The following is a 141,854-nucleotide window of genomic DNA, read 5'->3' on the forward strand; positions in this document are numbered from 1 at the left end:
GGGGGAGAAAGTGCCTGATTGCCTTCTGTCCCTAGGGAAAGAAGCAAGAAAAGAAACACCTTCAGAAAACATGGGACTTCCTTATTATCACATGCTGGTTCGGGGTATTTCAGGGGTGAATGGCAGAGTGAGAAAAAAGTGCCCCCTCAAGCTGGGGCAAAGGGGGCTGCTGTTCACAACAAACTTCCTGCACAGGTTTTTAACAGTGTCTCCCCAAACCTCTCACGTCTACCCAGGACCTTGGAGGTGATGATGTTCAGACACAGATCTCTGCAGGTGTAGTTGGTTAAGATGACGTTATTCTGGATGGGGGGGGCCACATCCAGTGACTTGTGTCTTTGTAAGGAGAAGACAGGCACACAAAGGGACAGAACAGACAGGGGAGACAGCCGCGTGACGAGGAGGCAGCTGTGATCCGCGGAACCCCAGCAAACACCATGAACCAGGGCCGGCGGGAAGGGCCAGAGCGGCATCCAGGGGGCCCCGGCCCTGACCACACCGGGACTTCTGCCCTCCAGACTGCGAGTGAACAGAGATTCTGTTGTTTTAAGGAAGGCGTCTTCCTCTGGATCCCCTTTGCCTTGTGCAGAGGCCACTTCAATGACGGCCTCAGAGGATGTCAGCGCCCGAGTCTACATCTGCGTCCCTTGCCCACTGAGCTCCTGGTAGTAATCCTGGCCCCCGCCACCTCCGCGCCTGGCTGGAGAGGCATCTCCTGAGTGGGTGGCCAAGTCCGCCCATGGGTGGAGCAAACCTCAGACACACTGAAGGAAACAGCAGGTGGGGCTTCGCTGGCAAAGCCGGGATCTGAATTGTTCCTGTTGATCACGTGCTTGACGAACGTCAGCCGTGCTGCAGACTCCTGTTGCCTGGTGGATTCATCTCTCCTGCTCTGATCCCCATTTGCTGGGTCAGGTGAAGGAGGCCTGGCAAGTCCATGTGACTCTGGCATCCCTGCCATGGGCCGGGACCTTCAAGCGGTGACTGAGGTTACAGGAGGTCATGAGGTCATCCGCCAGGACTGGCATCCTTATGTGAACCGGCATGGGAGCACAGAGAAGAGACCTGTCAGGACGCACACGTGAGGACGCAGGGGGAAGGCGGCATCCACAGGCAGGGACAGAGGCCTCAGGGGACCCAGCCCTGCCGACACCTTGGCCTTGACCTTCTGGCCGCTTGGACTGTGAGAAGATCCATTTCATGTTGCTTAAGCCTCCAGCCTGTGGCCCTATGTTACAGCTGCCCTAGCAGACAAATACCCAAGCCTCCCTGATCTTATTTGTCCTTGACATTCAGTTTTTAAAATAGATTCATTGATTTTCTGCCATCTTTCAAGATGGATGTAACTGTTTCAAAATCTATGATAGGTCCCTCGATAGATCGAGGGACGCTGTGGACATTTTTGGAAGTCCCCCACCCCCACCCCCGGGTGTGAGAAGGAGGCTGTCTCTCTCCATCACGTGTCTCTCTCCAGCACGTGTCTCTCTCCATCAGGTGCTCAAGTTGTGCACAGTGGTCTCACGGACGAACAGTATCTGCTCGCAGCCCTGATAGTGGGTCACTGGGCAGAAGATGTCATGACCCCACGTGGACAGGTCACGGGTGTCATGTCCAGGGCATTGGGAGTGTTTCTTGGGCTTCACACTGCTTGCCTGGTTCACAGCAGAGGGTTCTGACCTCTGAGCACTTCAAGTCCTTCACCCACAAAATCTAGGTGGTACCCCCATGCCCTTGCAGAGAATTCTCTGTCAGGCAATTCCAAGGGATGTTCGTGAGAGAGATTTTTCCTCTCTCTTTGGAAATGCACTTGGAAAGGGCTGTGTGGATGAGGCTGGGGATTCCAAATGCTCCCAATTACTGGAACGTTCCCCTAATTTGAAATATTTTCCCCTCAAGCTCCTGAGGATTTGTGCAAACGTTCCCAGTGTTTAGGTTTGGATGCTGGTGGGAAGCGGAGCAAGTAATTCAGTGTTCTATTAAGGTGATAAAGACTTCCCCGCGCACATAGAAATACAGAAATGGAGCAGGGACCCGGGAGTCAGCAGCTGAAACGTTGCCTTGTGGGCCTCTGCGAGAAATAGGCCTGCTAGTCCCACAAATGCATGGAGGGGACTCCAGTGAGCCAGGACCACGTGATGGGGTCCTCTGGGCTCAACTCCTCCTCCTGAGCAGGAGGAGGGCTTCCCTGGGGACTTGTCCACACTTGACACTCGCTGGCCATAAAGGAGGCCCCGTGAAGCCCCAGACCGAGTGTGAACAAGTGCCCGTGGCAAGGACTCTAGGCCCAAGATGTGCCAGAGACCACTGCTGTCTGCCAGCAGGAGACAGGTTCCCGTGTGACATCGGCTGACCACACACAACAGTGGGGCACAGTGACTCCCAGCGTCCTGACCACTCACAGGACTAAGGAGTCCTGAGTGAGGGGAGAGCCGCAGGCCCTCATCCCCAATTCCTTCGTACCATCCACCACACTCACAGCCCTTGGGGCTGTGAGATGAACGTGGAATGGTGGTCTGGGGGACTGCAGGGCGATGGAGAAAGGGGGACTTCATTCGTGGGAACAGTTTTCTTTTGCAAGATGAGCAGTTTTGGAGGCTGACTGCACAGTCATGTGAATACACTCAGGCCTGGTGAATTACACAGGAGACAGTGAGCTTAAGTGTGCCTGCGTGCATGCTCAGTCGTGTCCAACTCTTTGCGACCCCACGGACTGTAGCCCACCAGGCTCCTCTGTCCATGGGATTCTCCAGGCAAGAATACTGGAGTGGGTTGCCGTGCCCTCCTCCAGGATGTTAAGTGTATTTCCCCATAATAAAAAATAAATTTAAAATAGCAAGACCCCGCTGTAACAGTCATCTTAAATAGGTTCCTTTAAATTAGTTACTTGAAATATGAAAACTTGGGCTGAGCATAAAGCTATGGAAAAAGACCTACCCTGAAACCAGGAAGCAAAGAGAGCTGGCGTGGTTACACCAACATCACACAAAGTAGAACTCAAGAGAGCTGTACAAGAGAGAAGGAGGGGCATCCCCAGAACTCTGGGCTCTGGGCTTGTCAGGCACGTGGACTCTGAGCTGGCACCCCGATCACCATCTGTCCATAGGTAGCGTCTCTGCCTGCTTTCCTGCTCTGACCCCCACGCCCCAGGTCAGGCAGAGTGGTGGGCTGACCCCTGCGCCCTCGCAACCTAGGAGACAAGCTCTGGCCGTGTGTCGGGATGGATGCCCAGAGACATCACGAGAGCTGGCCCTGCTCCCAGGCTTACCTCCTAGCCGGCCTGCTTGGGCCCAGCACCCCAGACTCACAGACAGCACCTCAGGTGCAGCCCAGAGCAGAGAGCAGAGGGGCTGGCAGCAGTGGCCAGGCCTGCCTGGGCCCTGGAGCTCCTGGGGGCTGTGCCCGGAGATGTAGCAGGATGCAGGTGAAGGGGAGAGCCCCAGTCCTCAGTCTGGGGTTTTCCTTCCTGTCTTTAGTCAAGGCAGGTCATGGTGCGCGAGAAGCGGACTCAGCCTGACGCGTCTGCCCCTCGGGGCTCTGAGTTGGGTGGAGGGTTGTGCAGGCCCCTCACTCAGCACTCAGGGCTATAATGGAAACAGCATAAGGTCTTCAAGGTTTATCTGTGTTGTAGGTTGTGTCAAGATTTCCTTTCTTTTCAAAGCTGAATAGTGTTTCCTTTGGAGAAGGCAATGGCACTGCACTCCAGTACTCTTGCCTGGAAAATCCCATGGACGGAGGAGCCTGGTGGGCTGCAGTCCGTGCGGTCGCGAGGAGTTGGACACAACTGAGCGACTTCACTTTCACTTTTCACTTTCCTGCTTTGGAGAAGGAAATGGCAACTCACTCCAGTGTTCTTGCCGGGAGAATCCCAGGGACGGTGGAGCCTGGTGGGCTGCCATCTACGGGGTCACACAGAGTCGGACACGACTGAAGTGACTCAGCAGCAGCAGCAGCAGTGGCAGTGTTTCCCTACGTGTAATGTACCGTGTACATGTGAAACGCACCATGTTTTGTTTCTCCTTTCCTCCACTGATTGGTGGATGGGCTGCTACCCTCGTTTGGCTACGGTGAATAATGCTGCTACGAATATAGTGCAAGTATCTGTCCATGTCCTTGACTTCCATTCTTTTTGGTATATATGCAAAAGTGGAATTGCTGGATCATACGGTAACTCTATTTTTAAGTTTCGAGTAGTCACCACAGTGTTTTACATTGTAGACAGCTGCCCCCGAACGGTGCACAAGGATTCTAACTTCTTCATATCATTGCAACCTGTCGCTTTCTGGGTTTTTAACTGTAGCACCCTAGTGAGTATGAGGTGTGGGATCTTGCTTTGAAAAGTCCATTCTGACAACGTCTGGCTTTTAGTTGGCATGATTAGTTCACTAAAATTTAACATGATTTTTGACGTGGTTGGATTTAAGCCTGCTGGTTTATTATTTATTTTCTCTTTGTTTTGTGCGCCTCTGTTCCTCATTTTCTGCCTTCTGGATTACTTGAATATTTTTTTAAAAAATGAATTTCAATTATCTGTGTTTTACCTGTATCTCCATACCTTACCCTGGTGGCTCAGATAGCTAAAGAATCTGCCTGCAATGCAGGCAGATTTGATCCCTGGGTCAGGAAGATCCCCTAGAGACGGAAATGGTAACCCACCTCAGTCTTCCTGCCTGGAGAATCCCACGGACAGAGGAGGCTGGCAGGCTACAGTCCATGGGGTCACAAAGAGTCAGACAGGACTGAGCAACCAGCACTGTACCTTAGGCTATTAGTCGTTGCTTAGGGATCGAAATATACACAATGCCTCCTTGGCTTTCAGTCTAGGTAGAGTTAATACTGTGCCAGCCTACGTAAAATGTAGAGACCTCATAACTTTATAGGTCCGTATGTAACGCATAACTTTAATCTATGGTTGTCATGCGCATTACATCCATATACATAATAACCTGCAGAAGACATGTTATAATTCTTTGCTTTAAACAGAGCAAAGCAATTCTTTGCTTTCACATATTTTAAAGAAATGAAGATTTCAAAATTCATTTACATTTACCCACGTATTTCCCAGTTTTGACATTCTTCGTTACTGCCCTAAAATCCAAATTCCTAACTGGCATCATTTCCCTTAAAGAACTTCTTTTAGTATTTCTCATAAGGAGCAACAAATTCTCCAAGTGTTCTTTAATCCGAGAACGCTTTCCCTTGTGAAGGGACGCTGCCCCTGAACTCTAGGTTAATGGGTGTGTCTGTCAGCAGCAGACACGTTGTTCCACTGCCTTCTGGCTTCCATAGTTTCCAGTGGGAAGTCTGCAGTCACTCAAATCCTATTTTCCAGTAGTATGCTGCGGCTGCCGCTGCTAAGTCGCTTCAGTCGTGCCCGACTCTGTGCGACCCCATAGACGGCAGCCCGCCATAGTATACGTACAAACAAATCCCGTAGTATATGTACACACACATATACAATGCGGGCAGTTCGGTCTTCCCTAGAGGCTCAGATGGTATCTGTGTATAGTTTTCCTTTGGCTGCTTCAGAGATCTGCTCTTTCTTTTGATTTTTCAGTTTAGACATGATTTTATTTCTATTTATCCTGTTTGGGGTTCATTGACTTTTTGAAACTCAAATCTATATCTTTCACCTAATTTAGGAAATTTCTTGGCCACTGTAACTTTGACTGTTTTCTTTTCCTACATATCCGTGTTTTGTCTCCCCTTGGGACTCAAATTTCATGTGTTACACATTTTGCTTTTGTCCTAGAGGTTTCCAATAATAATTCCTTCATTATTTTGAATCTGTTTTCTCTCTCTTCTTCAGATTAGATCATTGATACACATCTATAGTGAAGCTCACTGACTCTTTAGTCTGTTATCTCCATTCTGGAAATGAGCTAATCTCCTCCATTTTTAATTTCAAATACTGTATTTTTTCATTTCTAGAATTTCTTGTGGTTCTTATTTTTACATTTCTATCCCTTAGTTGAGATTTCTTATCTCTTCTTTCACTGACAGCATATTTTTCTTTACTTAATTGAGTATAGCTGTGATATCTTCTTAAGAGTCATCTCCTAAATCCAACATCTTCGGATCATCTCAGGATTATTCTCAGTTGATTGACTTTATCTTGAGACTGGGTCACATTTTCCTGTGGGTTTTTTTTTTTTTTTCATATCTCAAGTGATTTTAAATTGTATCCTGAATGCCATGTGTTGGGACTGTTATGTTGCAGAAATCCTGGAGTCTATTCTAATCCTGCAGAGAATGTTGACTCTTTTGTTTGTTTGTTTGGGTAGACAATTAACATGATTGGATTCAAACTGCAAACTTTGTGTCTTTAGCATCAGCTGAAATCACAGTGCAGATCTTTTATTTTAGCTAAACTGCCTTGAGTCTGTCTACAACCCTGTGTGGGTCAGGGATCAGTCAGAGGTTTGGGTGGAGTTTTTTCTTATTTTGCAGAGGTTTTAGTTTTTGTGTGCAAGAGGGTTAGGTCCAATAGCAGTTTACTTGGCTATACCTATATGCTTCTTTCTAAAGCAGAGGTGTTTGTACACCTGTCACAAAGCTGGGAGGCCTCTGAGCAGGTAACTTAGGGATGGGTAGAAACACCTTCAGAAGAGATTAAGGAATAAAATGCCAGCTTTCTAGGCTGAGGGCAGAGCCAGCTATGGGCAAACCTGCCTTTATTAGTCTGCTCAGGGTGCCACCACTTTGTGGCTTAAACAACAGATGATTATGTTCTCACGGTTCTAGAGGTTCAAAGTTCAAAAGTAAGGTGTCAACAGGTTTGTTTTTTTCTGAGGTCTCTCTTCCTTGGCATGTATTGGGTTGGCCAAATAAAAGTTGATTGATTTGGGTTTTTCTGTAACACCTAACAGAAAAATCTAAAAGAATTTTTTGGCCAACCCAATGGATGGCCATCTTCCCCCTGTGTGTGTCTTTTCCTTCCATGTATGTCTGTGTCCCAATCTCTTCTTATAAAGACAATGGTTGCATTGGATGGGGACCCACCCTAATAAACCTCATTTAATCCGAAATACTTTTAAAGACTCTTTCTCCAAATAGAGTCACATTCTGAATTACTGGTAGTTAGGACTTCAGTGTATAAATTTTGAGAAGGAAGGAATTCATCCTGTTACACCACCCTTCCAAGGCTAAGGACCACCCTCTCTTTAGACTGTAGTTAATTCAGTTGACCCACTCAGTGGTCCCATGCTGCCCCCATAGTCTGGTAGGGAAGCAGGCTCTGGGAGATGCAGCCATGGCGCTGCTGAGTGGCACGTCTGGTGCCCACTTCCCACGTCAGCCTGTCTGACCAGGAGCCCAGTTTAGGTGTTGGGCTCTGGTCCTCCAAGCCCAGTACATCACGAACACCACCTGATCTTATAACCTCCCATCACAGATCCAAAAGTACCAAGTGGGACAGTTCCCGTGCAGGACGGAGGGGTCCAGATGGCTCTGCGGGCTCTGTTCTGTAGCTCAGCACTGCCTCCTGGGAGCCCCAGGAGCCTGACTCAGAGGCAGGCAACTCTCTCTGAAGCTCTCAGAACCAGGGCTGGAGCCTGTTTAAAAGCCCCGCCTGGCACCTCCCCTGAGAGGAGGGCTCCTTGCTCATCAGCAGCTATCTCCACCCACGTCTCAGTGGTCCATATTTGATGACAAGACAGAGAAGTAGCTGTGGCTCCATGTGGGTGTGAATCACTAGTGTCTGAGTCGCCAGAGCATGGCCTGGCTTCAAGATAGCTAAACAGCTCACTCCCGGGAACAGACATGGAAATGAAAACTCTGAGAGCTCTGCCATCCATGGAAGGGGTTGGCTCTTCTGAGTTGCAGGTGGAAGGAAGAAGCAACACCTGGAACAAACAGAACGGGAATATTTTGGAAAACTTGGCTTCAATGTCGTTTCCTTCTCCAGGGGATCTTCCCCACCCAGGGATCAAACCTGGGTCTCCTGCATTGCAGGCAGATTCTTTAGCATCTGAGCCATTGGAGAGCTTTTAACGCGCAGACAATACTGAAGAGCACGGGCCAGCCCTGAGCCTCCAGAGAGTCCGGGTAGATGGGCGGGAGAGGATGGACAGGCAGAAAGCCTGCTGGCTGTTACAGTTCTCTGCAGCCATGCTGCTGGCTCATTTTAATGTCAAAGAACACTTTTAACCAGGCTTGATTCATGCAACCATATTGATGCAGCATATTTATGCAATTTGCCTCAGTTACACTGTCTAGGGACCAGCTTGACAACCCATTCATCCCCTGGTAAAATATCTGATAAACAAAATCAGAGATGGATCACTTAAAATCCTGAATTTCAGCAGCTCCCATTTTCTGGAAAAGGAGTCAGAGTGCTTGACCTTCTGGGAGGAGGTGGTCGGCTTTGTCCTGTGTCCCCAGAGCCTGGCCTCCCCACAGTCTGGCTGCTGCCAAGTCACCGCTCGCTGAGGAGGGGCTGTCCCACGTACGCGTGTGTCTTGCCACCAGGTAACTGTAGCCCAGTGTGTTGCCCAGTGTAGGTCACAACAGGAGGATGTGCAATTAAAGGGACAAAAATACCCCAAGGAAATCAACACAGGACTTATTAATATCAGACCCGTAGGTGACAACTGTCAGACAATCGGTCAACAAGGGGCCCGTGTCTGCATGATCCCGGCTAACCCGTCATGATCTTTATGAAGTGTCCTTCTGGGGGGTCTGGATCTGCAGATATGAGGGGGAGCCCCTTCCCTTTTATTAGCAGCTAAGCTCTTTATACTTGGACCATATTGCAGCAGGTTAGAAGTCTAAGCTTTATTGTCTTATGTTATTGAAAATCCAGATTCCAGCAGGCTTCTCCCTCAGGTCACGCTTTGTCTGCGAATACATTCTCATTTTTCCATGTACAGAGACCGTCTGGAGAGAGGCAGAAAAAGATTAGGACTGTAATATACTTAAATCCAATTTATTTGCCAGGCCAGAAACTTCCACCCTCCACAATTGCTTCCAACCCAAGATGCTGTCTTTAATTCTTTCGTGACAGAGAGAAACATGGGCGCCAAGTCCACTGGGTCCAGGTGAAGAGGAAGGACCGGGTCCTAAGGCGTCTGGACCAGTGGGGGCTGGGGGGCCCGGAGGGGGTCCAGACTGAAGTTTCTGGTTCAGACCTTCTCATTTGTTTTTGAGAAACAAATCTTCAGTCGCATGTTGTTCATCGGAAGAGAAACTTGCTCACTAGAGAAGAAGGCAGGTCTGGAAAAGCCCGCTGGCCTGTGAGTCCTGTCCCGGCCACTGCTTCATGTCTGGTGGCATCAGGACCACCTGGCCCCTGGCCCCAGCTCCTGCCCAGGTGTCAGCCCAACCAGCAGGGTCCCTATGGCTGCTGCCAAGGTCCATCTTAGCCTGCAGTGACTTTCCCTCCAGGCTTTGCCTCTGGCCATAGGCAGGAAGCCTGGGAGGGACACAATCTGTGTGGGTTGTTTTGTTAGCTAGTGTGCTCATTTCGGGGCTTTCCAGGCTTTCCCATGGCTCAGATGATAAAGAATCTGCCTGCAATGTGGAAGATGCAGGTTCAGTCCCCGGGCTGGGAAGGTCTCCTGGAGAAGGGATTGGCTACCCACTCCAGTATTCTTACCTGGGGAATCCCATGGACAGAGGAGCCTGGTGGGCTACAGTGCTTGAGGTCAGAAAGAGTGGGACACGACTGAGCGACCAACACTTTCAGCTTTTTTGTTTGCTCAGTGTAAATGATAGGATACCAAGGCCCACAGGGCAAGTGGGGAGGGCGAGGGGGTGTCCTGGAGGGCACCCTTCCCACTCCCGCCGGGCTGAACAAAGTTGGGTCCCTGCCTTAGCCCTGGACAGCCCAGTTCGTGAATTTGGCCTGGGCGGCCCCTGATTACTGTCTACTAGCCCTGCCTCAGGCAGTCCAGTGTGGCTCAGAGCACACTGACTGTGTGCGCCCTTCCATGCCAGGCTTTGACAAAGGGAGGACGCAGAGGTGGGGGCCCAGAAAGAAGTGATCCACTGGGGGCCTCTGAGCTCAGGGAGGGGCGTGGGGACAGTCCTGGCGGCAGGCAGCGCCTGTGGAGGAGCTTGGGAACTGCTGCCTAGTGGCCAGCTGGGGCCGGTGTGCCTGGAACATCCCTGTAAACTCAGAGTCACGGGTCCCAGGGAACCCTCGGATGAAGACAGGTCAGGGCAGTCGGCCGCCCTGGCAGCCAGAACCCAGCTCAGTGCTGCTGTGTCCCGTCTGCCCATCTGGGTGACCCTGGAAGTCAGCTCACGACCTGGGCCTGTTTCCTCATCCAGACACCGCGGACAATAAGGAGGCCTTTTACCTCAAGGAGACCTCTTGGCTTTTCACACACTGTTGTGTCTGGGTCCGTGGCCTTCCCCAGTGCACTCTGGATGCCTTTAAGGAAGACAGTGGGCTACCACCAGTTTGCCATCCCCAGAGCACCATGAGCGCGATTCATTCAGAAATGCAGCGAGTCACACAGCCTTGAGGGTACAGCGCCTGGGACGGACACCAGCCAGCCTGCGGAAGCAGTCCACGGTCATCGGGAGACAGCCTGGAAGCTCTAGTCTCTCGACCACTCAGCCAGTCAGGGTGCCCAGGACGGCCTCCTCCTCTGCCTCTCTCCCTCTTCATGGGGCGAGGGTGAGAGTGGACGCACAGATAAAGGCACGAGCAGCCTGAGCCTGGGTGCCTCCTTTTTTAGGGAATTCTGGGAAACAGTTGCCAGCAGCATACGAGGCCCGGGGCCCTGCACCCTCAGTCCCTAGTCCCTTTGGAGCTAAAGGGCCGCCCCTGCCAGCCAGCCTGTGCCGGAAGTCCACAAGGAGCCTTCATGACTGTGTGGCAGCATCTGCTGGTCTCTGCAGTGCAAGGCACGTGTGAACACTGGGGTTTCTCCAAGGTGAAGGTCGTGACAAGGCTGCTTTTGCAAAACATCTTAGGTAGTGGGTCATTTGGTTCATGGACTTCAAATTCTGTACCAGCATCAAATTCTCCTTACTAGAAATGATAGCAATGGATTCCTCGGTGATTCTCCCTTGGCCTGGCCCACGCCGCCTGCATCCCATGGTAATGGGCCTTCTTCAAAAGAACGGAAGGAGAAAAGACCACGGAAGTGAGCTGGAGACCCACAGAGAGGGGGCCCTGAGGGCTGTGGGGGACTGGGGCTCACTGCATGGTCTCCTGATCCAGAGCACCATTTCTGGGCATGGGCTGACATGCAAAGGGATTACTTGGGTCTTGGTCAGACCTCCATGGGGCCTCCTGGGGTGGGTGGGGGGTGCTGTGCCCTCCTACGTGCTCGCATCTCTTCCTGCCACCAAACGGCAGAGTTGGGAAAATATGTTCCACTTGGAAGGAGAAAGCGTTTCAGGCTGACATCCTGCCAGGAAGATGCTGTGTTTGAGACAGAGACAGGACATTTTGAGTGCAGGAGGCTTCACAAACTGAAACCTCCAGGGGCCTTGACAGGTGTCATTGTCCCCACGTAGGATATTTGACCCCAGAAGGGAACGAAGACAGTGGTCCCTTCCAAAGGCTCACAATGCAGCTTTGGGCATAAACCTGTGCACAGAATCAATTTTTTAGGAGGGTGACAAATTGAGCCAAGAGTAGGGGCATTTTACATATTAAAAGATTTTGCCAATTTGTCTTCCAAAATGAATGCAACTGTTTTCTTTGCTGTCAACAGGGACTGAATGCCTGTTTTCCAACATCTTCACCAGCACCGAGCGTTTTGCTTTTTAAAACTTCTTGCCAACTTGATAGTAAAATATCTAATAGATCTGACTTTTATTTTTAAACTTACAAGATATAGCTATAGCAAAAACCCAAGTGTCTATCAACAGGACACCAGCAACGTGAATTATTGCTCATATAATCAACGTAATATATGTGGGTCTTAAAATAACGAGGCAGATCTGTGCTGATGAGCTATGTTCACTGAAGGGACATCCAGGACATAGTGTTAAATGGAAATGAAAGTCGCAGGAGCTTTGTGTATAATTTTAAGTCTACACACATGTGCAGACACACTCATGTGTGTACATATGCACACTCATACACAAGCCCTAGGCGGAGGCATCAGTGGGCATCGGGTAGGGGGGAAAGATCAGACGGAGCTGGCCCAGCATGAGGGAGGCCATTGCCTCGGATGTCAGGGCTGGACTAGTGTCGGGGTTAAATCAGAGAAAGTGCTCGGAGTCAGCAGGAAGATGCCAAGGCCATCCTGCAGTCGTCAGCCAGGTAGGGCAGTTTGGAAGGAACCAAGGCAGCTGACTGAGGAAATACACTAGAAAACGCAAAATCCACCAGCGGGATTGAACGTACATTCTTAGAAGAGTCTGTAAATTGGTAAGTGCCTTCCTCCTGTCACTGGCCAAGGCTCAGCGGGACATGCCGCGTCCCAGCGCCTGCCCGGCAGAGGGTTGGTCAGGCCTGCCGGCCAGGCCCCCAAACTAGCATCCTCTGCCGCCTCTTCTCCATGGGCTCCAGGGGTCATTAGACCGTGGGCAGGGCAGGGGGCCTGTCCGGGTGAACACAGCCCACTCCCTGGAAAAAGTGTCGGACCCCATTCAGAAGCTTTGGCTTTCCTGGAGGGCGGGGGCCAGCTCCGTCAGCCCAGGCCTGGCCCCTGGGGGCTCTGACGGCCTTTCCTGCAGGGCAGGCCGTGAGGGAGGCATCTCGCCTTGAACTTGCACTAACGGCATGCCCCTTCCTACTTGCAAGGCTCAGCCCACGTTCCTCAGGAGACGGCCTTCCCAAACCACGACAGCCGGAACTGCTTCCCGTGGGCCAGGCCGTGCCGCCAGCACGTTTGAGAGCAGAAGGGGGGCTCAAGTGTGTCAGATGTCTGGCACTAGTCGGTAATTAAAACAGCACGCTCCCCCCCACCCCAGTGTGCTGACGACAGGGCCAGCCACAGCCCTCAGGCGCTCCAACACTGGACTTGGCATGTCCGCGGCACCCCGCCCGCCCCGAGCCGGCATCGTTTGCTTAGAATCCACTGCACAGCGCCGATGGGAGCTGCGTGAAGACCTTCATTCCAGAAACGTTTCTCTTCTGGGGAATCTTCATCCGAAGCAGAGGCTTCAAAAAAAATGAATGCAGACAAGGAAGTGGGGGAGGCGGCTCCAGTGTGCCCAGCCACACCCACACGATGGAGGTGAAGTCACGACTCAGAAAGATCTGTCCAAGAGAGGCGGGGGTCACGGATGCAAACACCAGTGTGTCTCGTGTGTGAGGCGACCGTCCGCTAAACCTATCAGATGCGCTCCCCTATTCCCAGGCAGACTGATAAAGTGGTTTGATACAAATCAGTTGTAGATTAGATTCTGCAAAGCACATATTCCTAGGAAACCCAATTGCACCTGTTTTGGTTTCTGGGGCGGCATCCGTTATCCGGTGATGGTACAGGAATTGCGCTGCGGCTCTTTGAGTGGGAAGGACGCGATCCTTCATCCGACGGGGGTGGGATGAGACTGCTCGAGGGGGTTCGGCAGGGAAGGGGCTGCAGTGGGCGCCCTTGGGTCCCAGGCTGGCTGGGCAACCTTGCCAGGCCCCTCGGCTGGTGCCTCCCCCACCAAGACTCGCCCAAGGGGCCCAGCCTGCAGGCCATACATCTGAAGGCAGGCGTTCGGTGGAGCTCCCCGCAATTTATTTTAATTACGTGTGACATAAAAAGACCACCTACAGATGAGACAATGCTGCCGTAAGAGTCTCAAGGTTACTGTAGGGAATACTTCATAACTGAAGTGTGTTTTCCCCAAGGACTTATACTACCATTTGATTTAATTTTTAATTTTTACATTTTAATCAAAAATAGATCAAATGGTGGTGGTCTCTCCGGGGAAACATACTTCAGATAGGAAGCCGGCCATGCTCCTTTTAAATATGTAAAGCTCCCATCCTCCTATAAGTCATAGACGGTGCCGGCTGCCAGCCGCCCCTGCCACGCGCTGGGCGTGTTTCCCGAGCATCCAGGCCGCTGGCAGCTCCACCTGCTCCAACGCGGCGTGAGCGTTAGACAGAGGACGAGAAGGTCGTTCAGTAGGTCCCCTCCACACCGCGTGGGGCCTCGGGTCTCTGGGGAGAGGCCAGTTAGGTCTCCCACGGGGAGGCCCCTTACCTTTCCAGGGCGGGGCGGTGGGCAGTGTGAATCGCATCTCAGGGGTGTGTGTGTGTGTGTGTGTGTGCGTGCGCACACGTGCACACACTTGTGTTCTGAACGACAGGCAATAAAACTCTGCAACTGCAAGAAAGGCACACGGTCTTATCCAGGTGGGTCTTCCACCCACGAGGGCCACCCTGCTTGTCTCATCGCCACCTTGTGGGTGACCCGCACACCTGCTGATACGCGGCTGGACTCCAAGAGCAGCCACCGACCTACTGCGTGACCTCAGGTGACCCACATGTGCACTCTGCAGCCTCTCTGGACTTGACCTTCTCACCTGTAAAGTGGGGACAAAGCTGGTGCGTGCATTGTCGTGTGGCTCTAGCGTCCATCAGGGAAGAGGATCTTACCGCCGCCAGGGTAATAAAGGTAGCCTGCTCTTTCTCTCTCCTCCTGAGTGTCCCCACAGGACCCTGGAGACTCTTCTCAAGGCTGCGTGCCTGGTGGGGACACAGCCAGGAAAACGGGGGAGACGAGGGCCCCCAGCAGCCCTACGCTTCCCAGGGGCTGCCTCAACCCTGGGCAGTGCCCACAGCTCTGTAAACTGCCTGGATCTCCCGTTTATAAGTAACCCAGACACAGCCTTCCAGGCTTCCAGGCTCCAGCTGCATTGCAAAGCAGACCCCAGGAAGCTGGGGGGACGTGGGGAGGGGAGCGCCCCACCCACTTCCTCTAACTCCTGTTGCTGAGACTGGCGACACCCTGGCCACGATTCCCTGTGTGTACATTTAACACAGCCCTCTGGTGCCCCAGGTGAGGCAGTGGTCAAGAACCTGCCTGCCAATGCTGGAGACACAGGAGGTGTGGGTTCAATCCCTGCATCAGGAAGATCCCCTGGAAGAGGATCTGGTGGGCTACAGAGAAGCCTGGTGGGCTACAGTCCACGGGGTCACAAAAGAGTCAGACACGACTTAGCGCCTGAGCACACAGGCGCTGGTGCCCCAGGTGGGGACGTTCCCCACCTCCCGTCGTCATTTACATAAACAGCCACTGGAGGCGTTTCTTCGGAATTAGCTCCAGGAAAATGACGCAGTTCTTCTGAAGAACGGGTGTGCTTCGCCTCTTCAGACCCTCGGGGCGCACAGCAGACCACCTCTGTGCCCTAGAAGCCCAGGGAAAAAGTTCCCGATCGCGTCAGTGACCTGGCGCCCCGTCCCGGCTCTCCGCTCTGGGGCCGTTTGTTGTCTGCCTTCATCTCGGAGCTCACCAAGACTGAGGGGGCAGCCTGCCTATCTGGGCACCCCACCCACTGGGCAGGCCGGCAGGTTGATTGGGGGCAGGCAGCCTCTTCCCCCCGCCCCGCCCAAGACCAGCACCCCTGCACCCCCACCCCGTCACTACCCTGGCTGGACGGGCTGAGTCCGCTGTGCCCGCTGCTGGGGCCACCACAGCCTCTTGCATTTCCTTGGGCTGTGGCCCCGGGACAGCTCTCCGGGCCCCCGAATCGAGGTGCAGGGTGAGAGGGTTTGGCTGTTGCTCCAGGTGCGGGGGTCTGGGGAGGCTGAGGCTTGCAGGGAGCTCAGTCAGCTTCAGACTCTGAGGACCACTGGGATCCACCTAGTCACACAGGTCCCTGAGGTCCACGGGATTTTCTCATGGACATACACAGCCCATGTGTCATGGAGAGAGCTCACACGTGACACAGGGAGCTGGGACACACGCGCTGTTACTGGACTGTGTTACTGATGCAGAGGCCCCCGGCTGTACGCCCTGGAACTGGGGCTCCACCCTCATCACGGTCCCAGCTGAGTCCCTGGGGGCAGCCGCGGTGGGGAAGAGGCCCAGCCTGGGCCCGCGCTCTCCTCGCCTGTTTGATCCCAGCCCTCGGGGCAGTGAGGAGCAGGCGTCTGGTTCCCTGGCGCGGCCTGGACTTCCGCCTCCAACCACCTGGCCCTGGTCCCCGTGTGCTGTTTCCGGCCTCCGCAGTGTGCACGCGCGGCTTTTCTCAGCAGGCCAGGGTCACCCCGGACAGAGGCAGGGAGGGTCTGGGGACGGGAAGCAAGTGGTGGGCTCAGCCGGGAGGTCGGAGCTGTGGAAATAGGACCAGGAGCTGGACCGGCCTCGGTGGGCCCCTCCCAGCAAGCCCCCAGCCCACGCTAGCCGAACACACGGCCGGCCTGGGCTCCTGACTTTCAGAAGCTCATTAGAAATCAGTTCCCAGGGCTCCCCGGCCGGCTCAGTGGTAAAGAACCACCTGCCAATGCAGGACAATGAGGGATCAAGCTCTGATCCGCGAAGATCCCTTGGAGCCGCTCAGCCCGTGAGCCGCCGCCGTCGAGGCTGTGCTCTGGGGTCCGGGAGCCGCAGCCCGAGAACCCGCAGCCTGTGCTCCGAGCTCTGCACGGGGACGAGGAGCCCCCGCTCGCTGCAACTAGAGAAAAGCCTGCCCGGCAGTGGAGACCCAGCACAGCCAAGAGTAAATTAATAATTTTTTTTAAAAGAAATTGGTGTCAGGTGACCTTGCGGATACTCACTGAAGCGGCCTGCGGCTGGGAGCCCTGCCCGCACCATCCTTGCCTCCACTTGGCCCGAGCAAACCCCACCCCCGCCCTCCAAGGCTAGCCTCCCTCAGGGCTCTGCGAGGGGACCGGTAGATAGAGGTGAACAGGCGCCCTGGGACTGGATGGGGCGGGGGGCAAAGGCACCGTGACCTGGCCTCATCCATAACTTACAAACGTCACTGAGTCACAAAGGGCAAAGGAGAGGGGGCGGCAGGGGGTGAGATGGTTAGATAGCATCACCCACTCAACGGGCATGAGTTTGAGCAAACTCTGGGAGACAGTGGACAGGGAAACCTGGCATCCATGGGGTCGACAACAAGGAGCCACAACATGCAGGCAAAGTGGAGGAGAAAACTAGGTGTCGTCACAGCAAGACGCCAACACACACGGTTTGTAAAAGGAATGGAGAACCCACGTGGTGGCTCCTGCCTCAAAGACGACAGAGCCGTGTGAACTCACTTCACATAAGCAGTCCAAGAAACACCGAGTCTGAGGGCCACGTGGACGGCACCCTGGACCTCTTACACATTTATACGAATTGTCTCAATACATCTCTTTTGTTAAGACCCAGGTTTCTTAAGACAGGCAGACCTTGAGAGGATGTAAATGAGGCTCAGTGGCCTCGGGGCCTCTGGGAAGTGCTGGGCCTGTCACTATTGTTCACGTGGTCTTGGGGACACACTCAGGTCTTCCGGGGGAGCCTCTGGCCTTTCCCAGAGCAGGGTTCAGACCGTGATGGCCCGCACTGGGATATGTGCATCTGTTCAGGTTCTGCTGTTGAACGTGAGGTCGGAGGCCCAGCTTGCTGGCCGTGGGACGCTCTGCTGGCCAGGCCTGCACAACGGCCAGCCAGGCGGCTCCGGAGCCTGGACTTGTGGACCAGGGGTCGTGAGCGCCTCTTTCAATTACCCCGGATGCCAGGGAAACCACAGCCTAAGTGGAACCATCTGGGGGGACAAAGAGGCTTTGTGGAAAGTCCCCTCCCGCTCTGGTCGAGGAGAAGCCACTGACCATGCGGAGAGGGTGGAGGGGGCCTTCGGCGGCCATCACGGAATGCAAGGCCCTGTGGGCAGGGGCAGCACCAGGACTCAGAGCAAAGACCAACAGTGAGGGCAGCCTCCCCGCCAAGGGCCCCGCGCTCTTTCTAATTTTATTGTGGTGAGAACACTTAACACGGGATCCGGCCTCTCCAGGGCGTTTTGTGTGCAACACACACAGCGTGGTGGACACAGACACTCTGTCGTGCAGCAGAGCCCCAGGGCTCGGCCACCTGGCACATCCGAAACTCTACCTGCCCGGCACCCACCGCCCTGCGTCCCTCCCCCAGCCCGGCACCCACCACTCTGTTCCTGGCCGCTATGAGCTTGACTCTCGTTTCCTTGTATCGGTGGGATCAGGCAACATTCATTCTTCTGTGACTGGCGAATTTCCCTTAGGGTCATCCATGTGGTCACACAACGCAGGGTTTCCTTCTTTTTTAAGGCTGAGTAATATCCCACTGTGTGCATGTCCCACATTCTGTTTATCCGTTTTTCAGCTGATGGCCATTTAACTGGGCTTCCCCGGCAGCTCAGGTGGTAAAGAAGCCGCCTGCAATGCAGGAGCCGCGGGAGACGTGGGTTTGATTCTTGGGTCTGGAGGAGAGAATGGCAAGCCACTCCAGTACCCTTGCCTGGGGAATCTCATGGACAGAGGAGCCTGGAGGGCTGCAGTCCACGGGGCCGCAGAAAGAGTCACACGTGACTTAGGTGAGCGAGCACCCGTGCACGGCCATGCAGCTAGTTCCCAGGCCTCGCTGTTGTGAACAGGGCTGCAGTGACGAGGGGGTGCTCTCATTTCGAGGTCCTGACCTCCATTCCTTTGGCTGTATACCCAGGACTGGCATAGCTGATTCATCTGATGGTTCTATTTTTAATTCTTTTAATTTTGATTTTTTTTGTTCATCACGGATTTTTTTTGCATCAATTAAAAAAAATTTTACATTTTTTTTTTGGCCACACTGTGTGGCATGCATGATCCTAGTTCCCCAGCCAGGAATCAAACTCTCACCCCAGGAGTGGAAGTGTAGAGTCCCATTCACTGGGCTGCCAGAGAAGTCCCTCTATTTTTAACTTTTGGGTGAACCTCCATACTATTTCCACAGCAGCTGCACCATTTTGCACTCTTATCAACGGTGCACATTTCTAATTTCTCCACGTCTTTGTGAACACTTAGTATCTATTGCACCCACTCCAGTACTCTTGCCTGGAAAATCCCAGGGACAGAGGAGCCCGGTAGGCTGCAGTCTGTGGGGTCGCAAAGAGTCGGACACGACTGAGCGACTTCACTTTCACTTCTCACTTTCATGCATTGGAGAAGGAAATGGCAACCCACTCCAGTGTTCTTGCTTGGAGAATCCCAGGACGGGGGAGCCTGGTGGGCTGCCGTCTATGGGGTCGCATGAAGTCGGACACGACTGAAGCGACTTAGCAGCAGCAGCAGCTATTGCTCCATCCCAGCAGGAGCTCAATGCTGTCTCAGTGAGGTTCTGCTTCGCATCTCTGTGATGATCAGTGATGTTAAGCATCTCTTCATAAGCATCTCTTCATCACACTTTCTGATTTCAAAATATATTACAAAGCTATGTAATCAAAAAAAAATATGGACTGGTACTAGGGCAGACATATGTAGCAGGATAGAGAGCTCAGAAGTAAACCCATGCACGTAAAGGTCAAGTGATGTTTTTCTCAGGTGCTAAAAATACACAGTGGGGAAAGGACCGTCTCTAACAGATGGTGCTGGAAAACTGGATATCCTCACACCAAATAATAAAGCTGGACTCATACCACACACAAATCAACTCAAAATGGATTAAAGATCCAAAACTGTAAAACTTCTAGAAGAAAACATAGGGCAAACGCTTCATGATGTTGATCTTGGCAATGACACAGTGTGTCATGCAGTGAAGTGAAAGCCGCTCAGTCACATCTGACTCTTTGTGACCCCATGGACTGTACAGTCCATGGAATTCTCCAGGCCAGAATCCTGGGGTGGGTAGCCTTTCCCTTCTCCAGGGGATCTTCCCAACCCAGGGATCGAACCCAGGTCTCCCACACTGCAGGTGGGTTCCTTACCAGCTGAGCCACAGGGGAAGCCCCATAAGGTGTGTGATGCGCCACCAAAAGTACGGGCGACAGGGGCAGAGCTAGGCGAGCTGGGCCGCATCAGAGCCAAAAAAAAAAGGAAAAGAAATAATAGCATTTGCAGCAACGTGCATGGAGCGAGAGAGGATACAGAGTGAAGCCAGTCAGATGCCAATGACATCACCTATTATGCGGAATCTAAAAAAAGTGACGCAAATGGACTTCTATATCTGTGAGAAAGACTTACAGATATAGAAAACAAATTTATGTCTACGGCAGAAAAAGAGGAAAGGTGGAGGGGAGGTAGGATGAATTGATAAGAGTTTGGGACTAACATATACACACTGCTATACATAAAATAAATAAACAAGGACCTACTATTCAGCACAGGAACTATCCTCTATATTCTATATGTTGCAAAGAGCAACATGTTGACACGGACTGTACGAACGAGCTAGCGTCTTGAAAATTCACTGCAGAGGAGTAAAGGGGGAGGAAGACCCTCGATCGGAGACCCAGGACGGATCAGCCAGCCTGACAGGGACCCTGCATGCTCCCAACTCAAACACATCGTGAAAAACCAAACAAAATCAAAACGATCATCTATGAAGTTTAAGAGGCAGAGGGATTTGATCAAAGACTAGAGATTTCATAAATAAGGAATTATTGTAAATTTTGTTTGAGGGCTGACTATTGTATTGTGGTTATGCTTTTTATGCCGCTTCTTTGGGAGGACAGACGGAAATAATTATAGCGGAACTAGTATTATGGCTAGAATCTGCTCCCAGGGCACAGGGAGGCAGAGGAGGTGGGCAGGACTGGCCACGGCGACCTTTGTTGCCAAAGGTCAAAGGCTACAGGGTCTTTGTATATTGGTTCTGCCTACTTCCCTCTGTGTTCAAGATGCTCCACGTTAATAGTAACAGTAAAAAGAGGGGGTTCTATTTGGTGTTGGTGGGTGGAAAGGGGCATGGGACCACCTTTCCAGATGGCAGAAAATCTGAGTAGACTCATTGACCCAGCAGCACAACTTCCAGAATCTTCTTACGAATATAATTGAAAGACCTTATAAAACTGTATATGTAAGACTATTTATCCAGCAATTTTTGTAACAGGTAGATGAAAAAAGGAACGAACGAATGAAAAGAACATAAATTCACATCAGGGAGCAAGTGGGGAAACACACTGCGCTTCCAGTCAGTGGAATTAATACCGTGCAGCGTCCTAACCCAACACCTTTTTCCTTGATGCATGGCCTACAGGATCTTAGTTCCCCGACCAGGGACAGGCCACGGCAGTCAGAGCACCAAATCCTAACTACGGAACCACCAGGGAAGTAAGTCCCTGTGCTGACCCGTAGAACGACAACTTAAACACGCGCTGACTTGAGAAGACGTGCATGACGGTAACATACCGAGGACAGGCTTGTAGATGTGTGCGGGCACATAGAAGTTTTGTGAAGATACACAATGAAATGTGAGCATTAGTTATCTTTGTGTCATAGGATTATAAATTACTTTTATATTCATCTTTCATTTCTACTTACCTATGGGCTAATCTGTGCCTTTTTTTTTTTTTTTGGCTGAGCTGCACAGCATGTGGGATCTCAGTTCCTAGACCAGGAATCAAACCCACACCCCCTGCACCAGCAGTGCGGAGTGTTAGCCTCTGGGCTGCCAGGTAAGTTCCATGGTAACATTTTTGGAATATGTGTAAGAAACAAATTTGAAGATTAAACTACATTTTAAAAGGAGGCAAAACATTTCAGGTCATGCTATGTCTGTGATAACCATTCGCCATGCTTCTGAATTTTCTGAGAGTTTTGTACGTTGTTTCAAGCTTTGGAAACCAATATAAACTTATTTGGTGAAATGATAAAAAGGTATGTATTGATATTTTTGTCTCTACACAAAAAGCAAGGACAGATCATGTTTAAAGAACGAATGGAAAATTGAATGGGTATCAACTTATGTGCAAGTGTATCTAACACACACACAAAATGCCTGGTGTGCTTCCTTGGGGTGTTCCTCTTTTTGGCAAGAACACAGAGATGGAGCACTTCAAAGGTATAATCATAGCTCATGCTTGTCCCACGTGTGTCAAAGCCCAGTTTCACGGAATCGGTGCAGGCTTTGTGTGTTGCCTAATCTGTTTCGGTCCCTGTGGGGCTGACAGATTGAGGTGCCGGGAGAGGGGGTCCCTGTCTGAGGTCTCTGGGCAGTGGGTCTGCCTCCTGCCTCTTGCAGCTCCTCACATCCAGGCAGGACAGAGCAGCTCCCCGACGCTTACCTGCATCCTTAGAGCCAGCCCTTCCTGACCGAAGGCAGTTAGTGTCAGAGCCGTGAAGATGACGGCCGCTTGTCCCGAGGTGGGGTGCCCCACCACTTTTTTAAATAACATTTTTTACAAGTTTTACTTATTTTTAAACATTTGTTGCCTGCACCCTTCAGCACATGGAAACCTTGTTCCCCAACCAGGGACCAGATCCACACCCACTGCCTTGGAAGCGGGGAGACTTCACCACCAGACCACCAGGGAGGTTCCTTGTCACCTTTTAAAATGATGCTTTCCCACAAAGACGGGGGAGCCTGTTCACTCGGTAACATTCGGCTGGAAATAAAGAAGTCTGTATCTGCGAGCTTATTTAGGGTTTGCTGTCTAGTGGCTCCAAAAATGCTGGGGGCAGAAAATGCTTTCCGTCCTGCAGCCTGGCAGCGCCCTCTGACTGCAGGTAATCCATCCTACAGACGGCGCTTGCTCATCTCCTTTCTGCAGCCTGTCTTCTGGCCTCGTCTGTCCAGCCTCATCTTGCCCATGACTGATCGCCTACAAATCAGGCTCTTCTGAACATGGATGCTGCGGCCGGCTGCTGGCAGAGGACATGGCCACGTGGATGGCCTAGGAAACAAGGAGAGCTGGGTGGGAGGGGAGAAGACCTGTGAACAAGCTGCCACCCAGGGTTTCACTGGGACCCGTCTCGAGGTGACAAGGGCAGCCTGGAGGAGCCTGCAGAAGCTGGGGAGCACGCCAGTCTCCACAGTCAGACCAGACACTGAAAACCTGAGGGAAGATGAGAAACTCCCATTTTAATATAAAAGTGGTCCTGCACCTGGTAACTTCAGTTGGGGAAATCACACGGAACAGACTGGCTGCTAACATTTAGGAGAATTCGGTGTAAGATTACAGAGCATTTTCAATATAAAAATAAGACTTTTAATTAAAAAAGAGCACACAGCAGCACTGGATACACCCTTGAAACAACAGAAAAGTACAGAGCGGGGCTTTCCATTTGGACGCGGACTCCCAAACTGCACACGACGCTGGATGCCAGATACTTTCAACTCTCAGATAAAGCCGTGACCGTCCCCAGCAGGCTGCGCTGGAAAGGCGGCTTCGGGAGGAGTGAGGTCCACAGGCTCTCTGGCTCTGGAGTGAGGAGGCGGGACCTCCCAACGGGAGCACGGCGGCTGCTGTGGGGACAAGAGGCGCCAGGTCCATCCGGGGGAGCACATCCGCCGCTGCACGAGGGCTCGAAACCATGGCTGTGACCTTCCTCTCCTGGCGCGGTCTCCTACCGACGCTCCGTGTGGCTAAAGTGCCCCTACAACGAGAAAGCGGTGTGTCGTGGGAATGAACCTACCTTGGCTTCAGGTTCATAGCACTGAGCTCTGCCTTTCAAACGGCTGGGCTAACACACACTCTGAGCTAAGCACGTATTCACAGAACATATATATAATATTATAATTAAGATATTTAAAGTGCTTCCTACAGTGCTTGGCACACAGAATGTTCTCGATAAATGTTACTTCTCTTCTCTCCTATGGTTCTATGAGAGGGGAAAAAAGAGAATGAAAGTATCATTTATAAATTCATAGTTTTTTTTTTAATGATGTCTGAATACTGAATACGGGTTCAGCACGAGTGCACTGCAGCAGGCTCCTCGCAGGGGGCCCGGGGCTGGAAGTGACCCAGCTTCGCGAGGGTCCCACTCGGGCCTGGCCTCCCTGCCCCCGCAGCAGAGCTCCTGTCTCCTCACCTTCATGCAGAAGTGACTGAGATGCCTCGCCACGCCACGCCACGCCACGCCACCCCACGTCACACCCCCACGCCACGCCACGCCACGCCACGCCACGCCACGCCACGCCACGCCACCCTGTCTGGATGGGGTTCATCTGGAGACACACCGGAGGCAGAACAAACATGGCAGGCGGCAGCTGGACACACGGACACATCAAAAAGAGGACCCGAACCTAGAATCTTCTACACAACAGGACCTGCAGGAGTCACTCCCTTAAACCTCTCGCCCAGTCTCTACTCCCTGATACGACTTCAGGTTCCCAATCATCGCGTTTTCCTCCCCAGGGTCCAGTTTGCCGATGTCCCTCTCAAAGCTTAGACCCCTGTCCCTGGTGCAGAAGTGAGGTCTCACGGCCTCAGACTCGGAGGCGGCCGCTGGCAGGGATCAGCCCCTGGAGCCACGTCTGATGGGGGCCCTGGGCACTGAGCCCGATTTGATAAAGGCACGAGGGAAGAGGACAGCTGTGCCTTAAACGTTAGTCTCACTGTTGACAATTCGTACATCCACTGCCCGTCTGAGAAGGCTTGAAAAGTGGTATTAAAAGCAATACTGGGAAACACAACACTTTTGATAAAACACAATTTAAGCATTTTTCCACCAGGCAAGAGAAGAGTGTTTTGTGTTTTTTTTTTTGAAGAGAGTTTTGTTTTGCTTCTAACACTGGGATCAAAAGAGAGTAAGGTCCAAAAAGACACCTAGGTTCTTCAGAATAACACTGCCCAAACCCAAACAGTCTTGAAAGCGGAAAGAAAGAAATGCCACACCAAGTTGAAGGGATCGTCAGCAAGACTGACAGCTGATTTCTCAGCCCAATTCAGAGTGCTGAAGGTCAACCAAGAATTTTGTATCCAACAAAACTATCCTTCAAAAATGAGAAATTGAGACACTCCCAGATAAACAAAAACAAAAAATCTGTCATTAGCAGACCTACCCTACAAGAAATACTGATGAGGCTCTTTCAGGTTAAAACTAAAGGACCTTAGACTGTAACTCAAGTCCACAAGAATCCATGAAAATGGCATTTGCTCCCTAATTACCACCTATGAGTCCCCCCTCCACTGAAGCGGTCTCATTTCAACAGCACTCTCTCTGCCTTGGGTCGAAGCTTCTGAAGGACCTCCTCTGGCTGCACCTCTCCATGGATGCCCCCAATAGGTCCTGTCCCCTCCGGAGCCTGTCCCCTGGCTGGGAGAGCCTCCCCACCAGGTGCCTTCTCCTGAGATCAGAGCCCGTCTCTGACATGCTTGCTGCAGGCTGAAAGGTCCACCATGGGGAGGTGGGAGTGGGAATGTGGATGGGAAAGGACACGTCTGTGTGCTTAAGGCCTCCTGTCAATCAGGACCGGGCCTGGGCTGGGAACAGGGGTGGGCCAGGGGCCAGCTTTCCCTCACTGCACCAGATCCCAGCATGGAGCTCCAAGAAGTCCACGATTCTCTATTTGAACCTCGCCTTCCACCTTGTTGTGAAGGCTTGTTTGTCAGTGTAAGTCCGCAGCAGTTGGAGGAGCGCAGAGCACACACCAGGGAAAAAGAAGACCGGATTCCTGAGGCCAGGTTCTGCCTCTGTCCCAGACTGTCCTGATGCTCCCAGGCGCTGGAACCTGTCCCAGCCCAGTCCAGAGAGCCTTCTGGGGTGGAAGTGGATGGTGGGGACAAGGCTTAGTACTTATGGGTACCAGCAGCAGCTTCTGGCAAGCAGCTCAGAACAGCAGCCAGCACGCTGTTCTGAGTCTCCTACCGAGTATGTCCAAAGTGATCAAGCCTGGGAAGCGATGCATCTTGACCAGGGGAAGGACACGTGGGTGGCACGGGAATCAGGGGGAGGTGAGCTGGAGCAAGGGGACACCCCATGGCCGTCTCTGCTCCTCGGAGGCTGAGTCAGGGGCTCAGGCTGGGAGGGAAGACGCAGGCGTGAGCCCAGCCCCGCGCTTCTGAGGGGCCGGGCCCTCCTGCCACAGTGCTGTGATGGGCAACGCTCCTGCCTCAGACACGCAAGGATCAGGAGCTTTACGGAGGAGCTGTGGACAAACAGGCAGCTCTAAAAATAGGGTATAAGGATGCATGTATTTTCCAGGAACAGCCTTGAGTTTAAAACTAAAAAAAACTGTATGCACAGCTTTCCTGGACTTCCAAAGCAGGCATGGAGGACACTCTCCAAAATCCACTCAGGCTGTTCTCATACATAAATTCGTGTTATCTCAAACTCACTACGGTGGGCTGGAAGGGAGGGACAGCCTGGCTCCTCACCAGAGATGTTGACCCTTAAGAGGTCTGAGGAACCTGCTCTGCAAAGAGTCTGAGGAGCTTAAAGGGCCCACTTACCCGCTGCTGCTGCTGCTTTTAAAACAGATTCTTGTTGCTGTTTCATTTTAACCTTTTGACTCCCTCACCAATTTCTCCCATCCCTCATGCACCGTCTCTGGCAATCACCAATCTGTTCTATGAGCTTTTTTTTGTTGCTGTGTTTTTAAGATTCCATGTATAAGACAGAATCTGTCTTTCTCTGTCTGACTCATTTCATTTAGGACAATGCTCCCAGATGCCATCCACGTTGCTGGAAAAGGCAGCATCTCCCTCTTTCATGGCTGAGTAATATTCCACTGGATAAAGAGCACAATTTATCTCCTCCTCCATCCTATTTTTGCAAGCTCATCTTATGGTCAACAATCTTGATGAATATTAGTTTTAATACTTTATCTGCAGATTTGCTTGGATTTTCTGTGTAGATGATATCAGGAAATAACAGCTTCGTTTTCTTCCTCTTCTACCTCTTACAGCCATTGTCTCTTCTTCCTTGTTTAACTGTCTGAGTTAGAAACCCTGCTAAGCAGAAGTGGTGATGGCAAACAAATCTGCTTCTCTCTTCATCCAAAGAAATGCTCCCCCTAAGTGCAGAGACCTTTCAACCTCACCAGGAGAAACCCTCTACTTCTGGTTTTATCTTGAGTGGGATTTGGAATAACTGGGCAGTTTCTATCTCTGTTAAGATGACAGTTTGTTTCTTTTTTTCCTCCTTTGATCAAATAATGTACTTCTTTTTCTAAAGCAAGTCATCTGTTTGTTCCTTTATGTAGAATTTCTTTTAACCTATAAAACCATCTGGGATGGTAGCTTTTGAGAACTTTCCCAAATTATTCCATTGGGATTCTCTCTTCTGGAGTTAGTTCTGGCAACTGAATTACTGTGAGGGCAAGGGAATTCCCACTGCACTGGTCTCCCCAGCTCTGAGCATGTTACAGACACACATTCACAGGACAGTCCCCTTAGCATTGCAGAGCATTATTCCAAGGTCCTTGGTGTCTGTAACCAATGGGGGCCTGCTGTCACTCAAAGCACTGTTCCTTCACAGCTATCAGTTTCTCTGATAGCTGGTTTCTCTCCAGCAGCTCTCCAGAATTCTCTTTCACCATGATACATCAGACGTGCAGATCCATCAGGTCCAACACTCACCAGGACTTTTCAGGAATACAAAAAAGTATAGACAGCAATATAACGAACATACACGAACCATTATGTAGCTTACGAGATAAGATGCCACAGGCAAAATGTCATCCATCCTCACTGAAGTATATATTTACTGAATAAATACATCCCAGTCCACTTAGGTTGGCTCAGTTGGTAACAAATCTGCCTGCAATGTAGGAGACCCAGGTTTGATTGCTGGGTGGGGAAGAGCCCCTGGAGAAGGAAATGGCAACCCACTCCAGTATTCTTGCCTGGGGAATCCCATGGACAGAGGAGCCTGGCAGGCTGCAGTCCGTGGGGTCACAGAGTCAGACAGGACTGAGCAACTGAGCCACTTACCCATTCTCCTCCTGATGGGCGTGGATGTGGTTTCTGGCTTTCTGCTAAGCAAACAGCGCCACAGGTGTTTTGTGCACATCTCTCAGGCCCACTCCAGGACCAAACCCGACAGAAGCCAAGTCCTGATGACAGCCGCAGGGGAGTATGTCTGTATCTACTGCCCTGCTTCTCTCCTATGATTAACAACGCACTTAATGTCTTTATCTGTAGCATACGCTGGTTAGTCCAACATGCTTGTAGGAAATCTAAACGCCATTCTTTAAAAAACACGAGCTTTTCTGTGAAGATCCGTTTCACTGTCTCCTCACAGTATAACACTTTATCCCCAGAGGAAGAAGCTTTAGTTTTGTTCTTTAGTCACCTGAAGGTTCTCTATTCCTTCAGAACCTGAAATAATCTCAACAACACAGTAAAAAAAAAGAAAATTTAACCAATTTTCTGGCATCCATATTCAGAGGAAACGTTTACTGTCAGAGATTCTATCTGAGGATTCTGTCAGCAAGTCTATGCAAACTCATCTATGGCTACACCAGCACAGCCAGACTCCTCCTTGGCCCGCTGCCTCTCCCACCATCTGGGGGACTCAGCCCTGTCTTGGCCACAAAGCCCTCACGGGTCTGGGAAGGACGTCCATGAAGCCCTGTGGCCTCATGGCTGTGCTTCCGAGCATGTCAGAGCGGGCCGCTGCCGGGCCCGGTGCGGGAGTGACGGGGCCACAGACCAGCCAGGACAGCGGGCACAGGAGAGGCCTACACTGCGGGCTTGGAGCCCGGCCTCCCCACTGACCACGGTGCGGGGCGGGCTGGTCACCTAGACCCACGGACTGCGTTCCTTATCAGCAACCTGACCGATGACCTCTGGGGTCCCTGCCGAACCTCGAGGAAGTGCACAGGGCACTCTGATTCCTAATCATCAGTGAAATTCCCAGTGACCCCTCTGTGACTGTTGTCTTCTCTCAGGACGTGTGGATAAAGGGCCGATAAGATCTAGCTGCTGCTGAAACACAGAGAGTGACCCACTGCACACGCGTCTGTGTGTCTCCATGTCAGAGTCTGCTGTGCCCACCCCGGCCCTGGCTCTGGGCCTGACCCCCGGGCCAGGTGGCACTGCCCCCATCACCGCAGGCAGGGGCACAGAGACTCCTGTCTGCACCGGCTCCCCCCGCCCCTGGGTCAGGGCAGTCTTTATAGATGCCGCAGATGCAGGGAGCAGTTGCTAATGAGACAGACAGGTAAATAAGACAGAGCAAATACTTTAAAGGTCACCTGTTTGGAGATAAGAAGCAATACAGGGGAAACATGCATCCATCTAGAATCAGAATGACCATCCTGGGGTGCCTCCCTCCGCCCTACAGGGAAAGCCAAACCCCGACGGTAGGCTGGGGACCCCTCCCCGGGACTACCCCTCCCGCCCCCTGCCCTCCACTTCTGTCCCCACATCGCCCACCTCTCTTCTCCCAGCCCCCCATGCTGTTGTCAGGCCATGGGTTTCAATGTCAAAAAGGGAATAACGTAGAAGCTCGTTAAGATGCTCCCCTAGTTTTTGCCCTCAACACTAATGAACAGGCTGTTAACCAAGTCAGTTCGTTGGGGATTGGGAGCAGTGGGGTCCCCAAAACCAAAAACACCATTCTGCATGTTGGCTCTTAAGTAGTAACTCACTATCAGCTTGGGTAAAAACTCAGTAACCTGAGCTAAACCCCAGCAGAGGGGACTGGCTCCCAAATGCTGAGCCTGCTGGGTGACCAAGACTCCAGGCCTAGTTAAAGACTGCAGGCTTTCTGTTCTCAGGAGGATCCGTCTACTCCTTAGCTGGTTAGCCCAGGTGGGGTCCAGACAGAACAGAGACTCAGGTGAGGAATGTGAGCTTCACAAGAGGAACGTGGGCTTCAAGGTCACAGATGACGGAAGAGGAGAGCACCCACAGGAGGAAGGGAGGCACCTGTTCCCCAGGAGGGGCTCCCCTCTCAGGCGGGGGGCAGCTGGGAGGATAAAGGGAAGAGACGGGGTGACCGCAAAGCCCGAGGGCTGCCACCCAGCAGGAGCTGGGAGCGAGGGGGCCAAGTCCTCAGGAGCTGGGACCCTGGAAGTGGAGGGGGAGGCCGCCTGGGGTGGGGGGAGACAAGGGGAGGGAATGGTGCCGAGGGGGACTGCCACGCTGACCCATGAGGTCTGGGGGGCCCCTCCCTGAGGAGCTGCAGCACACCAGCGGCAGGTGCCACTCAGAACAAGGGGCGCTGACGAGGCAGCACCCCTCCGGGCCAGCATCCTGAACCCGCTCTTCCTGTGGCTTCCGGCCTGGTGATGCCCCCTTCATGCACCTTCATGTGGCTATCCTGGAGACCTCTCACAGCCTCGCGAGGGTCCATTTAATGGGAAGAGTTTCTAAGAAGAGCATGATTTCATGGCACACTTGGCTACCATGATCCCACACTGGACAAAGACTGCTGAGCTGAGTAAGGGAGGGAGCCAGCTGCATGGCAGGCCCAGCCTTGAGAGCACTCGAGGAAAGGAGCCTCCTGCAGGCGGAGACCATCGCCCTGGCCCTGCAGCCTGGGTGGTGCACAGCAGAGGGCCACCCACCCGGGGGCAGAGCAGACACCCTGAATGACAGAACACCACGGCCCAAGAATCAGGGATGGCTTCACCCCAGCTGTCAGTACCATGAGCGGGGTGACGAGGAGCTGCTTCTTAATAATAACGTGTATTAGGAGCTGAACCTGAACACTGATCACCCTAAGACGTCATCAATGAGCTGCAATGGGCCAAACGGGAGGCTCGTGTGTCAGCCTGGGGAGTGAGTGTGAGAAAGTCTACAGGGAAAGTCCTTGCGTGCGTGAGCAAGGACTCACGGTGACAATCAGGAAGAGCTTTGTGGGGGAGAGCCAACAGACCCAAGCGGTGAGCTGAGACAGCCACGTGAGAATTCCGAGCAGAACCAACCGGGTCAGCTGACACCTGCCGAGGTTAGAGACACGGCAGAGAAGGGGGACCCGAGGAGGTTCTCAGGGAAAAGCGTCCAGCTCGCTGAGGCACCAAGGCAAGCTTCCGGCCAGCGACTCCCCGTGCCTTTCCTAGGGGCGCTGTGGTGAAGAATCTGCCTGCCAACGTGGGAGGCGTGGGTTCAGTCTCTGGGTCAGGAAGACCCCCTGGAGAAGGAAACGGCAAGCCACTCCAGTATTTCTGCCTGGAGAATTCCATGGACAGGGGAGCCTGGTGGGCTACACTCGCTGGGGTCACAGAGGCGGATGCGACTGAGCACACACACACACGGGGCTCCCACACAACCCCCAGCGTGACCCCTGCTGCTCTCTGAGCCAAGCTCGCCACCGGGGCAGCCACGGGAACGGCGGGCCTGGACAGGCAGGTTTCTGTGCGAACGGGGCGCACCGTGAGCGGAGCCCCGCGTTTAATGAAGTCTTCTGAAATTTGGAATTGCTGCCCATCGGTGATTTACTGTTAAGCGCTTCTCCCTGGGATCTTGCATTTCTAAAAATACTATTTGCTTTTTATTTAACACTGAGCCTCTTGATGTTCTGGAATACAAAAATAGTGTCTTATTATTTTAAAAGCTTAAGAGAGAAACTAGCCATATTATTAGAAAAAGAAGATATATGCAGCTATAGTCTGTTCAAATATCAAGAGGTGTGACTTTTCAAATTCACATTTCAATCTTTATTTACATAAGACTTTTAGAAATAGTGGGTGTAAATATTAAATCACCCAAGCCTGGGTGAAATTTTATTGAGAATAACTACAAATAAAGGGAAACTGATTTTTTAAAGTCACTTTCTGAAAATTTAGATGGAAAGAATATCGAGCATTAGTGAAAAAAATGATATATTTACATATCAATATAGGCTTTCCACGCACAGACTCGTCTCCTAGGAAACACACAGAGGCAAGCTTGGGGAATCACAAGGGAAGGAAACCCTAATCAAACAGGTGCTGCTGTTCAAACAGAACATCAGCTTAAACGATCCAATCAGCTGCTCGAGCCAAATTTTTTTTTCCTTTAAGCTGTTCATTCCCGAAGACGACCTCTTGGAGCATTAAGAATCCGTACTACATTCCAACTGTCTGCCCAACAGATGGGGGATTTGAAAGACACATTCCATGAAAATGGGACGAGAACAAGGAAGGTTTCGAGTTAGTCACCAGCAATAATGCACTCTACCCACAGTGCGGTCATAATATTAGTTATCAGAATCCAGGGCACATTTGGCAGTTACATGAATCAACCGAAATACAGGAAGTTGCTGGATCTCTAGTTTCAACATTATTCAGGATTACTGGAGGCAAAAGAATCACCTGCAATGTAGGAGACCTGGGTTCGATCCCTGGGTCGGGAAGATTCCCCTGGAGGAGGGCATGGCAACCCACTCCAGTCTTCTTGCCTGGAGAAGCCCATGGACAGAGAAGCCTGTGGGCTACAGTCCACAGGGTCTCAAAGAGTCAGACACGACTTAGCAACTAAACCACCACCACCTCCACACCACAAAATGCAACACGACCATGGAGGTTTTCCTGATGATGGAGTACGAAAGCAGGCAGGCACATCTCCACGGGCAGGCCCACCTGGCCCTGGTCTTCCTACTTGTCTAAGGACTTCAGCGGCCCCCTGGTGACTGGCCTTTGTTTAAAACAAAATCACCGCCTCCCCCTACAAAACAGTTGCCCACAATGCACCACGTGAAGACTCTGCAATTTACTGACTCAAACGTTTGCTGATCAAAAGCAGCACTGTGTTGCCTCTAAAGATCTTTAGGGGGAAATCCTGAAAACACTCACACACACACACGCTCCTGGTTTCTATGTGGAAATTAAACACAATTCTGTTTTATTGCAATATGAAGACTGCAAGCTAAAAATTAAAAAAAAAAATTATAGAGGCTTCAAAGCTTTTAGAACAAGCCCAAATTTAGGAACAAAGGTATCATGATGCTAACGTGAATGAAGGACAGGGAAGCTTGGCGTGCTTGGGGTTCACGGGGTTGCAGAGTCGGACGTGACTTGGCGACTGAACAGCAACAACATACACTTCCTGATTTTCTGCCCAGCACAGGGGACTGAGAATCTGACTCTAGTGACACTGAGACGTCCCATTCCTTTGAATTAATGGTGTGAATGCTGTTTCTCCTTCTGAAATTTGGGATTTATGTGAAGTGTATGCAAATAGGAAAGAAAAGCTTAAGGAGGGAAAAGAAAAAGCAACACTGATTCCCATTTGGGTAAGTAAATGAGTTAAGGACATTTCTCTAAGAGGTCCTCAAATTAGCTCTATTTTAACCATTTCCAGGACCTGTTCCCTTCTCTAAACCCTGTTTTTAGAAAGAATTTTAAATGTATATTCAATTTGTAGTCTCAATCTGAAGCTGGAAGCAAATTAGTTTGCAGCCGAGTAGAATGCTCAGAAAATCAACCTGCACCTTTTAATTTACACCCCTTGTTCCTTAGGAACAAAACAGCCGTTTCTACCACCCTTGTTCTACAGATCCAGGATTTAAGGTCAGGCCTTTCAGGTCACAGTGAGCAGGGGGATGTACTTACAGACTCTCCAGCGATGCACCGCGGGCAAGGCTGGGCCCGGCTCCTTCCGCCGTCCGGAGGACCCTGTCCAACAAACCACAGCCGCGGGTGAGCCAGGGCAGCGCTTATTCACACTCTCACCAAACGGGTAAAGGCTGGTCTGCGGGAGCAGGAACCTACCCCCATGCCTGGTCGGCGCTGGCCGCTGTCGGGCCGTGGTGAGGGCAGGCGGCCTCTGCGCTGGGCATCCAGGGACTCGGGCTCCTCGCTGCCCCCGGACGCTGGGATGCGCACCCTTACCTGGGGGCAGTCCCGCTCTGGCGCCGCGGCGTCCAGCCTCCTGCATGCCCGCTTCTGCAACGACACAGTCTCACTTTAGATGGCCTCAGAAAGCACACGGCGCTCTGACTGAATCTGCCTCTGAGAACCTCGCTGCAAACACAGACCCCCGAGGAGCTCTGAAAGTTTATAGGACGTTGGGAGAGACAACTTCCAACTTTATCTTCCAGGAATAACCACCATCACTTAACCTCATTACTTCCAGCACAGTCTGATATTTATTTAGCTTTACAAGTTCAAAATAGTCATTTGAAGCAATTTTGGTCAAAATTCTTATAGTAAACTGTTGTGACTGGTTTATCGATATCGAGAATGTACAAGACCTATAAATTTTTGTTCAAGAAACTAGTTTTGCGCTTCGATACTTTTGCCAGGTCGGTACTTTCTTAATACAATATCAAGTTATGTACTTTCTTTATACGATATGAATAATTCCATGTGGATAAGTCTTTGTCTTCCTGACACTGAAGAGTGGCTGATTTTATTTCACAAGCTGCACACACAGCCCGTACGGGATAACCTTCAGGAAAGGCATCGACTTTGGCATTCCCGTGAATTAAAGATGAATTACAAAAGCAGTCTTCCAAAGCTGAAGGAAACGGTTGACTCTCCAAGTTCCAAGTCTGTGCTCCGTGGGGTAAGGATGTGTTCAGCGACACAGAGCAGATGGGCAGGAGGCCTCTGCAGGGGACAGAAGGGCCACCCTGTCCTGGGTCCCCGCTGCTGGACGGTGCCCGCCAGAGTCAGGAAACACCCCTGGTTCACAGGTGGTCCCACACTCTCCTCAGTCACCGGCAAACCATCGTCATGATTTGCGCCAAATCTGTTCACGATCCATTCCGTTATTTATTCATTATTTCCTAAATGGACTTTTTATTTTATGGATTTATTTAATATAGAAACCTGGTATCAAGTGCTAGTTTTACTCTTCCTTAACTAACATGTCTTAAAATAGATAGCTGAGGGGGAAAATGGCAAATGCTGGCCTCTGAGCCCCTAAACCAGAGGACAATGCCCTGCGGTCAACACAGTGCAGACTCCGGGAGCCTGAGGCAAGCACAGAGGCAGCCAGCCCCCCATCACCCGCGCCACCGTCCCTCCTGAACACGAGGGAGTCCAGAAAGGTCAGTCACTGCTGCAGAACCACACCCCGGCACAGCCTGAACCGGAGAAGGCAGACATCTGAGACTACGGCCCGGCGGACAGAAAAGCCACCAGAGCCCAGCGCGGGTCCCCTCCGCTCCAGCCCACACCCTCCACCGTGGCCCTGCCCTGACAAGGGCAGGAGGAGACGCCGTGAGCGGGGCAGGACAGGGTCGCCAGCGAGGGCGAGGCGCCCGGACGGGCAGTGAGGAGGAGCCCGAGCCCCAGAGCCCAGAGGCGGGCAGGGGCTCAAGTCCGCACGGCAGCCACGGGCACAGCACTCAGCTCCCGGGAGGGGCACGGCAGAGGGGCGGGCCGGCGCCCCCGGGGCCGGGTGGTGGCAGGGAGGAGGAGAGAGAGGGTGAGTCTGGGGTCCAGCAAGTGAGGATGCCCATCATACGAGGGGGCTCACCGCCACCCCGTCCACCAGCAGACAGACAGACACCTGCTCCACCTGCGCTCAGCCACACCAACAGCAGAGGTGCCTAGCGGCAATCTTTGAAAAAAACCCCAGAACATAAGAATTCCTCCTGGAAAGACATGGGTCAAAAGGAGACTGTAAGTCTAACACTCTTAAAAACATAAACACTCAAACAAACATCTGAGGATACGAAAAACCATCCTGAGTTAGCAAAGTAAAAACAGAAAGGACAGAAATGGGGAGAAGCCAAGAGAGACTTGAATGAGTTCAGAATAGTGGAGGGAAGTGAGGGAAAAATTATAAAATGCACCAAAGAGGATAAATTCAAGTGAAAATTAACAGAGGACACCAAAGAAGGGCAGGAGCATAATCAAGAGAAGAAAACGACGTAAAGAAAAACGGACGGTTAAAAAAATGCAGCAGCGGGAAGGGAAGACAAAGAAGCAAGAAACGGTCGCTGAGTCAGAGTTCTGCAAAGAGGAGAGCAGAGTAACAGAGCACAGCTCAGACTGAAAACTACGGCCCGAGAAAACGTCACGGAAAGAGACTGGCTGACGCTCAAAATGAGGAGGCTCACGGGGCACCTGGGAAAAGTAACCCAGAATGACCAACACGGAGACACCCTAAGAAAGCCGGGGGACTGCAAAGAAGAGACGAGACCCTCAGAGCCCCTGGGCGCGCGGGTCAGCGCCAGTGCAAAGGAACTGGACAGGCATCGGGCTTTTCAAGGCCAGCACGTGAGTGAGACAGCGGAGAAGCATGCTTTCAAAACTCAGTGAAAGAAAACACAAGCCAAGAATTTAAAGTCGGCCACGCTGTCCCTCAAATATCAAGATTACAGAAATAGAATTTCAGCATACCTGAATTTAGAGACCACTACAGCCATGAGCCCTTCCAGAGGATTCTATGTGAGGGTAAGCTGCATCTAACTAACCAGTGACGACTGGGAAAATTCCAGCATAAGGATTTTTCGTAAGCATCTGAAGGTATTAAAATGTACATCTCAGACTAAATTTAAAATAAAGGTGGAATTAGGCTGACAGACAAATGTGCAAATATTACATCCTCTGACATGGTGGAAATAATTCCACTAAAACACGAGAGATGAAGCGAGAGGGAAAGTGGAAAAATTCTGTAGTACAGGTCAGTACTGTACAAGTGACAGTCGTGTATCAAAGGGACCAGGAAAAAGATTAGTAAGTGTTAAACGAATGAGGGAGAGACAAAAACATCACGAAGTAAACACACAGTGGAAAATATTTTAGGCAAGATTTACTAATAGATGCTAACTCAGAAGGCAAAGGCTTAAGAAGAAATATGCTTTCTCCCCCAAGGTGTTTATTAATTTATAAAGTTTCAGTTTTGTACATAAAACTGTTTTACATATAGTTTCAACATATATTTTCATGTTTCAACATATCTCCCCAAGGTATTTATTAATTATAATAAATAATTATAATAGTTATAATTTAATTTATAAATTAAATATAATTTAAGTGCAGTTTCAACATATCTCCCCCAAGGTATTTATTAATTATAAAGAAAAGACTGGTAACTTCACAGTTGAAACCATCTTCATCCAGAGACAAGGTCAGCATCACGGTACTGAGACATCTTGACATCACAGTCCCCGTAAGATGCGCTAAGAAAGAGTAACATCACCTCGTGATACTCGTGCCACAAAGGGCGTGGTCTCAACCTCATCACAGAAGATTCTGGACAACCCACATGGACTGACAGTCTTCTGCCAGATAGCTGACCGCTGCTCCATAGACGTGCCAGGGTCAGGAAACCAAGGACACGTCAGTGACTAGAGGGGTGAGCAGGACTCGGCACAGTGTGGGGTCCTGGAAGGACGCGTCAGTGACTAGAGGGATGAGAAGACTCAGCGCAGTGTGGGGTTCTGGAAGGACACGTCGGTGACTAGAGGGGTGAGCAGGACTCGGTGCAGTGTGGGGTCCTGGAAGGACGCGTCAGTGACTTAGAGGGGAAAGCAGGACTCAGCTCAGTGTGGAGTCCTGGAAGGAGGCATCAGTGACTAGAGGCGTGAGCAGACTCAGCGCAGTGTGGGGTCCTGGAAGGACACGTCAGTGACTAGAGGGGTGAGCAGGACTCGGTGCCAATGTGGGGTCCTGGAAGGACGTGTCAGTGACTAGAGGGATGAGAAGACTCAGCGCAGTGTGGGGTCCTGGAAGGACACGTCAGTGACTAGAGGGGTGAGCAGGACTCGGCGCAGTGTGGGGTCCTGGAAGGACGCGTCAGTGACTAGAGGGGTGAACAGGACTCAGCACCAATGTGGGGTCCTGGAAGGACACGTCAGTGACTAGAGGGATGAGAAGACTCAGCGCAGTGTGGGGGCCTGGAAGGACGTGTCAGTGACTAGAGGGATGAGAAGACTCAGCGCAGTGTGGGGTCCTGGAAGGACACGTCAGTGACTAGAGGGGTGAGCAGGACTCGGCGCAGTGTGGGGTCCTGGAAGGACGCGTCAGTGACTAGAGGGGTGAACAGGACTCAGCACCAATGTGGGGTCCTGGAAGGACACGTCAGTGACTAGAGGGATGAGAAGACTCAGCGCAGTGTGGGGTTCTGGAAGGACACGTCGGTGACTAGAGGGGTGAGCAGACTCAGCGCAGTGTGGGGTCCTGGAAGAGATCCAGGACAGAAAAAGGGTGCTAGTGGGAAATCAAGTGAAGCTGAAGTGAGGCTGGAGCCCGGGCGACGGCCGTGCATGGGGTGAGCCTGGCCATCTGCCGATCGTACTGTGCCCACGTGCATTGTCCAGGTGATTTCTCTATATTACAGTTACTTTTCCCCAACCTTTCTGTAAGTCTAAAACTGCTTGGAAATGAAGTTTTAAAAATGGAGATTAAAAAAATCTCCTGCACCTGCTCTGGTGTATACCACACATCTAGAAATACAGATATAAGCCAAGTCACCTTCCCATGATCCTAATTTTTCCTCTTGAGCGACATGAAGAGTGACGTGTGTAAGACAAAAGTCCTTTCCCATGTGTGAAGACAGCTCTCGGACACCTCTGAGGCTGCTTCTCTCCAACCAAGCATTCCTGCTCTCTTTCACTCTCCCATATCTGAGAGGCTTTCCAGAATCTTCCTCTTCTAGAGTTTCTAGATCGTCATTATTCCTCCTGAGATGCACCAAGTAAAACACTCCCAACATGCTGTCACCACTGCGGAGGAGAGCAGAGCTCCCCCCCCACCTCCAAGATGTAGTCCCCAGTCCACAGGGAAAAACCCTGGCTGAGGGGCCCCAGCGACCCGCCACCCAGGTCCACACGAGGCTGGCACCCCCAGCCCCCAGCTCACGGCTGCCTCCCCCACAGGACGCACAGCCCATTCCTGGGGACTATTGAGGGTCCTTCTGCTTTAAATGTAACACCAGGCTCTGCTACATAACCCTTAAGTTTAGTTTCCAAGTCTAATCTGATTTCCTTGCTATTTTCCAGCGTATCAAAGTACTGCCAAATACCGCCATCATCATACGATCACCTTCGTGACTGGAAATGGTGCCGCCTTCCGTGTTCCGCCTGAGTCGGATGGAAGGGCTGAGGAAGAAAAGACCAAGGACCGCGATCTCCGGTTATGCAGGATCTGCTCAGCCTTCACACTGCAGAAAGAGGCATGCTGTGTAAAGGGGTTTCCTGCCAACCCCCAACTATCTGGGCGGGACTTGCCTGGTGGCCCAGCGCGTAAGCCCCGTGTGACCACCGCAGCGGGCCTGAGCACCATCTTGGGTCGGGGAATAAAAATCGTGCGTGCCAGGCAGTACGGCCAGAGAAAATCCAGGCAAAGAGAAGTGGGGATACTGACGGTGCCCCACGTCGTCCACACGCAGGATGTGACTTTCCTCCTGCGGTCACATCCCAGCCCCGTGCTCCTTTCTGAGGAACATCACTTGCCAAAAAGGAGAGCAGAGGGGCGTGGACGGGTGACTGTGAGCAGGAAGCGTGCTTCTCGATGAGGCCTACACACTCCATGTTTCTCGATGAGTTAGAAGGGTTCTAACTTCTTCTCTGTGGGATCAAACAAGGCCTGGCACAGCGGGTCAGCAGACCTGTGGCCACCCACGGTGGACACTCCTCGAGAGGCTCTGGTGGCGGGGGCTGGGTCCCCATGTGGCGGGGGAAGGGGAGCCACGCTAACCCCAAGTCAGTCATCGAGGGCTGGGCTCCTCCAGGGAACATGGTGGCCCTCGGCTGGCCGAGGGGATTAAATCATTCATGTTTTCTGCTTTAAACAGGGATTAGTGAAAGCTGGGTGTATATGACACTGACTCGCGTATTTACTCGGCAAATATTCCAATTACCATGGATTATGAGGGCTGAGAGGCGCTGAAGTCCAGGACGCGTGTGTCACGTGCCCCGCTCTCTCCACTCCCTTCTGGAGAGGCGTCAGTCAGCCTTCATCAGGGCACGTGAAGGTTTACCATCTAGCTGCAGACAACGACTGCAGCCATGAAATTAAAAGATGCTTGCTCTTTGAAAGAAAAGCTATTTAGACAGCATATTAAAAAGGCATAGATATCACTTTGCCGACAAACACCCACCTAGTCAAAGCTATGATCTTTCCAGTGGTCATGCAAGGATGCGAGAGTTGGACCATAAAGAAGGCTGAGCGCCGAAAAATTGATGCTTTCAAACTGTGGTGCTGGAGAAGACTCTTGAGAGTCCCTTGGACTGCAAGGAGATCAAACCAGTCAATCCTAAAGGAAATCAACCCTGAATATTCATTGGAAGGACTGATGCTGAAGCTCCAATACTTTGGGCACCTGATGCGAAGAGGCAACTCACTGGAAAAGACCCTGATGCTGGGAAAGACTGAGGACAGGCGGAGAAGGGGACAACAGAGGATGAGATTGTTGGATGGTATCATCAACCCTATGGACTTGAGTTTGCGCAAACTCTGGGAGACGGTGAACGACAGGGAAGCCCAACCTGCTGCAGTCCGTGGGGTCGCAGAGTCAGACACGACTGAACAGCAACAACTGACTCTGGCACTGTGTAAACAAAATTCAAATCCTGAATAAACACAAAGACCCCGTTACTTAGTAACTACAGAAGACCTATCAAGCAGCAATCTCACCAGAGAAGAGTTGAAAAAGAAACACAGTTGAGTAACAGAAGACACTTGATAGGATGCCCCCTCTGGAAACCCATTTCTCGACTCTGCACGCAAAGAGAATGTGGAGGGTAAAGAAAGAAGATGCCAACTTCCTTGAATGCTTTGACAGAAACACCTTGTGAATTATCTTCAATCAGCACAGCAAGAAGTGGCAGGTTCTTGAAAAGCCTCAAGTCAAGCACATGTAATATATATGCTAATATATGTTAAGCACATATACTCTAAGTTAGAATTCCAATGTAAATTGACAGAAGTTGGTAATGCAATTAAAGGTAACTCTCCAACTACACACATACATGCACAATAATCTCATCTTTCATTTGAAGGTATTTTAAGGATTTTTATTGACCAGTGGAATTTATTCTAAAGATCACTTGTATCATGAATGTGTGATGCTGACTGAGTCCCAGTTTTATCAGAAAGTTGCTGAGTGAGGTATTCTAGGTCCCAGTAAAGAAAGTTCACTTCGGCTGGAGCAGCTGACGCGGACATCCACCAGCTCTGAGACAGAACCGCTAGCGCCGGGGAGCAGGACTGCGGAGGTCTGCAGACTGTTGCTGAGAAAAGCGTGCAGAGATCCCCCCTTGGGGACAGTCACTGGGAAATGACCTTGCACTCTTGGGGGTGTTGCTTTCTGCAGCACAGACTCAACTACAGAAACCAGTGGAAGCAAGGATGCCTACTCTCAACCCCGTGTGGCCAGGTGCCCTGGGACTTCAGCCACGGGGACCATAACGTCGGGATGCTGCGCGTCATCAGCTGCCCTTTCCGGAATACTCTTCCCCGTCCCGGGCACGGCCTTGCGTCCACACCCCAGACCAAGTCCTGCTCAGGAAAGAGAAAGCAACTGATGAGGAGACAAGCGAGGTAAGCCACGGGCACCACCGTGATTCCATGAAAGCTGGCTCCCCTGAGGAAGGTGGTGGAGGAGAACAAAGAAAAACCACTCTTTTACTTCCAATGAAAATGAAAAGACGTAAACACACTCTACACTGAGCACTAATTTTGCTTGCATGATTTACCAAGGACAGTATAAACCTAAATTATAAAAAAATCTGTTTACCACAGGTGGGACCTAGTAACTGTCCTTGCAATGATTAAAAAAAAAAACTACAGCACGGAGTGTTTCTATAGTTGTTATTTCAGTAGCAAACCAGAGCCCGTGCTGCCAGAAAAGCAGGGCATTTTACTTCTATTCTGCACGTGAAGAAGATGAAGTCCACCAACCCCAGCTAATTTGCCTGAAGCCCAGTGACTGGAAATGCCAGACCTGGGGCTCAGCATGCGTTCAGACAAGACTGAGACATATACTAAAGAAGCACTAAAAACTGAACAATGTATGAAAAATATATCAAAGCTTAACGTAAAGCTGCAGGAATCAAGACAACGCAGTAACGGCATGGGATACGCGCAGAGGTCACTGGGGCAGAACCCAGAGTCCAGGGCAAATCCTTCCCTTTACAGCGAACTAACTTTTGACAAGGGTGCGGAGACAACTCAGCGGAGAAAGAAGAGCCTTCATAAGAAGTGGTGCTGGTGGAACTCTCTATCCACATGCAGAAAGAGGAATTCAGGGCCCTAACACATACCACACACAGAGATGAACTTGGGATGATCAGAGAGCTAAATGTAAGGGCAGAGAACATAAGAGAAAATCTCTGTGATCTTGGGCTCGGCAAAGATTTTTTAGATACGACACCAAAAGCATGACTCGTAAAAAAAACAAATTCATAAACTGGATTTCATCAATATCCAAAACTGCTTACCATATGGAAGCTAATGGACTTGTCTCCAGAATATATAAAGAAGTCTTCCAACTCAACAAGATGGCACAATTTTTTAAACAGGCAAAGGATATGAATAGGAATTCTGCTGACAAAGATATACATATGGTCAATAAGTACATGAAAAGATGTTCAACATCATTAGTCATTACAAAAATGCAAATCAAAACCACAACGGGATACCATGTCCCACCCACTGGAATGGTTATAATCCAAACAAGTGTTGGCAAGGACGTGGAGAAAACAGAACCCCCATTTGTTGCTGGTGGGAATTTAAATAGTGCAGCTGTTTTGCAGAAGAGTTTGGTGATTCCTCAAAATGCTAAGCACAGAGTTACCTAATAACTCAGCAATCCCACAGCGAGGCACCTACCCAAGGGAGATGAAAACACACGTCCACACAAAAAACCTGTACCTGAACATTCACAGCAGCATTTCTCAGAAAATCCTCGAAAAGCAAACAACCCGAATGCCCATCCACGGAGAAATGCTTAAATAAAATGTGGCGTTATTCATATAATGTAATATTTAGCAGCAAGAAGAAATAAAATACTGATATGTATTTCAATACGGATGAACCGCTTACAGTAAGTGAAAGAAGCCAGTCACAAGAGACCAAATATTCTGCGACTCCATTTATATGGAATGGCCAGGACAGCCAAGTCGGCAGAAGACAGGAAGCAGACTGGTGGCTGCTCAGAGGGCGGGGGGCCACAGCACAGGGGACCAGGCTTCTTTCAGGGGGTATGAAAATGTCCTGAAATCAGGCTGTGACGGTGTTTACACAACTCTGCACTACACTGAAACCACTTCACTAGGATACAAATCTGCAAAGCTCTCATTTATTATATATTTATTATTTATTTATATAGGTATATATGTCTAGTCAAGGCTATGGTTTTTCCTGTGGTCATGTATGGATGTGAGAGTTGGACTGTGAAGAAAGCTGAGCGCCGAAGAATTGATGGTTTTGAACTGTGGTGTTGGAGAAGACTCTTGAGGGTCCCTTGGACTGCAAGTCCATTCTAAAGGAGATCAGTCCTGGGCGTTCATTGGAAGGACTGATGCTGAAGCTGAAACTCCAGTACTTTGGCCACCTCATGCAAAGAGTTGACTCATTGGAAAAGACTCTGATGCTGGGAGGGATTGGGGGCAGGAGGAGAAGGGGACGACAGAGGATGAGATGGCTGGATGGCATCACCAACTCAACGGACATGAGTCTGAGTGAATTCCAGGAGTTGGTGATGGACAGGGAGGCCTGGCATGCTGCGATTCATGGGGTCGCAAAGAGTCGGACACGACTGAGCGACTGAACTGAACTGAACTGATATGTGTATAATAAATATATACATTATATACAGACACACACACATATATATAGTCATTCAGGTGACCAAAATGTATTTTTAAGATACATCTGGTTCCTGGACTGCAGCTCCCAAAACCCCTGGAGTTTCTAAGCGACCAGAGCAATGGGCGTATCTTCTGTCACAACACGTGGTCCCTAGTCCTCAGTTCCTGAGGTCACTTCAGAGCCAAAAAGGAGAAATCGGTGTCCTGTTACTCACGCGAACAAAGTGACTTTTGGAAGGCACCTGAGGGGGTTGGGGGGACTGGCTGCCTGAGGAACCAAGAGGAGCTGCTTGGGACTTTCAGTCCCACCCTCTGATTTCTGGGGAGTGGGGAGGGGACAGAAGCTGCGTCACAGAGGCCGCTGTGCAACCCAAGAGGAGGGGTTCCTCGCGCTTTCAGGACGGGAGCCACGAGCCGGTGTGGCATGCGGCCGGGGCCCCAGGGGGACAGAGCTCCTCTGGGCCGGGCCTCGTCTTCTGTGTGCTTCCTACGGCTGCGGACTCACGTCTTTCGATATCCTTTACAGACAATCAGTCATCTGGTGAGTCGAGGGCTGCCGCAGTTCTATGAGCGGCTCCAGAGATCCCTGGATCTAAGGAGCGGGTGGTGGGGACCTCTGACTTACAGCCGGTGGTAACAACCTGAGCTTTGGTGTCTGGAGTGGAGGGTGGCCTTGGTGGCCTGGGCCCTCTACCCGTGGGCTCTGAGGCCGTCTCTGAGTAGTCAGTGTCAGGACTGAGTTGAAGTCTAAGATATCCTGCTAGGGTCCAAGAACTGCTGGGGGAAGCCTCCACCACACACTGGAACTAAGTTCAGAAACCCATTTAAAATTACACATAAATGAAGCTATTTTTTTATCTGGGAAAGATTAAAGGCAAGAGAAGGGGATGACAGAGGATGAGATGGGTGGATGGATGTGAGTTTGGGCAAACTCCAGGAGTTGGTGATGGACAGGGAAGCCTGGCGTGCAGCAGTCCATGAGGTCACACAGAGTCAGATATGACTGAGCGACTGAACTGAAAGCTATTTTTTTAATGAGCAAAAAAATCTGAATAGACAGTTCACCAAAAAGATATGAATGATTAATAAGCACCTAAAAAGATGGTCAATATCAGATATTCATCATTAGGGAAATAAAAATTCAGATTGCTGTGAACACCTAACTTCACATCTACTAGAATGACTGCAGTCAGAACAACGCATGTGAGGAAGATACGGACAAACCAGAACCATCTTAGGATGCCAGCAGGGCCGCAAACTTGGACCACAGAGAAGGCTGAGCACCAAAGAACAGATGCTTTCAAACTGTGGTGCTGGAGAAGACTCTTATGGGTCCCTTGGAGAGCAAGGAGATCAAACCAGCCAATCCTAAAGGAAATCAACCCTGAATATTCATTGGAAGGACTGATGCTGAAGCTGAAGCTCCAGCTCTACTACTCTGGCCACCTGATGCGAAGAGCCAACTCATTGGAAAAGATCCTGATGTTGGGAAAGATTGAAGGCAGGAAGGAGACAACAGAGAATGAGATGGTTGGACGTCATCACCAATTCATTAAATGTAAGTTTGAGCAAACTCTGGGAGATGGTGAACGACAGGGAAGCCTGGTGTGCTGCCATCCACGGGGTCAAAGAGCTGGACGCTGCTGAGCAACTGAACAAAGGGGTGTAAAATGCTGCCACCACTTTAAAAAACAGTTTGGCAGTTTTTAGGAAGTTAAACATAAATTTAACATTGGAACCAGTCATTCTAGCCTCGGGGACTATCTAGCAGGAAAGAAAACTTACGTCTACACAATGACCTCCATGCGATCCTTCCGAGTTTTTAGCACTATTTGTAACAGCCAGAAAGAAAAAAACAGCACCAATGTCCATCCACTGATGAGTGAGTAAACAAAATGTGGTGCATCTATACAATGGAATAATATTTAGCAGTAAAAAAACAAGCTACTAATATATGCTTCATTGTGGACGAACCTCAAAACCATTATAAAAGTGAGAGAAGTCAGCGGCAAAACCGTACATTCTATGATTCTGTTCACATGAAACGTCTAGAAAAGGCAAATCTAGAGAAACAGAAAGCAGATCAGTGACAGATGAGACCCGGGGCGTGAATGGGAGTGCAAATGGGCACAAGAGAGCTTCCTGAAGAAAGCAGTCTGATTATGGTGATGGCTGCACAGCTAAATTCACGAAAAATCACTTCACTGTACACTTAAAATTTTTACAACTGTAATCCATGTGGTCTTGATGGTAAGTGTGAAAGGGAAACCTGAGAAGTCATAGCCACGGGACCATTCGGAAGGGGCATGCTACACCAGGCGATTTATAATTTTCCCTAAATAAATGATACACATTTCGAAGATAACCACCACTTGATGCATCAGTGTAAGTCTCCCGTCATTTCTTTTCAGTTAAACATACACACACTCCTCGTGGGAAGCAATTACAAAGTGGGTGTGAACGCCCTCTGGTGTGCCTCGCTTGGTCTTGGTCCTCCATGTGTCACTGCTGAGCACAAGAGACACCCAAAAGGGCCCAAACCATCCAAAACTGCCTCCTGACCGACCCAACCTCATCTTGACTCTTCTGAGTTATGTACAAAGAAATCCGCTGAAAACCAAATGATTGAGGCTGCGTGTAGCTGGCAGCATGAGTATCTGATTCGAGTTACAACTGAAGATGAAATCATTGATAAATTTCCTTTTTCTAGATGGAAGGACTGTTGTTGTTCAGTCGCTCAGTGACGTTCGACTCTTTGTGATCCCAAGGACTGCAGCACGCCAGGCCTCCCTGTCCATCACGATCTCCCAGAGCTTGCTCAAACTCAAGTCTATTGAGTCGGTGATGCCATCCAACCATCTCATCCTCTGTCGTCCCTTTTCTCCTCCTGACTTCAGTCTTTCCAGCATCAGAGTCTTTTCCAATCAGTCCACTCTTCTCATCAGGTGGCCAAAGTACTGGAGCTTCAGCTTCAGCATCAGTCCTTCCAATGAATATCTAGGACTGATTTCCTTTAGGATGGACTGGTTGGATCTCCTTGCAGTCCAAGGGACTCTCAAGAGTCTTCTCCAACACCACAGTTCAAAAGCATCAATTCTTCGGTGCTCAGCTTTCTTTATAGTCCAACTCTCACATCCATACATGACTAGTGGAAAAACCATAGCTTTGACTAGATGGGCCTTTGTTGGCAAAGTAATGACTCTGCTTTTGATAGCTGAGTACAATTAAACTGAGTAGACCAGACAATACAGAGTAGCTCAGTGGATAATTTCTAAAAAAAACAGGTGAGAGAAGTAGACAGTGTCTTGAGGAGTGGGCTGCAATTATTTAGAACAAAAAGAGTGGCCACTGAAAGGCAGAGCCAAACGGTTTTGTCAGGGATCCACACCATCAGCTACTATTCACTAGGTTCCACAGTGGGGATCTCATTCAGCAGATGAGGAAGAAAACCTATGTCCTACGGAGCAGAACAAGCAAATTTAATTCTGAGTTTCTCAGTTTGTAAGTTACACCCCATAAGGTTACCTGGATGGAGGTAGAGACATCAATACATCTGAGTGGTTTTGCTGACAGGAACACCCAGCTTTACTGGACAACCTTTCAAGTGTCAGCAAAAGTAGATATATCAAGTCATCCAGAGAAATATCAGCCGCCCTCTAATTCAGGGGCAGCTATTCGTAACATCCAGGATTGGTGAAAATGGCAGGAATTTTACAATTTACTCACGTCTAAATTTCAACAGCTGAATCAAAAACATTCCAGACCGCAACTCACTTACATGCCCTCCCACAAGGCTCAAGTGTGCTCACCCTGGGACTGAAGGCATGGCCTGTGTACAGGTGTACCCGGAAGGAAAAACATGTCTGCCGATAGAATGTGCACCTAACCGGTTCCAGACTTGCAGAAGAACCTACAGAGCAGAGCTAAACAAAGCCACACAAGGGCTGACGAGTTAAAGTCTGTGTTGAAAACACTAACCTGTTAGTGGCTTTAGTCAGCAGTGACATTGCTGCTGCAGCGCAGAACCTACACGAACTCTGAAAGTGTTAGTTGCTCACGCGTGTCTGACTCTGCAGTCCCATGAACTGTAGCCTGCCAGGCTCCTACATCCAGGGAATTCTCCAGGCAAGAATACTGGAGCGGGCTGTCATTCTCTTCTCCAGGGGAACTTCCCAACACAGGGATCAAACTCAGGTCTCCTGCACTGCAGGCAGGTCTGAGCCACCAGGGAACATGTGTTAAAGGAATTCCTTCAGGAAGAAAACCCAAAATTAAACCAGATGGAAATAAGAATATACAAAAGACTGAAGTGCGCTGGAAATCGGAACTCTGTGGGCAAACAGTAAGTTTTTGTTCTTGTTACTGAACCTCTGTACTCTGCCCAGAGAGCCTGCTCTTTACAGAGCTTTTTTGGAAAAAGAGTCTTCAGGGAGATAAAAGGCTGAGGCGTAGACATGAATTTTGGGCATCTGGGTTGACACTTCCATTCTGAAAGGTGTGGTGAATGAGGTGGTTAGGGACTGCAAGGAGCAGGGCACTGGATGCCCAGCCATGGGCTCAACCTAAGCAAGGCTTCCCTTCACTTCTTCCAGAGCCTAGAACAGTGCTGGTACACAACAGGTGCTCAGAAAAATAATTTTTAAAAAGTCTGTGCAACAGAAATGATAAGCACTACTGCTATTTAACTGCCATCACATTCACTAACCTTACCGTGATGGGGACACTCCCAAGAGGACAGGAGAGACTCCTGACCCTGGCTCATGAGGATCCTCATTCCAGAGACGGTCCTGGTGGCTGCAGCTCCTAATCTCTTCTGCTGGCTTTAACACACGGGGTGCAGAGCCACTGGCTATCCCAGAGGTACAAAGGGACTCACGCTTCCCAAGTAACCAAACTCTGAATGGGTGTGTGTGAGAGAGACAGAGAACAAGAAAGTGGAAAATGGAGGGAAGAACTTGGCTACTTGATGAAGCTCAATCCAGATTATCAGATCAAAAACTAGGACATGATACAACATTAACAAGAACTCTATCAGATCAGGAGACAGGACACCCCCCAGCACTACACACCCTCACCCTTGTCTGGCAACAGTCTGGGCGTGCTGGAGCCTCGGCCTGGGCACCTCATCCCACCAACTCTAACCTGAAAGACCACGCAAGGTTTCTTCTACTAAGCCTCTCCTGTTTCCTCTGATCAACAATGACCTATGGCTCCCCATCCCCGACAGTCCGGCGCATCACACTTTTCATCAGTTTATGGCCAACTTTGGACTTCGTCTTCAAGTCTCATGTTTTAGTTCCACAAGCCCCCCGGAGGAAGCTGTATAGCCCAGTGGTTAAGAACACAAGCCCTGGAGGGCGTTGGCAGGGTTTAGGACCTACTGCCACCACTTGCTAGTTGATTAATCTCTCTGTACCTCGGTCTCCTCGTTGGTCACATGGACATCCTAACAGGCCGTTGTGAAACTGATAACCCGCATGGTGGCCACCTGAGGACTGGCAGCATCGGCCACACCTCAGCTAAATGTCTCCAAGACGTCCTCTCCTGCGGTGCCAGCACCGCTGCACACCCAGGAGCTCAAGTCACAACCCTGGGCGTCATCTGGACTCCTCCCTTCACGCTCCCTTGCACGCCCACTCCACCAGCAAGATCTGCCAGCTCTTCCTCCAAAATCCACAGCCACGTCGGTGTGCTGCCATTACACTCCCCTCAGGCTGGGCCTCTGACACCTCTCACCATCTATACATTGTGCCTCCCCTCTGACCACTATCCCTTTCATTTCCCACAAAGCTGCTCTGGGGAAAGGGTGGCCCTTTAAATGTCAGAATGATCATGTCACTTTCCTATTTACTTCCCACTGTCTGGAGGATGGGGCTTCCCAGGTGGCTCAGCGGTAAAGAATCCACCAGCCAATGTAGGAGACACGGGAGACATGGGTTTAATCCCTGGGTCAGGAAGATCCCCTAGAGCAAACAACCTACTCCAGTGTTCTTGCCTGGGAGGTCCCGTGGACAGAGGAGCCTGGCAGGCCACAGTGCACAGGGTTGCAAAGAATGAGACATGACTGAAAGGTTGGACACACACATGCCTGGAGGACAAGGGCTGCTGAAGCCACGGGCAGAATGAGACTGGGTGTGTGGATGTCTTTGATCTGGGTACCACTAGAAGGCATGAGGAGAGGGGATGACAGAGGATGAGATGACTGGCTGGCATAATCGACTCGATGGATATGAGTTTGAGTAAACTCCGGGAGTTGGTGATGGACAGGGTGGCCTGGCCTGTTGCAGTCCATGGGTTCGCAAACAGTCGGATGCAACTGAGCAACTGAACTGGACTGAACTGTTCCATTGCCCTGGGCTCACCTCCATACTCCTATGCACAGAACCAAACTTCCCTCAGGTTTGAGCCAGGATGGTCTGAAGTCTTCCTGTTACAGAAGCTTAGCTTATGCCCTGTGAGGTGGCACCAGGGAGAGGGGTGCTGCACCAAGAACATAAGCAACACCAGCTCATGGTCAGGCAGCGGGCAGAGAAGAAAGAGGCTTCAGGGGAGAAAGCGCCTCACTCCTGACAGGCTGTGCAAAACACTGGAGAAAAAGGCTGCCTGCACTAACTGGGAAAGCACAAGCCATGCTTATGGACCCGGGAGGAGTCGAGGAAGCATGTAAATAATTGTCACTCCGTAAGGCGGTAGATGGCTGCTGCTCTTAGAGGGATCCATGAAGTAAACAAGATGAAATGAGAACCGGCGATTCGCAGGCAGAGGTGTTGGACAAGAGCGCAGCTCAGAGGTTCTGCCCTCCTTGTCACAATCCCACAGGGCTTCTGTCGATTCCCTGAAAGCCTACACACTTCCTGCCCACACTAATTTTCCCTTCAAGCCTCGCATAGACTCGACGACGCACCCACCCCGAGCTTCATTAGGGACCCTGCCATTACCCATCACCTCTTTACCCTGCTTTCTCGCAGCAAACGACTGGAGTGTCTGCTGGCCTGGCACCCATACCACACCCAGCCCAGCGCCTGCACGTGGCGGTTTGACTCAGGAACAGCTGCGCGCAGAAGGCGAGAGGGCCCTTGACTTTGGACACAGAACCTCCGAGGCCTCCGCAGCAACCCTGAGCACATGTAACCAGCCCTGGGTTTCCAGGACCCCGAGGTGCACGGGTCTGCATCTCTGCGCAGGCGCGGTCTGAGGGGCGACCCGCCCACTTTGCTCCGCCCACGCGGGCGCACAACGCCCGCCCGGGACCGAATCTCTGCGCAGGCGCGCTCTGAGGGGCGGGCCGCCTCGCCAGGCCCCGCCCACTGTACTCCGCCCAAGTGGGCGCGCTCTGCCTGCCCGGGCCCGCATCTCTGCGCAGGCGCGGTCTGAGGGGCGGTCCGCCCCACTCAGGCCGCGCCCACTACGCTCCGCCCAAGCGGGAGCGCGCCGCCCGCCTGCGCCCGGCCTCCTCCCGCTTCTGGCGCCAGGAGTCGCCAGACCCGGTGGGCGTTCGCCCAGCGATTCCGCCTTCCCCTTCGCAAGGCCCGGGCCCCGGGGGACTCACCGCGTCCCCCGGGACCTGCAGATCCTCGGGCCTCCGTCGTCGCCATCGGCCCAGCGCCAGGGTGTCCATGCGACCCCAGGCCCCAAGCGGTCGGGCCTTTCAGCCCCCGATAGCGGCGAGGTGCCGCCCTCCTGGCCCAGCCCCGGCTGCCGAGGCCGCGCCCTCTGCGCTCACGTGCCCCAAGGGAGCCAATAAGGTGCTGGGGGCGGGGTGCCGCCAGGAACTCGCGAGCTCTGGCTGGCGCGGCGACAGGCTGGAGTAGCGGAGGCCAGAACCTGAGGAAATGAGGGGACTTCCTCCCTAGGTCGTTGGTGCTGTCACTTCTCTAGTCACTGTCACCCCCCAAGGTCACTGATTCTGTCACTTCGCCGGTCACCGTCACTGCCCTAGGTCGTTGATTCTGTCACTTCGGTCACTGTGTCGGCCCTGGGGCTCCAGAGAACCTGTTTAGGGTTTCCCCATGATTCGACTTGGGGCCTGTGGTCGAGGGGAGCGCCCGCCTCCCCTCTTGTGATAGGTCGCTGAGCCCCGTCTGCCGTAGCTGGTTGGCTGATAGGTAGCGCAGCGGGCCTATCAGAGGGGAGGAGCGCTGGCGTCTCTGGGAGTTGTAGTTCGTGGGAGTCCATCTCGCTTCCGGGCGGGAGCCACGCTCCGGGGCGTAGTGTCCCCCAGTCAGGTATTGCCCGGTGCACGGTGGCTTCTCGTCCAGAGGCGCTGGGAACACCCCCGGTTCTCTGAAGCCGCAGTTCTGAGCTGCCTGGGCCCTCGGGCCGTGCGGAAAGGGCATGCGAGGTCGTGCTGCCCGCGGCCGTCCTGTGGTGTGGGATTCGGGTCGTGCGTCGTCCCACCCGCGGAACCCTGGGCCTAGCCGCGCCTCCCGCTTCTCAGGGCGCAGAGGCTCAGGAGTCCGCCAGTCTATCCAGGCTGGACCGTGCACCCCGCCGCGGAGCCCCCGCTCGGTTCTGCAGCAAACCGCCGAGCCCGAGATCCTTTCTGCTTAATTAAAGTTGGTATAAGCTAATCCTTTGACAGTGATGGGCTGATGGGTCTGTTGGGGCACGTCTGTCTCTGGGACAGATGTTCTTTCCTGTTTAAAGAGGGATGTGCCCCCAAGGTCCCCCACAGTCGTATGTACTGAGCTCTAACTGACTTTTACTGTTCTGTTAGTTTACTGTGTACAATGCAATGATCTGATATATGTATATACTGCAGAATGATCACTAGAATGAGGTACAGTTAACAAATCCAACACCTCACATAGTTACGTTGTGTGTATGTGTGTGTGTGTGTGTGTGTGCGTGTGTGTGGTATGAATGGTTTAGAACCTACTTTCAAGCGTCTTTCGAATACACACTACAGCAGTGTTAACTATAATCACCTACTGTATATTACAAGCCCAGAACTTAATCACCTTGTAAGGACTATCAGCTGAGTGTGGCACAGATCATGAACTCAAATTGCCAAATTCAGACTCAAATTGAAGAAAGTAGGGAAAACTGCTAGACCATTCAGGTGTGACTTAAATCAAATCCCTTACAATTATACAGTGGAAGTGAGAAATAGATTCAAGGGATTAGATCTGATGGATAGAGTGCCTGATGAACTATGGACAGAGGTTTGTGACATTGCATAGGAGGCAGGGATCAAGACCATCCCCAAGAAAAAGAAATGCAAAAAGGCAAAATGGTTGTCTCTTACACATACCTGTGAAGAGAAGCGAAAGGCAAAGGAGTAGAGGAAAGATATACCCATATGAATGCAGAGTTCCAAAGAATAGCAAAGAGAGATAAGAAAGCCTTCTGTGATCAATGCAAAGAAAGAGAGGAAAACAATGGAATGGGAAAGACTAGAGATCTCTTCAAGAAAATCAGAGATACCAAGGGAACATTTCATGCAAAGATGGGCTCAATAAAGGACAGAAAAGGCATGGACCTAACAGAAGCAGAAGGTATTAAGGAGAGGTGGCAAGAATACACAGAAGAACTGTACAAAAATGATCTTCACGACCCAGATAATCACGATGGTGTGATCACTCACTAGACATTCTGGAATGTGAAGTCAAGTGGGCCTTAGGAAGCATCACTATGAACAAAGCTAGTGGAGGTGATGGAATTCCAGTTGAGCTATTTCAAATCCTGAAAGATGATGTTGTGAAAGTGCTGCACTCAATATGTCAGCAAATTTGGAAAACTTAGCAGTGGCCACAGGACTGGAAAAGGTCAGTTTTCATTCCAATCCCAAAGAAAGGCAATGCCAAAGAATGCTCAAACTACTACACAATTGGTTTCATCTCACACACTAGCAAAGTAATGCCCAAAATTCTCCAAGCAAGGCTTCAACAGTACGTGGATCGTGAACCTCCAGATGTTTAAGCTGGATTTAGAAAAGGAAGAGGAATCAGAGATCAAATAGCCAGCAGCCATTGGATCATCAAAAAAGCAAAAGAGTTCCAGAAAAACATCTACTTCTGCCTTATTGACTATGCCAAAGCCTTTCACTGTGTGGGTCACAATGAAGTGTGGAAAATTCTGAAAGAGATGGAAATACAAGACCACCTGACCTGCCTCTCGAGAAACCTATATGCAGGTCAGGAAGCAAGAGTTAGAACTGGACATAGAACAACAGACTGGTTCCAAATTGGGAAAGGAGTATGTCAAGGCTGTATATTGTCACCCTGCTTATTTAACTTATATGCAGAGTACATCATGAGAAACGCTGTGTTGGAAGAAGCACAAGCTGGAATCAAGATTACCAGGAGAAATATCAATAACCTCAGATATGCAGATAACACCACCCTTATGGCAGAAAGTGAAGAGGAACTAAAAAGCCTCGATGAAAGTGAAAGAGGAGAGTGAAAAAGTTGGCTTAAAGCTCAACATTCAGAAAACTAAGATCATGGCATCTGGTCCCATCACTTCATGGGAAATAGATGGGGAAACAGTGGAAACAGTGTCAGACTTTATTTTGGGAGGGGGGCTCCAAAATCACTGCAGATGGTGACTGCAGCCATGAAATTAAAAGATGCTTACTCCTTGGAAGGAAAGTTATGACCAACCTAGACAGCATATTCAAAAGCAGAGACATTACTATGCCAACAAAGGTCCGTCTAGTCAAGGCTACGGTTTTTCCTGTGGTCATGTACAGATGTGAGAGTTGGACTGTGAAGAAGGCTGAGTGCCGAAGAATTGATGCCTTTAAACTGCGGTGTTGGAGAATGCCGGGGTCCAGCCCCGGTGGATCCAGGGAATTCAAAGGGTGGACGGCGTCGGTGAGGAAAACTTATTTATTTATTAATATAGAAATATAAGATTAGATTTGGAAGAAATAGTGTAGTAGGAAAATTAAGTGGAGAAAGAGGGCTGAAGAACTTGGATTACGTGGAAGACCAATAAAATTCCAGACAAGGAATTTGCACCATCTACGTTGGGCCACCGGCGCTCGCTTGAATATCTAAGGGTGCCTCACCTTAGGCTCCCTTTCGCGCGGGTCTGAACAGCCAGGGCAAGTAAGTAGACTTGGCGAGCCTCCGCGCCCCAAATGGGAATTCAGCCTGAAGTTAAAGTAAACAGGAAAAAAAGAGAGAGCGACACGGGGGAAACCAGTCCAGTGACTGGCTCCGTCCTCTATTGTTCAGAAGGCCTTTTATACTTTTGATAAAAGATGGAGATCAATGGGTAACACAAAGTTATGCAGCGTTAGCAGTCCAGACTCTTATCAAAACCAGGCTTTTCTCTCTGCATACCTAATTGCATACACAAGTCTTAGGTGATTTACATCATCTTCCAGCCAAAAGGGCCAATTAACATTTTACAGCCTTTTTTCTGATAAGGGTTTGTCAACCAGAAGACTTATTTGTGTTGATCTTCCCAAGGTCTGGTGCCATTCTCAGCAAGCACTAAATAAAGTTACATTCTTACACAGCAAGGACACAGAGGAGTGCAGTGATATATAACAAAGAGAAGTAATTAACTCAAAAGTCTAGTGTTGCCAACATCAAAACTACTATATATCTTTTTCCATATCCCGTTTACATTGATTAACATCTTCCCAGGTGCCTAAAAGATAAAGAATATGGAGGACTGGCAGCAGCCATTGAGTCAACAGTGAAAACCCTCTACCAATATAATTTTTAACTGTTTAGAAAAGGCTCTGTATCTTTAAGATGCTTTTAAGCTTTGTGCCTGTCACAGTTGGGGGCTGTAAGCAATTCACAAGCTGTAAGAGGTCAGGGGAACCTGTTAGGCAAGCTAGAGAGCTATCAGAGGGAGTTTAACTGAAACATCCCTTTCAAATGCAGAAGACTAAAGCCCTGATTTGACTTTTTCCAGAGAATATCAGAACAGTGGAAAAGCAGGCAGATTTTGGTTTTTTGTTGGGGTACATGCTCAGGAAATTCCAGGGGGCCCCTGAAGTCTGATCATGCCTTGCGTATGTCAGCTTCCTTCCTCATGACCTTGTCACGGGCGGGATTCCTCATGCTGGCTCCCGGCAGGAGAAGACTCTTGAGAGTCCCTTGGACTGCAAGGAGATCAGCCCTGGGATTTCTTTGGAAGGAATGATGCTAAAGCTGAAACTCCAGTACTTTGGCCACCTCATGCGAAGAGTTGACTCATTGGAAAAGACCCTGATGCTGGGAGGAATTGGGGGCAGGAGGAGAAGGGGACGACAGAGGATGAGATGGTTGGATGGCATCACCGACTCGATGGACGTGAGTCTGAGTGAACTCCGGGAGTTGGTGATGAACAGGAAGGCCTGGCGTGCTGCGATTCATGGGGTCGCAAAGAGTCGGACACGACTGAGCGACTGAACTGACTGACTGACTGAAGTTTAGGAAGCTGTTTTGTTACAATGACCCATCCTTATCTATTGTGGTGAAATGCATGAAGCCCTACTCAGCTGGGCTACTTGCTACATGATATTCAGCGGATTAAATAGCTAATTACCTCAGTTTTCTTGTTTACAAAAGAGCATGGGCTTCTCTGGTAGCTGAGTCGGTAAAGGATCTGCCTGCAGTGCAGGAGACCGAGGTTTGATCCCTGGGTTGGGAAGATCCCCTGGAGAAGGAAATCCCATGGGCAGAGAAGCCTGGTGGGCTGTCGTCCATGAAGTTGCAAAGAGCTGCGCACAACTGAGCCACCAACACTTTCACTTTCACATGGTATTGGGAGGATTAAATGAGGTACTTACATAAAGTACTTAGAAAAGTGACTGATACAAACTAAATACTCAATAGTACTGGTAATATTTCTAGGACTACTAGTTAATCCTGTATCAAAATCCGTTGGGACCTTCCAGTGACAAGGTAATTAAGTTCTGGGCTTGTAATATACAGCATGGTGATTATATAGTTAACAGTGCTGTGTTATATGTTTGAAAGATGCTTAAGAGTAGGTTTTAAAACATCTCACACCACACACACACAATGTAACTATATGAGGTGCTGGATGTGTTAACATATCTTATTCTAGCAATCCTTTTTGCAGTATACATGTATACCAGATCATTGCATTGTACACAGTAAACTAAGAGAACAATAAATGTCCACTAGAGCTCAGTAAATATGAGTGTGGGGGACCTTGGGGCCAGATGTGGTTTTGGAATTCAAAATTTTTTGGATTCTGTTTGAAAGGGCAGTATATATACAACAAGAAACCTTCAGTGGGGTCTGGAACCACATATAATCAAAGACAGTATTTCTGTAGCAAAAATGTGTGAATAGACACAAATATTACCCAGAAATGGGATATATAAAGGCTATAAATAGTCTCAGTCTCGGTTCAAATGAGCTTGCTCCAAACACAGGGCTTGCCTTGTGGCTCAGCTGGTAAAGAATCTGACTGCAATGGAAACCTGTGTTCGATCCCTGGATTGGGAAGATCCCCTGGAGAAGGAAAAGGCTACCCACTCCAGTATTCTGGCCTGGAGAATTCCATGGAGTGTATAGTCCATGGGGTCGCAAGGAGTTGGACACGACTAAGCGACTTTCACTTCACTTTCACTTAGGGAAAAACTTGTAAGTCTTAGAATGTTTTGCATTTCAGAATTGAAAATAAAGTACTATTGTAGACCTATATTCGGAGAAGGCAATGGCACCCCACCCCAGTACTCTTGCCTGGAAAATCCCATGGACGGAGGAGCCTGGTAGGCTGCAGTCCATGGGGTCGCTAAGAGTCAGACATAACTGAGCGACTTTACTTTCACTTTTCACTTTCATGCATTGGAGAAGGAAATGGCAACCCACTCCAGTGTTCTTGCCTGGAGAATCCCAGGGACGGGGGAGCCTGGCGGGCTGCTGTCTATGGGGCCGCACAGAGTCGGACACGACTGACGCGACTCAGCAGCAGCAGCAGCACACCTATATCACTACCTCTACTTTCAAAGCTTTGTATGTGTCTTGCAGTTGAGATTAAATGACCTGCTTGGTCGTTCAGTTTCGGTTTCACTGCTCTTTGCACCTAGGGCTGCTTTTTCAGATGCTTGATCCAAACATTGGCTAATAGGGGCACAAAAGCTTAGTCCCTGAGGAAGGAACAGGTGGTCTCCTTGACCAAATTCTAGTCAGGCTTCTCTGAATCCTCTTACCAACTAGGCTGTGACCTTCAGGCTCCCAGGTTCACCCTCACGTTTTCCAATTTCGGCACAAATTCTGCTGAGTCAACTTAGCCAGAAGCCCTCGCCCCTGGTCTCTGATCACCCTTGGTCTCTAATGGGGCTCTTCATCCTCCACCGTCCCCCAGGGGATGTCTGATTGTGGTGCTCTGCATTCAGCAAGAATCCTGCTAGGTTAACTTAGCCAGAACCTCCCCTTATACACGATGTTTCCTCTTAGAAATGTGTCTATCCACGGACTCCACTCTCCCTACCATGCTCCTTGGCTATAAATTCCCCCTTTCCCTTGTATTCAGAGTTGAGCCCGCTCTCTCTGCGCTCACAAAATTCCATTTCAGTAGTCCCTATGCCCGCCCCAGTGGTCCCCCTGCATTAAGGCCGCCTGGTTCCTTAACAAGCGTCATGATTCTTCCCTCCTTTAATACACCTGGTATATCTGGAACGACACAGTCTAGTGAAGCATACTGCCAAACGTTGGCCGTTTGGGCACCAACCACAAGGTGTGTACTAAACCTCTCCTGTTATTTACCTAATATATTTAAATTCTTGTATCTTCAAAGTTAAGACTTTAAAAATATAAAGTATCTAAAAAGCGATAGTTTGACGTATTCACTATTCTAATGTATTATACACAATAACAGAATAAAACAGGAGAAAGCTTCATGACATTGGATTCTTGCATATGATGCCAGAAACAGTCAATAAAAGGAAAATTAGGTAAATTGAACTATATAAAAATGTAAAACTTTTGTGAAAAGATGCTATTAGCACAGTGAAAGGCAACCCACAAAATGGAGTAAGTATTTGCAGATTATATATTTGATAAGGAGTTAATATCCAGAACACATAAACAACAGACGACATGATTTAAAAAAGGACAAAGTACTGGAATAGACATTTCTTCAAAGGTAATATACAAACGGTCATGAGAAGATGCTCAACATCACTAATCATTAGGGAACATGCACAGCAAAACCACAATGAGATACCTCCTCATATCCATTAGGAGGGCTGTTAAAAAACTAATAAGCGCTGGCTAGAATGCGGAGAAATTGGGGCCGTTGTGTGTTACAGAAGAGGATGTAAAATGATGCGGACACTGTTAAAAATAGTGTGGTATTTCCTTAAAAAGCTAAAGATAAAATTACCGCATCCTGCAATTCCATTTCTGAGCATCCACACTGAATAGTGGAGAGCAGGGAGCAGCAGCCTTCACAGCGGCCACGGGGTGGAGGCGAGCCGGGCGTCCACAGGTGGGTGAAGGGACGAGCAAATGCGGTCCATCCACGCAAGGGAATCTTATCCAGTCTTCAAAGAAAGGAAATTCCAGCACCGGTTACAACATGAGTGAACCCTAAGGACATTATGCAAAATGAAATAAGCGGGTCACAAAAGGCCAAGTGCAAAAGAATTCTACTCCTGTCAAGTAGTGGAGTAGTCAGACTCACAGAGACGGACGTGGTGGCTTCTGGGGACCAGGGGAGGGAGATAAAGAGTTTAACTGGGGCAGAGTTTCAGTTCAGTTCAGTCGCTCAGTCGTGTCTAACTCTTTGCAACCCCATGGACTGCAGCACCCCAGGCTTCCCTGTCCTCCACTATCTCCCGGAGTTTGCTCAAACTCATGTCCATCGAGTCGGTGATGCCATCCAACCATCTTATCCTCTGTCATCCCTTTCTCCTCCTGCCTTCAATCTTTCCCACCATCAGGATCTTTTCCAATGAATCATCTGTTCAGTTTATGCATGTGTGTGTGTGTGTGTGTGTGTCTGAGTGTCTGTGTGTGTATTTGCCAGTTCATGGCAAATAGAAGGGGAAAAAGTGGAAGCAGTGACAGATATTCTTTTCTTGGGCTGCAAAATCACTGTGGATGTTGATTGCAGCCATGAAATTAAAAGATGCTTGGTCCTTGGAAGGAAAGCTATAACAAACCTAGACAGTGGGTTAAAAGGCAGAGACATCACTTTGCCGAAAAATGTCCATCTAGTCAAAGCTATGGTTTTTCCAGTAGTCATATATGGATGTGAGAGTTGGACCGTAAAGAAGGCTGAAGAGAAGTGGAAGTCGCTCAGTTATGTCCGACTCTTTGCAACCTCATGGACTATATAGTCCATGGAATTCTCCAGGCCATAATACTGGAGTGGGTAACTTTTCCCTTCCAGGGGATCTTCCCAACCCAGCGATGCAACCCAGGTCTCCTGCATTGCAGGCTGATTCTTTACCAGATGAGCCACAAGGGAAGCAAAGAAGGCTGAGTGCCAATGAATTGATGCTTTTGAATTGCGGTGCTGGAAAAGACTCTTCAGGGTCTCTTGAACACCAAGGAGATAAAACCAGTCAATCCTAAAGGAAATCAACCCTGAATATCCATTGGAAGGACTGATGCTCAAGCTGAAGCTCTAATACTTTGGCCACATGATGCAAAGAACCGACTCATTGGAGAAGACCCTGATGGTGGGAAAGATTGAAGGTGGGAGGAGAAGGGGTGACAGAGGATAAGATGGTTGGATGGCATCACCAACTCAATGGACATGAATCTGAGCAAATTCTGGGAGATAGCGGAGGACAGAGGAGCCTGGTGTGCTGCAGTTTATGAGGTCACAAAGAGTCAGACATGACTTAGTGATTGAACAATAACAACTGTGTGTGTGTGTGTGTGTGTGTGTGTGTGTGTGTGTGTGTACTGTCCCTTATGTAGTGGGGCACTCCAAGTTTACTGTGAGACCCTGTAGAGTGCCCAGCAGGATGTGTGGTACTTGGCACATTTGCAGTTCACCGTGGCTGGTGTGAGGAACCTCTAGTCTTTCCTAGCTAAGCGCTGGATCATTTGGAGTCCAGGAAGATTCTGGAAAGGTTCTGTCTGCTTAACTAGTGAGGTGTGCTGAGAAGAGTGTTCACAGCCTCAGTCTCCTCATCTATAAAATGGGAGTAAAGCCTCTCAGGGACGTCAGGGCTTCGTGGAGTAGCTGTGGGTTGCCTTTGATAGCATGCTCTTTACAGTCTTCTAATGGGTGGGAGGTTGTGTGCACACATACATGTCTTGTGTGTCTGTGTATGTCTTGTGAGAAGGGGGTGAGAAAGTTTTGATTCACCTGTTGCAAAGTCATTGCTTCTACTTTTCCACTGACTTAGCCTTTCTCCTTTAAATCTTTAATGACGTCTGTAAAAAATAATACTGCGGTGGGTTGCCATTTCCTTCTCCAGGGCATCTTCCCAACCCAGGGATCAAGCCCATGTCTCCTGCACTGGCAGGTGGATTCTTTCCCGCTCAGCTACCAGGGACCAGGGAAGCCCCTCTTTTACGTATTGATAGCCAGAAGCACAGAGCCTGGCACATAGGAAGTATTTAATAAATGCTCTTTCCTTTCTCCTTGCCCTCTTATTTTAAAAAAAGTTCCCAGCACTTCCTTGGGCACTAGTATAGATTATTGACTATTTCATTCCTTTGAAATTCACAATTTCTTTAGCTATTCTGTGACAATGCTGTTTATCATCTTTGCCTGGAAACGCGTCTCCCTAAACGGCAATAGCTCTCCTTATTTTCCGGAGCTTGAAGAAACCATCCGCTGCCAAGAGAAGCTAAGCGCCCCACCCCCCCCTCAACCACGCCATCTGCCTGGCTCCAGTCCCCCAGGGCACTCGTCCCTGGGGAGCGAGCGTCTTTCTTTTCCGTCCAGTGATGATCTCTGTGTCCTCCCGGAGGGCTGGCCTCCCCGGGGCGAAGCCTGGCCTGCAGTCGCGCTCGGGGAGTCCCCGCCCACCGGTCGCTAACCATCTTTAGTGGTCACTCCTGCACCCTTGATTGGCTGTCACCCTCGCAGCAACGCTGCGGATTTCCCTGGTGGCTCAGACCGTAAAGCGTCTGCCTACAATGCGGGAGACCCAGGTTCCATCCCTGGGTCGGGAAGATGCTCTGGAGAAGGAAATGGCAACCCACTCCAGCACTCTTGCCTGGAAAATCCCAAGGATGGAGGAGCGTGGTAGGCTACAGCCCATGGGGTCGCAAAGAGTCGGACACGACTGAGCGACTTCACTTTCGCAGCAACGCTGCAGGTCTGTCTTCAGGTTCGGATAAAGAAAGAGCCGTCAGCCTCAGAGACGCGGCGGCACAAGGTTGAAGGGCGGGCCTGAACTCAGACACAGCTCGGTCTGGATGTCTTCTCCTGCCCTCGCCTTTCGTTCCCGTGGAAACCCTCCTCCTTACCTCGCAGGTCTTCCTGAAACCCAGTGAGTTTGGCCAGGCAAACCACAGCAACAGTTCACAAACAAAACAGCTCTGCTAGTTGCCCCAGGGGCCTTGATGTCCCCGCACGAGTTTCCAGGCATGGCTGGTGGGTACAGAGCCCCCATGGGCTTCCTCAAGGGGCGCCTCTGCTGTGCACAGACGTGAATAATCTTTATTCTGAACACCCACCTTGGCGCTCAAGGTGGTTCATGCGTGGGAGTGTGCCGCCAAGGGCTTCTCTCCCTAAAAATCTGTGTCCCCAGTGCCTAGCACAGATGGGACCCAGCAAGGGTGCTCAGGGCTGAGCCGATGAATGAAGACGTTCAGCAGAGGTAGTTGTGTGGGGTCACCTGCCCACTCTGGGCTAGTTTCAGCTGGAGACAGCCGGCGTTCCTGGGATGTCAGGTGGGGCACCGAAACAATGGGAATGCACAAGTCACCCACTGCCTCACCTCCTGTCTCTGTGATTTTATCTCTTGCTTCCGCACCCCAGTCAAAGCGTTACTAAAGAGTGGCTGGCCAGGACTGCCTTCAGGGCCCCGCCTGCAGCCGCCCCTCCTGCCTTGGTCTCCAGGTGGACAGCACATGGGTACCTCGGGGGCCCACTCACCATGGACAGCTGCTCCATCCCAAGGCAGTTAGCGTTCGAAGGATGCCCGTCTTTCTAGAAAGTCACCACGTGTTCGTCTTCCTAAGGGTCATGGTTTTATCTCCACATTATTTTCGCTCAGGTTGTTATTATTTTTTTATGGCGAGACTCAGTATAAGATTTTTCTAAATGCAATCCTTATAATGATCCAGGTTGATTTCATTAAGGCAAATCATAATGATAATAACAATAATAATAAACTACCATTTTCAACTTTCAAAATAACATCCCTACACGAGACCTTTGGGATCTAAGCCATTTCCCTACATTATTTCCTGACATTGTACATATGCTCTTCAGGGATAATCAAAAAATAGAAAATTATTTGAAAGGCTTTACAACCAGTGCAAATTAGAGATTTGCATGATACTGTAAGACGCATGTGCCTCCATCCATCCCATAATGGGACTGTAAGCACTTGCTACCTACAGTGGGCAGGGATTTTATAGTCTGTCACTTTGCGTTTTCTACGTAGGTGCTGTAGAAAAATTAAAATATTAATAAGCCACAAATGTGCTTGCAAAAGCATTTAGATTTGAATATTTTATCTCATTTTAACTTACCTCTGCTTCTAATTGCTGCATAATGGTTGTTAAATGCCAGACACGAGTGTACTTTCTGTGCTGTGCTGTGCTATGTTTCGGCAGTAGGCGGAAATTTTAGCATGATGTTTTATATTTCATCCTAAAATTTTTTTATTTGCAAGTGTATGAAGTCACATTGGCTATGTTTGACAATACATTTTTGGCATGTATTTTCACATAAATTATAGGGTGTTCCTGCCTCTCGGCTCTCACAACATAGTAAGGAGAAAGCCCCAGGCTGTGGAAATACGACTGAGGCCGCGTTAGCATGTGGGTTGGAAATAATAAGGATTATAAATGACTCGGTAGGTAGAGAAAACAAGGAGAGAAGACTTATTGGGGAGAAGTAAAACAGCTTGCTCTGTTTATGCGCAGCTGAAAGGAGGCTCCCTGAAAGATATATCACTAGTCACCTTCTTTTTATTTCTGAGGGGCTTTTATTAACCCCTTTTTATCAATCGAAATAAATTGATTGCCAGTGAATGCCATCTTTTCTGACTGTTTGAAATTATAAAACAAAAGCAAAGGCACACAAACTCACATACTGCATCTTTCGGTAAAGAAGAGACAAATCCCCCCATAGGGATTGCTAAACAGTGTTAAAGATGTTTATCACTGTCCTTAAAACAAAACACCTCATTTAGAGATGGGAGTAGGCCTCCGGATTCTTCTAAACTCAACTCCCCCAGCTGCGGCAGTGGACAGGAATTCCAGAACACAGTTATTTAATATTTAGGTCCCGTCGTAAAAGGACATGTTTCTGTAGGGTAAATACAGTTATGCCCAATAATAACTCGGTGCGGGGTAAGACCTGATTCAAGGGGAGCAAAAAGCAGGGTGGCCAGGAATCCCTGTGACGCGCATCTGGTCATTTCTAGCTGTGAAGCCGCGACAGAGGATGTGTGGAAGCTGGAAAACCAGCCTCTCATCCAGGGGGGCAGGAGCCGCCTCCGGGTCCTCACCCGTCGGAAGGGCCTGAGCGTCCGGGGCAGTGGGCATCAGACACAGCGCTGCAGGGGGAGGGGCTTCCGGGGGAGGGGCTGGGGGCGTGGCGTAGCAGGGGGCGTGGCGTAGCAGGCTGCGTCCGCCGACCTCCCCGAGGTCCTGGGAGCCTGCCTCTTGCTACCCAGCCTTGGGGCCGCTGCGGCCTGACCTCTGAGGGGCTCGGCGCCTGGCAGAGCCAGCGCTGGGGGCCGTGTTTGCTTCTTCCCTCAGGTTCACACCGCAAAGGGCTGCCTTCTGGGAGGCCCCGACTTCTCCTCTTATCTTAGGAAGGAGACCTTCCCCGCCGTGGGAAGGTCTTTTTTCAGACCAGGGACTGAAAAAAGAACATGTGTCATAGCTAGAAAGTCTGAAGGTCATGTGGGCATCGACATGTTTACATGAGATATTTATTCTAATTAAAAGAGTGAAGCTTATTTCATACAGAGGCGCGAAGAATAGATCCTAACTTAAAGCTGGAGCTAATAATGGAGTCGCTAAGGTTTTTGCTTTACTCTGAAGGAGGTTTAGCTGCTTTATCAAGAGAACGTGAAATCCTGACCCAGGTTTAGGTTTATCTTTTCAGACTTTTGTGTTTTATTTCAAAAGTTGAAATAAGACAAAATAAAGGTCTGCCAAGTCTTAGGGAAGGAACATGAGGGTACCAAGGGTCAGGAACAGCAGAATGGTGGCATTAGTACAGACATAGCAAGAGCATAGAGCTCGGATCCTCTGGATAAAGAAACAAACGGGCAAAGTGTGTTCTGAATATAAGTTACACTTATTTGCTGTTCAAGGTGATAAATGCTTGCAAGGGAGCACTTACCACCTATCAAAATGTGTGGGTTTGGGATGGTCACTAGTAATGGGGCTGGAACCGACCCATTTATTTTATGTACACACTACAGGGGACTTCCGTGGTGGCTCAGCTGGTAAAGAATCCACCCGCAATGTGGGAGATCTGGGTTGGCTCGCTAGGTCGGGAAGAGGAAAGGAGAAAGGAGAAAGGAATGGCTACCCACTCCAGTATTCTGGCCTGGAGAATCCCATGGACAGAGGAGCCTGGTAGGCTACAGTCCATGGGGTTGGAAAGAGATGGACATGACTGAGTGACTTTCACTTTCACAGGGCAATAGAGCCTAAGCATCATTTAAAAATCAGTGGTTTGCTTTTTCCTTTCTTGTTTTGTGCTAGAGGAAGAAATTTAAAGTCAGAAATTTTTGTTTCTTTTCTTTTTTCTTTTTTAACAGAAAAATCATCCTAGCCATTGTAATCTGAGGTGGGTGAGCCAGGCGAGAGACCATGGGACCTGGGAACGCTTTCAGAATCTGATGCAAATCCAGGTCTGTTCCCATCATCTGGGGTTATTGTACCATTCCTCCACCTTCCTGGAGTTGCCCCTGAGCTGCAGCAAGAGCAGCGGCCACCACGCTGTGGGGTGGGGGACTCCCGCAGCTGCTCAGTGGGAGACCACCAGCATCCCTGCCTGTCCCTGCTGGACTCCAGCGGGGCTGTGGCCGGCCAAGGCTCACACAGCCTGCCTGACAGCACTGGAGAGGTTCAAGAACACAGATTTCTGAGTCGTATTGATGTGTGGCAAAAACCATCACAGTATTGTTAAGTGATTATCCTCCATGTAAAATAAATGAACTTGAAAACAGATATCAGATGATTAAAAAAAGATACTTGGTGTTCCTTTGCCCTACACCTGGAGGAAATGCCACCGTTATCTTTTAGGTAACAGAGAGGCTGGGAAGAAGGCCTTTGCAGGTGTGGCAGACTTGTGAGGCATTTTGTCAAACCTAGGATTGTTGTGTTACTGGTTAAACCAGCTAGCTCTCCTGGCTGGGACGGCTCCGTCCTCGTGTGGGAGAATCACCGACTGGCAGTGGCTTGGCCACCAGCACTGCACAGTAGGGTGTATTCTTTAGGGGTGTGTGTTCTCAGCATACCCTGAATTCCGTGCACGGGTAGGAAGGGCCAGCTCTGCTCACGGCACTTGCTGGACACTCCAGACATCCGCTCTGTGAGGAGAGAGTTAAAGGCAGAAGCGGCCCTCGAGAGCGCCAAGGTCAGTGGGACAGAAGGCCTGTGAACTCCAGGGTGGAAGGGTCCCCTCTGAGACAGGACATCTCAGAGCCACATAGCCTCAAGGGGCTTGACTGCTTAAGACTTCTTAGCTCGCTTTAGAATTACCTCGGATTTTACAAGGGATCTTGTTTGTGACAGCAAAGCCGTTTGTATCCTTAAACAAGAATTACAAACAGCAACAGAAAATTAACTCCAAAATAACCTGGAGAATAAATACACAGACACATCCGCGCGCACACACACACACACCTGCACACACACACACCACCGTTTATATGTAAAACGTTTGACTCAAGACAACACACAGCTGCATACAAACGTACACAGTGACGCTGTACACTCATGATCAACAAAGTGTCATCACAGCTGTATCTGGGTGGTCACGCAGAAAACCGAACCGTCGGGTAGACAAAGGTGTGCGTAGCAGCGTGTATGCGAGTTTCTCCTCCTCTCTTACCGCACATCCCAGCCCCGGCCCCCGTACTAGCCTCTTTCATCTGTACGGGACAGACTCGGTACATTTTACAGCACCTCACATATGCTGCTGGTTGAACTGAGAAGGCAGGAGAAGGTATTAAAAATTGTCAGGTCAGGGGTGAAGCATGTTTTCGGAGGATCAACAGAGCCTCTACAGACAGAGCATCAAGATAGAGCATCAGTTTGGGTTAATCCTGAATTGTGGCGTCTCCAGGTTGAATAAAGAAACCACTCAACAAAGGATGCTCCTTCCCCAGGCTGAAGAAGCGGCTGGTGCCACCTACAGCCTGGAAACTGGCTCTACAACCGGCACCTGCTGCCCTAGCTGGTCCTCCGAGGAAGACAAATTAGAATTGATGCAGGGGATGGAAAATGGGCCGTCGGCTCTCAAGATGAATTTCCTCTGATAAATTGCTAACAGCTAGAAGTGTGTTTAAAAATGATTTTGGCTAAAGAGATTTTGAAGATTGTAGCAATTAGATCAAGATTTGTGAACTTCATTTCTTATAAATATGTTTCTTCTAGAGTGCACCTTATGAGATGTGGTCACATCTTTTTTTTTTTTGGCATACAGCAATCCCAAATCATTCAGCCCAGTCCTAGATTAGGTTAGTGGGCGCACATGTATCCACACTGTCCCACCTTCTTAGGGGAAACGGGATTACTATGAAACCATCAGAGAGCACACACTTCTGAAAAGAAATGAAATGTATTTTTATTGGCGGAGCCAAGATGAAGTATGTCTTGAAATCTGTTTTACAAATAAACTTGCCCATAAATTGTCCATTCACTGCTTCGAAATCTTTTTTCACATTTGAGGAGCTGTCAGAGGGTCCCTAATAAACATGAGTCTTATTTAGTTTACTGGACATGTAATTCTTCTTTTCTTTGAAAATAATTATTTTTCAAGCAAGTGCAGCAAAAATACAACCAATAAAAATCTTGCTATGGCAGCATAAACAACCTTTATAGCCAGCATATACATAGAGTTCTTCCAATAAAAGCAGTTCCTGGTAAGGAAGGGGACAGAAAATTGGCCAGACTTTGCTAGGATCGCGTGTAGGGCTCCCAAGGGTTGACAGAGGAAACCTCACACCCATTTCCACCTCCGTATCCCAGACTAGTTCTTGGCTATTAGGAAGACAGTTGGAGCATCTCAGTTGCCGAGGAGGCCCTTGCGCCACAGAGAACAAGGGGTGGTCACTTGGTGGGACCCCCGTGTGTCCAGTTTATCTCAACATCATTTGTGAGGCAACCTTCCCAAGGCCCATTCTCAGAGCCCTCAAAGCTGATGGATAGCGGGGTGAAAGTCCTTGGGGGCTCCTGAGGGGCAGAACACAGACCATCCACCTCTTAGTTACCTCATTCTCATTCCAGGCCCCTGAGCAGGATTGTGCCCTGGTGGCTGGCAGGGCTGGGGAGTTCCAATGGGGGTGACCTTTTGGGGCTCTTGGGGAGGATTGTTTGCTCAGCCCTCCCAGGCCTGTGGCCAGCCATGGTCTGTGGTCATAACACCACCCCCCTCCCCCACCTCGGGGCCACCCCAGGAGACAGCCCCAGTCCAGGAGGACGCCTTCCCGGGAGCAGAGGTGTGGGTGCTCATTTATGCCTTTTACAGTAGCTTGAGAAGATGTTATCGCAGCTTGAGAACAGGAATTAAAGCATGTATCCTTCAGGTGCAAATCTACTGAACTTACAGGTTCTCTGCTTCTCTGCAGGGGGGCTCCATCAATCTTGTAACAGTGAAATTCCTGAGGAAATTAGTTTCCTCCAGTTGGGTTATTCTCAACTGGTCTTTGGGGGAGGAGTAATTAGGATTTAAGACTCCCTCTTAAAGCAAAGGAAGTATTGACCATTTTACCTGAGTAACAACACTTTTCAGTGCCATGCTTTGCTCATTAAAAACCTGTGTGTCTTTCAGCTCCTCGACACAGGGTCTGCAAAGATTTAGCCAGGTGGGAAGCCGATTCCAAGTCCTCATCTATCGTGACCGGGTAGGTGTTTTTCTCCGCCTGGGTCATTTGTGCCCACCTAGCACTCAGCACTCGCCCTGCTGGGGAGTAACTCTTGGGCCCAAGAGGGAATAATGTGCTCTCAAAAATGGGATGGCTAAAATACGTCCTCACCTACTCAGAAGCGCTGAAATGTTAGCTGTCACCAAACATGATTACACCTCAAGCACACTCACACGTCTCTTTTTGAACTGGGGTCAATTCACAGACGCAGGGTGCAGCACCTTGGCTGCAATAAATGCTGCACTTTTCTCTCCGCGCCGCCCCCCCGGAAACCTGGGGCCGGTAGATAGGCCTTACCGGGCCAGGCAAGTGGACCCAAGTTTGGCTAGGTATCACAGGCAGTGACGTTTTTGCATCATGGACTGGAAAGAGCAGGGGCTTTGGAAAGCTGAAAAGCACCCTGTGGCTGTGTATAACCTTGTCTGCCTGTAACTCAGATGTGACAAGCCCTGGTACATGGCTGGGGCTCAGGGCTTCGTGGAGTGGTTTTTATTGCCGAGCTCAGAGACTCACCTGCTGAACATTAGACCTGTTGATGCAACAGTGGTAACTGCGAAAAGGGCAGATATCCAAGGAGAGGACATCCCTGGTAGTCAGAGGCTAAGATTCTGTGCTCCGAATGCTGGGGGCCTGGGTTTGATCCCTGGTCAGGGAACTAGATCCCACATGCTGCAGCTAAAAATTTGTATGCCACAATGAAGAGCGAAGATCCACTGCGCCACCACCGCTAAGACCTGGCACAGTCAAATCAACAAATATTAAAACTCCTCTGTTCTCACTCTCTGGGAGCAAGCTTTCCTAACTCTTCGGGGCACATCCTTCTGAAGACTTTTTCTTTGTGACATTCACCTATACAGTAATATGTTGTGTTTATACAACTCTGTTTAAAGTTGGTCATCAGAGCAAACACCTTGTGGTGCAACATGCTGTTTTCTCCCCTCTTGTTGCATTTTTCATTATAACGTCTAGATTTTATTTACTTTTTAATAAAAATAATCTTTTTATTTAAAAATAATTGTAGGGTCACATGCAGTTACAACCCACTCTGGTATTCTTGCCTGGAGAATCCCATGGACAGAGGAGTCTGACAGACTACAGTCCGTAGGGTTGCAAAGAGTTGGACATGACTGAAGCGACTCAGCAGGCACACAGTTATAAGAAATAACACAAAGAGATTCTGTGTATGGTTTTTCCCAAGGACAGCATCTTGAAACACTGTAGTACAATATCATAACTAGGATGTGGATATTCATACAATCTGTCCATCTTCCTCCATTTCCTCAGGTGTACTTTTTGTGTGTTTTTTTGTTCTGTGCTATTTTGATCACATTCAGGTAATTTACCATCTTCAGTTGCATCTTCTCAGGCAGAGGCACAAGTGTAACTAAAGGCCCCTTTCAGTCACTGGCACAATGCTGCCCAAGAGGAAACACAAAGTGAGCCCAAAATGAGTCACCTGCACACTTTAAAAATCTCTAGCAACCATGTTTAAAGGGTGAAAGTGAAAAGTGAAAGTTGGTCACATAGTCATGTCCGACTCTTTGCGATTGTATGGACTGTAGCCTACCAGGTCCTCTGTCCATGGAATTCCCCAGAGTATTGGAGTGGGTTGCCATGGGGACCTTCCCAATCCAGGGATCGAACCTGGGTCTCCTGCATTGCAGGCAGATTCTTTACCAACTGAGCTACTAGGGAAACCCCATTTAAAGGGTAGAAAGAAGTAAATCTAATTTTAATAATATATTTCACACAACCCAGTATATTTCGACATGCAATCACTGTAAAGATTATTCACTGGATACCCTGCATGAACTTCTTTTGATAATGAGTCTCTGAAACTCCGTAAGTCCACTTCGCCCCCCCCTCCCCCCCGGCCCCAAGTAGAGAACATGGTTCACAGCACCTACGACGTGCCGGGCTCTCACTCAGGCTCTGGGATGGAGACACAGCTCCTGCCCTTGATGCGAGACCACAGACGCTTCTAACACGGTGAGGTGTGCCCGCAGTCCAAGGCGCACAGGAGCCCTGAACACCTGAGGGCGGCTCCGCGGGGCCTGTCCTCCAACCCGGTACAGAGCCAGAAGAGCCCAGGAGCCCTACGTGTCTGGCTGGAAGCAATGGCGGTAGTGAACCTGGGATCCAGGAGGAGGGCCGCTTTGGAGACAAGGCCGGGGCTGGTCTGGGGGGAGCCTTAAAGAGACCACCCCCGCCCCAGCCCCGGCCCTCCCCCAGCCATGGGCACCGGAGGCAGGGGAGGGCGCTCTGCGGGAGGTTTCCCTGGCAATGGAGGCTGCCGGGACCATGGACAAGGTCACGCAGGCTGGAGAGGAGTGCGAAGCAGTGGTGGAAAGGTGGGAGGGGACACTGCCTGGAGCGTCAGCATCAGGAGGTGCCGAGGGGAGCCGGGGGAGGCCTGAGGTTAGAGGGGCGCGGGGCGTGGAGCCGGGCCTGATCTCACAGTGGGTGATGGTGGGCCGTGTGCTGACGCGGCTTCGGGTTCTTCAGGGCCGAATTCGAAACTCCTTGTCAGCGTTGAGGTTCGGGGAGGGCGCAACCTCCCTTCCCCTGATCTCCCATTCTTCCATCCCTACCTTTTGGACTAAAATTTCAGCTTGTTAAATACACGCTTCCCTGGTGGCTCAGATGGTAGAGAGTCTGCCTGCAGTGTGGGAGACCCAGGTAGGGAAGATACCCTGGAGAAGGAAATGGCAACCCACTCCAGTATTCTTGCCATGGAGAATCCCATGGACAGAGGAACCTGGCGGGCTGCAGTCCATTGGATCGCAGAGTCGGACACGACTGGGCGCCTTCACTCACTCAAATACACACTCACGTCTCACACACACACACACAAACACACGCGTACACCCTTCTCCCAGCTGCCTTAGGAGCTTCTAGGATCGCAGGAAGCCCTGACTTCAGGAGCTCCGGAGGTCAGGATTCCTGAGCGTCCAGAGCCCCGGCGGCCAGGGTCCTAATTGGCCGGCCGGACGCAGCAGCCCCGGGATGGTCAACCAGCTCTGGGCGGGCACGCGGCCCTGGGGGGCGGGGCGGGTAGGGGGCGGTGCCGCCGGGACGGCCGGGGGCGGGGCTTCCTGCGCCGCGGCCCGCGCCCCGCCCCCATCGGCCGCCCGCGCTCGATTGCTCTTGTCTGGCGGCGGCAGCATGGCGGCGGGGGCGGCTGAGGCAGCGGCCGCGGTGGTGGAGGTCGGCTCAGCTGGGCAGTTTGAGGAACTGCTGCGCCTCGGAGCCAAGTGAGCGAGGCGGCGGGCGGCAGGGGCGAGGGTCGCGGCGGGGGCCGGCCTCACGGGCGCACTGCCCGGCTCCCTCACGCGCGGCCCAGCCTGGGCGGCCCGGACCCCGAGCCCGGGCCCCCGCCCCGCTGCGGGAGCGGGTCCGCCGCAGACCCAGGGCTCGAGGCTGCGCGGGGGCGCGGGGACGCAGCGCCGGGCCGAGGGTGGGCGCGGGGACCGCGGCCCCTCGCCGCGCCGGCCCGGGCGCACGCCGCGGGGAGGCCGGCAGTTGGCGTCGGAGGGCGCTCGTGGTCGGGCCGCGCGCGCCGGCCCGGGCGCTGGACCGGGCTCTCCCGCGTCCTGGGCGCGCTCCGCCGCCCTCGGTTCTGCTTTGGCCCGCCTGCCTGTCGCCCTGGGGGCAGGCGTCGGGAGGAGACCCGCGGCGCGCGGTGGGCCCGTTTGGCGGGTACCCAGAAACGCCGCCCCCCGCCCCCCAACTTGCGGGGCAGCGCCGGCGGGCGCGCGGGGCCTCCGGGCGGTCTCTCCGCCTCGGCCAAGTCGAGCCCTCGCCCGGGCACCCGCCCCGCGCTCAGCGCCCTGCCAGCCCTGGGCCTCCCCTGCGCTCGCGCCCTGCCCAGGCCTCGGTGTCCTCTGCGGTGAGAGGGGCCAGGGCCGTGGGCGGCGCGTGGCCGGCGGGCGGGAGCGCTCTCGGAGGCTCCCGGGGGCAGAGAGCCTGCGCGGAGCTCAGGGCGGTGGGGCGTGTGGACCTGAATGCGGCCCCGAGTTTGAGTTGGAGGCAGCTGGGGAGCTCCCTGGGAGCGTGGCAGGGGGCTGGGGGGGGGGGAGTGGGGGTGCGGGTGAGAGGGGAGAGCCCCTGTCTTCCTCGCCGCGGTGCCGAGAAGTGTTCATCAGAACAGCTTCACTTGGAAAATTGGTGAAAGAGGTGGTCCCGGGGAGGCGGGTGCGTGGGGAATGACGTTGACTCATTGATGAAAAGGGATGCGGCCCGGAGGCGGCCTTTGGAAGGAGCCGGGCTTGTGTGGATCTGTCCTTAATAAACGCTCAGTGTACCCATCTTAAGTAAACAGCGCCTGACGTCATGAGGACAGAAACCCGAAGCAGACAGAACCGTGGTCACCCTCTCCCGAGGAGGATGAAGACTACTTTGCTGTTGGTGTGTTTGGCGTTTTTGATTCTATGTTTCATTTTTTTAAAACGTAAATGTCCTTAAGACGTCACAGTCGGTTAAAATTTCAGTGTTAATACCGTTTGAATGCGTTCTTGCCACTGGCCTGTAGGTGAAATGACCCAGGTACAGAGCAGTGGCAAGAACGCATCCAAAAGGTATTAACACTGAAATGATTCCTTTAGATGGGCACGTGGGAAATGGTGCTTGGCATCTGGGGAAGGAACAGATCTCTGCTCCTTTTGGTGGAAATGGCAGCATTTCAGAATATGAAGTAGTACTTGTTAATGCCATTTAACGTCTGTTTGACAGATCATCGCTTCTCAATCTTAAAATTTCATGTGAATTGAAAATGTTTTTTGCCTAAGTCATCACATGTTTATATGTTACTGAAACCTGTTAGTCTATACAGTGGGAATATTAATACCCATTTGCAGAGTAATTAACGTTTTGCCCATTTGTAAAATGTTTAACTAATGTAGTCTAATACTACATGATCTTAATACATGGTAGTTAGTGTTATCTGCACAGGAATAACTTCAGGAGCAGAACATCTGAAGGAACAGAGAGACAGCAATTTACTGACCACTAATTCTTTTACTGACAAAGAACCGAGGTTCATCATATTGTTTAAAAGCACAGGAGTAGGATTTGAGAAGGCAATGGCACGCCACTCCAGTACTCTTGCCTGAAAACTCCCATGAAGGGAGGAGCCTGGTGGGCTGCGGTCCATGGGGTCGCTAAGAGTCCACAGGACTGAGTGACTTCCCTTTCACTTTTCACCTTCATGCATTGGAGAAGGAAATGGCAACCCACTCCAGTGTTCTTGCCTGGAGAATACCAGGGACGGGGGATTCTGCCGTCGATGGAGCCGTGCCGCACAGAGTCGGACACGGCTGAAGCGACTTAGCAGCAGCAGTTAGGATTTGAACCTCATCTTCTGTGAAGGTTTTTCCTTAAACAGTGCACCCTGTGCCTTGAGCTGTCCGTGACGATGGAGAGAGCAGTGGGCCATCTGGAGCGGGTGGCAGCGTCTGTGTATGTTTCAGGCTTATATCCTCGTGATCTTGGGCGTTGTTCACTTAATTGGAAAGTAGAAGCTAAGCATCTAAAAATGAGAAAAACGTGGATAATTTAAAAGAACATTAATGTCATTCTTTAACGTTTTTAAGGGGCTTACATATTTTTGTTTGGTCTTCCCAACCTCTCAGGGTATTATTGCTGTTTCACAGATGTGGAAGTTAAATTACTTTTCAAAGCCACATTAGTAATGATGGAATTTAAGCTGTATATGTGTACTTTTTCTTTTTCCTTACGTTGACACTTACTGTTAAAAAGTTTTGTAACCTATTTTAATTTTTAAAAAATGTACTCTTTGTGTTTTCCCATGTTATTAAATGTTCTTTGAGATACGATTTTTAATGACTTTATAATATTTTATGACTGCTAAGAAAACGATGTTGCTGAATAATAGATTTTTACAGTTATTTGCTGTGTAAAACACTGGGGAAGTAGTCATATACACACATCTTTGTCTCTTTAATGATTGCTGTAGGATGGATCCTTGAAAGTGGTGCAAGAAATTTCTGAAAGTTTCCAACTGAACTTTTACCAGTGGGATATAAAAGTGTTGTCTCACTCTATCCTTTTAATCATTGAATATTTTGATTTTAAAAATCATTTTTCAGTTTGGTAAGAAGTGGTAAAGTAGCCCAGCTGCACGGGCGAGGAGAAGAGGAAGCAGTACTTGGTGAAGTTTCAGTACTTCCTCCACGGTCTCTGCCCATGGGCCAAAGCTCCCGAGTTCCAGATACAGCGGGGCCTGTGGAGTGGGGGCCTGACCGTGTGTTCCTCTCCTGCCTTCAGTGGCTCTTCCTTTGGAGCCTCCTGCTCTCTGTGTCCCAGGCAGTGTCCCTTCTTCCTCGGTCCTGTCTGTGGCCCTTGTCCTCCATTGTCCTTTGTTTCAGCACAAGACCTTGCTTCCTGCCTGGGAAAATAGGACTTCAGTAGCCTCATCAGACTGCTGCTTCTACTTGCCCCTCCCCCAACCCAACAGATTTGCTTGTAGCTTTTCCCACTCTAGGGGCTTCCTGGTGGCTCAGACGGTAAAGAATCTGCCTGCAATGCAGGAGACCCAGGTTCGGTTCCTGGGTCAGGAATATCCCCTGGAGAAGGAAATGGCAACCCACTCCAGTATTCTTGCCTGGAGAATCACGCGGACAGAGGAGCCTGACAGGCTACAGTCCATGGGGTTGCAAAGAATTGGGCGCGACTGAGCAACTAACACTTTCTTTCACTTTACCCATTCTTGATTCCTTTGCTCCTGACCCAGAGGAGACTGTCTTCTTCTCAAGTTGAATTCTTCTCTGCTCTAGATTCCCCTGTCCTGCCACCTCTGAGACCTCGAATCTCATGTCCTCAGCCTCTCCCTCTCATTTGCACTGTCCCCTCACAGAATAAACTATGAAGATGTTCTTGCACTGAAAAAAGCCCGTCCCTTGATCTGTCTGGATCCTTGCTCTCTCTCTGTTAACAGCCCAGTCTCTTACCTAGTAGGTTCCAGGCAGCTTATTTCCTCATCCTCAGCTCGGTGGTCCACACACCACTTCTCTCACCTGCTGGAATGACTGCCGCTGCTGGTCACTCTTCCTGCTCCGTGTGATGGCTGTCCCCCTCCCTTCCTGGCCCCTGAACCTTCTCTGGTCCGCTGCCAGGACTCCTTTCCCTCCGTCTCTCTTGACTTGGTGTTGACGAGCCCCAGAGGCTCTGCCCTCAGCCCCTTCTTTATCCTCCGGCGTGGATGAGGGTGGTGCGCACCACCTCTTGATTCAGAGATCTGCAGGTCATGTGTGGACTTCTCTCCTGAGCCCCCCTGTCACTAACAGCCCACTGTTTTGGCACCCCACTCCAGTGCTCTCGCCTGGAAAACCGCAGGGACGGAGGAGCCTGGAGGGCTGCAGTCTGTGGGGTCACAAAGATTCGGACGCGACTGAGCGACTTCCCTTTCACTTTTCACTTTCCTGCATTGGAGAAGGAAATGGCAACCCACTCCAGTGTTCTTGCCTGGAGAATCCCAGGGGCAGGGGAGCCTGGTGGGCTGTCGTCTATGGGGTCGCACAGAGTCGGACACGACTGACGCAACTTAGCAGCAGCAGCGGCAGCAACAGCCCACTAGACTTCCTTTCCTCTCAGGTTGCCAGCTCTGGGCTGTGATTCGTGGCAGTGCCACCGCTACCTAAGTCACTAAGCCAGAAACTTGGAGGTACTAAGCCCCTTCTCTTCTCAGCTGTATTATTTTAATGGTTTAACAGTTGATTACTTCTTTCCTTGCCCAAGTTTAATTGTCTTTGTTTTTTTCTCCTTGTAACGTATTTTTCAATGGGTTTTCCTGAGCTTTCAGATTTTTTTGTAGTTGAAAGTGAAAGTTGCTCAGTCGTGTCCTAAGTCGTGTCCTACTCTTTGTGACCCCGTGAACTGTATAGTCCATGGAATTCTCCAGGCCAGAATACTGGAGTGGGTAGCCTATCCCTTCTCCAGGGGATCTTCCCGGCCCAGGAATCAAACTGGGGTCTCCTGCATTGTAGGCAGATTCTTTACCAGCTGATCTATGAGGGAAGCCTTTTTGCAGTTGAGAGAGATTGTATTTGAATTTGGGCTTCCCAGGTGGCGCTGGTGCTAAAGAACCTGCCTGGCAATGCGGGAGCCACGAGAGACTCAGGTTCTCTCCCTGGGTCGGCAAGGTCACGGCACCCACTCCAGCATTCCTGCCTGGAGAATCCCATGGACAGAGGAGCTTGGCGGGCTACAGTCCATGGGGTCAGAGTTGCACACGACTGAAGCAACTGGTCAAATTTAGAGTTCTGTAAAAGTGAAGGGTTTTTCAGTTGAGTATGAGGTTAGCCTTAAAGGTATCTTTGCCAAGGTAATTTTATATGAAAATAGTTAATAGATGTATACTGAGATTTCTAAGGATTTCATCAACAGTTTATTAGTCCACTATTCTGTCTGTTCATACTGTCAATTTTTAGAAAATACTTTGTAGCATAATATAAGAAAGTTTGTGTAAAAAGCAGTTCTATGTTTTTCCTTGTTTTCTGCTTATATACTTCATTTGCCCCATTTTATTCCTATTCCTATGATCATTTCATCACAATACCATGTTTAAAAAGACTAGCATTAATAGTAGTAACGCATATACAGTCATTTTTCACAAACTTTGTGCCCTGACTGCAGAAATCTAGTTTCCACAGGGTCTCAAAATAGGGTTAATTTACATGGCTAGTAGTTGAGGTGGGTGAATATTCAGAACCACTTTATGTGAGCTAAGTATTAATTCAAAAAATGACATTAACTTGAAAATTCATCCAAAAGAAGTCCTTGAAATCATATTTCAGCCTGTGTTTAATACAAGATTCTAGCAGTACAAAAACAATTCAGGCGGTCCTTGGAAGGTTTCTTTGGTAATAGAATTTATCGTGATTTGCTTATTTCTAAAGCTGCTGTATTTTGAAAGTCTGCATTTTACGGATTTGCAGGTCCCTTCTTGTGGTCCATTTCTGGGCACCATGGGCTCCTCAGTGCGTGCAGATGAACGGCGTGATGGCCGAGCTCGCCAAAGAGCACCCACAAGCTTCATTTGTGAAGGTACTGTGCTTTCAGTGTCACGTCTCAGGAGTCTAATTCTGGTTTATGGGATAGACTACATTTTATTGACATAGAAAGGAGTGGTGGTGTGGGATTCCTCATATTCAGAGGTGGTGTTGGGATCTGTTATTTTCACAGTAGATTATTCTTAAAAAATCTTAAAATGGTTTTATATTTTTCAAGCGGGGAGTGGTGTAAAACTCATTACACTTTCCTGAATACACGCTTGGGTGGGAGGATAGGATGGGCAGTCAGGAGAGGGTTTACGTGGGCACTCGCAGGCAAGATCATTCATTGTGGGTAATTGTGGTTTTGTGCAGTAGAGATATTAACAAGACTTGCTTCATTGAAAAGCTAAGTGGGACATGGAGAGTGATTCAAGAAAGGTGTGTGAGGGCTGCAGGGAGCAGGGGAGTAGGGAGAGCTTGCTGCCAGGGGTCCAGTCAGCGCCGGCCTGCAGGGAAACCAGAGTCTCTGTGTCGCGTTGTGGAAGCAGAGGGAGAAGGAAGCAGCCTCCCCCTGGCTGCCTGTTTCGCTCACTTTGCGTGTGGCCTTCTTCGTCCTTGCTCTGCTCCAGCCTCCTCATTCCTGGTGTCCCTCCTGGGTAGGCAGGTCTAGGACAGTGAGAGTTACGAACGAGCTCGCTTGGTGTTAGTACATTTAATGTATCAGTCAGGACTTAATTGAGACAACATGGCCAACATGTGAGTTGAGTGTTTTAGAAATGAACTTTTGGGAAGGGAGGCATACCCTGTATTCAGAAGCTGAATCTTTAGGGTTTAAAAAAGCAGACAAAACCCCAAAGCCTGATTTTTTAAAAAGAATAGCTAGAGGATGTGTTGGCAAGTATATGGAGTCAAAAGTGATGTCAACTGTATTTGTGTGTGTGCCATTTTTTATATAAACCGAAGACCCAGAATTCTGACACATTAATTTATTTGTATAGCGGCTGATACACTTTTCAGACAGTTTCTGTTTAAGTATGTGTCCTTTGAACAGGTATTGATTGCGTTTAGATGGTTCAGAATCAAAACAGTGCAGGAAGAAGTCCACTGAGAAGGCCCAGCCTACTCCTCACCAGCCCGCCGTCCCGTCCCACAAGTAGCTCTTGCATTAATCTTGTATGAATCCTTGCAGTGTTTCCTTATGCAGATAGAGCATGTATGAATAGTTAGCTTTTTAAAATTTAAGGACTTGTTTAAAATTCCAATGAAATGTGTAATGTAACCTTAGAATACAACCTTAAAATGTCCACTATAAATAATAGAAGTGGACATTAAAACTGCATGTTTGGTCAGTGATAAAAGATAACGATTACAAGTGAAATAAATGATTAAACATTTCAGTCTTGAGATTAATTGAGACAGCGGTAATTGCTGTGAGACTGCTTTTATGCGTATCCTGTTGCTGGTTTAGGTAACACATTGTTCTTAGCTGCCATTTGAATGATTCATTTAAAGTGACTATAGAATTACTTCTCACATCAGTACCGGACTTGGCAGTGAGATTTTAAGTTGTTCAAGTGCTTAAGTGTCTCGGCAAGCCAAGGGTTGGGAGCCCATATCTGTTGGGGATACCTGACCCCGACTGTACCTGCTGTTCAGAGAGGGTGACAGGTTTACATGGGTAGTTTGCTCAGGTGTTGTTACTTTCTGGGGAGTCAGCCTGTGGCATAGTTTTCTTTTCTTAGACATCTTCAGAGGCGAAGGTCATTTGCATGGAGTTCGGAAGGTAGGTGATTAAAGGCCACAGTGCTGAGCCGTGGTCAGCCCGGGAGAGGTGAGGGACTGGAGAGCGGCGATGGCGTTTTCCAGAGGAGGGGCGTGTGGTCCAGCTGAAGGCAGCTTGCTCAGTGAGAGCTCTGTGACTCTTCCAGTCCAGAGAACCGCCGTCCTGTCACTCTGTTTCTTACAGTTTGATTTCTTGGTCTTTTTCTTTTTTTAACGACTGCTGTTGTTTGGCATTTTTGACTTGAAGTATAGAGATTAGTTCATTCTATGACTTAGATTTACAGAATCATTGCATAGGACGATCTTAAACACTGTGTTTTTAATACTCTGATTCTAAAGTTTGGTGATCATCAATTCCTTATTTTGTAGAAGATGGTAAAATAACATCTGAGAAAACCTAGCATACATTTTTTTTGTTTTTTAATCCCAGTAGTTTGTGCCCATTGGAATAGGTTGCTGAAAGGCAAGATTTCAGTCACTGCGTTGAACCCCCTCACTTCCTGGATGCCTGCCGTTGTGGTGGCCTGCATTGGCTGCCTGGTCCAGTCAGGACCTGGGGCGGGGCTCTTCCCTGACCTTCTCACACCTCCGAGGGCTTGGAGGACACACACTAGTTATGTCTGTTGCTTGAGGTCTCACAGAAACCTTACATTTATTCAGAATAAGACTAAATAGCTAATTAAGATGTCAGGTGTCTTTGCATTTCAAATTATGTGAAGTCAGTTTGTTAGCACTTTAACTACAATGGGAATACACATTTATCATTAAATCAAAATTGTTTGGTCAGTAGACTATTTCAAGATACAGTGTCTGGTGGTGGTGTGGGAAAGAGGAAGAATAGTTTTGGGTGGTGAAATTGGGGCCACTGGTCAAATTCATGGTCCAAATCAAAGCCATTAAAAAAAAAATTAGGAGTGGCAATTTATTTTTGAATTCTTATATTTGGTGGTATTATGCTTTTGCTTTTTAAGTAAGACTGCGTGTATTTAAAGTGTACAGCGCGATGATTTAAAGCAGATCCCTTCTGTGCGATGTCTTCTGTGTGCCTCCGTGACTCTTGTCCCTCTCCTCTTTTTCTGAGCTCAGTCTGCCCCGTTGGCTGGACTGTCAGGGGGTCTCCCGTATTTTCGTTGGCTCTGTCGCTGTGCCGCTGCTGCGCCACCTTCTTGACTCCGTGGTGAGACACTGGAGGGCGCGGCCTTTACCATGCTTGCTTGGTTTGTTTAAGTTGCTTTTCTTTGTGCAGGTGGCTCCCACCTCACGTGCCAGCCCTTTCTCCTCTTTATTCCCTCCCCCTAATTCTAGCTTAGTCCTACCAGGCTCTGATACTCAATGTACCATATACTGCACTTTGGTACAGAAATTTATCCTTGAAGTCAGACTTAGCAACCACCTGGTTGGTGGGATTTTATATTATTGTATTTCATTTACTATTAATCTTGTTTGTATGGCAGCTGTTCTTGCATTTTATGTGCATTATATCTTCAGATATGAAGTCAAGGGTACAGAAGGAATTACCTACTTAAATTTTTTTTTGATTTCTTAAAAAGGAATCTTTATAGTTTGGTATATTCTTAAATGTGCAACCCTCTTAAAGAACAGCTTACACTGTAATTTCTAAAGGTCTGTACAGTTAGTATAGATAATTTCTGTAGCTTACACTGTTTAAATTCTAAATAATCTGTACGATCAGTGTGTGTAAGCAGAAAATGTAGGGCAGTCTCCAGAAGGGTGCCAACTAGCTGTCTAACTAGGAATTGGCTAACTGGCTGTATAACTAGGTATGGGCATCAGCTAACTGGCTGTATAACTAGGTATGGGCATCGGCTAACTGGCTGTATCAGGTATCAGCTGAACTTGTTTTTTGTGTGTGTCAGAATATTGATCAGTTTATTTGGTGTCTTATAGAGCATACATAGGATTCCATTTTTTAGGAACTATAGAAATGTCTCTCAGATGATTCTAGTAGGATGGTTAAATCTTAAAACAACCTAGTTTTAATCTCTGCTGTCTTGGTAAAACAAAACAAAACAAAACATAATTAACATAGTTTATTAGCTGTTACTGGGTAAAGTTTGGCAAAGTGTTATAAAAAGTTATTAGAAATGTTCGTTTAAGTACTGTTTTGAAATTTTTATTTGACTTTCTGGCAAACAAAGAATTTGACTTTGAAAAATTCACCTTTTGTAGCACGTCACAGAGTGGAAAGAAGTCCTGTATGAGGCATAACAGTGTCCCAGAGTGTCATGGAAGTCTAGTTGCTTTACGTTGAAAGGTCGCGTTTCCTCACTCTTGCCTTTACCTTGGAGCCTCAGTGCCGCCACTGGCAAGCAGTCACTTGTGTTTCTGGCTTGGGAATAGTGACTACTGTTTGTTCAGAATTCTGTTTCTTGGACACTTAATTATACGCCACACCGGATGCTAGTTACTGGGAATGCAGAACAGTAAGGGTGTAGACAATAAATGGGTAACACAGTACCAAGGTAATTTCAGGTGGTGTGACGTTCAACAAAAGAAATAAATAGGCAGGCTGTGAAGAGGAGGCGGTCTTGGGTAGGCAGGTGCTTTCATGTAGGTTGTTCTGAAAGGGTGTATCTAACAAGTGAGAGTTAAAAAACGCAAATGTGACAGTCACTGGACGAGCTGGCAGAGAGCCTTTAGGTAGAGGCTTAGCAGAGGCAGACCTCAGAAGAGCAGTGGGCGGCCAGCGGGGCTGGAGAAGAGGGAAGGGGTCGAGGCCCTGACCGGAAGCTGCAGAGGCTGGGAGGGCCACGTGCCTTGTGAGCCGTGGTCGAGTTTTGGTTTATTGCAAGTGCAGTCTGATTCCTAGGTTGATGACTGTGGCTGCCACGTGGAGAATGGTTTGAAGTGGGTTAGGGTACAGACTAGGAGCAGGTCTGCTAGTTAGGAGGCTGTTTCACTAGGCCAGGTAAGAGATTTCTTGGACATTAGTGGGGAGATTGTTGAAATGCTGTTGTCATCTGCATCGGCTTATGTTTTAGAGGGGCACCCAGGAGACCTCTTGGTGGACTGGATGTCAGGGTGGAGGAAATAGGTCAGTTAAGGTTGTCTCCTTTTTGATCTGAGCGGCTCGGTGGATTAAGTGAGATCGGGGCTGCCCTGGGGAGGAACAGGTGCAGTGGGAAAAATCTGGTGGGGATCTGCGGGCAGATGTCGAGTGTGTGGCTTGAAGGTGAGAGGAGAGGTTTGTCCTGGGTAGAGGTTGGGTGGCGGTGCCGTCCTGGAGTTCCTTAGAGCCAGGGTGTTGCCTGAGACCACTCTACTAGGAAAGTGAATGTAGGTAAGAGAAGCAGGCACGGAACCAAGTCCTGGGATGTGCAGCAATGTTGTGGTTGGCAAAGGTGAAGGAAGAAGCCAGACACTCAGGCCAGGAGTTAGAGGAAGAGAAGACACGGAAAGCCAAGGGAAGGGAACCCGAGAAGGCAGCTGTGGTCACGCTTGCTGAGTGAGACTGAGAGGTCAGTAAAATGAGAAGGCAAGGAGGCACCGCTGGGCCTGGTGAGGCGCTAACAGGGCTCTGTAGAGTGGGCTGTGCCTGGAGCCAGACCGCCTCGGCCCCCGCTCAGCAGTGAGGGACCCAGAAACGGGGTGTGATGGCAGCACCCGCCGTGAGGGCCCCGCTGGGGCTCAGATGGTGAAGATCCTGCCCGCGGCGCAGAAGACCTGGGTGTGCTTCTTGGGTTGGGAAGCTTTCCCCGGAGAAGAGATTGGCCACCCAACTCTAGTATTCTTGTCTGGAGAATTCCATGGACAGAGGAGCCTGGCAGGCTACACTCCACGGGGTTGCAAAGAATCAGACACGACTGAGCGACTGACACTCCCTCGCGCGCTCACTGTGAGGATTAAATGAGCTCAGTACGTGAATGCGCTCAGAATGCTGTCTGGCTTAGAATGCACCACAGCTCTTAGCCATTGCCATCGCGGTGGCCTTTGGGGACCCCTGATATACTGAAGGAGATGATGGAGATTCCTTCCCTCTGGATTCATCCTGCTGTAGTAGAGCTCCCGTGCCCTCCTCCCCCCTCCACAGACACACAGCGCCCTGAGTGGGAAGGGTCCAAGTTTGAGATTCTAGGTGTAGGAAGTGCGTGGTTCCCCCAAGGCACTCCGGCTGGGAACCCATTCTGGACGTGTCCATGTCTGTTTGGTCCTGAAGTCGCATATAACCCTGTCTCTTAAATTTGCTGTTTGTTATTTGCTCTGGTAGAAAAGGTAACCGTAGCACAATGAGAAACGCACAGGGTTTGTTGTCAGGGAGGCATGGACTGGTTTCTCAGCTCTGCTAATTGACTGTGTCTGCAGTGACCTCTCTCGGCCCCCGTGGAGCTGAGATGATAACGTGGCCCCTGCTTTCCAGGTTGTGACAAGTCTGGTGTATAGCACAGAGCAGGCCTCCAAGGAAGGTAGCTCTTATTGGCCATCTTTGGTCTCTTCAGGATGCAGAAGAAAATTGAAATTAAAAGTTTTGAATATGTATGCATTTATCTTCTACTTCCATTGTTGTAACTTATGTTGCTTTACATCCAAGAGAAATATTTCCAAGGAGTTTTAGTGCTGTGAAGGGTTTCGGACTTCAGCTGCCCTTGCTATTCTGGGGAGCAGCTTTGCCTTTAATGGCCCTCCTGGTCTGGGCTCAGGAGGATTTGCCTGTCACTGTTGCCTTTGTCTTATTAAGCTCCGTCTTCTGGGAGCTCATTTGAGGGGAGGCACGTGTAGTGATCCTCCTGGCTTCAGCAGGAATTTTGAGAGCATCATTTGCTTCCCGGAAGAGTTGTCAGTAAGGGGCCCTACTGGAAACCAGCAGAAATATGAGAAGAGATCAGCTTTTAAAAGCATATAGGAATTTGATTTTATGAGTCAGGATGTGACTTGTTTGTTCTGTTTAAGACTTTATTATCTTGCTTCTACTTAGTAGCACCTGTTTTTTGATTCGTATTACTTTTCTGTTAGAATCCCGGAGTGCGAGTGAAGGGGATCGTCACTGAGCCTGGCCCAGTGCCCAGCGTGTGTGTGGGGGGGGGGGGGGGGGCGCTGCCTCAGCCACCACCTTTCTGCCCTTCTTTGGTCTAGTGTGGAATTGTCTGAAAGAATATGGTGCAGAAGTTCCTTAGACTTAGAAAGAGTGTCTTCTGAATAGCTGTCTCCGAATGCTTAACCTTCTCTTTGTTCTTTTTTTCAGTTTTATTGGACACTTGACATTGATTTTAAAATATATGTGGTTTCTCACATTAAAAAAGAAAATAATTTAAAACATTGTTTCAAAAGGGTGTTCTAAAGGAGATAGAATTAAGGCGGTAAAAGAGCACCCAAGCATATACGAGATGGACGATACGAGCCACAGGCGTAGGACAGCCTCCCCCGGCGTCATGGCCGTTTCCATGGACAGAAACAGTGGATTGGTTAAAGCTCTGGATAAAGACAGTATTTTAAGCCCAGTGGAAATCTTTCACTCTTGGAAAAACACAGTGTATATATTTTAAAAACTCTTTAATAACATAATTTATCAATAAACTTTATTTCCTATAGGTATAATGTGGATACAGATTTTTATTGGTTTTAAAAGTTTGTATTAACATTGACAGTCCTGTGAGGGAAAAACACAATATATCTTGGTTTTTCTCAAAGTATATAAAGTCCACATAAAAAGCTTATAGTAATTTTATTCTCATTATTAGAAAGCGTGTTACTAATAAATATGTTTAAGTTTATGTGTCAGATATCGCATCAGATCTTGTTGAAGGGCTTCAAGGAGATTTTCAAATAGAATGTGGTCATCTTATCTAAAATGCATTTAAATGTATGAACAGACCCAGAAGCAAGTAACCTAGCAAGATAACTATCTGCTTAGGGTTCAGCAGCCTTGCAGGAGTTAAAAGTAAAATTTATCAGACATCAATAGTTTATTGAAGAAATACTCCTTTTTGCTTCATAATTTGCAGAAGGCTGCAACTGTCAGTCATGATGTACTGCCTCCTGAAATTAGTCAATAGAGCAAACAGCACGAATTGCTGTGGGCAGAAAATAAGCACTGTAATCATGACATAACTGGGGTCAGTGATTTATGGATTTCAATATAGTAGTAGCTGCATATGATTGAAAATTTACTAGGTCACTAGTGCACCAAAAATTTTATTCACAGCCTCCAGGCATCTTTTGAAATGTGCAACAAAATAAAAACCTCTGAACCTGTTTTGACACCGCAGACTCAGTGGATGACATGCCAGCCCAGTGAGTCTCATTTAAATGTAAATGTGTCATAAACTTTTGTACTGTACTCTTTAAAAACGTCAACTACCTGAAGGGATAATGCATGTGAAACTGATTTACATGTTGAAGTAGTTAAAAAGAAAAGACCTTTTTATAATCATGCTTAAATTCTTTTATTTTAAAGTTGGAAGCGGAAGCTGTTCCTGAAGTATCTGAGAAATATGAAATTAGTTCTGTTCCCACCTTTCTGTTTTTCAAGGTAAGGATAAAAACGGTGGAAGAGATTATTTGTCGAGTGCCGCGGGGCTGTCTTTGCGGGTTCCTTCACCCTTTCCCCTGATTGCTGAGCACTAGGTGTTTGCTTGCTCCTCGCCTCGACCTGTCTTGTAGTCTCATTGCTTGCCTGCGCTCGGGGTTCTGGGAAAGTGACATGGACTGTGGAGGTCCAGCCACCAGAAGCCATGGCTGTGAACCCAGTGTTCCCTGAGCTGGGTCAGCAGTTGGTTGGTTGGGGCATGTGCTTGGATATGATGAAACGTCTTGCTGCTTCTGGTTTGATTAATGACTCTCTTAGGAAGTGGGTGCAAATCTGTATTTCTGGGCACCCCTGGGTGTCACCATAGTTCCCCAGGTGCCTCATTGTGCTTCATAATAGCTTGACCGCAGCGGGGGTGGGGAGAGCCTTTCTGATCAGGTTTGAGGAGTAGTGCTGCTTTCCCAGTGTTTCCAAAAAGGAAAAAAGAAACCAACTATTTATTTCTAAAATTGACATGCATAGCAGGCAGTTTGCAATCCGAGTTTTAGAAAATTTCTCCAGTGATAGTGTTGACCTCTTTAAATACTGGCTAGAGCTATGGACTTGTGCTTGTTATAATTTTGGAGCCTAAAATAGATGGTGAAGGAATGTATACATACTCTGAATGACTTCTTTAACTTTAGAATTCTCAGAAAATCGACCGATTAGATGGTGCCCATGCCCCAGAGTTGACCAAAAAGGTTCAGCGACACGCGTCTAGCGGCTCCTTCTCGCCCAGTGGTAGTGAGCACCCGAAGGAGGACCTCAGCCTGCGCCTGAAGAAGTTAACCCACGCCGCCCCCTGCATGCTGTTCATGAAGGGGACGCCTCAGGAGCCGCGCTGCGGTAAGGGGCTGCTCCGAGCCACGCCGCGCAGGGCTCGGGCTTGAGACCACGTGCTCTGTGCGGACTGTGCTGGACACCTACCGATGCTTGCGGTCAGACACCCTTAGAAGAGCAGAGAGGTGGTGATTTCCAGTGGACTCTGTAGTTAGGCGATGAGGACTTGTTTGCAGTGAAGACCTGGAGAATGTTGGAACCAAAAGACATCATGAAAATCATCTAATTCAAAACCTTTGTTGTCTGCCTAATTGCCGGTGAGGGCGGTTTGCTGTCACTGAGTAGCAGAGTTGGGATTGAGTCCTGGCCACCATATTGCTGTCTCCATGAATAGGCTTTTGGTCTGTTCAGTTAACCTTGCTCTTAATACTTACCTTCTCTTTCTTGGCAGCCTCCTTTTATGCGTATGGTTCAGATTCAACAGGTCAGAAACGCACAGAATGGCGGTAGCATTCCAGTGTCCACCCTGTATGCTCTTGCCTTTCCTGTTGCCTCTCAGCTTCTGATGACACTGTTCACCCATCGCCGTCATTTCCAGTTCATTGCTTCTCGGGATTTAAAGATTCCTAATCCTGTGGCTTATAGTCACTCTTACCGTCTTGCCTCAGATATGCATGGAGTTTTGTCCTTAAGTAACTTTCAGAGTTATTTGGCCCCTCTGGTATTGAATTTATGTTGTGTTCTTTTTACTGTGCCTCGTGCAACATTATTATGCTGCATAGTTGAGCGTTTAATGCCTTTCGATGATGCTGTTGAGAATCTAAGGATGTTGCTTTCAACTGCACAGGAGGGATTTGTTAAAGATAGGTGGCAAGGAAATTAAATGTGTTATTGTACATACATTACTGCATGTCCAGTGTGACTTTAAAAATACAGCCAACTTCCACTCTAAAGTTAGTTGTAAATTCTTCCCTGTATAGTTAGCAAATTACCTATTAAATTATAAAAAAAGTCTGGTTTTAAATGTAAAGTTTCATGGTGAATTCTGTCTTAGAGAAAGAAAAGGTTCCTTTCTTTCTCAGTTCTGCTTGAAAATTTTCCTTGCCAGCATTTACATGTCAGATGCCTGCTGTTTATGTACTGAAAGGCTAACTGAGTCTGTGTGAGAGTTAACCAGAGGGAGCCACAGAGAGGCTCTGTGTGCTGGTTGGTTGTTTTTAATGGATGTTGGTTTGCCTCTCCCCGTCAGGCAGGAGCACTGTTTCTGGCACTCTCTGTGCTGACCTCACGACAAGCAGTCCCGTGGGTCCCAGTCAGGACCGTCATCAGGCTGTACGGCGCGGAGCAGCCTGTGTGACAGGTTATGCACAGTAGGCCCACAGTAAAACCAGTAGCATGGTATCTTCTTCGGGAGCAAAACACTGATATTCTCTTAATCTCTTCTGAATGAAGAGATTCCCTGGCAGGTAAACCTGGCAGGTGGTGAAACTGCAGCTGGGGAAGGTGGTCTGAAGCGGCAGAGGGGAAGGGGATGTCCTGGAATGCCTCGCAGACCGGATGCCGGCAGGCGGGCCGCCTGTTGACTCTGCCTGCCCTGATGCCTCCAGCTTCACGTTGGCCGCCTTCCTCACGCCTGCAGTTCTTCGTAGTGTCGGAGGTCGGAGTCAGCCTTGGAGAGCCATCCAGATGCGGAATGAGTATTCAAATAAAATAGAATCACACTTAGAAATAATCATTTTTCTGCTTACCATTTACTTTATTAGGCTGAATTTATGAGGTATTTCTAGCCATCTTTATATTAACCGCCTGAGTGGCATTTAGAAGGCTGTACAAATAATGAGTTAGAATGAAAAAGAAGCTTTGAAACATTTCAGAGCAATATATTATTTCTCTATATTATACACTGTCATATACACTATATTATATACATTTAGATACTACTTGGGAGATATAAAAGATTTTTAGATACATATGATAAACACAGTTTCATTCCTCATTATTCATATGTTATTTAGAATGTTTTTAACCACATTTTAGTAGGCTTTTCTGTTTCCCAGCATTTTGGTTTCTGTGACAGCGTGTCTTTCTGTCACACATAGTAAACACTATTTTGGAGTATTGGTATCCTTTACAGAAGCGTCTAGTCAGGGCCTAACCGGGGTCTTCCGTTGCGCCTGGGCCCTGCCGCCTCCGACACTGGCGCTGCTCTCTAACTGTGTGCCCTTGTCTGTGTGCATGGCTCCAGACACTGTCTTTGTCTTGAAACTGTTCTCTTTTACCCTCTTCCTTTCTGAGCTTGTGTAGTGGAAAATTGCTTTTGGTTTTCTGACGGTACATTAGAGATGAGGCCTAGGCAGACTCTTCTTTATAAAAGAATGGCCATCAGCTCTCATGAACTCAGGTGGCTGGTATTTCCATACTTTGCACAGAATTCACTTTGAAAGCACTGCTGTCATCAACACGCATTGCTCCCTTGGACTCCCTTTGAGAATAGAGCTACACTTGAGTTTTGATTAGCGGGTCCACACCTCGCTTTCAGGAAAACAGAAAAACATGAATGAATAACGCTTAAACTTTCTGTCAGGGAAACCTTGACAGCCGCCTCAGGGTCTGCCCTGGGGTCTCCCTGGACTCAGCCCAGCCCCTGTGTACACCCAGAGGTGTACGTTGCACACCTCTGTCTTCTCACCCCTCACTTCTGGGCCCTACCTGTAGGATGGTTCTTGTCTCAGGAGCCTGGCATGCTGATAGGGCCTCAGTCGTCAGAGGATTAGACTGCCCTTTGTCTGTGCTGCCCGGGAGGATAGGAGAGAAGGCTGTCGTGCTGTAGGATGATTTTCGAGGCACACTGAGATGCGCATCTTTTAAAACAGAATGATAGATCCTTGATCTTGCGGGCTAATTAAGTTATCTGGGAGCTCTCGCATCTGTTTCCTCTGACGGCGCTTTTAGTGAAGCAAAAGGTGTTTGAACCACAGTGCAGAAATTTCTCCTGCAGTGAGTCATCTAATTGGGTTTCACTTTTTAAATCAAACATGGAAACGTTACAGATTCCGAAGTGTATTCTTTAGGGTTTTATTGTTCTTAGATAGTGATGAAATGTGGCAGTTAGGCTCCGTCTTCATGTCCTCTGTCATGAGTGGAAATGATTGTGGAGAAAAATGGTGGTTCTGTAACGGTTAAACGTGGTTTTTCTAGTTCTAAATAGTTTCACTGCATTCGTGCATTTTTCTTAAAAAAATGTGTGTAACTATTTTGTTATTAAAATAAAGCCTTCTACTTTATCCTTAAGCAGAACATTTCCAGTCTGCCACTTTAACCCTTGAAAATGAAACACTACCAGTCAATCTCTCTAGTCTGCATGTAGTTGCCTAAAGCAAAACTAAAGCTTTTCCTCAGTCAGTTACAGTAGAAATGAGTTAATATATTGGCAACAGAATAACCATCAGCAATCAGCCGTTAGCTGTTTACTAATGAACTCCCAGATGAATGAAAAAATTTCAGAATCAGTGTTTTACTTCAGGCTGTACATGAACTTAACACTTCAGTTGCAGGAAAAGCAGCTTACGTGCTATACAGATAAACACTGGTGCTTCATCTCAGTGAACGGCAGGCCTCAGAATGTCTGGAGCTCAGCTGTCGATCCACGCTTTAATAGTGCTTTTGCATGACGTCAGGTGAAGCCGATTCATGGTTTGATTTTATTTAAAAATAATGGCAGATGCTATTACCTTCTAGGAATTTTGAATCTGAAGAGTAGTTTATTTTCCAGTGGATTACAACTGTATTTGGAAAGGAGAATGATGGAATGTGAAAGAGTGGAGTACAGAGTGTTGAAAAACAATCAGGAAGAATCAGCTTATAGGAAGAAAAATACCCTCTTTTCAGACAAGACTAAATAGGTTTATAAAAGACTGATATGCACACTCTTATTCTTCAGTACTAATGTCATAATAAGAAAATGGTGTCAGAAAAGCACAGAACAAAAATGTGTCACAAAAGTGTAATGAAATCATGGAACATAAGATCATCACTGCAGTGTGGTTAAAAAAAAAGAAATCACATTACATGCTTTGGGGAATAGAAATAGTTTTAGAAAAGAAACTGTCAGGTAATGACACGGGCTGAGAAAGGGTACTGCCAGTGTATTGACAGTTCCTATACAGCAGCAGAGGAGACAGCTTTGAAATTCAACGTGCTGTCATTTTAGACTAGAGGAGAACGTATTGCTGTCTTGATTTTTAATTTATTCTATTTAGGGATGATGAAAATGGAGAACTATTGAAATGGAGACACAGGAAGTAGTCAAAGGACAACAGAAACCAGACAGAACTGGGGTTCCCAGTATGGTCCAGTCGTGGAGAACGGCAGTTACAGAGTTTTCTCTTCCGCCTAGTGCTCCTGCTCACAGATTCACGGAACAGCAGAGCCTGGGGGCGGGGCACTGAATGGGCGTCCGGGCCAGTCTCCCGACTGATAGCAGAGTGCGGCACGGGGAGGTGGCCTCCGGGCCTGCACGGGGCCTCCGCTCGCTGAGCGGAGCTGGGCGCCTGGGCTTGAGGTCTGTGCTGCTGGGCCGGCACCATTTCCCCTGCTATGAAAATGTACCTAACATTGAGGGGGAACTCGGATAAATAAACACACTTTAAAAAAACTCTGGTTCAAGGCCAGAGAAGGGGTTCTTGGAATTGGTTTCCTCCTTACACACTAGTCAGCCATGCTAACTGAATTATTGGTAAAACAGAGGCAGATTGTCTGTGTTCAGCAGGTAGTGTACACTCGGAATTAACATAAAATTCTGTGTACGTGAGAGAGAGAAATAAAGTTCTTTATTTTCTTTTTCTGTGTGCAGGTTTCAGCAAGCAGATGGTGGAAATTCTTAACAAACATAATATTCAGTTTAGCAGTTTCGACATCTTCTCAGATGAAGAAGTTCGTCAGGGCCTCAAAACCTATTCCAATTGGCCCACCTATCCCCAGCTCTATGTTTCTGGAGAGCTCATAGGAGGACTTGATATAATCAAGGTTAGAATTGAGAAGACCGTTGTAGAGAGTTTTCATGCTTACTGTTGTTTAGTCGCTAAGTTGTATCTGACTCTTTTGGGGCCCCATGGACTGCAGCTCACCAGGCTCCTCTGTCCATGGGACTTCCTAGGCAAGAATAGTGGGGTGGGCTGCCGGTTCTTCCTTCAGGGGATCTTACGGACTCAGGGATTGAACTTGTGTGTCTTGCCGTGCCAGGCGGGTTCTTTACCACTGAGCCACTGGCTTGGTATTTCCATATTTAAGCAACTTTTATAAGTGCTGTATTAAATCAAGAGTATGCATTTTTGTAGAATCTACATGTATGAATCTGGAATAAAGACAATATTTCTGATTCACTCCCATAAATTCACTAATGAATTCGCTAATAGGTGATACACCGGTATCTTATATTACGGTATGACTGAGGAGATTTGTTACAATAAATGTATAAATAAACATATGTGTTTATTTTAGGAGCTAGAAGCATCTAAAGAACTAGATACGATTTGCCCCAAAGCCCCCAAGTTAGAGGAAAGGTAAGTGCGTTTAAAGTTTCAGTCTGCTGTTATTTAAAAATATTCTTGAGTTTTCAGTTTTTGTATTACTCTTTGTATACGGAAATCAGAGGTGTGCTATGGTATGCAGAGGTCATAATTGTTACAAAGTTAACCATGCAAACTTAGAAAGGTCTCATTTGGACTGGAGAAAATTTTGCACCAGTTTAATGATTATGTGGAGGATATTCTTGGTTTTTGTAGAAATGTCACTGTCACCATGAAATGACCAAATTGCAGTTCTCTTCTGCAATTTGGAGCTGGGCTCCAGTCTTGGTGTTAGGTTCTAGCGACAGTTCTGCTCACAGCTTGAAGCTGCTTTCTCGTGTTTTCCTGGGTCGTGGCCTTGGGCTGGCTGCTGTCTCCATCTTGGTAGAGGTCTGTGCTGCTGCTGCTGCTGCTGCTGCTAAGTCGCTTCAGTCGTGTCCAACTCTGTGCGACCCCAATGATGGTATGTTGAATGTGGAGGTCATGTGGAGACTCTGGGATTTCTCTTTGCCATTCTTAGGACCGTGGTAACTTAAAATTGAAGGAGGTTTTGTTTGGAACTGTGAAATTGCTTTGTCTTATGAAGGGTCTCAATCTGCTTTTAGAGATTCTGTCTTATAGAAAGTTTGGACTTGGGTCTGTAGGATTTTAATTTTAATAAATATTAATTGTAATAAGTAGTTATAATAAATATTAATGTAGAGGATTAAAAAGCAATTTATTTTGAAATACAGCAGCGTATCAACCATTCATGGTTGGGGCTTGAGTTTCTAAGGTGAAACTTCCTCTCCTAATTTTCGTCTCCTTTGACATTCTGGGATTTCCTCCAAGTGTCTGCTTACCTGTGTTGGTTAGTACAGCGCTCCTCATAGTTGGCGTGGATGTCGAGCTGACCTGGAAGTGCCACGTGCTCTCAGGTGGCGTGCACACTCGCCATGCACCCTTCGTGCCTTCCTGGCCCCTGTGGCACTCGTGTCCCGGGCTAGGGTTTGCTCTAAAGCCTGGGTGGCTCGCCGAGGGCCGTGGCCTCAGAGGCCTGTCTCCAGACGTGCTTGGGTTTTCTTGGCTTAGTTCCCTCTGTGTTGAGCGCGCCTTTGCTGCTGTCTGTGTCCCTGCTTTCATTAGGCTGCTCTTTCCTACTGTGCTGTGTTCAGGCACCAGAAGGTGACTGGCTGGAGTTATACAGAAGATAGTCGGCAGTACGCTTGGAGCCATAATTTAAAGGGCTCCTGGAAAGCGCGGTGTCGGGGCCCGAGTCCCTGGCCTCGGCTGCATCTCTGTGGGACAGAGGGGCCTGTTTCGGTTCCCTGGATCCCAGTAGTTGGGTCTCCAGGTGAGGGCGTGGGCGCTTCCTGAAAAGTGGCTGCTTGCACCATGTGAAAGCATGTGTCACGCAGCTTTGTGCATGATTCGCGTGCATCACGTGTGAGACCATTTTCCTCTGAGGAGATTTGGAGCCGCGAGTGTTCCAGAGCATGTGGAAGGAGGAGAGGGCGGTGCTGGGACCCCCGCAGGGCGTCTGGTCCTGATGGGGGTGGGCCCTGAGATCTGCCGTGGACTCCAGGGTGTGTGCGGATGGTCAGCGTTCGGGACAGCAAGCTAGATCAGGAGGTTTGAAAGATGTATAAAGTCGAGAGGAGAGCATTAGACTTCAGCAATTGATGCTGAGCGCGTCTCCCTCCAGGTGGGACCTTGTGGGCTTGAAGAGTGTGGGGCTGTGCCGGCCTCGTGATGGGAAAGGACACACGAGTCTAGCTCTGGGAATTCCGGGTGGGCTCAGCCTGTGCGTCCCTTATTGAGCAATTCCTTACTGAGTTGGTTATTATTATTTTTTTAGTTCTGTGAGTTGATGGGCTTAAATTTGCAATTTGAAGGCGCATTTGTTGCCTTAAAAAGCCATATTGTGTTTTACAGTGGCTTAGGGAGACAGTAAAATAAAGGGGAATGCCAGTGCGCTTGCTTGTTTAATACACTCAGTGCTGTGAACTCTCATCCTGCTGTCCCTCAAATGTGCACGGTATCTGCGAAGCGGAGCGAAAGTGGCGGTTAATAATTGAGCTGAGCCCTTACATATCAATTTTCTCTCTTCAGGCTCAAAGTACTGACAAATAAAGCTTCTGTGATGCTCTTTATGAAAGGAAACAAACAGGTAAAGAACTCAAAAATGGTTTTATTTGTAATTTCTTTTGATGTTAACATCTGCAACAAGGGGACACTTAAATCTTTTTTCCCTAGCTTTAGCTAATGAAGCGGTAGTGGTAGCAGGAAGTTATCTAGGCCTTAATTGGTGCTTATGGAGATCAAACAAAGTAATCTCCATTTTCCTTGACTTTATCATCAGCATCTCAGCGGGGCGCCTTTCTTTCTGCTGCCGAACTTTGTCAGTGGATGTGGTCAGCATTGCCAGCCAGCACTGGGCGGTTCCATTAGCTGCTGTCTACTCCCAGAATGTGCACTTCAGGGCTGGGAACCTCACGGTTTCTTGGTTTGCAGCCCTGGACCATGGTCTAAAGTGCTGGTGATGCCGAAAGGAACAAGGCTGTATCTAGGGGGCTCAGAACTTGTTTGATGAATGAGTGGGATGGTTTGACAGTTTTTATTTGTAATTGGGTGGTTCTTGTCCCTGTGATGGATGAAAGCTGTGTTGATTGTGCATCATTTTGAATATCAAGTTTGATAGCTCACCTCTACTGATAGGTTGATCAAAATCATCTATCCTGAGTATTTTAATTAGATGGGTGATCTCTAGAAGCCAGCCCCTGTTACCTTCCTTTGTTCTAACCAGGTGCTGAGGTGGGCAGGGTTGGGCAGAGGACAGGAGGACTCTGGAAGGCTGGGCGGAGGCGGTTCCATCTGCCTCACCTGTCCAGTGGGGTGTGTCGGGAAGCCACTCGCCCCAGAGCTTCAGGGTCCCCTCTAGTGGGTGGCAGAATGATATAGAGTCAATCTGGGAAATTTGTATAACTAGTACAGCTTATGTAACTAGTAAACATAGCTGTTACAGTGGAAGTAATAGTAACTAGGAAGATGTGGTGATGTACATTTCACCATATTGGGGTCACTAGATTAGGACCTAGATTCCTTGACTGTTTCACTGTATTTATTAAAACAAAGGAGAGGAAGTTAGCAATTCCCAGTCACCTTTTTTTTTCTTCTTGGAGGTTATTTAAAGCAGATTTTTATATTTTGTTCCTGGAAGCCCAGGAAGTAATCATGAATTCAGGGAATGGAATTGTGAGTGCTGGTAAGATGTTTACATGGTGCCTGGGTAAGATGTTTACATGGTGCCAAGTCTTTTCTATAGGACTGGGATTTGGGATCCTCTGGCATGAAAAAAACTGTTAGACTTTTCTATAACCTCATAAAAGTTTGGTACTCCATAATGTAAACACACGTTTAAAAAGTGGAACTAGAAAAGGGATGATTTCAACCACTTAAGAAAGGAGGCGTTGCGGCTCTGGGTCTGCGTGAAGTGGAGCAGCGGCGGCTGCGGCAGGGTTTGGCTCGGGAGGTTTTTGATCACAAGGTGACAGTGTCGGAACACAGTCCTCTCGGTGGTGACAAGCCCAAGTCAGGCTGGCGGCCGCGCGCCTGGGGGGACGTCTGGATGGGTCCTTCTTGAAGGGGCGGGTCCCATCCTTCCGTCGGCTCTGGTACGAGGAGGCCCTGGGAGCCGGCCGTCTTCTGCAGTGCCATCCCCCCGGCAGAGCCTCAGGCAGGGCCGCGCCCGAGGGCTGTGTTGGCATGCAGTGCATTCTAAAGTTTGTGTTTTTTTCCTAAATTTAGGAAGCTAAGTGTGGCTTCAGCAGACAGATTTTGGAAATACTAAATAGTACTGGGTAAGTAAATCTTGTTTTCAGAGAGTGTATTTAAGAAATTCTTACTTTCCAGTTCTGACATTGATTCTTCTTAGTTGTTATATCTGTTCATGTATTTTTATCTATTTATTTTTGCTGTAGCATTTTGTGAATCCTTTAACGTAGACCACGGTAGAATTTTTTTGACCAATGTCAACCTATTGGTAACATAAAGGAGGTATTTTGGCAGACATTGAGATAACTATTTGTCTACTTTCCCAGAGGAAAATTAATAACTGAGTTCTTAGCATGCATAAAGATATTTTAGGGAAAGTGTATTATAGATTTTCAATTTTCTTTAAAAAAAATATTATAGTTTCCAAATAGTTTGTGAAACAGGAAGCACAGGAAGATCCGTTATCTGAGTCTGAGAGGTGGGTAAATCAGATTGTGGGGCTCATGCTTTTGATCTCAGTGACGAAGCTGCCAGGTAAGAAAACTGGAATTGTGGTCAAACCACCTATTTAGAGATATTTAGCACATGTTCTGTGTTGCTTATTTTTCTTCCTTATTTTCAACTGCCTCTTTTCTGTATTGTAAGGATTCTAACTGTAGCTTTAGATAGACTCCTATGACATGACAGGGAAAGTCACCTTTGAAGTGTGTGGGCATTCTTAGGCTGGGCGGAGTAACACAGCCCCAAATGCAACTTTCGCGATAAAAGAACAGTCATTCTGTTCAAATGACTGTGATACTTCACAGAGGAGAGACTGGTCGCTGTTGTGCTCCGGCCTCCAGCTGCCCCATCCTCACCCTGCCTTGGGCTGCAGTCGAGGCTGGCGCGGCTCTGGTCACTTTCTTCCCTTTGCCACATCTCCTGCGAGTCACCCTCAGACCACCTGTCCTTAGTGCCAGCTAGTCCCCTGGGGTTCTGAGACCAGGATGGGACAGTTTTGGGCCCATTACAGCCTAAGTATTTGGTGGAAAGTCTCCATCCCCTACTTTCTGTCCCATGTCTGTCGGATTGGATTGGAAGCACCACTTCCCCCAGAGCAGGAAGCTTCTTTGGGACGGAGTACCTTCCCGCGGCTGAACCCTTCCAGGGTCTGTTGACATGGAGGACTGTGGTCCTGCTGGAGCTGTGGGAATGTGGGGGCGCTTCTAGCGCTCTGTTCCTTTCCTCCATCCTTGCTCTTGTCTGTCCCTTCCGAGGAAAGACATGTGCCCCGAGGGGCTGAGCACCCCCATGTGCCTTGGGGCGTGGGAGGCGCCCTTTCAGGGAACTTCAGGAGGTGTTCCGGCAGCTGTGACTCGCCACACCTGCGCACATGTAGGCCCAGCACTTCTTAGATCCCTTGTATCAGGGGAGTTCCAGAACTCAGTGGCTTATCATATTGTGCCAATCAGGAGGTCTGCCTCTCTAGCTCAACGTGAAGGGAGACTTACACTCTGTGGTTCTGGTTTCCTTTTTTAATCTTTTTTGCTCTTCTTTCAGACATTACATTCTTGATACTTGTTGCTGATTTATCCTGTCAAGTTCTTTTTTTTGACTCTTTCTTGCATTATGGACCGTTTTCTTTGGAACTTGTGTATTAAGTTGGAGAAGGCAGTGGCACCCCACGCCAGCACTCTTGCCTGGAAAATCCCATGGATGGAGGAGCCTGGTAGGCTGCAGTCCATGGGGTTGCTAAGAGTCGGACATGACTGAGCGGTTTAACTTCACTTTCACTTTTCACTTTCATGCACTGGAGAAGGAAATGGCAACCCACTCCAGTATTCTTTCCTGGAGAATCCCAGGGATGGGGGAGCCTGGTGGGCTGCCGTCTGTGGGGTCGCACAGAGTCGGACACGACTGAAGTGACTTAGCTTAGCTTGTGTATTAAGTAAACAGGATTTCCCTATGAAAATGGCTTTGGTTTTATGGAAAACGAAATTCGTTTTTTCATATGTGGCATTTTCTTTGGCCAGGGTTTGAAATTGCACATGCACTCACAGTCTTCCTGCAGGGATCCAGTCACACATGCTTACTAATTCCTTGACCACCTTGTAATGAAAACCTCCTGCGTAGCTGTGGTTGAATTCTCACTCATTTATATGAGTAGCGTCATGACACGGCATCAAGCCACAGCCCTCGCGTTGGCTGCAGGCGTCGTGGGGGAAGCACGCGTGTTCTGCATGGTCTGAGGGAGGCTCATTCCCAACGGGGGAGCTGGCTGGGGTGTGCCCCCCGCTGGTGAACTCCCAGCCTCCATCCCTGGGCGCCGCAAGGCTGCCCCCTCTTGCTCCCGAAGCAGAGAAAATCCAGAAAAATTTCTGTTTTGGGATGACTTATTCTGTCAAGTACAAGACAGATAAAGAAGTAAAATAATTTGTTTTTCCCCAAATTTTGTTAGCATCGAAATAGTTTTACTTTTCTTGACTGTTTCTGAAACACCAAATAGAGTTTATAATTTTTGTCTGAAACTGTATTTCTTGTTAAAATGTTTTCTCCTTTTTGTAGGATTGAATATGAGACATTTGATATATTGGAGGATGAAGAAGTAAGTTCTGTGTTTTAGGTTTTGTCTTTTGTCTTAGTTTTAACCATTAGGATTGTCATTTATTCTAATCTGATAGGATTATTTCAGGGTTCCTGTTGTTTCCGTAGGTTCGGCAAGGATTAAAAGCTTACTCCAATTGGCCGACGTACCCTCAGCTGTATGTGAAGGGGGAGCTTGTCGGAGGACTGGACATCGTTAAGGTGAGGTCAGGAATCACTGGGAGCCTGGAGGAATGAAAGCCTGAGCGTGTATGAAAACTATTGTTTCACTGGACTTGTCCTTGGTGTCCGTTTCTGGCCTCGTGTCTGATCGCTCCAGCCCAGAGCTACCATCTCTCCAACAAGAATATCTTGTCTCTTACCTCTCACTGGAGCCAGCCAGAATCAGCCCCTCTCTGTATGGCCTCTCCTGCCCACTAGGTCCTTTGCTCTGGTTCTGAAGAGCTGCCAGCCAGGGTCCCCAGAGAGACTCAGCACTCAGAGCAGCTCTGGGCGTGGCCAGGCTCCACCCCTGCTTCACTCACATGGCACTCTTAAGTTCTTCCATGTTTTAGCTTCTTTCCGCCCTGTCTCTACTTTGAGTTTCCTTGCATAGTCCATATTTAAATATGCTTTCTGTATCCTTCAGGCTCCTCTTGTCTGTGAATCTTAGATTTTTTCATCCAGAAATGTTTGTTTTGCATCTGCTTCTGAAGTTCTCCTGCCCTGTTACATTTATATTACTATAATTTTATTACTTTCTGGTGTCATTTCAGTTGCCTTACTCACATGTACTCGATGATGGAGTAAAGAGTGCCAGGCTAAGGACGGGGGCCTGGGACGCAGTGCTGGCCTGGCCCTGCTAGCTGTGCCACTGAGGCCTGAGGTCACTGACCTCAGGATTGCATGAGGTCATCTCCAGGTCCCCGACTGGTCTCAGATGCTCGGAAACTGAGACCTCTGTCAGGTTGTCAGTGTATTTCAAGGATTCTGTTTTTATGTGTGTTTGATGAACTTCCTTGTTTGGTTGGCTTTCAGTTCAGTCACTCAGTTGTGTCCGACTCTTTGGGATCCCATGGACTGCAGCACACCAGACTTCCTGTCCATCACCAACTCCCAGAGCTTGCTCAAACTCATGTCCATCAAGTCGGTGATACCATCCAACCATCTCAACCTCTGTTGTCCCCTTCTCCTCCCGCCTTCAGTCTTTCCCAGCATCTGGGTCTTTTCCAAGGAGTCAGTTCTTCGCATCAGGTGGCCAAAGTATTGGAGTTTCAGCTTCAACATCAGTCCTTCCAATGAACACCCAGGACTGATCTCCTTTAGGATGGACTGATTGGATCTCCTTGCAGTCCAAGGGACTCTCAAGAGTCTTCTCCAACACCACAGTTCAAAAGCATCAATTCTTTGGCACTCAGCTATTTTTATAGTCCAAAACTCATATCCATACATGACCACTGGAAAAACGATAGCTTTGAGTAGATGGATTTTTGTTGGCAAAGTAATGTCTCTGCTTTTTAGTGTGCTGTCTGTATTGGTCGTAGCTTTTCTTCCAAGGAGCAAGCATCTTTTAATTTCATGACTGCAGTCACCATCTGCAGTGATTTTGGAGCCCAAGAAAAGAAAATCTGTCACTGTTTCCACTGTTTCCCCATCTATTTTCCATGAAGTAATGGGACTGGATGCCATCATCTTAGTTTTCTGAATGTTGAGCTTTAAGCCAGCTTCTTCACTCTCCTCTTTCACTTCCATCCAGAGGCTCTTTAGCTCCTCTTCACTGTCCGGTGTCATCTGCGTATCTGAGGTTACTGATATTTCTCCCGGCAATCTTGATTCCAGCTTGTGCCTCGTCCAGCCCAGCATTTCTCATGATGTACTCTGTATATAAGTTAAATAAGCAGGGTGGCAGCCTACAGCCTTGATGTGTTCCCCTCTCAGTTTGGAACCAGTCTGTTGTTCCATGTCAGGTTCTAACTTGCTTCTTGACCTGCATACAGATTTCTCAGGAGGCAGGTCAGGTGGTCTGGTATTCCCATCTCTTGATGAATTTTCCACAGTTTGTTGTGATCTACACAGTCAAAGACTTCGGCGTAATCAATAAAGCAGAAGTAGATGCTTTTTTGGAACTCTCTTGCTTTTTCTGTGACCCAACGAATGTTGGCAATTTGATCTCTGGTTCCTCTGCCTTTTTTAAAACCAGCTTGAACATCTGGAAGTTCACGGTTCACGTATTGCTGAAGCCTGGCTTGGAGAATTTTGAGCATTACTCTGCCAGCGTGTGAGATGAGTGCAATTGTGTGGTAGTTTGAGCATTCTTTGGCATTGCCTTTCTTTTGGATTGGAATGAAAACTGACCTTTTCCAGTCCTGTGGTCGCTGCAGAGTTTCCCAAATTTCCTGGCATATTGAGTGCAGCACTTTCACAGCATCATCTTTCAGGATTTGAAATAGCTCAGCTGGAATTCCATCACCTCCACTAGCTTTGTTCATAGTGATGCTTCCTAAGGCCCATTTGACTTCACATTCCAGGATGTCTGGCTCTAGGTGAGTGATCACACCATCATGGTTATCTGGGTCATGAAGATCTTTTTTGTACAGTTCTTCTGTGTATGCTTGCCACCTCTTAATATCTTTTGCTTCTGTTAGATACTGGCTTTAAGTAAATTCTAAGTGAGTTTTAAACAGACATGACTTTAGCATTTCAAGTCCAGAATGTAGGGCACCCCTCCTGGTATCACACATGTGTTCTGGAGCTCTTCAGGGCAGCCCAGGACAACAGGGGGCAGCTGCAGCTTTAGCATCCTGGAAGCCTCCCTGGAGCCGCCCCCCGGAGCCGCAGTGCGGTGGCAGCGGTGAGGCTGCGGGGCGGCCTCCTGGAGGAGGGTGAGCGCAGCTGTGGGGTTCAGGCCCTCCTCGGCCTGGCCACTTGGAGGATTGTGTTTGAGGCCAGGGCCTTGATGCTTTAAGTGGAAAGCAGGGAGTACGTGCTGCTGCCTTGGGTTGTCTTATAACCTGCTGGCTTGGTTGCTGCTGCCCCTCTAAGGTTTTGACTTAACGCCGTCGTCTCGTGGAGGAGCTCTGGCCCAGCCCTGGGGGCCTTCAGCGCTGAGGGCTGGCAGCTTTTCCGAGTCCCAGAGCTGCGGTCCTGAGGTTTCACGGCCCAGGTTTGATCTCCTGCTGAGTTCCAGGTTTGATGTCGTGCTTCTTGAGGAAGCCAGTGAATCATTTCCCCCGTAAACTCTCCTTTCTGGAGGGAAAAAACGTAGACCACAGTAGCTGTGAACAGCCCCGAGGCAGCAAAACTCGGTCTGCATTTGTTGTCCTGTATCTACTTGTGTTTGTGAGGCACAGGCAGTGTTCAGAGCCCAGGCGCTCCCGAGCCTGTCCTCAGCCGCTGCAGCTCTGGGGGAGATGCGGTGAAGATGTCTCATTTCACCTTGAAGCTGAGCTGCGTGGGCAGGTTCTTTTTAGGTGTGTAACAGTGTGTGTTACATGACTTCTTGTGTTCACCTGCTAAGAACTTACATGTCTGGAAATTTGTGATACTGCTGACAGTTCTCTGAGAAGGTAATGGGTTTGATGTTATGTTGCTGTGTTGGTCTGTTCTGGCAGAGGGCAGCTCTTCATCTTTATGTCACTTAAAGCCTTAGCTGTGTTTTGATGGCTCACCCCTGGCTTCCTCAGCATGAGCCGTGAGTGCTGGTTTGGTTGAATGGGTGGGTAATGAGTGAATGGATTATCTGGGGACTGAGTGACTGCCAGGCTGCCGTCTGGAGAAAAACGTCGCCTGGTTAGTATAGGTGCAGAGAGCTAACATCAGCTCTGAAGAGTGGACAGTGTGCCACTGCAGAGTTTGGGACGCAAAATCAGTTGAGAGTCAGGTGCTTCCCATAGGTCACTGCCTGATACCCTCCCAGCAGGTCCGGAAACAGTCGGAAGTTAGGGGAGTGGTGTGCCCCCTCCTGGCCAGGGAGCCGTTGTGTCCCGTCTCACGTCAGGCCCACCCGCCCAGCCAGCCGTTGAGCTGCATGGCCTGCTGCCTGCAGGTCGTGTGCTCCGAGAGGTTGTGCATGGCTTCCTGATGTAGCCGGATGTCTGCTTGTTAAATGGGTACCAGATCCCAAGACCTGCCTGTCTGGGTTTAATCCAGAGAGAGTGCCAGTGGATTTTAGTGGTTTTATTGATGTTCATGAAGCTTTAGAATAACTTGAAATGTCCTGTCAAATTGTTTATCTGAAACTAGAAAATCTTATTTATCCTCCACCGTCACATTTTAAACTTGATGGCTGTGTTCCAATTTTAGATCTGAAAGGTAGGCACAGACCCTTTCGGAATACTTCAGCTTTGTAATGGTTCCCGGCCTTTACATTTATAGACCAGTGCCTGGTTTTTCCAGGTTGGGTTGAAACCAGGAAGCTTCGTTACTGCCTGGAGGGCAGCAGGAGTCATGTGCATCGTATCTGAGTGTACCTGGTGTTCCTTCAGTCACTTAAAGTTCATTTTCCCCGTTAAGTGCTGTTGTTTAAATAGGAAGCTTCACTGTTGTGTTCCAGTCGCTGTGCTGCTAATGCTGAAAGGTCTGTGGGTTTCGGACACCTTCTAACTCCAGTCCTGTAAGGCGACAGTGAGCCTGCGGCTCTGATGGCGGTGCCCTTAGCGTGACTGTGCTGGTGGTCTGGAGTCTGCGCCCAGTGAGGCGTTTCTTCGGGTTCTCTGATACAGATGCGACCTGCCACTGTTTAGACGTTTTCATTTTCTATATATACGTATGCATGATACTGTTTCATTCTTTATTTTCAGGAATTGAAAGAAAATGGGGAGTTGCTGCCTATACTGAAAGGAGAAAATTAGTGAATGGTAGACTTGGTGCCCACCCACTGCAGGAAGGCTTCCTTCAGCGGAGCAGTTCGTGGTTTAGTCCTCAGAAACGGACCAGGAGGAGAAAATGCTCATCCTCAGTTACGCTTTGTATATTTCACAAGGCTGTGCTAAATAACGTATGTGACCTTTTTTCCACCAAAATTAGAACACAATAAACATCTTCAAGTTCAATTAAAAATAAAAAATTAAAATTGTGTAGAAAAGTGTGTCTTTATAGTGATGTTAGGTGTGTAGTTACTGTAACTAACCCACTTTTCATCTCTTTTTCATCATCTGTGGGCATCTTGCAGTTAAGAAATACAGTCTTCAGAGAGTGGGGAACTTGAGAATCTGAACCACACCAGCGTTTAGAGCCACCTGTAGACCAAACCAGTGCTGAACCGCACCAGCATTTAGAGCCACCCATAGACCAAACCAATGCTGAACCACACCAGCATTTAGAGCCACTCATAGACCAAACCAATGGCTCCCCTCACTGGCCGAAGATCTTTTTACAGCTCAGAAAATCCTGCTGGAGGGCTTTTTCTGAGCATCACTGAGCCGGGCCCTGGTGAAATGGCTGGGTCCACGTCGTCACCTGCAGACTCAGGACCTATGTCAGCCCCAGCAGCGTAGCACCTGGGACCCTCCCAGAGGAGGGGGCTTCTCAGTGGGGTGTCAGCAGATTTCTTTCAGAACTTGTCCAAGGATAGGTAGCCTGGCAGAGAGCAGGATGGTGGTGTTGGGTTGTGTTACGCATCACAACTTACTCTAATCCTTGCACTAAAAATACTTGGTCCTTAAATAAGTTGAGACCATCCAGCAGTCTGTGAACGTTGCCGTAGTATTTTTGATTCTGAGTCTGACATGCTGAAAACGCCGTTGCTCCTTTAGGTCCCTGCCGTGCATGCCTTAGACAGAAGGCTGAGTCTGGTGCCATGGTACTAGGCTCTGCCAAGTTCCCAGCATCCAAGAGATGTCAGCGGGGAAGGCGATGGGGTGTCATCCAGATGCTACCCGAGGCCGAGCTCTGTTGGGAGCAGACTGCAGGCCGGTGCTGTTTCAGGGCTCTAGTGAGGTCAGATTCTTGCGGAGCAGGTGTGCATGTGGGTAGAAAGGCTGAGCATCACTGCTGTCTGCCAGGGAGCAGGGGCCTCCCCACGGGCCGGCTCTGCCAGCTCCCCGCCTGCACGGCTCCCTGTGCTTGAATTCACTTGGGAATTCCGGGAGGCATGCTGGGCCAAGGGCTCGTGCTGGGCCAGGGGCCGGGAGTGGCAGGTCACTGCACAGGTGCTGAGGCCGCTAGCAGCGGCTGCTGCTAGGACTTCGTCTCTGGACCCTGGGGAGCCAAATCTCCCATTGTCCGGGTTGCCTTCGGGCACCAGGAGGGCTCACCGGGGAAGGGCAGGCAGCTCCGCTCCAGCATGTGTCCCGCCCTGAGGTAGCCTCCTTGTGACGGCTCCTGGGGGATTGATATCCACTTCGGGAAACAGCTTGTAGGAAGGAACCTAAAAAGTCCCAATAGAACTGCTTGATTTTACTTTTAACCAGACATGGAAAGAAAAAGAAACCAATTAAAGAGTTAGGAATTCAGGTGAGGAACTCGGAAATACGAGACTTACTGGCTGCAGGACCCGGTGCAGGGTTGGCCTTTCATGTGTGACTCCAGGATTGTACGACCCCTGAGACCTGAGGCTCGCCCCTTGCATGAGGCTGCCCCACCAAGGTGGATGGAGTCAGACTGCCTTTCTGCCTGTGATGAGAAGTCTGGGGTGACCAGCCAGCACACTTCGCTCTGTCCCTCTCCTGAGCAGCAGGGAGAAGGTTCATCCCACCTCCTCCTCCATCGCTGTCACTCCTGTAGTCCAAGGGTTGACCTGAAGAAGGCTGTGGGCAGATGTGTTGAGACTTGCTCGAGGGACCTTGCCCTGTGGTGACGGAGACCTCGTGTCACTCTGGGTCAGCAGGGTGGCTGCTCGTGGCCTCTATCAGGAACCTTAGGTCCCACCCATCTTGACTGATGAAAACCTTGCTCAAGAAGGAAGAATTATTCTCCATTTTCAGACACCTACTGATGAGTTTGAAATAGAGACTAAATTTTTAAAAAGCACATTTTTATAATTAGAAAATCTCATTTTTGTTTTTTAAGAAAACAACTTTCCAGTCATGCAGAGAAGTTACAGTCAGTCAGTTCAGTCACTCAGTCGTGTCCAACACTTTGTGACCCCATGGATTGCAGCACGCCTGGCCTCCCTGTCCATCACCAACTCCCTGAGTTTGCCCAAACTCATGTCCGTTGAGTTGGTGATGCCATCCAACCATCTCATCCTTGGTCGTCCCCTTCTCCTGCCTTCAGTCTTTCTCAGCATCAGGGTCTTTTCAAATGAGTCAGTTCTTGACATCAGGTGGCCAAAATATTGGAGCTTCAGGTTCAGCATCGGTCTTTCCAGTGAATATTCAGGACTGATTTCCTTTAGGACTGACCAGTTTGATCTCCTTGCAGTCCAAAGGACTCTCAAGAATCTTCCCCAGCACCATGGTTCAAAAGCATCAATTCTTCAGCACTTAGTTTTATTTATGGTCCAAATCTCACATCCATACATGACAACTGGAAAAATCATAGCTTTGACTAGACGGACCTTTGTCAGCAAGGTGAATGTCTCTGCTTTTTAATATGCTGCCTAGGCTGATCGTAGTTTTTCTTCCAAGGAGCAAGTGTCTTTTAATTTCATGGCTGCAGTCACCATCTGCAGTGACTTTGTACCCCAAGAAAAGAAAGTCTGTCACTGCTTCCATTGTTTTCCCATCTATTTCCCATGAAGTGATGGGATCAGGTGCCATGATCTTAGTTTTTAGAATATTGAGTTTTAAGCCAACTTTTTCACTCTCCTCTTTCACTTTCATCAAGAGGCTCTTTAGTTCCTCTTCACTTTCTGCCATAAGGGTGGTGTCATCTGCATATCTGAGCTTATTGATATTTCTCCTGGCAATCTTGATTCCACCTTGTGCTTCATCCAGCCCAGCATGTCTCATGATGTACTCTGCATATAAGTTAAATAAGCAGGGTGACAATATACAGCCTTGATGTATTCCATTTCCTATTTGAACCAGTCTGTTGTTCCACGTCCAGTTCTAACTGTTGCTTCCTGACCTGCATAGAGGTTTCTCAAGAGGCAGGTCAGGTGGTCTGGTATTCCCATCTCTTGAAGACTTTTCCACAGTTTGTTGTGATCTATACAGTCAAAGGCTTTGGCGTAGTGAAGCAGATGTTTTTCTGGAATTCTCTTGCTTTTTCGATGATCCAATGGATGTTGGCAATTTGATTTCTGTTTCCTCTGCCTTTTCTAAATCCAGCTTGAATATCTGGAAGTTCTTGGTTCACATACTTTTGAAGCCTAGCTTGGAGAATTTTGAGCATTATTTTGGTAGTGTGTGAGATGAGTGCAATTGTGTGGTAGTTTGAATGTTCTTTGGCATTGCCCTTCTCTGGGACTGGAGTGAAAATTGACCTTTTCCAGTCCTGTAGGCCCTGCAGAGTTTTCCAAATTTGCCGGCATATTGAGTGCAGCACTTTCACAGCATCACCTTTTAGGACTTGAAATAGCTTAGCTGGAATTCCATCACCTCCACTAGCTTTGTTCGTAGTGATGCTTCCTAAGGCCCACTTGACATCACATTCAGGATGTCTGGCTCTAGGTGAGTGATCACACCATCGTGGTTATCTGGGTCATTAAGATCTTTTTTGTATAGTTCTGTGTATTCTTGCCACCTCTTCTTAATATCTTCTGCTTCTGTTAGGTTAAACTTCTGCAGAGAAGTTTAGTTGACCTCAGAAGTAGCTGTAATGCGTTTAAAGCACTTGACACAGGTGATCATTACCTGCCTCACTGGAAGGAATTACAGAAATAAGACCTCTCCTGTGGCCAAATCTGGAGAAGGAAATGGCAACCCACTCTACTGTTCTTGCCTAGAGAATCCCTTGGACACAGGAGCTTGCTTGGTGGGCTGCTGTCTATGGGGTCACACAGAGTTGTGTGACTTAGCATGCATGCTTGTGTGGCCAAATCAGAAGTTCAAAGCTTAAGACCAAAATATGAAACATGATTTCTGGCTTAATTTTTAATGAAAGTCAGTTTTCTTAAACTTGACAACAGATACATGTTACGAAAATTCAAACAGTGTTTTCCCCTGAAGGTGAAAGTGTTGACTGTTTGAGACCCCATGCAGCCCACCAGGCTCCTCTCTCCATGGAATTCTCCAGGCAAGAATACTGGAATGGGTTGCCATTCCCTTCCCTAAGGGATCTTCCCGACCCAGGGACGGAACCTGGGTCTTCTCCATTGCAGGCACATTCTTTACCATCTGAGCCACCTTGCAGATAAATTCATTTTTTATACCATATTTCATTCAGATGGTGAGTTGGAATGGATATATAAGTTGTTGCCTCATGAACCAAAATGGGTAATTTCAAAGACAGGGTTTTATAGTTCGTAGCCTCACACTGGTTTCAGAATTCCAGGGGCTTTTTCATACAGGTTTGTCCGATATCTACAGATGTTCAGATCTGGAAGATGTGAGTTCAGCTGGCCACAACAGGGAGGGTGTGTGTTGGGCATTGCTGGGCTTGCCACGCGCCGGCTCAGCTGAGACCTCAGCATCCTCTGAGGTTGACTCCAGGGTGTCTAAGTCACTCTGCAGGGGTCCAGGGCTGGCAGTGGGGTCTGAACTGGGAAGATGCTGACTCCAGGCCTGTGAACTGTGCTTTGGGCATCTTGACACGATAGCTTCAGCCGGAGGTCTTGGGCTTCTGAAATGACAGGACTTTTACAACCATCAAGAGTACTGTGCATTTTTAAAATTAGGTGCCAGGACTCGGCACTTAGGACCGAAAGGGTCTCTCCTGTGCTCCCCCACCTTCATCTAAATGACTACCATTTGTAGATAATTTTTAATTATCTCCTAAAACAACACATTTTGTGTGAGTAAATTACAAGTTTCCCATATGAATCCCTGGAGGTCAGAAGGGCAGACAGGGTTCCTGGTCACGTGTGGCCCTTAGAATGCCACTGCCTTCTTTCTGTGTACAAAGCAAGCTGGGGTGTGAGTGGAAAGCCTGGCCGCAGGGCTGCGGGGCCATAGGCATCACACGCTCCCCTGCACTTGCCCGGAGTCTTGAGGGCGTCCCGTGCATGGTGCACCGGGTTCTGTGCTGTGTATGATCGGGGGGCAGGGGACATGTATGAATGCATGTCGTGGGCACCTCCTGTCCACACACACACCCCTGTCCTGTAGGACTTCAGTTCAGTTGCTCAGTTGTGTCCAACTCTTTGCGACCCCTGGACTGCAGCACGCCAGGCCTCCCTGTCCATCACCAGCTCCCAGTCTACTCAAACTCATGTGCATCGAGTCGGTGATGCCATGCAACCATCTCATCCTCTGTCATCCCCTTCTCCTTCTGCATTCAATCTTTCCCAGCATCAGGGTCTTTCCCAAGGAGTCAGTTCTTCACATCAGGTGGCAAAAGTACTGGAGTTTCAGCTTCAACATCAGTCCCACCAATGAACACCCAGGACTGATCTCCTTGCAGTCCAAGGGACTCTCAAGCGTCTTCTCCAACACCACAGTTCAAAAGCATCAATTCTTCGGCGCTCAGCTCTTTATGGTCCAGCTCTCACATCCACACATGACCACTGGCTATACATACAGGATTATACTCCAACTCTCAGATCTCAGCTAAGGACTTCACTTAGCAAACCCAAGTCCAAAGGTATAGTGATGAAGAATTTCAAGGTGACAGGAGTGTGAACAGTCTGGGTTACCTGAGGGCGGGCCTGCCAGGGGTCCTGCAAGGCCGAAGAAGCCTTGGGCCTGTGGTCTGTGGGGGATCAGTGTTCTTCCCTAGGGATCCTGTTAAAGAACCACTTAGGGTAACCACCGGCCTCCTGAGTCTTCTCTTTGAACTTGGAACTCTTCGCCAGGGAAACACATCTTACCCTCAACATGGTCACGGGGTCCTGGCTCCTTGCTCAGTGTGCATCGCTGAGTTAGTGACGTGGCGTAACGGCAGCTAGCTCCCACCCACCTGGTGCTGATCACATGTTGCGTCCTGTCCTATATATTTGATTCCATGAAGCACTTACTTCTCACAATAACCCTGTGAGGTGGGCATCATCAACCCCATTTTATTCTTGGGGAAGCGGCACAGAGGGTAAGCCACCTGCTCCAGGTCACACAGTACCCGGAGCTGGCGTGTGGCCCTGGGTCACCTGGCCCCAGAGCTCATCCTACACATAGTGGAGTCCCTGAGTCAGCTCCTGCCCCGGTGACGCAGAGGGAAGGCATTTACGTTTCCAGGTGTCCAGAGGGGACTGAGCACAGGGCAGAGCGCTGGCCTGCCGAAGGGCCCTGCTGCCTTAACAGGGCCGAGAGCTGGTGCGGGGTGGGGAGAAGACTGTGGATCATGGGGGCTGCCCCCTGCCGAAGGCCAGTCTGCGGGAAGCCTGGTGCTTCTTGTGTAGAAACTGCTGAGGACTCGGCACAGTGGGTGTCACAGGTGTCGTTTCTGTCGTGGGGGGAACAGGTGCAGAAATTTGCCAAAGTCTCCCCTCTAAGGGGGTGGTTGAGCTCCCAGGCCCCGCACCTCCGGAGCGCAGCACAGGGTCATCACCAGCAAGGGCTGTGCTCAGACTGGGCTGCCGGCCAGTTGCCCCTTGGCTCTCCAAGCGGCTGCTGTCTGCAAGGTCCCCTCTCTGCACAGGGCGAGCCCCTCTCTGCCCAGCGGGTCCCGGCCGGGCCCGGTCACCCTGGGGCAGCCTGGGGAGCAGCAGGCGCTGACGGAGCAAGGCTCCCGCCCTCTGTGCAAACACTCGAGCGCTAAATCTAGGGAACACAGCGTTACCGTGTGTGTTCTCTTAACCTGACACACACACCCAGCCAGTGACCCGGAGGCCTGCACTTGAATTAGCCCTTGGAGAGCTGCTCGGGGGTCTTGGCAGATCGCCCCGCCCGGCCGCCCCTCTCTCCCACCCTGTTTCCCTGGCCATGCCCGGACTTGTGCAGGCCCTGCCCAGCCCACCCGGGACGGGTGTGCGCCCTCAGGGGCGCATGGAGGAGGGGCGCGCCGAGCACGTGCAGGCGGTGGAGGGGCGCTGCAAAGACAACTTTCTGGAGGGCTCGACCGCAGTGCACCCGGCCCTGGAGAGGTCAACCCCAGGCACCCCCTGCCTCTGGAGAGGTAAGTCCCGGTGCGCCCCTCCCCTGGAGGGCTGGGTCCCTGTGAGCCTGCCTTCTGGAAGGGCCGGCCTGGGCGCGTCCGTGCTGGCGGGGCTTGGTGGGTGAGTGAAGGCTCTCCTCGCCCCTGGGGACGCGCAGCCCCTGAGCCTGGCTGGGGGGCCGCACGGCCCAGGAGGACGCGCGCAGATACCGGCCCTGTATCCGGAGGTCGGAGAGCGTGGCCAGCCCTGCCTGGCTGGGGCGGGTCCCTGCCCCCGGGCCCCCGTCCCCCGCTCCGTGAGCCGCGGTCGTAGCTCTACAGGGACACCCCTCTGCTCCAGCCACAGGGCCCGGTGACCGCCGGCGACACCAAGGGCCCCGCGGGAAGCCCGGGCGGCCTCGGGGGGGGGGACCAGGCCGGGGCACTGACGGTCACAGGCGCCAGGAGGTCCCCCAGGGGCTCTCACGCGTCCGTTCTCCCGCCTGCAGAATCGCCCAGGCCGGCGCGCTCGCTCCCTAGCCGCTCCCGGATCACAGGGGTCCGCGCGGGCTCAGCGGCCGGTGGGCCGGGGAAGTGGCGTCCACGTGGGCGGCGGCCCTGCGCGTGGCCGGAGGCGGCGCGTGTCCACCCGGGGGCGCTGCTCTCCGCGCGCGGGGCCGGCCGCCGGGCGCCAGGGGGCGCGCGAGGACCGAGGCGCGCGCCGGGCCGTGTGCGCACGCGCGCCGGGCCGTGTGCGCACGCGCGCCGGGCCGTGTGCGCACGCGCGCCGGGCCGTGTGCGCACGCGCGCCGGGCCGTGTGCGCACGCGCGCCGGGCCGTGTGCGCACGCGCGCCGGGCCGTGTGCGCACGCGCGCCGGGCCGTGTGCGCACGCGCGCCGGGCCGTGTGCGCACGCGCGCCGGGCCGTGTGCGCACGCGCGCCGGGCCGTGTGCGCACGCGCGCGGGGTTTGGGGGACGCCGGGAGCCGGATGCTCTCGCGAGGGCGCCTGGCGCGCGCTTGTGCCCGTGTTGCTCGTCGGGCTACTTCTCTCCAGGCTTCCGCCCTTGGCCCGACCGGGGGCCTCATTTCCAGGCGAGCACGCGGAGGCCGCGGTGCCCAGGGCGCCGGGACGACGACTCCCCAGCCCCGCTGCCCCCCCGGCCCTCGGGGGTCCCCGGGGACCTGGTCCCTCGGCGGCCTCTGTGGTCCGGGCGCCAGTGTCCGGGGCGCAGGGCGCCCCCACAGGGCGGGCAGCTGAGACTTCCGTCTTGGGGGGGTCCTTGGGCGTCCCGGGGTCTGCGCCTCTGCGGGGGAGAACCCTGCGACCCTTCCTTACCCGGCTGGCTGTGGGGAGCCCCAGCCGGCACACTCACAGCCCGCCCAGTTGATCCGGAAGGCTCTTGCGGGTGGGCTCTTGAGCCCCGCTTGCTTTTGGGCGCCTCACTACTGGCGACCCGCACGCCCCTCCCAGGTGCGCACAGGTGACCGGGCCCGGTGTTGCAGCACGCAAGGACAGGCCTGCCCGGCCTCGGCTCCCGCAGACCTCTGGCCGTTTTGGGTCAGCTTCCCCCACTCTGAGTCTTGTGTTTCAGCCTCAGAAGACCTTCCCTGTCCTACAGAGGGGGAGCTGAGGGACCTGGGGGGACAGTCGGGACCATCAGGGGTTAGTTTGTTTGTTTTTTTTTTTTTTTAATTAATAGGCTTGATTTTTTTCAGACTTTTTAAGATTTACAGAAAACTGGGGCACAAAGTCCAGAGGGTCCCATATCCCCATCAACACCCAGTTTCCTCTGTTACTAGCGTTTCACAGCAGTATGGATGATATGCTACAATTAATGAACCAATATCGATACATTATTATCAGATATAAGTTCATACCTTATTCACATTTTCTAACAATATGGACCTAACAGAAGCAGATGATAAGAGGTGGCAAGAATACACAGAACTGTACAAAAGAGATCCTAATGATCCAGATAACCACAGTGGTGTGATCACTCACCTAGAGCCAGCCATCTTGGAATGCAAAGTCAAGTGGGCCTTAGGAAGCATCACTGCAAACAAAGCTAGTGGAGTTGATGGAATTCCAGCTAAGCTATTGCAAGTACTAAAAGATGATGCTGTGAAAGTGCTGCACTCAATATGCCAGCAAATTTGGAAAACTCTGCTGTGGCCACAGGACTGGAAAAGGTCAGTTTTCCTTCCAATCCCAAAGAAAGGCAATGCCAAAGAATGTTCAAACTACCACACAATTGCACTCATCTCACACACTACCAAAGGAATGCTCAAAATTCTCCAAGTCAGGCTTCAACAGTATGTGAACTGTGAACTTCCAGATGTTCAAGCTGAATTTAGAAAAGGCAGAGGAACCAGAGATCAAATTGCCAAATTCTGTTGGATCATCGAAAAAGCAAGAGAATTCCAGAAAACATCTACTTTTGCTTCATTAACTACACCAAAGCCTTTGACTGTGGATCACAACAAACTGTGGAAAATTCTTCAAGAGAAGGGACTACCAGACCACCTGACCCACCTCCTGAGAAAACTGTAGGCTGGTCAAGAAACAACAGTTAGAACTGGACACAGAATAATGGGCTGGTTCCAAAATGGGAAAGGAGTATGTTAAGGCTGTATATTGTCACCCTGCTTATTTAACTTCTATGTAGAGTACATCATGTGAAATGCTGGACTGGATGAAGCACAAGATGGAATCAAGATTGCCAGGAGAAATATCAGTAACCTCGTATATGGTAGTTGACACTATCCTTGTGGCAGAAAGCAAAGCAGAACTAAAGAGTCTCTTGATGAAGATAGGAGAGTGAAAAGTTGGCTTAAAACTCAACGTTCAGAAAACTAAGATTATGGCATCTGGTCCCATCACTTCATGGCAAATAGGTGGGGAAACAATGGAAACAGTGACAGACTTTCTTTTCTTGGGCTCCAAAATCACTGCAGATGGTGACTGCAGCCATGAAATTAAAAGACGCTTGCTCCTTGGAAGAAACGCTATGACTAATCTAGACAGCATATTAAAAAGCACAGATATTACTTTGCCAACAAAGGTCCATATAGTCATGTACAAATGTGAGTTGGACCATAAAGAACTCAGCACCGAAGAATTGGTACTTTTGAACTGTGGTGCTGGAGAAGACTCTTGAGAGTCCCTTGGACTGCAAGGAGAGCAAACCAGTCAGTCCTAAAGGAGATCAGTCCTGACTATTCATTGGAAGGACTGATGCTGAAGCTGAAATTCCAGCATTTTGGCCACCTGATGGGAAGAACTAACTCATTGGAATAGACCTGATGCTGGGAAAGATTGAAGACAGAAGGAGAGGGGGTGACAGAAGATGAGATGGTTGGATGGCATCACTGCCATGAGTTTGAGCAAGCTCTGGGAGATGGTGAAGGACAGGGAGGCCTGGTGTGCTGCAGTCCATGGGGTCACGAGGCAGACACAGCTGAGTGACTAAACAACAACGTTTTCGCCTGATGTTCTTTCTCTGTCCCAGGGTCCCATCCAGAGTCCCACACTGACTCTTAGGGATGTGTCGCCAGAGACTCCTCTGGGCTGGGCAGTTTCTCAGACACTCCCTGTTTTTGGTAAACTTAGCAGCTTGAGGAGTGCTGGGCAGGTGCTGCCCCGGAGTGCCAGGCAGGTGAGACATGTCTCTGTTGGGATTTGTCTGAGGTTTTTGTCATGCTGAGATGAGGCTAAAGGAAGCGGGTGACAGGATGAGATGGTTGGATGGCATCACTGACTGAATGGACATGAGTTTGAGTAAGCTCTGGGAGTTGGTGATGGACTGGGAGGCCTGGCGTGCTGCAGTCCATGCGGTTGCAAAGAGTTGGACACGACTGAGCGACTGAACTGAACTGAGGTGGGCCTGTGGTAGGAAAGGCAGAGCCAAGTGTGCTTCTCATCACGTCCTGCCTAGAGTATGGTCCACATGCAACGCTGCCGATGGCGGCCTTGGGCACCTGAGGTCTGTCAGGTGCCTCCGCAGTCAAGCCACGGTTTCCCTGGTCAGTGTCCTCTGGGAGGAAGCCATCTGCACGGCCCACATGTAACGGGTGTTGTTAGGCAGAGTATTGGAGTTCTCCAAGGAGATTCTGGGAGATTTGTCTCTTTTCTCCATTCGTTAATTTTTCCAATAACATATTTATGTCGGTGTGGACTCGGGTATTTATTTTACACTTAGAAGGGTAGCGGGCAGTGTGATTTAAGATTGAGAAGGGCTGGTGGCCTATACATGGCTTTCACTGTATGAGCCACTGTTCTTGTCTGTTTGAAGTGTTTCAAGTGAAGTGAATGGGAGGTGCGTGTAGGGCTGATGTCCTGGGGCTGAACCAGGCTGGTGGAGTCACTTCCCCATGTGGGCCCTTGGCAAGGTTGACTGTACCCACCCCTTCTCCCTGGCCCTGCTCCTTGTCTGTGGTCACGGCCGGGGTGACTGGGGTGCAAGCCTGCTGCCCCTTGGCATCCAGAACCTACTGTTTTCAGGGTCCTTGCTCAGCTGACGCGGCCTGAGAGTGAGTCTGGGCTCTGCGGGTCCAGGCTGCCTCCCTTCCAGGTGCCCTGACTGGGCACTCGCCCTGCCCTGCCCTGGTCTGCTTGGAGCCTGCGGGGGACCGTGTGGCCTGGCAAAGCCCTGGGTTGGACCCCGTTCCTCACACAATCTTCGGTCAGGCACTGTGCCCCAGCTGGAACCTCTGACGGGGTTTGGGCCCCCCGGCATCCTGAGTGAGGCGCATCTGCAGGGGCCCGGCCCCTCTGCTGAACCTCCTGCCTCACTTGGACAGCTGCCCGCCTGTGCAGAAGGACGTGGACTCATTATCTTGTCTGTCTTGCGGGATGGTGTTAGCTTGGCAGTTAATAAAGGATTTTAATTAAAGAGGGAAGAATCATTTTGGCAAACTAGCCTCATTCACAAACTCAAATGACCCGTCAGTTATAAGATGGGTTCATTTCCATCTGAGCCTCTGCTGTTTGGGGGGGAATCCAGCACAGAGCCTGGGGGTGACCCGGGCACCTGGGGGAGCCCGACCCTGCCTCCTCCCCCCGAAGCTCAGGCAGCCGTGCCATCCTTGCTGGTCCAGGCCACCCCGGCCTGCGGCCCCCGGCCCCCAGTAGGCCCCCACGTGCCCACATCTGCTCATCCCTTAAGGGGTCCAGCCTCCCTGTAGCCTTTTCTCTGAGTGCTGGCCGGCAGGGCTTTGACAAAACTGGAGATAACGGTAGGCTCACGAGCAAGGGTAAGAAGTAACAGAGGACTCCTGGCTGTCCTCACTCGCTGTCCACGCAGGGTCAGTGACAGCAGGCTGACGGCCGCGACTCCGTCAGATCTTACCTGTCCGTGTGCCCTGCTGTGTGCTTGCGTGTGTGTGCTCTTGGGGGTCCCTGTGCATGCATGTGTGTGTGTGGGCACGTGTACGTGTCTAGCTCTCTGCCCTTTACCACACGTGTGAGCTCATGCACCCATGCCCACTGTCAGGACACAGAACAGCCTGGTCGCTGCAGGGCTCCCTGCCGCTTCCCCTGCATGCCCAGGGCCACCTCTCCCGCCCCCCCTCACCTGGCCAGTGAGGCCCTTTCTAAGCAGATCACTGCCCACCCCAGCTCTCGCCTTCCTCTCCTGACCCTTGACCCTCCTCGGCTCAGCCCATGGCGCTTGCTGATGGTGACAGTTTCAGCCCTTGGCTCTGTGCTGCCCAGGGGGCTGGGCTCTCGCTGGCCTGCCTTCCTGGTCCCCCCGCCGGCCCCCCTGCCCGCAGGAGGGGACAGGAATGAGCCCGGGTCCAGGTCAGCTGCCCCCCATGCCTCGGTGCCTTTGCCTGCATGCCCACTCCCTTTCTCCTGAGCACTGGCTCCACTGAGGTATGAAGCACGTCCTGCTTGTCTGTGTCCAGTGTCTGCGCGGGTCCCTTGGCCACTCAGGGAACGAGCGCCCACCTGTCGTAACTGTGGGGCTGGACCCTGACCACGCAGAGGGCCAGGGAGCCCCAGAGGCCCCTGGGCAGTGGCCATGGGAACTTCACCTTCGCTGAACTAGATGGGCCTGGGAGGGGAGGCAGGGGGCGCCTTGCCAGGGAGGCTGGCCTCAAGGAGGCCGTGGCAGGAATCCAGGTGTGGGCAGCTGGACGTGGCTGTGGATGAAACGATGGAGGCGGTAAAGGCCACACTCAGGTGTGAGCCCAGGTTGTACAAGATGCCAGGGGCCGTCCTCTCAGCCCCCCAGGTGAGGGGCGGGTTTTGCATCAGTATCGGATTGTGCAGGCCCACTGCTTGCTGGGTGGGCGGGTCAGAGGACGAGCCCCGTCCCTCACTGGAAGGAGAGCAGCTCCCTTCCTGTGTGGTTCTCGGCAGCCTGAGTGTGGTCTCCTGGCCCCGCTGTTGCAAAGCCGCGCTGGGCTGGGCGGCCCTTTCCTGGTATTGCGGCAGGACTCTGGTTTCCAGGGCAGGGAGCCCAGCCTCTGACAAGACTCTTCCCTCCTGCACGCCGCTGGGCTTTGGTTACGCTTTCGTGTAAATTGGATGGTTGCTTGTGTCACCTCCGGGCCAGCACACACCCTGCCCTCTGCTACCCGCTCGGGGTCTGTGGTCCCGCCTTGGCCTCGGCTGAGGGTAGGGGGTCTCACGTGCATGGGGTATGTGGGGTCGGCTGGGGGCTGCCCCACGGGCCCGCTCCTCCCCCTCCACCCCCACCCCGCCAGCCTGGGGTTGTCCTCAAGGTGGTCACAGGGCTGAGATGGCGGGCAGGCGTCTAGTGCCTCCGGAGCCCGGGCTGGAGCTGTTCGCTGTCCCCTCCGCAGCTGCAGAGCTGGCCCGGGGGCAGGCAAAGGGGACCTATCTTCTCAGTGGGGACGCCGGGCAGGGTCCACTGTGCTGACCGGGGCAGCCCAGGGCCCCAGGCAGCACCTAGGGAGACAGGCCGGTGCGTATGAGGGTGCACGTGTGCGTGTGTGGGTGTGCGTTATGCCCATGGGCATGTGCACACACGCACAAGCGTGCAGCTGTGTGGGAAGACCATTTCCGACCTGTCTCGTGGGCCTGCTGCCGCCCCGGGCCGTCTTATGGGGCCGGCGTCAGCGTCCAGACGCCTCCGGGCAGGAGCGGCCGGCCGCGGCGAGCGGGCCCGCAGGGCGCGGTCCAGCTTGGCCGCCCAGGGAGCCCCGGGGCTGCTCGTGCACGCCCCCTGGCGGCAGTGTTGCTGGGCGCGTGCTGTAGCGGCCGTGCTCTCTCCTCCGAGGCTTTGTGGGCGCAGCGGCCGCAGCGCTCCGAGCCCCGGCTTCTGACTCTGCCCGGGTCGGCGCCTGGTCGGCCTGTCCTCCTCACTGGCTGCTCGGGGCGTCTGGGCCCCGCCTCCCTGGGCTCCGGGCAGCACTGACCGGGCTGCCCCTTCCCAGTGGACCGCGCCTGTGGGCCCTGAAGTCGGAGGGGGGGTGGTCCCCTGGCCCCCGTGCCCCCCGCCCGCCCCACATGCTCTGTGTCTGCTGGAGTCAGCTGGGTTTGCTGGAACTTTCTTCTCCCGGGGGAAGTCGTGGGAGCAGAGAGGATCTTTTATCAGGAAATAAAAATGGAAGCAATTTCTTTCAGTGCCTATGGCTGAGACCCTCGACATAGACAGGGAAAGGGGTAACCTTGCCCCCAGCTTCTCCACCAACCCTGACGGGAGAGCAGTCTTCTTCATGTCGTCCCCCGGCGCTTGCAGGGTGGCTTGTGTGGCCCATGTGGAGGAGCTCCTCCAGGTGGTTCAGGGGTCAGAGCAGGTGGCCCGTGGGGCGGGATGCTCTTGACCACAGAGGGCATTGCCCCAGGGGGTGAGTCTCACAGCCTCGTATGAGGGCTGCACCCTGGAGGGGCTCTCTTGTCCTTGAGGACCATGCCCTGAGCCACCGTTATCATCATCGCCTGGGCAGGAAGGGGGTGGAGGGGCCCCTGGGACCCTTCATGAGGGATCCCCTTTCCTGTGCCCAGCAGGACATCAGACAGCTCCCTGGACCTCAGCCAGATGGGAGACTTGGCCCCTGAGTCCACCTCTGGCTCTGGGGAAGGGTTCCCATGAAGGCGGTGGCCAGTCCTAACTCAGCCCCAGGGCACGGGGCTCCCTTCCTGGTCAGGCTCGCCCAGTGAGCAGCCCGAGCTGGCCGGAAGGAAGTGGTGTGTCGGGGTGTGTATGTGTGTGTAGCCACTTAGAGGAGAGGGGCTTGGGTGTGATGGGGGCAAAGGAGAAACCAAGGCCTGGGAGAGAGGCTGGCCCTGGGGCTTCCGGGAGCTGGTTGCGGAGCTGAGTGGGCTGGCCACCCCGCCCTGTGCTGGGGGCCAGTCTGGAGGTTGGGGGAGGGGGATGGTTTGGTGCTGTGTGTCCACGTGGATCGGTGGGGTGAGGATGAGCATGCCTGCCTTTGCAACGTTCCCATCTCCTTGAAGCAAGAGCTTTGTCTACACTGGCGAAGAGTCAGAGAGGCAGCTAAGATCATCAGGGTTTTGATGCAGGGGTGTCGGACACACCTGTTCTGAACCCTGAGCCACTTTCTCTAGCCACGTGCACAGGATTCTGGGTAGGACTCTGAGTTATCTGTACAGTTCGGGGTCCGTTTGTGTGCGTGGATAGTCTTACTCAAGGGTTTCACCCTCATGTGCCACAGGGCTCACAGGGTTCCGTTTTATGGGGCTTTTTCAAACGTGGAAGCCCCGAGAATAAACAGTTCTGCCCCATCCTCCAGGCTGCCTCCAGGCCGGTCCCCTCGTGGCCCATCACGTATCTGCCTGTGTTGTGTGAGATGCGCTTCTGTCTGAGCAGGTGGTCTTACAGCCTTCCGCAGCCAGGCCGCTCCGCCGCAGAGGAGGTCACTGGCCCTGGCAATGGGCAGAAGGGCCAGACGGTGAGAGCCCAGCACCAGTACCTGCCGCCCATCTGCCGTGCCAGCCAGGGCCCCAGAGCTGCGCTGTTTCCCCTGAAAGGACACCCAGAGATAAGCACCATCTTTCAGAATTAACTTCTCCTCCCAGTGAACGTCAGAAGTCCCATAACTTCATTAGGAGCGATCAGAAAACTCCATTTGCTTTTATTAGTTTGAAAGCTGCTCTCAGGGCCGACATGCGGAGCGGCCCGGGGTCAGGGCGGCTCCTAGCACAGGAGGAGAGTCCAGCCCAGTGTCAAGGTCACGCTGCCATGACCTGCGCCCCGGCCCGACGGATGCCTCTGACCTTGAGGCCACCTTGGAGGCTGAGGATCGCTTTCTGTTTTGTAAAACCCGCCTGCCTATGTGCAACGGAATGTTATTTAGCATTAAATGGAAAGCAGTTCTGACACCTGCTACTACGTGGATGAACCTTGAGGATGTCCAGCTGAGTGAAGTAAGCCGGACGCAAAAGGATAAGCAGCAGGTGATTCCGTCTCTGGGAAGTATTGGAAATAATCACATTCGTAGAGACAGGAAGTAGATGGTGGGTGTTGGGGCCTGGGGGAGGGGAATGGTAAGTTAGTGTGGGTTTTTTTTGGTAAGATTTTTTTTTCCTTTTTTGGATGTGGACCATTTCTAAAGTCTTTCTTGAATTTGTTACAATATTGTTTCTGTTTTGTGTGCTTTTAATTTTTTTGGCTGGGAGGCATGTGGGATCTTTGCTCCCCTGAAAGTTCTGGAGATGGGCAGTGGTGATGTCATCGAGTCCAAGCTTGTAGTCCTCGCTGTATGATAGGCCAGTTGATGGAAGACGAGGTGTCGAGACTGCAGAGAGTGGCTTTATTCAGAGGCCGGCAGACCGAGAAGGTGGCGGACTAGCATCCCAAGAACCGTCTTCCCCAAGTCAGGATTCAGGCTTCTTTTATACTCAGAGAGGAGGGAGTGAGGTCTGCTTTAGCTGGACTCTGGAGGGAATATTAATTTCTTCCTTCCTGAAGCCTTCACAGGTGGGTCTGGTCAGAATGTTTCCTACGAGCGAAGCAAGGGTATTTTAGCTTAATGCTCATTACCTGGGACGTAGGACTCCCAGAGATGGGCCATTATGTGTAATTTAAGCCTGTAGGCACTATCCCTCTAGTGCTGGACTTGAAATAGGATATGAAGGCCCTTCCCTGTTTTCGGGGCAGTTGCACAGCCACGAGAACGCATTCCATACTGACCTGTGCACTTAAAGATGATCCATTTTATGTTCTGGATTTCCCCCCATGATTTAAAGGATAAGAAATAATGCATTCTCTTCAGCCTTGACCCCTTGCTGCTGCCGCTGCTGCTGCTGAGTCGCGTCAGTCGTGTCCGACTGTGGGACCCCGTAGATGGCAGCCCACCAGGCTCCCCCGTCCCTGGGATTCTCCAGGCAAGAACACTGGAGTGGGTTGCCATTTCCTTCTCCAATGCATGAAAGTAAAAAGTGAAAGTGAAGTCGCTTAGTCGTGTCTGACTCTTAGTGACCCCATGGACTGCAGCCTACCAGGCTCCTCCGTCCATGGATTTTCCAGGCAAGAGAACTGGAGTGGGGTGCCATTGCCTTCTCCGCCTTGACCCCTTGAGCCCCCAGTAAACCTGGAAATGCATTAGCATATGTGACAAACCAGCCTTAGGTCTCGGACCAAGCTGCACCATGAGCACGGAGAGCTTTTGCTGCAGACGTCCAGGCTGCTTGGACCATGAACCTGGGCACATCACCGGCCCGGGAGCCTCTGACCTCCTCCTGGGACGGGGTTGGCCCCCGTCAGTGTCTTAGCAGACTAGGAATCTGCATCAGACACGCCTTTTCTTCTCAGTCCCCAAATTCCCCAGTGGTGTGACTGTAACCAGGGTGACCACATGTCCCAGCCTGGTTGGCCCATCCCAGTCCACACCAGCGGAGTGCTGGGTGGGCCTCTGGCCATCCTCCTGGTGCAGGTGATGTCGTAGGGTCGTTCTAACAGGAGGTGCCCGAGTGCCCTGGCTCCTCTTGGGGTGCGAAGGTTTATGCCCTGGCTGCTGGGAGGCTGCGGCCAGTTCAGCCCTCTCCCGGAAGCGCACTCTGCCCGCCTGCGGTCACGGCAAGGTGACCCAGGTCTCCGTCACAGGGGCTGCTGGCGACGTGACCTAGGGACCCTCCTAGCTGAGCCGAAAAGGTTGTGAAACCACTTCCTGGAAGTCAGCGGAGACCTGATGCGAGTTGGCGGTGTCCCTCTGAAGGCATGCGGAGTGCCGGGGAGCAGGCAGGCCCTATAATGGGGACGGGTTAGTCCCATCTGAGCTGGGGACGTGCATTCCGGGGTGGGGGTAGAAGATGCCAGAGGCACCAATGTCCACCCTGGGGGCTTGGACACGAGCACTCAGGCTGTGACCCGGGAGGGCATTGGGTCAGCCAGGATGAGACACCACCGGCTGGTGAGGGAGATGGCGGACCCGAGGAAGTGAGGGGACCTGAGGAGGTGAGAGGGGGACCCGAGGGGGTGAGAGGGACCCGGGGGAGGCGAGGGGGGCCCAGGGGAGGCGAGGGGGACCCGGGGGAGGCGAGGGGGACCCTGGAGAGGCAAGGGGGACCCAGGGGAGGTGAGGGAGACCCTGGGGAAGTGAATGGGGGGACCCTAGGGAGGTGGGTTGGAGGGGACTTGAGGGGAGGGAGGGCAGTGAGCCACTGACGGGTTCAGCTTGACACTTCCTGCTCCTGAATCTTTTGATTTATCATTTAAATCATGGTAACATGCACACGGCCTGAACTGTATCCTCTTAGCCATTTCGAGTGTACAGTGCAGAGATGTTAAGTATGTGAAACTGTTCTGCACTCTTTGCCCCAAATCTCCAAGGTCCCAAGGTCCTGCAGGAGCCCCAAGGCCTCGGTTTTCATAACTCACTGTCCCATCTTGCTGCTGGCTTTGTGGGTCCTTTATGGTTGGGGAGAAAGCCGCAGCCTCCTCCTGGCTTCTTCACATCTCCACGGTAACCTCCTGCGGTTGAGACCCACAGTGACCATTCGCTCGTAGGCCTTAATCGGTTTTTAACACATGAGAGAATCTTACCATGACCCTCCCCTGAGGAATGCTCAGCTTTTTAGAGAGCTCCTAGAAAGTCAGAATAATTCCCACTGGTTGTTTTTTAACGCTCTTGTTATAGGAGTCACAGAAGGGATAGTCAGCAGTTGGATGTACTTTTTCTCCTTCAAGCCCTGGGGCTGTGTCAGCCCTGGAGAGCCCAGCCCATCCACCGCCCCCTCCCTCCCTTCCACTCCCCGCTTCTCCCCTCTCCCTTCCCTCCCTGTCTGGTGGCTCGGGGATTGCAGATGTGAGGCTAATACACACGGCTCTTCATGCGCCGCCCTGTCTCATGCCTGATGCCCTGAGCAGCAGATGTTATTAAATGCTGGCTGTGGTCCGAGCGCTGGTTGATGGGTGCCCACCCCAGGGCCCGGGGGCAGACCTGTGCTTCGGCGGCAGCTCTCGTCTGCTGTGCCTGGCTCGGGCCTGCCAGGCGGGCTCAGGGTTGGTGTCTGGTAGAGGATGTCTGTCCAGTCACAGAGGCCAGAAGCCCAGCATCTTTGGTGGGGCCTGGAGGTCAGGTGGTTTTCTGGACCATTGCCTCATTCATGAAAGCAGGTCCTCCAGGCCTCTGGCCACAGTGGGTGATGCCCAGGGCCAGAGGCATCTTTACTGTTACGGGCACAGCCTGTTGGCAGCCGTGGGCTCCCAGCCATGTCCTGTGTGCCTGCGGACCCCTGACCTGGCTCGCATGGGGTCCTGCCCCAATCTGCCCTCAGATGAAGATGCTCCGGTGCAGGACTTCTGGCTGCCTGTCTTTCTGACCTTGGCTCCAAAACCCGTTGAAACTCCTGTGTTACAGACTCCTTAAATACTGTTATTTCATGTTGAGAATGCTGGCCAGGAGACTTAACCAGAGTCTTGAAGGTCACAAAGGGTTTATGAAGCCAGTGTGGAAAGGCGCTGGTGATGAACACAAACTTCCTGGACATTTTTCTGTTTCTTGTGGATTTTCACTATTTAACAGGCAATGAGATTTATCTCACACTTTTGTTCTCCTTTCCCTCTAAAGATAGCTATGTATGATACACTCGGGTGTGCCGAGTTCCCCATTCTGTGTGCCCTGACTTTGAAATGTGAAGGTGTTATAAATTGTGCAATAAAAAGCTGATTCTGTAGCGAATGAAACAGAAAGACTCTCTTTCTAATTGTATCTGTTAATCTTGTACACGTCTTCATTAGGGGTTTTAGTATATTGAAAAGATGCATCAAAGTTGGCAATTAAGGAAGCGTCCTCATCAATACAGGTTAGTACATTTTTCCGTGTCCGCGGCCAAGGGTAGGGGTGCATCCAGGACACAGCCCCAGTCTGCACGCGGTCTCTTCCGCACTCTCGGCTGAAATGAGCATCCGCTCCTCGGGGCGTGTGGACCAGAGGCTTGGAGCCAGGCGCTCATGTGCGCATATCCTCCCAGCGTGAGCGAGTGCTCACCCTGACTCTGCTCTGCAGACAGGGGAGCAGGTTCAGAGAGGTAAGGAGAGGCGCAGAGTGCAGGTGCGGCCTGAGCCCAAACCACAGGCCTCCCTGGGCCCGGGGGGTACGTGCCCCAGAACAGTCAGGAAGCAGCGGGCCTGTGAGTTGTGCCTTAGTTCTGCTTTCCCTGCTGGGGCTCATGGTCCACGGCTGCCTCTGGTCCCCCAGCTGGTTAGTGGAGGAGCCTGGCTCCGCGCCAGGCCCTCTTCCGGCAGGTCTCTCCAGCACCATGGACAGAGGCAGGGTGAGGCGGCTCCCGGAGTGGGCGTGGAGAAGGACCAGGACCAAGAATCGAAGACCTACCTGCTGCTAAATGTAGACATTTGGTTTAAGGATCTGAGAGTGAGGAATTAGGAGAACTTTTAAGGGAAAAACACTTAAGTAACAGTTTATGGGTCTAGTCGAGGAAAGAATGATGGGAATTTATTTTCCTAAGGAGCAGGTATTTAATCAGAGGCTGATAAACAGGCTCGAGTCTGACTCGGAATTTTGAGGGGCTATATTTTCCTCCTGCCTCTGCCATGGTGAGTGGCTTAGCTCATGGCTTAGCTCATTCTGTCTTTCTCATTACTTTCATTCTGTTAATTAACTCAGGCAGCCAGGTGTGACATTTATAAAAAGCATCGGGAACGTTCTGTGCAGAAGACAGGCTTACCTGTGAAGGCGTTTTGCTGTGCACAGGGGGTGGCGTTTTCGTGGAGAGGTGTCATGAAGGGGCCACATGCTTGCCCCCACCGGGCAGGGGTCCTGAGTCTGGTGGGTGGAAGCTGGGTGTCCAGGCAGGGGCCCCCTCCTCTTGTGTCAGGGTGGGCAGTGCAGATGTGATGTGTTTTCCAGCAGGAGCAGGCTTCTGGAAGGAGCATCCTCGGGCCCGGGAGGTTCTGGAGAAACTTAACGGTCAGCATAGATGGCGTGTGCTCGGCCTGCCCTTGTGCAGCCGGACCACTTTGGAATTGGGTGGGTGGGCTGAGTCTGGATATGCTACCAAATGACGGACACCTGCCCCCTAGTTCAGGCGAGAGAGGGGTCACTGCAGTGAGCACACGTGCACGCCGGCTGCATGGTCAGGAGCTCCCGTGTGGCCAGCAGCACGTGCAGCGCCTCACACGCGGCTGGTGCTGTTCTGTTGCTCACTTATGTCACACGACTCTTTGTGACCCCCATGGACTGCACACCCCAGGCTCCCCTGTCCTCCGCTATCTCCCAGAGCTTGCTCAAACTCTCGTCCATTGAGTCGGTGATGCCATCCAACCATCTCATCCTCTGTCATCCCCTTCTTCTCCCGCCTTCAATCTTTCCCAGCATCAGGGTCTCTTCCAGTGAGTCAGCTCTTTGCATCAGGTGACCAAAGTTGGAGCTTCACCTTCAGCATCAGTCCTTCCAGTGAGTATTCAGGACTGATTTCCTTTGGGATGGACTGGTTTGATATCCTTGCTCTTCAAGGGACTTTCAAGAGTCTTCTCTAGCAGTACAATTCAAAACTATCGGTTCTTCAGTGTTCAGCCTTCTTTATGGTCCAGCTCTCACATTAGGACATGACTACTGGAGACGGCAGTGGCAGCCCACTCCAGCCCTCTTGCCTGGAAAATCCCATGGGCGGAGGAGCCTGGTGGGCTGCAGTCCATGGGGTCACTAGGAGTTGGACACAACTAAGTGACTTCACTTTCACTTTTCACTTTCATGCATTGGAGAAGGAAATAGCAACCCACTCCAGTGTTCTTGCCTGGAGAATCCCAGGGACGGGGGAGCCTGGTAGGCTGCCATCTATGGGGTCGCACAGAGTCAGACATGACTGAAGCGACTTACCAGTAGCATTGGAAAACCCATAGCTTTACCTAGACGAGGTGATGGCTCTGCTTTTTAATATGCTGTCTAGGTTGGCCATAGCTTTTCTTCCAAGGAGCAAGCGTCTTTAAATTTCATGGCTGCAGCCACTGTCCACAGTCACTGTCCACAGTTAATCCTCAGAAAAATTCTGTGACGTATTGTTCTTTTTTCTTTTTCTAGATTTTCTTTTTTCCTTTTTGAAAGAAGGATTTACTTGCTTTTGGCTGCGCTGGGTCTCTGCTGCCCTGAACGGGGTTTCCTCCAGGCGTGGCGCGGGGGCTGCTCTCCGTCGCGGCGCGGGGGCTCCTCGCCATCGTGGTGCGTGGCTGCTCGCTGCAGAGACTCCTCTCATCGCCGAGCGCGGGCTCTCGGTGTGCGGGCTTCAGCAGCTGTGGCTCCTGGCTGCCCCGAGGCTTGTGGGATCTTCTCAGACCAGGGCTGGAACCTTGTCCCCTGCATTGGCAGGTGGATTCTTAACCGCTGGAGACCAGGGACGTCCCTGTGAGGTGTTGCTCTTACTTGAAAGATGAGAAAACTGACACTTAAAGAATGTAAGACTCTTGATCCAAGCCACGTGACTAATAAACCAAAACTCCAGGACCCACAGAAATTCTAAACAATGGGCTTCACATATAATGAACATCAGTGAATATGTGGAATGCATTTGAGAACATACTAGAATGTGTTTATTGAGTGTTTTCTAATGTCAACTATTGTGGGATTTTCAGGAGCAAAGGTGAATGAGGCCCGGCCACCTGGCCCTCAGGCCCCCATAGGACCAGGGTAGATGTGCGTCAGCTGGGCTGTTGGGGACAGCCCATGAGGGAGGGAGGGCAGCTGCTCTGGACACTGGACAGCCCCGTGTACCCCGAAGTCGTCGGCACAGACTCAGGCTGCAGAAGCCCTCTGCCGGGCCGCGGGTGGGTGAGCGGGCTCTGGGCGGGACCTGGACGCGTGTTTTGACCAGCGCTGCTGTTGCCGTGTGGCCTGTGCAAGGTGCTTGACCTGTCTGTGGCTCTGCCTTCCCGCCTGCTCCAGGAGGTGGTGACGGAGGCCACTCTGAGGCCACACAGGCCGGGAGGCGGCACACACTCACACACGCACGTGGGTGACTGCAGCTCTTCTTCGTCTGCACTCGGTTTTGGAGACTGTGTTCCCCTTTCCTTCCTAAATTACAAAAGTAACTCATGCTCATAAGTCCCAACATCATTTGTTTAGTCGCTAAGTCCTGCCGTGAACTGTAGCCGACCAGGCTCCTCCGTCCATGGGATTTCAACTGTAGACATAGTCCTGCCCCTTCTAGAGGGGAAGACCGTTGTCAGCTGTTGGCAGATAGCTTCCTCGACCTTTTTTCTAGGCGTTTACAAACGTGGATCCACCATGTGCATTTACGTCGTTGAAATCCCTCGGCACTCATTACACTGCATGTATCACAGCATATCCTGGACCTGCTTTTCTCATTTGACAAACAGTATGGACGTTTGCAAATGTTACCTTTTCTGTGGCTTAAGTTACCTCAACCATTTAGACTTTACATTTGGCTGCAGTGGGTCTCTGCTGTGGGCATGGGCTTTCCCTAGCTGTGGCAAGCGCGGGCTGCTCTGAACTTGCGGCGTGCGGGCTTAAGTTACCTCTATTTTTTAACTTTACATTTGGCTGCAGTGGGTCTCTGCTGTGGGCACGGGCTTTCCCTAGCTGTGGCGAGCGCGGGCTGCTCTGAACTTGCGGCGTCCGTGGGTTCTCGTCGCAGCGGCTCCTCTCCTTGCAGAGCGCAGTCGCTGAGGTGCGTGGGCTCAGTAGGCTGGCTTGGACTTCGTTGTCCTGCAGCGTGTGGAATCTTCCCAGGCCAGAGACTGAACGTGTGTCTCTAACGTTGGCAGGTGAATTCTTAACCACTGGACCACCAAGGAAGTCTACCTCAGTTTTAAAATCACTTTCTTACCTGATGGACATGGAGGCGTCTGGCCTGCATTCTCCCCACCCCCATATCTCATTTAGAAAGAACGTTGCATCAGACGTCCCTGTACGTTCATCTTTCAATTGGAGGAAGATCTGCGTTCAGTGAAAGAAATACCAGCACATTCAGTGTCTGCCCAGTGGCCCAGGAGGCCGCCCTGAGCGGCACTGCCTCTCTGAGACGGTGCAGGGGGGCAGGCTGGCCCTCTGTTGGTGAGGTCCTAGAGGAGACTGCTGGGCTATGGGTCCCAAGCTCTTTGCTCTTGGGAGAATTTTGGCAATGAAATTAGGCATCTAAATAGACTTGTCAATGGTAGAACAAAATGGTGAGAATTATATTAAAAGAATTAAATATTAATTGACAAATGGGAGTGCCTCCAGGAGAGGATTTCCAGGCTGGTGAAAGATTTCGAAACTGTGTTTTCATCAGCAGGGATGTTCAGCCTGGAAAGCATGGGGACCACCATCAGGACCACCTGGACCACCAATCAGGGATCACCTACTGGAAGGGAGAGAAGGAAACCTTTCCTCTGTGGTTCCAGAGGATGGAGCTAAGGCTAATGAATCCAACTTAGAGAAGGCTGACTTAGACTCAAAATGCAGAAGACCTCTGAGCATTCAGATATTTCTGCACAAGCACTGGGCTGAAAGTCCAAGCCCCAGTGGGGTGGAAGAGATGGTGGATCCAGGCATATTCCTCTCTTCTCTGCTCCTGACTCAAGTGCCTGAGAAGCGAACTGTTAAAAAAACAAAGGAACCATGCTCAAAGGGAAGAGGAGAGGTTCCATCCCAGGAGTGGAGAGAAGTCCAGGGAGGGCAGAGGCTGGAGCAGCGGGTTCAAGGGAGGTGGGCTGGAGGGAGTAGTGGAACTAAGGCTTTTGAAGCCCCAAATGCATCTTGTAAGACCTGCTTTTAACCACACAACCTGCAGGCCAGGTTGAGGCAACTGCAAAATTGAGTAAGAGGGAATATGTCCAGGAGATAAGTTGCAAACAGAATTACGAATCATAGGAAGAGACTCAGAAGCAGCCAGGGGACGACACTCAGGGGAGAACGTGCGCTCAGTGAGACAGAAATAACATCCGTCAGAAAACACTTTAAGGCGGAGGGTTCAGGGTCTCAAGGAGACCAAGGAGGGGACTGCGTTCCGTCCCCTTAAAATAGAAAAGGAGGCTGCTGGGCTCGGTCTGGTCCAGTTCCCGGGAGGCAGACTCTGAGAGGAAGGCTTCTGTGCAGGGCGTTTATCTCAGGGCCTCTCACAGCAATGCCTGTAAGGGTTTGAGGGAAGATGGGACAGACTGAGGACTTGAACGCTGTTGCAGCCACAGTGGAGGCCACACACAGGCCCACGGTGGTGGTGGTGGGAGCTTTAGAGCTTGGGTGGCTCTCAGAATTGTCCCCAGGGAGGCAGGGGACATCTGTATCCCTGGGCAGGGTGACTGTTCAGCCAGGCTTGGGGCTCAGGGCCTGGTGCTAGCAGTGATTTGGGGGCGCTGACACGGCTTCTTCAGTGTGGACACTTCCGTGGCTTTGGGTAGGTGTCTAGGGCCCAGGTGACTCAGATGGTAAAGCGTCTGCCTACAATCTGGGAGACCCAGGTTCGATCCCTGGGTCAGGAAGATCCCTGGAGAAGGAAATGGCAACCCACTCCAGTACTCTTGCCTGGAAAACCCCATGGAGGGAGGAGCCTGGTGGCTACAGTCCACAGGGTCGCAAAGAGTCGAACACGACTGAGCAACTTCAGTTTCTTTCTTTCTTTCTAGGGCCCAGATATCTCATTTCTTTGTTGATTAATACAGTACTTGTCCTGGTCCAGATGTGGTGATGAGATTTGTATTTTTTGCAAATGTTGTTTCTCTTGTGTTATTACCTAATCAGATGGCTCCCAGCTATACAACCCTTTGAAGCAGTTATTCTAACTACGAGGAAATTTTTCTAGCTAAAAACCCATGCACGATAATGCTCATGTTTATTTCATCACTACTGTTTGAAATCATTCACAGTTAAAAAAAAAATAGAAATCTATTGCTTTGAAGAGGTAACAGAGCCTGAAACCAGTGGGCGCACGGAAGACTCGGCTTCACAGAGAGAGTTGCAGGTCCTGGTGCTTGCTGGGCTGTTGGCAAAGTGGGGCTGGCCCGTGGTCTGTGGCTGGCAGGGGGCACAGCGGGAGCAGGGCTGACACACAGTGTGACCCCTGCCCCTCCTCCCCTTGCCGGTTCCAAATTCCAGAGAACTAGGCTCCGTGCACATTGTGTGCATTCAGGTCATCTTAAGTGCGTGCTGGTCCATGGTCCGGTGGCTCTGAGGGCCCTGTCCTGTGGGTATGGAGACTAGTGTTCAGTGTCGGCATTGACAAGAAGCCCTGGCCTATAACCCACAGAAGTCTTATTACAGAACCAAGCTCGATTGTGCTCACCCTTGCTGTAAAGCCCGTCCGCCACCCAGGTTGTGGGGAAGGAGAGTGCAGAGTTCATTGCAGGGCCCAGGCAAGGAGTCCAGGCAGCTCGTGCTCAGAAGACCTGAACTCCCTGAAGGATTCAGGGGAAAGGCTTCTAAAGACAAGGTGAGGGAGGGGGTCTGTGGGGGTATGGCCAGCTCATGGACGCTCTTCTGATTGGCTGGTGGGGAGGTCATTGGAAGTCACCATCCTCAGCCTTCTGGTTCCAGCTGGTCTGGGGTCTATTGCTGGTGGGCAGCATGCAGTCAACTTCTCCTGGTGGGGGCTTCAGTATTTGCAAAACAGCTCACAGGACATGGCTCAGAATATTACCAGTAGCCCTTGCATGTGTGTGTGCGCTTAGTCACTTCAGTCGTGCCTGACTGTTTGTGACTCTATGGACTGTAGCCCGCCAGGCTCCTCTGTCCATGGGATTCTCCAGGAAAGAATGCTGGAGTGGGTTGCCAGTTCCTGCTCCAGGGGATCTTCCCAACCCAGGTGTCGAACACGAGTCTTCTGCACTGGCAAGCGGCTTCTTTACCCCTGGTGCCGCCTGGGAACCCCCTGTTGCCCTTGAGGGAGATCAAAAGGCCCTTGGCTTGTTTAACGGCTGAACTATTAGAGTTTTGTCTTGCCTGTTTTCCTTTCTTGCTGCATTTCTCGCTTCTCTGATAATATTTATTCTTGGGAACTAAGGGAGTGCCGAGGAGGCCGAAGTTTCTGTACAGACAAGAGGCAGGTGGAGGGCATGGGGGTGGTGTCTGTCCCCAGAAGCCCCAGCGGGTCCAGCTTGGTCACACTCTGAGTGTTGGGACCCTCTGCTGTGCCAGGACGCTCTGTCTCCCACACCTGCGCCTCTGGGAACTGCGACGCTGCCCCGGCGGCGCAGGAGAACAGGCTTCTGTGATCTCTCTCCTCCGTGCGGGTCTTTCCCCGGGTGTGCCGTGGGGGCCGGAGCATGACAACTGCTGTTTGTTTGCCTGCTGGCCACACCGACGCTTGTCAGCTGTGTGAGTTTTCTGGGGGCTGTGGCAACAAATGGCCACAGACTGGGCGGTGTAAAGCGCCAGGAGTTCGTTCTCGCCCCGTCCGGAGGCCAGAAGTCTGCAGTCGTGGCGTGGGCAGGGCCGCGCTCCCTCCCCAGGCTCTTGGCGAGGAGGGCGTCTTTTCTTCCCTCCTCTGCGTCGGGAGGCTCCGGGTGCTCCTTGGTTCGTGGCCGCGTGCCTCCCGTCTGTGTCCATCTTCCCTGTGTCTCCTCTTTTGCTGTCTCTCCAAAGGACACTTGTCACCAGATTTAGGGTCCTGGGACAGGAGGGAGATCCAACCAGTCCATCCTAAAGGAAGTTGGTCCTGAGTGTTCACTGGAAGGACGGATGCTGAAGCTGAAGCTCCACTACTTTGGCCACCTGATGTGAAGAACTGACTCACTGGAAAAGACCCTGATGCTGCGAAAGATTGAAGGAAGAAGGAGAAGGGATCGACAGAGGATGAGATGGTTGGATGGCATCACGGACATGAGTTTGAGTAAACTCCGGGAGCTGGTGATGGACAGGGAGGCCTGGAGTGCTGCAGCCCATGCAGTCACAAAGAGTCAGACACGCCTGAGTCGGACACGACTGAACTGTGATCACTCAGGATGGTCTCATCTCTGATGAGATCCTTGAGTTAATTACGTTTGCAAAGACTCTATTTTCAAATCAGGTTAGCCCACAGGTGCTGGGATCAGGGTGTGGACACGTCTTTTGAGGTCTCTGTGTCTCTACTATGTCACCCAAGACGCACGTGAGGCTGTGGACGTGAGTGCACCCTGGAGTCTGGGTGCTGTTGGTAGTTTCATGGTCGAAGGACGAGCAGGACACGGGCTGTCTGGGCTGGGAGTGTTGCTTGGGCTAAGCGTGTGAACACGAGGATGCTGAAAGGGCTCACTGTACCGGCTGGGGAAGCCCGCGGAGGTGTTGAGGGAGCGGGGTGGGCAGGACTGGGACGTCTACCGTGACGATGGTGCTCCGGTGACTCCGTGCTGAGTTGGACTCAACGGCCTCAGCCGGGTGAGCTGGGGGTGGCGGAGGAGGGGCGGGCCCTGCCTCCCAGAGCTGGGTGCGGGCAGGCATCTAAGCCTGCCCCCATTTGGACGTGGCTGGATTTGGGGTTGATGTCCCAGGTGGGAGGGCTGCCCACCAATGTATCCGTGTAGACAGTTCCCTCCCTTTATTTCCAGCCTGTGGCCTTGAGCTGGGGAGCTTTTCTGTGATTCCTGGGGGGCTGCTGTCCCTCCGAGGTGGCTGCTGAACTGTGTGGGGGTCTCGTGGTGTGAGGAGAGCTGGAGGCCATGGGAGGCGGTGGCCACTGGTGGCAAGAGCTGTGTCAGAGTCCCAAAGACCCAGGTGAGCGTTGGAGGGTGTGTTCAACCCCGGCCCCAGGGTGCGCCCACCGAGGGCTGCTCTGCCTGATCCCTGCCCTCCCGGGAGCTGGTTCTCCAGCCCCGGGACAGGGGTTGCATCACCTCTCACCTGGGGCCTCCCACTCCCTAGGGAACCATCTGGCCAGGGTGTGCCCACTGGTCCCCATCTGTCCCTTCTGCAGGGGCTGCACTGGGCTTCCCTGGGCCCGCACACCCTGGCCTTTGTGGGCCCTTCCCCAGCAGAAACACGTTAGAATTATATTTTACCACTATGGCAACCCACTCCAGTGTGCTTGCCTGGGAAATTCATGGACAGAGGAGGCTGGTGGGCTACAGTCCGTGGGGTCGTGGAGACTCGGACAGAACTGAGCGTGTGTACACACACACACACGAGTTGGTATAAAGGCAAATGGAATGAAGAAGTGATGACTCTTGCTTATTGGGAGAAATGGAATGATTCTGTGGGCACTGGCCTGAGCCTGTGGCGGCCGCCCCTCCTGCACCTCCCACACCCAGCTCGGGGCTCCTTTAGTGACGGCACTCATGAGCCCTGGCTCCAGCCACCCTCACTCCCGCCCTGCGAGACCCGGCAGAAACACTGCAATTTCTTTTTATTTTTAGGTTGAAGTGTTGTTGATTTACAACGTTGTGTTGGTTTTAGGTGTACAGCAAAGTGATTTAGCTCTCTCTATACATACATACATACATATATATGTACATACGTATTTCGAGTGATTTGCATTAGAGGTTGTTGTAAGATATTGAATACAGCTCCTTGTGCGGTACAGTAAATCCTCGTTGCTGTCTGTTTTATGCAGATTAGTTTGTGCCTGTTAGCCCTGGACTCCTGGTCTACCCCTGCCTGTCTCCCTCTCCCCTTTGGTAACCATGAATCTTTCTATCCTCTGAGGCTGTTTCTGTTTTGTGTATGCATCCATTCGTTTTACCTGTTAGATTCCACATATAAAGTGACATCATATAATATTTGCCTTTCTGCGTTGGACTTACTTCCTGGGTAGCTCAGTTGGTGAGGAATCCACTGCAATGCAGGAGACCCTGGTTCAATTCCTGGGTCAGTAAGTTCCTCTGCAGAAGGGATAGGATACCCAGTGCAGTGTTCTTGGGGTTCCCTGGTGGCTCAGATGGTAAAGAATCTGCCTGCAATGTGAGAGGCCTGGGTTCGATCCCTGGGTTGGGAAGAGGAGGGCATGGCAACCCACTCCAGTATTCTTGCCTGGAGAATCCCCATGGACAGAGGAGCCTGGCAGGCTGCAGTCCGTGGGGTCACAGAGTCAGCCGTGACTGAGCGACGAGCACACATAGGTCTGTGCCACGTTTTCTTTCCCCGTTCCTCTGCTGATCGGCAGTAAGGTTGCTCCTTGTCTTGTCTATTATAAACAGTGCTGCTGTGAATACTGGGAGGCATGTGTCTTTATCAATATCAGAACCATGGTTTTCTCCAGATACATGTCCAGGAGTGGGATTGCTGGTCACATGGTAGCTCTGTTTAAAGCATTATTATTATTATGTTTTGGCCAGCTAGTCCCCACTTCCAGAGCTTCCCCAGCTCTGCTTCAGCCTGCAGTTGCGCCGGCCTGCTCCCCTAACTGTCAATGCATGGCAAAACCCACCACACCACTGTAAAGTGATCAGCCTCCAATTAAAATAAATAAATTAATTAACAAGAAAGAAGAGAACCCTCCATACTGTTCTCCACAGCAGCTGCACCAATTTTCCTTCCCACCCACAGTGAGGAGGGCTTCTCTTTCTCTCCATCCTCTCTGGCGTTTGTTATTTTGGGGCTTTTTGATGCGGGCCACTCTCACCGGTGTGGGTGGTACCTCACGGTGGCCTGGGTCTGCATTCCTCTAATAGCTAGCGGCGCTGAGCCTCTGTTCGCGTGCCCGTTGGCCGGCTGTGCGTCTTTGGTGGACTTTTGTTTCTGGCTGTGCCTCAAGACGTGTGGGGTCTCAGCTCCTGTTGCTGTTGTTTGGTCCCTCAGTCGTGTCTGACTCTTCACCACCTTGTGGACTGCAGCACGCCAGGCTTCCTGGTCCTTCACCGTCTCCTGGAATTTGCTCAAACTCACGTCCATTGAGTCGGTGATGCCATCCAACCATCTCACCCTCATTTTTTCCTGACCAGGAGTCAAGCTCAGGCTCCCTGTAGTGGAAGCGCAGAGTCTTAGCCACTGGACTGCCCTGGAGGTCCTTGCATGCCTTCTTTGGAGAAATGTCTGTTTAGATCTTCAGCCCATTTTTTTAACTGAATTTTTCTTTTTTGGTGCTAAGTTGTATATGCTGTTCATATATTTTGGATACTAACCCCTTGTCAGTCACGTTGCTTGCGGACATTTTCTCCCACTCTGTAGGTTGTCTTTTCAGTTTCTTGATGGTTTCCTTTGCTGTGCAGAAACTTTTCAGTTTGATTAGGTTCCGTTTGTTTATTTTTGCTTTTATTTTTTTGCCTTGGGAGACTGACCTAAGAACACACCGTGCTTTTGAATAAACAAATGTCAGAATGACTCCTGACCCCAGTGGTTCAGGCGCCCACTGGGGTTTCCCAGTGCTTGTAAGTCTAATGATTTTATTATTCTAGGAATTTGCATCGCCCATTACCGGAGCAGTTGGGAACTTAATTGGCAAAATTAAGGACACATACTTCAGAGGGCACAGTAAATATTCACTGATGGGTTACCTCGGGCCAGTCCTGCCGGGGCATTGGTGGTCACTGCTTTCCTGCCTGGACATTTATCCCAGCATGGGCGGAAGCTGCAGGGCAGCCACCATCCTCGGGGGACTTTCTCTGGCCCTGAAAGGGGGGATGGCTCCGGGGAAAGGGTGGGGGTGAGTGGAATTTGAATCTGTGCAAGCAGGAAGGGGAGGGGACTGAACGTAGTCCGTCATGTGAGCATCTGCATGAGAGCCCAGGTTTGGAAAAATGAAACCTGCCCTTGCTGACATCCTGACGAGGATGAGGATTTGAGTGGGGGTGATGGTCCAGGGAAGCCCGCAGAGGGATTGTCCTGCTTCACACTGTGGGTCCTTTTGTTTGGGGTTTTCCTGTGACGGGTGAGGCGAGCAGGAGGTGAGCAGGATCGAATCTGCGGCTGAGCAGGGCAGGCGGCCCACCCAGGCCCTGGACATTCACCTTTAAGATGGGTCCTTTTCCTAGGCGGGTCAAGAAGGTTCTGGAAGTCATCGGTACAGTCATCAGCCCCATTGCCTGACCCGATCCTGCCCGACTGCAGCCTGACCTCTGGACCAGGTGGAGTGGAAGTGTCCTGGTGTAGGAAGGAGGCTGTTCTCAAGGAAAAGCTACCTGATCAGCCTCACCCTGTGAATTCTGAGATGTTCCCATTGCTGCATTTAGAGTCCTGAGGCCTGGATGTGGGGAGCTGGCTCTTGGGAGCCATGTTTCATGAATTTGTATTTCAACATGTTTCCCTTCTAAAACCCAGCTGGTCATATAGTTGATCGATTCCCCAAAGGGCCAAGCATCAGAGTCACTGGAAGAGCTTGAAAATGAGAACCTCCAGGCCTCTCCCCAGAGGCTCTGAGGGATCTGATAGTCTAACATGTAGCCATCCTGTCACCCTTGGCTACCCTGTGCGTGCCCAGTCGCTCAGCTGTGTCCGACTCTTTGTGACCCCATGGACTGTAGCCCACCAGGCTCCTCTGTCTGTGGGACTCTTGAGGTAAGAATACTGGAACAGGTGGCCATTTCCCATTCCAGGGGATCTTCCCGACTCAGGGATCAAGCCCACATCTCCTGCATTGGCAGACAGATTCTTTACCACTGAGCCACCTGGGACGGTGGCTACTCTGTGTAACTATTTCTAAAAAATCAGGGAATTTTTTTTTTTTTTGCCAACTGAATTTAAAAAGGAAGAAAGAAAAAGAGAAGCAGCGGAGATACCAGCAGCTTCCCTCTTTGAGTGATGTAATCGCCCAACTCAGGGGTCACCTGACCCTCCTGAGCCCTTGTTGAAAAATGCAGGTTCCAGGGCCTCACCTTGGAACCACTAAACTGGCCTGACCTGGGGTGGGGGTTAGAATGTGTGTTTCTGACACACAGCCAGGGATTCTGGAACCAGTGGCCCCTCGAGGGGACTCACATCAGGCCCCGGTAGCTGTGAAGGTCTCATGTGCAGCAGCCCTAAGCATTTTCCCTAAGCGTTCAGATTTAGCGGCCAGGGCCCTGACAGGGACCGCAGGATGCCCTTTGAATGTGGGCAGGATGGGGCTAAGAGTCCCAGGTTTAACCCATCTCTTCTGCCTCCTGGGTCCTGCCAGCCTCCTGGTCCTCCACCCCGTGGCCCACAAGATGCTCACCACCCTGCAGGGGCCTTCATTAATAATGCAGTTCAGAGGTCAGCTGTAAGACCACCAACTAAAACAGGATCCTGCTAACTTCTGACACAAAATGAATGCCATGAGCCTCAGCAGGAGCGGTCTGGGCAGACTAGCTCCGGCTCCATGTGGGCCTAGGAGGTCCGGGAGGGGCTGAGCCCTGTGAGTCCTCTCTGGCCTGGCCTGGCCTGGCCTGGGCTGGGCTGTCCCTGTGAGTCCTCTCTGGCCTGGCCTGGCCTGGGCTGGGTTATCCCTGTGAGTCCTCTCTGGCCTGGCCTGGCCTGGGCTGGGTTATCCCTGTGAGTCCTCTCTGGCCTGGCCTGGCCTGGGCTGGGCTGTCCCTGTGAGTCCTCTCTGGACTGGCCTGGCCTGGCCTGGCCTGGGCTGTCCCTGTGAGTCCTCTCTGGCCTGGCCTGGGCTGGGCTGGGCTGTCCCTGTGAGTCCTCTCTGGCCTGGCCTGGGCTGGGCTGGGCTGTCCCTGTGAGTCCTCTCTGGACTGGCCTGGGCTGGGCTGGGTTGTCGCTGTGAGTCCTCTCTGGCCTAGCCTCGCCTGGGCTGGGCTGTCCCTGTGAGTCCTCTCTGGCCTGGCCTGAGGCCATCTCTGCACGCATGGAGGCACAGACCCAGAAGCTTGGTCCCTGCCTGGGGCAGTGGGTCTGCACTGAACGTTGGCTCCATGTTCACAGCAAGAACCTATCAGCTTTTGGGCTGACAAGCTCAGAATCCCCGCAGGTCTGAGTTGTCATGTCCCATCTGAGTTGCCTTCATTTCATATCTTTGTTCACCTGTATCTATTTAGCAAATTTATTTGAGTCAAAGGTGATTTCCTTTTAGATACCACACACTGAGATATGTGTGATGCCACACACTCCGTCGTGTCCGACTCTTTTGACCCCATGGACTATAGCCCACCAGGCTCTTCCGCCTACAAGATTTTCCAGGCAAGAGTACTAGAGTGTGTTGCCATTTCCTTCTCCAGAGGATCTTCCCGACCCAGGGATCTAACCCAGGTCTCCCACATTGTAGGCAGATGCTTTACTGTCTGAACCACCAGGGAAGTCACACTGAGGTGGAATGTAAATTGGGGTGACTTTCTGGAAAAAAGCATGCATCAAGCAACCTGCGCAGACACACCCCTTGCCCAATCATTCCTCGGCTAGGGATGAGTCAAGCTTGGGCTCAAGGTGCAGCCTTCAGGATACACATCTCTGCTGTGCTTGGGATACTAAAAGCAAGCAGGCAGCCTCAGTGTTCTCTGTTATGAATTAGTCCAAATGAAATGCGATCGAACCATGTAATGTCCTGTTCTACAGTCATTAAAAATACAGCATGTCCAATTAAGTGGACATAAGATAGATTGACGGGAGGAAAGTTTACTGAATTTGTGGCTATATATGAATCTTCACCAGAGAATGAAGGTGTGCAGAAGGGACCAGGGCAGGAAGCTTTCACATCTTTCAGACAAAGGAACAGTACGTTTGTGAAGAGTTGACAGGCAGAGGGGTCTGGGCTGGGGGTTGTAAAGGGTGAGGACGCAACTAGGAGCTAAGGGTTAGTTTGGCCTTCCCTGGTGACTCAGTGGTGAAGAATGCGCAGGGAATTCAGGAGACGCAGGTCAGAGCCCTGGGTCAGGAAGATCCCCTGGAGAAGGAAATGGCAACCCTCTCCAGTACTCTTGCCTGCAGAATTCCATGGACAGGGAGCCTGGTGGGCTACAGCTCGTGGGGTCACATGGTCAGACATGCCTGAGCAACTAGACAGCAAGGCTTAGTCTGACAGTTTTGTGTGTCTAGGTCCCTCAGCCCCTGGTGACGTGGGCGCCTCCCTTCCTGGGGGCGCGGGGAGGACCTTCCAGGAGCTTTGTCTCCTGCCTCGGGCGGAGGACGGAGGGTCAGTGTCCCTCCTGCCCTGGGCCTGCGTGCTCTGTGCGGCATGCCGTGGGGTGGCGAGCCCTGCTTCCCTTCCAGGTAGAGAATGGAGGGTCAGTGTCCCCCTGCCCTGGGCCTGCACACTCCGCATGGTGTGCTGCGGGGCGGCGAGCCCTGCTTCCCTTTGGGCAGAGGATGGAGGGTCAGTGTCCCCCTGTCCTGGCCCTGCACACTCTGTGCGGCTTGCCATGGGATGGCGAGCCCTGCTTTCCTTCCAGGGCCAGTGTCCCCCTGCCCTGGGCCTGCATGGTCTGTGCGATGTGCCGTGGGGCGGTGAGCCCTGCTTCTCTTCTGTCTGCAAGTGCTGTCGTGTGCCAGAATGAATCGGGTCATTTCTCGGTGGCAGGGTCGCTGACTTCAATTTTCTCCTGTGTTTTATCAATTTTCTTCTGTGTCTTAAATTTTTCTATAATAAAAGTGCAGATTTAAAAATTGTGATACAAAAACAGCCCCAAGTAGTTGGGCCAGTCCCTTTTGCTCTGGCAAATGTGATGATGGGGGAGGGTAGTGGTGTTGGGGAGCACGCTGGTGCTGATGCAGGGAGGGGCCAAAGAGGCGGCTGGAACGAGTGTCCTGTGACCATGACTGCCCCCGCCATACAGTGGGAAGAGGGGGCCCTCCCGCGGGACCAGCGTGGCTGCACCAGCTGCTGGGCCTCCTTTGCGTGCTGTTGTCCTGAGCCACCCCTTCTCCTGGGGGACCCCGCTGCGGAGCTCGCCCTTTCACTGCGCCCTCTGAATCTGCATCTTCTCTGTGGCTCACGTTGTCTCCTCTCCTCTTCCTCCTCCTCTTGTCTTGTCCCCCCACCTCCGTTTTCTTTCTTCTTTAACAATTGTAAAGTATGTATAACATGAAATTTAACCATTAGAAGATTCTGACCATGCTTAATCGTACCATTCAGTGGCATTAGTACAGTCACATTATTGTGCAGCCGTCACCACCATCACCTCCAGATCACTTTCCATCAGACACTTTGCCCCCATTAAACACAGCTCCCTGTAACGTAGATCCATATTAAAAAGCAGAGACATCACTTTGCCAACAAAGGTGGATATAGTCAAAGCTACGGTTTTTCCAGTAGTCACGTACACATGTGAGAGTTGGACCATAAAGATGGCTGAGCAATAAAGAATTGATGCATTTGAACTACGGTGCTGGAGAAGACTCTTGAGAGTCCCTTGGACAGCAAGGAGATCCAACCAGTCCATCCTAAAGGAAATCAACCCTGAATATTCATTGGAAGGGCTGATGCTGAAGCTCCAATACTTTGGTTACCTGATATGAAGAGCCGACTTATTAGAAAAGACCTTGATGCTGGGCAAGATTGAAGGCAAAAGGAGAAGGGGGCGGCAGAGGATGAGATGGTTGGATGGCATTACCGAATCAGTGGACATAAGTTTGAGCAAACTCTGGGAAATAGTGAAGGACAGGGAAGCCTGGCGTGCTGCAGTCCATGGGGCCGCAAAGAGTCCGACACGACTGAGCGACTGCACAACAACCCGTCCCCCTTCTCCCCACCCACCATCCGCCTTGTGTCTCTGTGCGTCGGCCTCGTCTATGCACCTCAAATAAATGGAATCACAGTATTTGTCCTTTTGTGACTGGCTATTTCACTGAGTTTGATGTCCTCAAGGTTCTTCCCTGTTGTAGCAGGTGCTGGAATATCACTGACTTCTAAGACTCAGTAATATCTTAGGTTGACTGCTTGACACACGATCCGTGAGCCACTTTGGGGAGCTCACATTGATTTGCATCCTTAAGGATGTGCTTGCAGAGGACAGGTGTGTCAGGCCAAGTTTGAAGGGATGCAGAGAATAGACTGCATCCTGTTGATGAAGGGAGCCCAACCTGGGGGGGTGGGTGTCTATTGTAAATGCTCTCAGCTTCTGGCTCCGCTGGCCTGGGCCCTGGAGGATCGTCAGTGGCTCTTGAGCATCCAGTGAGCTGGCCGTGAGCAGCCTCCGTGTGTGGTTAGTGAAGAGCTGACCGCATGCAGGACACAGTGACTTCCACGATGGTTGGGATTGGTGAGCATCACGGGCTCAGGGGGCTGGTTTAGGGTCTTTGAGAACTGGTCTGGTGGACCGGGCCCATGGCAGGAGTGGATGGATGGGCCAATGAGGGCTTTGAATTTGGATACCTTCCTGTAGCAGGCCTGCCAGCAGCTCTGTCATCCATCACCTCGGCAGGGAACTTTCTGAAGCAAATATCCATCTTCAAGAAGAACAGCTCTGGGCTCCCTGACAGCATGTAACCAGGGAGACATTAGTTTAGGGCTTAGAAAGTATTCATGCCATAAACTTCTGCAAAATCAGGGGCTGTTACAGTCTTATTGTAAGGTGTATCTTTTTAATAATGTGATGACGTTCAGTGATGCTCTGACTTGGCTGCCGGCCCTCATCCCTGATGCTTGCCTGCGTAGGAGGTGGGGTCTCCTGACAGCCGGAGCTCAGCACACGGCTTCCCGCCCACAGCTCAGGGCGGCCGACGCCCACGCCAACAAGAGGTGCATTTCGGCAAAACCCTGACCTTTGGCCAGTGATAACAGGGGAAATAACACACATTTCCACCAAAGAGGAGGAGGAGGGGATGTCTGCCTAGGTTTCATCTCATGAGTCGTCGGAGATGCTGAAACAGGGAAGAAGGTAATGAGCTGGGTCAGGGTCGTGGCGTCCAGGCTTCCACTTCACCTGTGGGCACTGGGGGTCTGCGGGGTGGCCGGCGCCTCTCACGTGATCAGAGGCGAGTCCGTAACAGCATTGCTGTCCTGGCTGTCTTCCAAGTCACAGGTGCCGTCTGTGCGCCGTTTAGTAGCCTTGACTTCAGAGTGCTTGAGGTGCATGAGTGTCTCATGTGTGTTTGTGTGTGTACATGTATATTCATATGTGTGTGTGTTTGCATGTGTGCTAAGTTGAACA

The 141,854-nt window shown here is 50.7% G+C and overlaps 2 protein-coding genes across 3 annotated transcripts; one reads left to right on the forward strand and one right to left on the reverse strand.

Moving 5' to 3' along the window:
• Positions 1 to 22,969: 22,969 nt before the first annotated feature.
• On the reverse strand, positions 22,970 to 51,081 carry C23H10orf143 (chromosome 23 C10orf143 homolog). Its single transcript, XM_052661123.1, has 4 exons — positions 50,910 to 51,081; positions 33,363 to 33,536; positions 33,204 to 33,266; positions 22,970 to 23,374 (listed from the first exon to the last, which is right to left on the reverse strand). Exons 1-4 carry the CDS (start codon positions 50,976 to 50,978, stop codon positions 23,345 to 23,347), a joined length of 336 nt encoding a protein of 111 aa, XP_052517083.1. The 5' UTR covers positions 50,979 to 51,081; the 3' UTR covers positions 22,970 to 23,344.
• Positions 51,082 to 71,679: 20,598 nt separating this feature from the next.
• On the forward strand, positions 71,680 to 103,587 carry GLRX3 (glutaredoxin 3). 2 transcript variants are annotated; one of them, XM_052660855.1, is made up of 11 exons: positions 71,680 to 71,791; positions 77,492 to 77,600; positions 85,743 to 85,817; positions 86,498 to 86,699; positions 91,486 to 91,658; positions 92,133 to 92,194; positions 94,292 to 94,349; positions 95,987 to 96,039; positions 98,498 to 98,537; positions 98,645 to 98,737; positions 103,315 to 103,587. In XM_052660855.1, the coding sequence occupies exons 1-11, from the start codon at positions 71,703 to 71,705 to the stop codon at positions 103,363 to 103,365; spliced, it is 1,005 nt and encodes a 334-aa protein (XP_052516815.1). In that variant the 5' UTR covers positions 71,680 to 71,702; the 3' UTR covers positions 103,366 to 103,587. The 2 variants fall into 2 exon arrangements, with proteins under 2 accessions (XP_052516815.1, XP_052516816.1); XM_052660856.1 differs by lacking the exons at positions 98,498 to 98,537; positions 98,645 to 98,737.
• The last annotated feature ends 38,267 nt before the right edge of the window (positions 103,588 to 141,854 follow it).

This window comes from Budorcas taxicolor, chromosome 23 (genome assembly GCF_023091745.1).
Source record: "Budorcas taxicolor isolate Tak-1 chromosome 23, Takin1.1, whole genome shotgun sequence".
NCBI lineage: Eukaryota > Metazoa > Chordata > Mammalia > Artiodactyla > Bovidae > Budorcas > Budorcas taxicolor.

What these genes read in the sequence shown, in the direction of transcription:
- C23H10orf143 (XM_052661123.1), bottom strand. Translation starts at nt 50,978, where the DNA reads ATGGACACCCTGGCGCTGGGCCGATGGCGACGACGGAGGCCCGAGGAT. An exon ending in TGCAGGTCCCGGGGGACGCG is followed by an intron (nt 33,537 to 50,909) that starts GTGAGTCCCCCG and finishes GTGTCGTTGCAG; the next exon opens with AAGCGGGCATGCAGGAGGCT. An exon ending in GGTGCATCGCTGGAGAGTCT is followed by an intron (nt 23,375 to 33,203) that starts GTAAGTACATCC and finishes TTCTCGTTGTAG; the next exon opens with GGGCACTTTAGCCACACGGA.
- GLRX3 (XM_052660855.1), top strand. Translation starts at nt 71,703, where the DNA reads ATGGCGGCGGGGGCGGCTGAGGCAGCGGCCGCGGTGGTGGAGGTCGGC. An exon ending in CCACCTTTCTGTTTTTCAAG is followed by an intron (nt 85,818 to 86,497) that starts GTAAGGATAAAA and finishes CTTTAACTTTAG; the next exon opens with AATTCTCAGAAAATCGACCG. An exon ending in GCCTCAGGAGCCGCGCTGCG is followed by an intron (nt 86,700 to 91,485) that starts GTAAGGGGCTGC and finishes TTCTGTGTGCAG; the next exon opens with GTTTCAGCAAGCAGATGGTG.